The following is a 144,179-nucleotide window of genomic DNA, read 5'->3' on the forward strand; positions in this document are numbered from 1 at the left end:
GACAATGAACATTGAATTGGGATTCTTATAAATGAAAAATTCATGCAAGTTAAGATTATGGTTTCAATGCATGCTTTCCACTTGTCACTTAATCACTAAGTTAGGTGAGTTAAGTGATAGAGGGTCGCTATCTTTCAGGAATGCACCCTACATGCAAGCAAGGAAATGCATGTTTGTGTGAGATAGGAAGTGCACACCTGTTAGAGACAAGGACTGTGCAATTGCTAAGAGCAAGGAGTGCACTGTAGTATACCTAGGGGGGATAATATGGGGTACAGAGGGAGGTACCCAAGGGAATAATGTAATAATGGGATGGGCCATAGTAATAAATAAAGTGGTTAACCCGTATCATGTAAGGGACCACAAGTAGTTAGCAATAATGTAATAAGCCCATGGTATTAGATAGATGGTATTGATGGAACCATGGTAATGACCCATGGTATTGTATGTATGAGGCCTATATAGAGGCTAGAGACTCCCCATTGAGAGATGTCAAGGAATATTGTATGAACATGCATATGGCTTGTGGAGTGTTCTCCTTCCTTAAGGAGTGAATGTATGGTGTTGCCCTACCTTAAGGGTTTGATCAATAAAGAAGCATTTCTATCTATATTCAGATATTGTTATTTTTGATTATTTATCATATATTTTTGGATCAGATCTATAACTATAACATGCACACTCACTATGGGCAAGGAGTTCATGCTCACTGTGGACAAGGAGTGTGCTCAAATGTGAGGAATAAGTACGCTCTAGCTCAAGTGGCGCAATTTTATTTGACAGTGCATGTGTAGTCACTAAATTTGGAAAGTGCACTCTCACTAAGAAAGAAACATGCATTTTCCTACTTTTTTTGTGGTGTGCATGTTAAGTGATGAAATTTTGGCTAAGTCAAAGAAATCTAGTGTTTTTCCTATCTTTATAAGGTGACAAAACAACTTCCAAATATAAGAGAGCGACACTTAAGAAACTTTGACGTAGGAGGAAAAGTGACACTTAGAGATGTTGAAAGGTTAGTCGACACTTAGGAAAACATGAGCAAATGACAAGACGACCTAAGATAGCTTAGAGAGGCAAATTATGAACACATAGGTAGGCTCAAAAATTGGATAAGGAAAAAAAATTGGAGGGTCATTGTTGCAACAACAACAAAAAGGATATATTAGTAGTTGAGATGGATAGAGAAGATTTGAGGTTACATACTCAAAACTACAGCCATCTTAGCGAACAAGTGACCAACACTATAGATGCTTATCCCTGACTGCACAACAGTTTAGAGTCCCTGACATGAAACCATAGAGTACCTTCTGTCGAATCACTTGGATAAATAAGGAGTAAGGATGTCATCATGTAGGAGTTGAAAGAGTTCAATGAATAGATCAGGCAAGCAACAAATCAAGAAGGCTTAAGGGTGACCAAAAGTACCATTCTATAGTATGAAATTAGACAAAACAAATTTCATACGAAGTTATTAATGTTGTGGAGTAGTATACAATCAAACTCCAAATCCATACTGTGAGATGCATTGGAGGTAAAGATGTGGTACAATGCATATCTACCAAAAATAGTCAAAGTTATTGCAGCAGATTTAAAATCATGGCACTCTTACATTACTAATGAGCTCCACTCTCAAGATATTGATTTGGATTTTCCTCCTACATGAGAAATTTTGTCTTATTGTAATTTTGTCCTATATAGCCACAATTTTTAATGTAATTTATCTTTTATGAGAATAAGGAATTCAATGTAAAATAAGTCCAAGAGACACATATGGAGTATGAAGAGTTACATAAAAGGCCATAGGTTTTAGAAGTCAAAGAGTCATAAGGAAGCTCAAAGGTAATTTTCATTTGTTATAAATAAGGCCACGTAACTCAAGAAAAGGACTTGGAATTTTGGAGAATTGGCCTTGGCTTCTCTAGTTGTGCATAGGAGAGAAGACCATTATTTGGAGAAGCCAGTGGTAGCTTCATGTTCCACTAATTGGGGCTAGTGTTTCAGCAATGTAACAATGTACTTGGATCTTTCATTTAATTATTAGAAGCTCTTGGATCCAACACTCTTTCATGCATCTATCATGAATTTTGTGAGACTATTCTTTAAATGTATGCAGTATAAGTTTATGCTATCCATACTAAATAGAATGAACTATTTCGTTAAATTTAGATATGAATCTTGTTGAATGGGTGTTGTTATGTGTTTCACGATTGTTGTTATCTTGTGAATTATTTTGCAGGTTAATTGACGATTCTTCTATTGCTTGCACATGTCTCTATTAGGATAGTATTACTACTTTTCTATTAGAGGGCCATCTCTTATTTCCCTTTCGTGGAAGCTCGCTTTACACTTTACAATAAGTGTCTCACAAAGCTTACATACTTGCTACCCCTAATTTATGCATATGATCTTGTGTGTTTTGAATCCAAGGCATACATCAAAGATCTCTGCAATGGTATCTAAATGGGGCTCCTACTCCAAACGGTGTGACGTATAGTTGGGAAATCACATTGGGGAGACCCCTTGTATGTTAGCGGTATACAACACCATAAACATAACCCTATTCCAAAGTTACAAGAAAATATAGAACCTCAGAGCCAACAATAAATTGAAGAATATAGGGAAGAAGAACATAATATATAGGAAAAATAGAAATAACAAGAATCCTCACCTTCCCTAGAGGTTATTGACTCCTCCACTAGCAAGAAAATAAGAACTAGTTCTTAAAAAAGAGCAAACATCGTGTAATAAGATTACTGGAGGAATGACACAAATGTTGAAATAATCCTATGGAGAAAATTACAACGATATTGAACCACAAGAACTTCTCAAAATTCCTACGAATAAAGCCCAGATTTTTTATGAGGAGGCCCTAGAGGAAGTATGAGTTGAACAAACTCATGAACTTCAAAAGGAACAAGAGATGCATACTAGAGGAGATTATACTAAGGAAGTATACACAGAGAAGAGTCAATCACTCCAACAGGGACATGAGGAGCATGAACAACATTCACTAATGGAAATTCAAGAACAAAGAAGCCTTGAAGATTAGCAATTAAACATTTTGTTGGAGAAACTGTAAAGAAAAAAGAACAAGACAATTAAAAGGTTGAAACAGAGTTTACATGAAACATAGATAGCGAATCGGGTGGTAAAGTCATAAAATGAAAGTTTGAATAATAGATATTCTAAGAATAGAGAAAAACATAGGGTTATTAAAAGGAAATACATAGACATGTATTAGGAAAGTCTCAACAAAATTAAAATAAACAAAAAGTTTATGTTGAGGATCAAGGGTTTAAAAGAAAAATTAAGAGACGGGGATGACAGAGATGAGCCTTCAAACACTAGTCTAAATCTCCTTATTCAAGTAGATGGAATAGTACAAGACAAAAAACATGGAATTTTGACTAGGCAGACAATAAAGTGAAATTTGGATCAAATTTTAAGATACTGGAAATAATACCTTCATTTTTGTTTCATAAGGTTCATAAAAAAAGATAAGTTTAGGGGAAATGTTGGGCTTAAATTTTAGTGTGGCCACCTCAATTTTGACATCATAACCTTCATTTGAATCTTCACTCCATATATTTTTACCACTATTGTTGAAGAAATGTCATAAAAGCATAAAATTGAAGGTAAATTTTTTTATGAATTATCTTTTATTTTTAATTTATAAATACGGATAAAATGCATTTTTACTTTATTTACTAATGGTATAGATAGTTGTCCACATCAGCGAGGACATTCCTGGCACATGGAAGGTTATATATGTACTTTTTTGACTACTTCATCACTGTACAACCCAGACGATAAGTGGTGAGCCCCAGTATTGCAACAATAATGTTGCAACTCCTGGGACTCCCTTCTTTAATTTTATCAACCCGGTAGTTCGTAGCAAACTTGGAAGCGACGGTGCTGTATGCACAAGTACTAGCTCTTGCCGCAGCTGTCACTTGGTCAGCTAGCACAAGTCCGCTAGGAGCTTAAGCCAACTTCTATGAGCTCTGAGAAGAAGATTTTTAACTGATGGATGAAAGCTAACTCAAAGAAGGCTAATCTACTTACAGAAAGAAACTGGAAAGCTGAAGGGAAATGTAAACCTTAGCAAACCCTAATTTTACCAGCTAGCCCTACTGATGCAAGCTACTGAAAGAGATGCTGTTGACTTCTAGGAAGGTAAAGTGCATATGTCTAAGCTACTTATATAGTAAAATCTGAAAAAAAAAAAAAAAAAAAAAAAAAAAAAAAAACCATTTTTTTTGTATTTTTGAATAAGTTGTCAGAATTATCATGCATGCGATTTAACTGTTTTTGACTATGCAGAGGTGGATTGGTAAGAGGAAATGCTTGGAAGAGGTCAGGAAGGTTCAGAGAGGGCCTAAGGGGTCCCTAACACCCTTCCAAAGAGTTTCACAGAGTTTGGCTATCAAGAAACCTCATTCGTGAGCTTCTACAGGAAGTCTGCAGGGGTTCTACAGGATGTTCTGGAATTTCTACAGGATGTCTGTAGTTTTTCTACAGGATGTTCAGAAATGGGATTTTGGAGGATGGATGGAGGAATAAAGATGAAGGAGTGGGTATGGAGGTGAGATATGGGTGTGAGGATGTCCAGGACTTGGTGAATGAGGCTGAAGAGTGGCTAAGGCGATTGGGTTGGTTCAAAGGTAAGAGAAACAATGTTTTGTGAGAGTATAGGAACTAGGGTAGAGTGTGAAAACGTACCAAATGAGAGGTAGGAATCTAAGTTAGGGGATGGAGCAGATGGGATTGATGGAGTATGGGTGGATGGAGAGGTATTACAGGCGCTCTGCACGTTATCTTTCGAATTAGACAAATGAAGACTTGGAAAATCAAGAAGCTAATTACTTTGACCTAATCTGACCTAGATAACAGCAAAGGAAAGGAACAAAATTTTATTTGCAATGAAACCATGTATAATCACTATGCAACGAAGCAATGAAGAATCTAAACATGTAACCAACTTCTGCAAAAAAAAATCGAACACTAATGATTGCATGGTGAAGCAAAGACAGTGTTTTTGGGCAGCAAGGTCACCTTGATCCCAACTCTTGATCCCGCTGAGGGAGAGGTGAAATCAGAGGTGCTTGATGGCCTTTTATGAATATCTTCCCTGTTAATAACCTATCAACTCAATCTGAACATAAAAATCCTTTTTAATCATCAAAATCAATCTAAATAACAAAGCAATATTTAAATCTAAATATCAGATTTTATTCTAAGAATGCAACAAAAACACATAAAAGTAAACATAGGAGGTACTGGGCACTTGAGATGGGCCCAACCCCAAGAGCTACAGCCTCCTAAGAGAGATTTAGAGTTGGTGAAAAGCTGGATTCATATTTATTGATCAAAAGAATAGTTACATTCCAAAAACTGTCCACAAGAAAAACTTGAAAATGTGCTGAAATGCAAAGCTAACTTACTGCCTAAAAAATGACTAAAAGAATGACTAAAATCGAACTACAAACTAGCTAACTTCTGCCTACAAAGTGAATAACTGAAATGAGGCCCTAAGCCATCTTATTTATACAAATTGAGGACCCAAACATCCCTCCTAAACTTTAGGAACTTCGCTGCCAAAACTTGTAGTTAACAACACTTTTACTAGCACTTGCTCGGCTGCCCTTGTGATAATTGATTTGGTGGCCCTTGAACTCCGAGCTGATGGTGGAGAATTCGAGGTAAGGGCCCATAAATGAAGGGGACACCTTCCTACAAATTCTCTCCCTTGTTCTTCCACGAATTTGGCTGCCAAGTGCTCATTAAAACCTTTGATTTTGTCTCAAAATTGACTAAAAATCTGCACAAAGCATCCATTAGACTTGTTGGCATAATGACTAACCCAATTCACTCTACTAGCATAAATATAATAAAAAACATGCAATAAACTAATGGGAATGGTGGATTAAGTCGAATTAGGAGGTTGAATGAGCCCATATAATTAGCCATTTTTGGGGCTCATCAATAGGGAACAACAAAGCATATCAAGATCAACAATTCTTGCAGGACATTGTGGAAAACCACCTCAGTCTTCTCCAACTGCTTAAGATGAATCAACTACACCCTGGCTACAACATATGAATCAAGAAAACAAAGGATATTATGCATCTTTCTTATATATCACTTTATTTTTAGTATGGGATACTGGAATGACCCTTATTTTGGGAAACTCAATTAAACATGAGCTTTTTTGTATAAAAGTATATGTAAAGAGAATATATAGGTGAGAGAAAAAAGATACGAAGTAAGTTAGGAATTGTGCGTTACATATGCTCTTCCATGAAAAAATGATATTTATGTATTGAACTTCTTATACTTGTTAATCTAAGAAGCGTTTTTATGGCATGGTAAATGATTTTCTGTAGTTTCTGAGAATTTTTGGAAACATACATTAGGAGGCCCCCTTGGTATGTTTTGTGTATTAATTTTTGCTTATTTTATTTAAGTGTGATTTCCATGTGTGATTGTTGTCATATATTTGAAACTTGCATATACTCGATTTCATGTAATTATTAAAGATTATGTGTAATTGTTAAGAATTTCCTATAATCGTTGTCATACCTTCCTGTAGTGATCCTGTAATTACACAGGAACCCCTGTAATACTTACTTTACTTCCTGTAGTGGTATTGTTGTTGGCATTATGATACATATGTTGTACTTGATGGCAACCCACTCATCTCAGATAATAAATTATAGTGTAGAGAAAAGTTCATGCACTTATATGCAGAGAAAAGTTTATTTCATGTAGAGAAAAGTTCACGCACTTTCATGCAAGGAAAAGCGCGTATATGTTGGAGAACTTACCTTTGGTCCATGGTAGTTAGTCCTTGGTATTTGAACCTCTGAGGAAAAGCACATATATGTTGGAGAACTTACCTTTGGTCCATGGTAGTTAGTCCTTGGTATTTGAACCTATGAGGAAAAGCGCGTATATGTTGGAGAACTTACCTTTGGTCCATGGTAGTTAGTCCTTGGTATTTGAACCTATGGTTTTGGACCATGGTACTTCATCAAAAGTGTTGATATCACGTACTTTCATGGTTGGTTCATGGTATTAGTCCAACAGTTTTTTGATCCTATGGTTTTGGCCCGTGGTATTGTGAAAGGCCTAAGCCTATATAAAGCAAAGGAGATCACTTGGCTAATTCATTCTTGCAAGTCGAATATCTTAAGATCTGAAATATTGGGTTATTGTTTTAAAAGTTTGATCTATGAAAGGGAAGTTGAAAGCGAATCTGTGAAGGGTGATCTCTCGAGCGCTGCAGCTGCGGAAGTGCGGAGGCGCCACAGAAGGCGCAGTGCGGAGGCGCAGTACGGAGACGCCACAGAAGGCGCAGTGCGGAGACGCCACAGAGGCGCCACAGAAGGCGTAGTGCGGAGGCACCACAGAAGGCGCAGTACGGAGACGCCACAGAGGCGCCACAGAAGGCGCAGTGCGGAGACGCCACAGAAGGCGCAGTGCGGAGGTGCCACAGAAGGCGCAGTGCAGAGATGCCACAGAAGGCACAGTGCGGAGACGCCACAGAGGCGCAGTTTGGAGGCGCCACAGAGGCGTAGTGCGGAGACGCCACAGAGGTGCCACAGAAGGCGCAGTGCGGAGACGCCACAGAAGGCGTAGTGCGGAGGCGCCACAGAAGGCGCAGTGCGGAGACGCCACAGAGGCGCCACAGAAGGCGCAGTGCGGAGGCGCCACAGAAGGCGCAGTGTGGAGGTGCCACAGAAGGCGCAGTGCAGAGGCACAATAGAAGACGCAGTGCGGAGGCACCACAGAAGGCGCAGGTGCGGTGGTCGCGGCGCCACAGAAGGCACAGTTTGAAAATTTATGAAAAGTGGTCCTTGAAAGAAAAGAATTAGGGGGTTGTAGCTCCCTTCCAGAAGAGACTGGAAAACAAGAGAGAGTTGTAGCTCTCTGCAGGTTGTAGCCTATGTATTGGTAAAGGACTGCACCAGTACAAAACCATTGTAAAAGGAGTTTCTAATTTGAAAGAAGATAGAGACATATTGCAGCAGGTGGTTTTCACCCACATTGGGTTTCCACCTTACATCTTGTGTTCTTTGGTGTGACTATATGTTTTCTTTGTTCATGCTCATTATTTTATGGTACTGACATGAAAAAATAATTCAAAGAATAAATAAGGAAGATTTATTAAAAGAACTTGATAATACTGATTCACCCCCCCTCTTAGTATTATTTCCAACAATTGGTATCAGAGCAGGTCCTTCGGAGAAGCTTGATCGCTTGAAGGAAGATCATTCATCATGAGCAACTACGAGAGGGAAGCATCAATCAGGCCACCAATTTTTGATGGGACAAACTTCAATTATTGGAAGGTAAGAGTTACTGCCTATCTTCAATCTCTTGGTACAGAAGTTTGGGATATCATAGATACAGGCTACACTTTTCCTTCAGCTACTCCTACAGATGCTACCGAAAAGAAGAAATATGAAACAAATGCTAAAGCAGTCAATACTTTACTGGGATGCTTATCGCAAACAGAATTTGTAAAGGTTATGCAATATAAATCCACAAAAGAAATATGGGACAAGATTGTCTTGAGCTACGAAGGAGATGAACAGGTAAAACGTGCTAAACTTCAAACTCTCAGGATTTAGTATGAGAATCTCAGGATGTATAATGATGAAAGTGTGGCTAACTATTTTCTTCGGGTAGATGAGATTGTTAATTGCATGAAAAACTTGGGTGAAGAAATAAAAGAGGCTATTGTGGTTGAAAAAGTTCTAAGATCATTGTCCCCCAAATTTGAATCTAAAGTGTCTGCAATAGAAGAAAAGGAAAATCTACGAATTCTTACCATGTCTTAGCTACACGGAATTCTAACTGCTTATGAAATGAGAAAGGGAGGTCCATCAGACAGAAGAGAAGCTGCTTTCAAGGCTTCAGGCAAAGGAGATTATTATGAAAATGGTCACGTGCCAGAAGAAGAAGAAGAAGAATCAAATTTTGTCAGAAATCTTCAAAGGGGTTCTGGAAGGTTCAGAGGTAAGTTACCTTTTAAATGCTTTGCTTGTGGAAGAGTAGGTCATTATGCTGCAAAATGCCCTTATAAGGATAAACGAAAGGAACCTGCTAGATGGAACAAGAAACAAAGTGCAAATAAGAAAAGCTACTACACTCATGAAGACAGTGACGGTCTATCAAATAGTGATGAAGATGAACGAGGTAATGAATATAAACTGTTAATGGCATTTGAAGATGATGATTATATGGATGCTATAGATGTGGATAACCTTTATGAAGAAATTACTAAACTCAAGATATGTATAGAAGAAAAGAATATGATCATTGATACTCTACAATTTCAAATTGATGAAAAGGAAAAACGTCTTGAAAAATTAGAAGGTGAAATTGTTGGTCCTAGAAAAGAGATTGAGAAAACAAAAGATATTAATCTTAAGTTTGTCAAAGGATCTGAAACTTTGGATGAGATTATCAATGTACAGCGTTCTCCACTAAACAAGACAGGTCTGGGCTATAATGGAGAAACTTCTCAAGCATCCACCTCAAAAAGTTATCTTGATGCAGCAAGAAGGAATGAACAAAAGCACAATGGAGACCATCAGGTAAAGCAGGGACGAATTGCAAACAGAGACTATCAAGGGCAATCCGCCTTAAGGGTAAACAAAAGCTACAACCAGCCACAGGTAAAATCTTCTCAATTTGGTTCAAGAATGGATGACAATAGAAATTACAATCATTTGGCTGGTAGATTTGATAACCGCAGAAGTTACTTCAATGGACAATGTTTCTCTTGCCATAACTTTGGTCACAAAGCAGCTCAATGTGTTGCATATAGAACAATCATGACTAGAGAAGCTCAAAAACAAAGAAGTATCACCGGGATTACAAAAAGGACCTATAACAACTTTTCGGCTCTTGAAAATGAAGTTGAATGTTCTATTTGCAATAACTTTGGTCATAAAGATTCTGAATGCAGGAGCAGGTTTCAGCAGACAAAGGAACAAGCCTCAAGCACCAAAACATGGAGAATCAAGGAACCACAAACAGAAAGATGTGGGATAGCATTTTATGCAGAAGGACAAGAAAATCTATGGTACATTGACAGTGGATGTTCGAAGCATATGACAGGTGATAAAGACAAACTTGAGTCATATTCTGCTCTAGAAAAAGGAAAGAAAGTTTCTTTTGGAAATGATACTCCTGCAACTATAAAAGGGAAAGGCATTGCTCAGTTGAAAGAAAAGGTCAAGGCTGGAAATGTTTTGTATGTCGATGGATTGAAGCATAATCTTCTAAGTGTCAGCTAGATGTGTGATCAAAGAACCGAGGTGATATTCAGATCAAATGGATGTCTTGTTCGTGATCTTGATACAGGTAAAACAGTGATCAAAGGTAAAAGAACTCCAAATAATCTATACATATTTGAAGAAGGACAACAACAATGCTATCTGAGCAAGGATGATGAGCACTGGTTATGGCATCGGAGGTTGGGGCATCTAAGCTTTTCACAAATAAGGAAAGCATGCAAATATCAGGCAGCTCGCGATCTTCCAGATATCAAAATTCCAGACAATACCATATGCAAATCATGTCAGTTTGGAAAGCAAACCAGAACTAACTTTCCAGAGAAGGAAGGATCAACTAGCATGCCTCTTGAGCTAGTACATACAGATACATGTGGTCCATTCAGAAAAAGAACACCTCGAGGAGAAGAATACTTGATATTATTCATTGACGATTTCTCCAGGTTTGTTTGGTTAGGACTTATGAAGCACAAAGATGAAGCATTCAAAAAATTCAAATCCTTCAAAGCCTTGGTTGAAAATGAATCAGGACACAAAATTAAGTGCCTCAGATCCGACAGAGGTGGGGAGTTTACCTCAAATGAATTTTTCGATTTCTGTGAAGAACATGGGATAAGAAGAGAATTCTCTACAGCTAGAACTCCTCAGCAAAATGGAGTTGTGGAAAGAATGAACAGAATAGTCCAACAAATGGCTCGTGCTATGCTTGATGAGTCAGGAACTCCCGCTACCTTCTGGGGTGAAGCTGCACATGCTGTGGTTGTTATTCTCAACAAAACAAATGTCCGGGTGAACGGCACTCAAACCCCTCATGAGCTCTGGTGTGGTGAGACTCCTTCGGTAAAGCATTTCAAAATCTTTGGGAGCAAATGTTATATTAAGAATACTGATGAGCAACTTGGCAAACTTGAACCTAGAGCAGATGAAAGCATTCTTCTTGGTTATTCTCCACATAGCAAAGCATACAAGTGCTACAATAAAAGACTTGGCAGAATTGTTGACAGCATTGATGTAGTGGTCGATGAGAAGGGATACATTCCTAAGCAAGTACATCATGAAGACATCGAAGAAGATGAAGGCTACCCTCAAGGACAGAATGATGAAGAAGAAGAACCTCAAGAAGAACCAGAGGAGCAGATAAGGATAGAAGAGAAGACTCCATCCAGATATGTTCAGAAGAATCATCCAGAATCTCAGATTTTGGGACAGAAAGAAGCAGGTGTACAAACAAGAAGAACAATTGCAGAAGCTTCAAGCTATTTGGCATTACTCTCTTCCACTGAACCACAAAATGTGAAAGAGGCATGCAAAGATGAATGTTGGGTCAAAGCAATGGATGAAGAACTTGAGCAGATCGAAAAGAACAACACTTAGGAGCTGGTTCCTAGACCAAAGGATAAGAATGTTATAGGAACAAAATGGGTCTTCAAAAATAAATTGAATGAAAATGGAGAAGTAATTAGAAACAAGGCCAGACTTGTTTGTAAAGGGTATGCGCAGCAAGAAGGAATAGATTTTGAAGAAACTTTTGCTCCTGTTGCAAGACTTGAGGCCATCCGAATGTTCCTTGCTCTCTCAAGCTTTCAAAACTTCAAAGTATTTCAAATGGACGTGAAATCAGCCTTTCTGAATGGAGACTTGGAAGAAGAAGTATACATTGAGCAGCCAGATGGTTTCATTCTTGGAAATGATCCAAATCTTGTATGCAAATTGAAAAAGGCTCTCTATGGCCTCAAACAAGCTCCAAGGGCTTGGTACTATCGTTTGGACAAATATCTTCATCAACAAGGTTTTTCAAAAGGATCAGCAGACAACAATCTTTATATAAAAGTTGAAAATGACAAATTGCTGATACTTGTTGTGTATGTAGATGACATTATCTTTGGCAGCAATGAAGAAGCTATGAGTCAAAGCTTTGCCTTGGTGATGCAGAAAGAATTCGAAATGTCCTTGTTGGGAGAACTGACATATTTTCTTGGTTTGCAAATCCAACAAAATGAAGGAGGGATCTTCTTGTCTCAAACCAAGTATCTCAAGCAGATTTTGAAGAAATATGGTATGGAAGAAGCAAAACCAGTATGTACACCCATGGTCACAGGATGTAACCTCAGTGCAAATGATGAATCAGCAGCAGTGCATCAACCAACTTACAAATCTATGATTGGAAGTCTACTTTATTTGACAGGTACCCGACCATACATCATGCATGCAGTGGGAATAGTTGGAAGATTTCAGGCAAATCCAAAGGAAACTCATCTTCAGGCAGTAAAGAGAATCTTCAAATATCTTCAAGGGACTCAAAACTATGGCTTATGGTATCCTAGAGATACATATCTCACACTTCATGCTTATACAGATGCAGATTGGGCCGGAAGCATGGATGACAGGAAAAGCACAAGTGGTGGTGCATTCTTTATGGGTTCCAGATTAGTATCTTGGTTCAGCAAGAAACAGAGTTCGATTGCCTTGTCTACAGCTGAAGCAGAATATGTTGCTGCTGCATCTTGCTGCACTCAACTCCTTTGGATGATGCAGACCTTGCAGGATTTTCAAATCACTTGTACACCACCCATCTCCATCTTATGTGATAATACAAGTGCAATCAGCATTTCAAAGAACCCAGTCATGCATTCAAAAACCAAGCACATACCAATTAAGTATCACTTTCTCCGGGAACAAGTGCTTGAACAAAAGGTCAAGTTGGAGTATGTTCTTTCTAAGGAGCAGGTTGCCGATATACTCACCAAACCATTACCTAGGGAGACCTTTGAATACCTCAGGAAAAAGCTGGGGGTTGTTGATGCATCATCTTGTTATTGAATCTCTTCTGATTGTTGGTTGTATGCAAGGTTCATCTGAAGTATATGCGTACATGTGCTGGGTTGCGGATTGGTCAAAGATCGAATGGCACAGGTTCAGGGGGAGCATATCATGCATTGTTGGCATTATGGAGGAAGTACAAATGAGATCATGGATGCTGGTCTGAATATTGCTGCAATACGTCTCTATCTCTTTCATGGTCATGGATTATGGTTCTTCTTTGCAGATCTAGTTTATAGTCAGGGGGAGCATGTTCTTAGGGGGAGCATAACCCTTTGCCCTTGATGTCAAAGGGGGAGAGTGATTGGTTGTTGTTGCCATCAAGTCCAAAGGGGGAGATTGTTGGCATTATGATACATATGTTGTACTTGATGGCAACCCACTCATCTTAGATAATAAATTATAGTGTAGAGAAAAGTTCACGCACTTTCATGCAAGGAAAAGCGCGTATATGTTGGAGAACTTACCTTTGGTCCATGGTAGTTAGTCCTTGGTATTTGAACCTATGAGGAAAAGCACGTATATGTTGGAGAACTTACCTTTGGTCCATGGTAGTTAGTCCTTGGTATTTGAACCTATGAGGAAAAGCGCGTATATGTTGGAGAACTTACCTTTGGTCCATGGTAGTTAGTCCTTGGTATTTGAACCTATGGTTTTGGACCATGGTACTTCGTCAAAAGTGTTGATCTCACGTACTTTCATGGTTGGTTCATGGTATTAGTCCAACAGTTTTTTGATCCTATGGTTTTGGCCCGTGGTATTGTGAAAGGCCTAAGCCTATATAAAGCAAAGGAGATCACTTGGCTAATTCATTCTTGCAAATCGAATATCTTAAGATCTGAAATATTGGGTTATTGTTTTAAAAGTTTGATCTATGAAAGGGAAGTTGAAAGCGAATCTGTGAAGGGTGATCTCTCGAGCGCTGCAGCTGCGGAAGTGCGGAGGCGCCACAGAAGGCGCAGTGCGGAGGCGCAGTATGGAGACGCCACAGAGGCGCCACAGAAGGCGCAGTGCGGAGGCACCACAGAGGCGCCACAGAAGGCGCAGTGCGGAGGCACCACAGAAGGTGCATTACGGAGATGCCACAGAGGCGCCACAGAAGGCGCAGTGCGGAGACGCCACAGAAGGCGCAGTGCGGAGGCGCCACAAAAGGCGCAGTGCGGAGACGCCACAGAGGCGCCATAGAAGGCGCAGTGCGGAGACGCCACAGAGGCGCAATGCGGAGGTGCCACAGAAGGCGCAGTGCAGAGACGCCATAGAGGCACCGCAGAAGGCGCAGTGCGGAGACGCCACAGAAGGCGCAGTGCAGAGGTGCCACAGAAGGCGCAGTGCGGAGACGCCATAGAGGCGCCACAGAAGGCGCAGTGCGGAGACGCCACAGAGGCGCCACAGAAGGCGCAGTGCGGAGGCGCCACAGAAGGCGCAGTGCAGAGGCGCAACAGAAGACGCAGTGCGGAGGTGCCACAGAAGGCGCAGGTGCGGTGGTCGCGGCGCCACAGAAGGCGCAGTTTGAAAATTTATGAAAAGTGGTCCTTGAAAGAAAAGAAGTAGGGGGTTGTAGCTCCCTTCCAGAAGAGACTAGAAAACGAGAGAGAGTTGTAGCTCTCTGCAGGTTGCAGCCTGCGTACTGGTAAAGGACTGCACTAGTACAAAACCATTGTAAAAGGAGTTTCTAATTTGAAAGAAGATAGAGACATATTACAGCAGGTGTTTTTCACCCACATTGGGTTTCCACCTTACATCTTGTGTTCTTTGGTGTGACTATCTGTTTTCTTTGTTCATGCTCATTATTTTATGGTACTGACATGCAAAAATAATTCAAAGAATAAATAAGGAAGATTTATTAAAAGAACTTGATAATACTGATTCACCCCCCTCTCAGTATTATTTCCAACAATTGTAATTGCACAGGAATTTCTATAATTTTGATTGAATTTCCTGTACTAATCCTGTAATCACACAGAATTTTACAAAATTTCTCTAGAATCTCTTTTATTTTTCTATAGAAATCTAGTTAATGGATAAGGTTGAGTTAGATCAATTTACTCAGTTACATTCCTTGTTAAATTATTAGAATAATTAGACCTTTTGTTCCTAAAAACAACAATTGGGAAATTGGACTAGTTTTCATTTTTAGAGTAGAAGAATTATTATTGTATTTAATGAATTTGCTTATAAAACTCAGAACACTGATTTAATTTAGATTCTTTTTCATTACAATATTAAATCAATATTCACCAACAATTAATTCAGAAAAAGTCTCTGATGAGAGAGTGTGATACATCTTTCTGAGTTTGCAAATTTGTGTCAACAAGTTAGAATTGAACTTAATAGTCTGAAAATCAGTGTGAAGTCAACTCTAAGATCTACTTGTACTTGCTTTATGTTTGATTTTGCATAAGAAAGTAGTTAAAAAAAACCAGTTCACACATATTGTGTTTCACCTCGAAGTTTACCTATCTGGATTGACAAAAAAGGTGTTAATTCATTTATCCCACTTCATGACTTGACATTTTGGTGCTGTTGTCGAGGAGGTGTAACGAACTGACATTTAGGAGTTTAATTTTTTCTGTTAAAAAAGAGAAATACAAAAATGTTTATAAAATTATCTTTACTTAATCCTATAGTATGAAATGTTTTACTATGGTGGAGTGGGAATATAAGATGGGAGGTAAGAACTTGTGCCACTACCATAGTGTGTCCTACAAAGCCAAATGAGCTAAATATTGTATGTATATATTAAGAGATAGTAGAGGAATATTTTCTAGAGCACTTGGAATTGGTAGATATATAATTCCAAGCAAATTGGATACAATTCCCCAATATACTTATATGATTGCAGGAGAAGAAACATAATCTGACAGTTAAAGAGAAGCACAAAAAGGATCAAGTTCCACAAGTGATACATCAAGGATCGAGTTAGAAACACCTTTTGGTTCTCCTCCCACATATAGTTTATACTGTATTTTGGAATGAAGATATGGCAAAAGAGGAAAGATAATCTAATATAGGAGGTGAAGTCAATGGATGTAGAATTGGTGGAGGGGGACAAAGAGATGGTGGAGGTGGCCAAGGAGATGAAAATGGAAATGGAAATTGAGGAAGAAATGGACAACCACTAAAAGATAATGATGATAGGGAATCAACGTTTGGCTTCCCCATTGTGGAAATTCTAGGAGCTGAAATCCAAATGAAGAAAATTCCACCATCTTTCTTGCAAACATTTTATGGTAGGGTAACTGAGTACCCTAACTCCTTTCTACTTGAATTTGATATTTTAAGTAGTAGTAATGCTTACAATACTGATGTGCAGAAATTACGGTTATTTCCTACAACATTGAAAGGAGTTGCATTACGCTGGTTCATGGGTTTAGGTGAATGTACTATTACATATTGGAATGATATGAATAAAGTATTTCATAATAAATATCAACCCTATTTCAAACCAAGAGATTCTCAAGAGGATATTTCTAGAATGATGCAACAACAAGATGAAATCTTAGAATATTATTTAGAAATATTCTTATATAATTTGTAGAAATCAAAGCAACATGATTTGAGTCCTGACACAATTCATACAATATTCTTAAAAGGAATCCATGATGAATATATATATCTATCTATCTATATATATATATCTATATATATATATATATATATATATATATATATATATATATATATACACACACACAATTTAATGGGTGATGGTGCTATTTCTCATCTTTCATTTGACAAAATTAGTGATTTGTGCAGGAAATATTCAAGAGGGAAAGCTGAAACTGGAGCAAGCATAAAAATCCTCTATCTAAAGTTACTAAATTAGCTACTGAAGGTGTAAGTAGAGAAAAGTTAGGAAACTTGTTAGAGGGTTTTAAGACTTATCTTTTAAACACTCTTACTTAGACTAAGAGTCATTTTTATCTATTTTTTGCACTAAATGTTGAAAGAAACATCCAGTAAGAGAGTTCCCTTTGGATAATATTCAAGTTTGTTTGATTTATGCAGATCCATATAACACTGATGAATGTCCTACCTTATGAGCTAAAAGTGACTTACCAAAGAGACTTCGAAAATAATTAGTTGATTTACAATATTGCACCCCGGAAACCTTGGCAATCACACGGAACATGTATGTATCAAGATCCTAATCAACAAAATATTCCTTATTATAATGTTCCTCAAAATACATGGAATGCTCCAATTCCATGGCAGGTATGGCCTCCACAATAAGTCCAAAAGAATCCCTATCAACAAATTTGGAGAAGATTTGCTTATGGAAATGTACCTGCTCATCCTTATCCTCCACAATTTCAAGCCCCATGCCAACAACAACTGTACCAATAAACTTAACCTCCATATCAGCAAAACCCATATCATATATACCCAAAAATGCAACAACCATATCCACTCCTTCCACAACAACCACATTCTCCTCAACAACTACAACTAACTCAACCTCAACAATTACAACTTCCATCCAATAAAAAAACCACATGACTTACACAACTTCCTTCTCAACCAATTGAAAATACAAAAAAATAAAAGAGAAAAACTTTTTTATAATGTTGAATCTGAATCATTCCCTACATATATCATAGTTGTAGTAAAATTACAGAAATTTTTTGTACAATTACAGGAAAATTAAGTAAATTTATAGGAATTTTATGTAATAGTAACTAATAGTCTTGTATGGTTATAGGAGATTAATTTTCAATCTAGTAGAGTTGTGAACCGAAAAACTACAATGATAATTGAAGAAAAAACTGAAGAAATTGTAGATAGAATAGAGAAAAAAACCTTTATAGAGAAACTAAAAACAAAAATGAAATAAATTGTCCCTTTGCAAGAACAAGCTCAAACATATGGTACAGTTCCACTTCCCAAGGGAGTGGTTCCTAAAAAACAAGACATACCAAAAACCATACCTAAATTTGATATTATTGATGATTAATTGAAGAATATCACTATAAATATTCATTTACTTAGAGAAATAAAGGATATACCTATCTATAGCAAAATAATAAGAGAACTGTGTACTAAAAGAGCTATAAAAAAAACAAGATCCATCAACAATACAATTTATGGGTAGATTGGCCAGCCTAATGACTACTGAAATCATTGCTGAAAAAATTGTTGACCCATACATTCCTATTTTGACAATAGCACTCGACCACTTTTCTATTCCAAATACACTTATTGACCTAGGTTCCACCATAAATGTAATGACAAAAGAAACCACGGATATCCTAGAAATAGACAACATTAGACCAACTCCAACAATGTCAGCATTGGCTAATAGATAAAAAAAAAATAAAGCTAACGGAATTGTAGAAGAAATTATTGTTTCTATTGACTCTTGGGCATATCCAGTAGATTTTATGATCCTACAACCCAAATCCACATTAGGAGGACATCCTCTAATTTTGGGAAGACCACGATTGGCAACTGCTAACATGTATATTAGGTGTCATTTCGGAAATTTGACAATAACAAACGGTGATTAAATTAAAAACATTACTTTATACCCCCCTTCAAAAATAGAATGTCAATTAAAAAAAGTTTGTTCGATGAAAATGAAATAGATGATGAAATAGTTCAGCCTTTGTAAACCATTGAACAAGCATTTAATCTCAAGGAAAATACTGGTGAAAATAAAATTGATCTTTTTTTTCTCATCTTGATTTTCTTTAGTATTTTAGGAGGAAATCATTTGGAACATCGACTACAACAGAAGATTTTGAAAATCTGAAAATGATGAGAAATCTGAAAAATTCTACAATTTCTGTTATTTCTCAACAGACTGTCATTCTTGTAATATCTAAGCAATCTGCAATATTTGAACAGTCTGTCATTCCTACAATCTCTCAAAACTCTGAAACTTTGTACATTCTGAAATTCCTGTAAATTCTGAACCATCTTTGTTAAGTACCTAGAATTTTTCTTTGCATTCTCTTTTAAGAAATCATTTTCGAGAAACATGTATTGAGGATGGCTTAAAATCAACTTTTTTATCAGTCTTTTTTGTACCTTCAATATAAAATACCTGCATTGAACTTATTTAAATTTCTCCTAGAAAGACTTTAACTATCAATTATAAATTAGAAAATTTCTAGAGAGATCAATTAATTATATTATTGCAAAAATATTCCAAATATTTTTCTTGGGAATACATTGATATTCCAGGAATACATCTTGACATGTGCACATCATATCTACATTCAAGAAAATGTTAAACATATTAGACAACCACAAAGAAGAATGAAACTTGCATTGAAAAAAATTGTTAAAAAGGAACTCCAAAAATTATTAAATGTAGATTTTATCTACCCTATACCTGAAAACCAATGGGTTTGACCCTTGGTTATTGTTCTAAAAAAGAACAGTATTGGAGGGTATGCATAGACTAAGTGAACTTAATAAAGACACTCTAAAAGGCCATTTTCCCTTGCCTTTCATACATCTAGTCTTGGATAAATTGGCTGGAAAGAGATACTTTTCTTTCCTCGATGGTTTTAGTGGCTATAATCACATAAGAATAGCTCTGGAAGACCAAGAAAAAACAACCTTTACTTTCCCATGGGTAACGTATTCTTACAAAGTGTTACCTTTTTTACTTTGTAATGCGGCTGCCACATTTCAAAGGGAAGTCTTGGCTATTTTTTTCTGATTTGATTCTCGATTATGTGGAAGTATACATGGATGATTTCACTATTTACAATAACACCTTTGAGGAAGCCATTGATAACCTAGAAAAATTCTTAAAAAGAAGGCAAGATTCAAATATTTCTTTAAGCAATGAAAAATGTTTTTTAATGTTTAATGAAGGAATTGTCCTTGGACATCATGTCTCTTTCTTGGGTATCAAGATAGATCCACATAAGGTTGAAGTAATTGTTAACTTGCCAACTCCATCTTTTGAGAGAGATATAAGAAGTTTTTTAGGCCATGCGGGGTATTATAGGTTTTTTATTAAAAAAAAATTAAAAATTGGCTCAACATTGTATAAACTTATGGTGAAAGATATTAAGTTCTATTGAGACAATGACAACAAAATTGCTTTTGATGTGCTTAAAGAAAAACTTTTTACAAATCCTGTGTTAAGAGGACCTGATTGGACACTACCTTTCCACATATCTATAGATGCTTCTAATTCAGCCATAGAATCAGTTTTAGGGAAAAAAGAACAACAAAGAATGTATGACATTTACTATATCAGTAAAAACTTGACTTCAGCTGAAACTAATCACATTGTTACGGAAAAGGAATTTTTGGCAGTTGTTTATTTAGTTAACAAGTTTCATCATTGTGTTATGGATTATGAAGTCTTTGTGCATACTAGCCATTCTCCTATTCGATACCTAATGAACACACCAATAGCAAATGGTAGAATTACAAGATGGCTGCTATTATTATAGGAATTTAACATCATGGTGTTAGATAAGCCAGGAAGAGAAAATTAGGTAGCAGATTTCCTTTCTTGAATCAACGATTCTGGTGAGATCATTCCTGTAGTAGATAGTTTTCCTAATGAAGAATTTATTTGCAATTTCTGTTATAACACCTTGGTTCGCTGACATGGCCAATTATTTGTCTATAGGAAAATTTCCACCACACTTTTGATCAAAATAAAAGTAGAAAGTGATTAGAAAAAGTGCTAGATACTCATGGATTCAAGGAGATATTTTCTATATAGGAGTAGATAAGGTTATTCATAGATGTGTTAGAGAAAATGACATGATAGATATCTTAAAAGCATGTCACGATGAGCCATGTGGTGGAAAATTTTCAAATAAGGGGACAACCTATCAAATTCTCGAATTAGGATACTATTGGCCAAGCCTTTTTAAATAGGCTCTTCATCCACAAGTTCTTGTAGAACATTTCGAGAAATGGGCCTTATATTTTGTGAGACCCTTAATCCAGTATCAAGGAAGAATATGTAAATATTGGTTTGCATAGATTATGTAACAAAGTGGGCAGAGGCAAAAGCTTTTGTAAGAGCCAATGAGCAATCAATAGTGGATTTTCTTTTTGAAGATATTTTGTTCGTTTTGGGGTACCTAGAGAGATAGTTACTGATCAGGGGGCTCAACTTACATTAAATTTAGTTGATTCTATTATGAAGGAATATAAAATCAAACACCAAAAGTCAACTACTTATCATCCACATGGCATTGGCCAAGTGGAATCTACAAACAAAGTTTTAGAAGGCATATTGACAAACACTAATTGGATTCACCAAATAGATTGGGAAGAAAGGATTCTTGAGGCCTTATGGGCATATAGAACAACATGGAAGAGTACAACCGTCCATATCCCATATGAACTAGTTTATGGAAAACAAGTACTTTTTCCCATTGAATTTCAAGTCAAAACTTCAAAATTGCAACATAATTGGGATTAAACTTGTTTGAAGCTCAACAAAAAAGAGTTTTATAATTAAGTCAACTAGATGAGATGTTATTATATGCTCTACATAAAACCACTCTTATACATCATCAAAGAACTAAATGGCATGATAGATTTATAAATAAGAAAGAGTTCAAAGCTGGAGATTGGGCCCTATTGTTTGACTCAAGATTTAAGGACTCCAAGAGTAATTTTACTACTAATTGGTTAGGACCCTATGAAATTCACACTATGTTTTATAATGGTGTTTTAGAAGTAAAGACAATAGATGGATCAAACATTTCATTTATAGTCAATGGACATAGGTTGAAGTGGTATCATCAACCAGTTTATAGAGAAGAATTTATTTCGAATTTTCAGCATGCAAAGATGGACATTGTGGATAAAGGGGGTAATTCCCCTCATCTACTTTCATCCTGAATTTACACTTTTGAAAATAATGAGCTAAATTTATTCCTTATTATGCTCATTAAACTATGAGAAGGACAACTATACATTTAAAGTTTTCCCCTTTATCCGATATTGATTTATTAATAACAGAAAAGGAACCCCCTCAAGGTTTTCTTTATGTTTTTCAGATTCTCTAAAATTGAAAATATTGGTGAGAATTAACCATGTTGGGCTCGAGAAAAATCCACTGGATAGTAATTTAGTTTTATTTAAGTTTTTTAGACTCATTAAAATTGAAAATACCAACTAGCATTAAATGTAGTGGGCTAAAAAAAATCCACAGGGTAGTGTTATAGGGCGTCAATAATATGGCCTGATAATAAATAATAGAAGGAAGTGATCTTGTTTATTAGAGTCTCCTTTTATGTACAATAAAGTGTAGGAACCATTTCCTGTAATTTTAGTATTTGAAATAGATGTTTCTAAGAATTATTGTAATCAAACAAAGTTTTGAACATGAACAAGTTTAATTCCTATAATTTCAGAATATAGAACATAATTTCATATAAAACTCCTTCAATTATGGAAATTTCTGAACCTAAATATCTTAAATCATTGGATCAAGAAGAGTCATTTTTTGAACTCTTTTTAAGGTAACTACATCAAAGGAAGTTTGCATCAAAACCAACTACATAAATTTTAATTCTTATCAGCAAAGAAAACACTTTCCTTAAATTCTTGCAATTGAAGAATGATTCCTGTAAATAATTTTTAGATTCTTGCAACTTGAAAAACAATTTCCTATAATTCCATATTCAACAGAAAAGCTAGCTTCAACAAGATGTCCTATAATCCATTATTTCATCAAGAGTGAAGGTACCCAACAAATTCATATTCAGTTCTCTCGAGGAAAGGTAATAAAGAGGGATGATTTATTTATATTCTTATTAATTTGAAAAGGTTTCAATTGATTTTACGATAAATAATCCTATGTTATTTTCTCATCATTATCCTATGCGACATACTCAATCTATCATATCAACCATTCCTCTAAAAAAGCATTTCTCTGTGATAACCAAAATTGATGGATTAGGCATTGTGAGGTCAAGATTATAACCTATCCTTCGTTATGATAAAAAAATTCAGGGTTATAATGTGATCTTTGTACTTCACAGTTATAGATATCACTTTTACTTAGACCAAGTTATTTCGAACCATTTTGTTTTGTATTCGGCGATTGTAAAAAATTATGTAAAGTAAAGTCTATTATTCTATGTTATACCAGTGCCTACTAGAATATTACCTCAATCTTCCAGCAGACTCTTAATATCAAGCTAAACATGGATACCACAGGTGTAGTACGAACAAATCCATATGGGATAGCCATTCTAGAAAGATTTATGGCATGTAGAATTCAATTTCATAGAGAAATCCTACTTCCATTTTTTGAAAGATTTCAAGGACCCAAAGCATTAGTTACAGAGGCATTTGCTAGCACATTTAACAGAGAAATCACAAAGGTCAGTTATCTCACACTTATAATTTTAGAGGAAACCCTAGCTAGGGTTACAAGTCTAGATCCAAGTGGTGAAAAGTGGTTCAAAGGGAAGAGAATAAAGAACAAAGCATGGACTGGATTTTTAAGAGGATCAAACCAAAATGTCAATTAGATGAAGGGAGTGCCAAGGTGGTGGTTGAAGGACCCATGGACCATTGTGGTTTACTTCCTTCATAAATACATTACCTGCAAGGGAAGGTACATTATCATTTCCTTTACCATATCCACCTCCTTGAACATGTGAAAAGTCATACTAGGATGATTAATTTCCATTCTTCCTATGTAAGATTTTTGTTCAAAATGTCAACCATGGTTAAAAAATGTAGACAGAATAGAGGAAGACTCTTATATCATCATGGATTGATAAAATTATTGATTTTAGATGAGTTGAATAAATTAAATTATTGATTTTAGATGAGTTGAATAAATTAAACCAGATCTGGAACGACTTCTTGCAAATAAACCATTTCGAAGTTGAAGAGACAGGGCCTCCTCAAAACCCTAATGAAATAAAACTAAGCCATGATGAGGGTTAAACTAAAGAAAAAATCTAGAATAACTAGGGAACCCTATTCCATAGTTACATGAAAATCTAGGACCTTAGATCCAATACAAAATTGAAGAATATAGGGAAGAAGAACATAATAGACAGGAAAAACATAAAGAATGAGAATCCTCACCTTCACTAGAGGTTGTTGGCTCCTCCTACACTAGCAAGAATTTTTTCCATAGAGGCAGGTATTCAACTTTATTGTTGGTTTCATATCCCAACTATTAGTTTATTGTAGCATCAGACAAGTGTTCTAGTATCGAAAGATGCTAAGAAGCTAAGGAACACAGGATCTCCAAAACCTAGAAAAATGTTTCGCAAAATAAGCTTAGGAAACACCTTAATTAAATTGATTTTCCATAATTAAATATTTCCTAAGTCTAACTTAGGAAAAGTGGTAAATTAAAGTTAATTTATTAAGGATGTTCAAGATTAATCTAGAGATTTATATTGATGAAGTCTAATTGATCTTAGTTGTTGATGGAGATTTAATCATGGTCGTTGAATAGTCAATGAGAGATTATAAGAGAAACTCGAAGGAATGGAGAGAGATAGCATAAAGCATTAGAGATATCAATGTGATCAAGTTGTGAGAGGTAGATCGAGCTACCCAGTTCATAGCTTTCAATGAGGGCACATTTTGAGCTAGAAGGAGAGCAACAAATAATTTGGGAGCAAGAGTTCAGAGATGTTAAATTATGATATGTTCTATGCTTAGAGCACTTTACTTATCTTTCTTATTATTATTATCCACATATTAGCAATCGCATGTACATATGTAAAGTGCAGATAGAACATTAAACGATCAACAGAAAACAAGCCAAGACAAGAGACACAAGATGTGGCGGCTAGCCAGGGACAAACCCCAATATGGGGAAACCCTTTGATCAAATCTTCTTTTATCTTCAATAATTCAGCAGAGAGAAATAATACAAAAATCTGATTTATATCAACAGCAGCAAAACCTAGATTAGCAGCAACAACATTAGCTGCATCAACATCATCGGCATCAGTATCATTGGCATCAATGACATCAGTATCATTGGCATCAATGGCATCAGCATCATCGACATTAGCGGCATTAGTATCAGCGGCATCAGCCCTAAACTAGGTCAGTTAATATCTTCCAAACCGGAGGTTAGATCACCTTGATTCCTGTGCCAAAAATTGTGGATTTCCAAGGAGAGTCAGCTTCACCTACTACGTAGTCAAGAGAGAGAATGATGGTCAACACTGGTCAAAGTTCCAATATGCAGTTTGTAAACCCTTAGGAAACTGCGTCCTTCCTTCCCACGTGTGAGAGAGAGACCTATATGCACAGGAGAGAGAGAGAGACTCTTTTCTGCGCAGAAGAGAGAGAGAGATGGATGAGAAGTGTGTGTCCAAATGAGGAGGAGACATCCTGTATTTATATGCAAACGTTGATGATGAATAGATGTGTCTTTTGGGCTTCTGAGCCTACATAAGTTGTTGGTCGACTTTGACAATATGTCCATAATCAAAATAAATTCATATCTCCATAAATGCTTATCGGAATCGGATGATATTTAGATCAATCCTACACCTCTCGACGAGAGGAATCTAGATAAAATATTATTAGCCATGAGTAAGGTGATCCTTATGTAGTTTGGCCTTAGTTTCCAATTTTAACAAGAGAGTCTCCAAGTGGTTTTGTAGTGTCGGAGTGGTGGGAAAAGGGAGGTTGAAATTCATCTACAGGGATGTTGTACAAGCAATGTGAATAGCTAGAAACCATTGAGCGAGTTTTCGGAAGAGGGTTGATTTAGTTATCCGAGGTCAGATCAGCTTCAAGGAGGCAAAACTAGTCAATTCTAGAGGTAGAGGGAGGCAAGATGACTTACTTTGAGCCAGTTTCCAGGCAGTACAAGTTATCTAGAGCGAGCAATGTGAGTTCCAAGCTACAGTGCAAGTATTCGATATGGGGTTTGAGCAAGCTAGAGGAGGCCGAGTTGATTAGTAGAGGAGATCTTTGATCTCCAAATTATTTTCCCATCATATTTCTAGAGGATTGCAAGTTGGGCATCTAGATTGTAATTATTCTCAAATTGTTTCATAATAAATAAAACCTCATCTACTGCACTGATTTTCCCTACGGGGTTTTTTCGAAAAATTTTAGTCCAAAAATATTGGTCTCTAGTTTTATGTGTGTGCATCTATTTCTCAGTTCCTGATTTTATATCTTTTAGCATATTTTTATTGTGAAGAATGCATCAATTATTTATTTGTTATTTGTCGTAAACAAATAAACTGCTAACGATTAGAAGAATGAACTCTAGTTGATGCATTTAAGGAAATTTCACATGGTATCAAAGAAAAGAAGATTATATCAGAGTCTCAGAAGTGAAGGAAGCAATTTTATGAAGTTTCAGATGGAGATCTGAGGCACCAATTTCTAGATCTGTGCAGACCAAGCCAGAGGTGAATATCAAAGAGGAAAAAAAACATTTTCCAGTTCAGGTGAAGGAGAGGTTTATTTTGCCTCATATTTTTAGTAGCAAGTGTAGGAGTGTCAGAGAGAGGCTTCTAGTGAGCATATAAGATGATTTGCAGAGTATATATGGGCATAGAGATTTGTAGCAAGGGTTTGCAGTTGCAGATTTGCACAGGGAAAGGAGAGAAAAGAACACAGAGAGGAAATTTCCAGTTATTTCTTAGCGGATTTCTAATTTCCAATATTCAGGAGGAGATTTGTGATTTACAGTAGTAGAAATTCATAACAGACTTGCTAGTTCATCCAGTGCATACCTAAGGAGCAACAATACATGTCAGAATCCGGAGAAGGAATTCTAGAATATAGAGCGAGTTGCCCAGTGGAGGAGTAGCAGGTAGTGCGAGTGCCATAGAATGATTTCCAGAGGTACGTTAGACCATATCTATGCATTCCAAAGGGAGTGCGAGTTGCAAAAGGAAGGTTGAGAAGGAAGGAGAAAGATATTTCTAGCACTAGTCTCCAGTTTATTTGAGTTTTGTAAAGATGGCCACATCAACACTCAGATATCAAGACAGACTTGACAAAGCCTCTAATTTTAGCCTCTAGAAAGCCATAATGCAATTCCAAATTGAGCATGGATTGAGGGAGTTTGTGACAAATTTCATGGCAGGACCAAAAGACCCACAATAGCTGGAAACCATCAAAAAAGATATGGTCAAGACTAAGAGGATGGTCGTAGATAGGGTTCAGGATCACATTGTCCCGCATATTGTAGACAATAATATGACAAAGGATATACGAGATATTATTGTGAAGCTATAACGAGATCGGTATGAGAATTGTAAAATGATTCTCAAGGAGAAGTTGAGGACAATTAAGATGTAGAAGGGCGAGGATGTTACTTCCTATCTCACTTGGATTCAAAGAATCAAATATGAACTTGCAGTTGTAGGAGAGAAACCAACAGACAATGAGTTGGTGCCCACAACTCTTAATGGGTTCTCCAAAGAACAGTGTACGTTCATCTAGAAATGACTTCACTCAGGAGGAGGACTAACTCTTGACGAATGTACGCCAGTCGTGAAGTTCTAACTCTATTGGACTTTTGAGTTTTTATATTCTTGACTACTTATATCTTTTTTATTATTAAAAATATTTATATATATGTGTATTTAACCTAATAATTTAATAACATAATATTGTGAAATAAATAATATGTTTTTTTTGTTTAAATAAAATAGTGTAAGTATAGATTCAAACAAGTAAGGGATGAAAATTATTGAAAGGAAAATATTAATGAAAATTTTGTTAACAATAAAGGCTTTTTTTTTTTATATTTTTCCACTAATATGAAAAGAGTGCATTTAAGTTGGATTTCTCCCTCGTTTTTCCAGCCTTTTTTGTTAATCCATATAATTGATGGAGAAATTAATTAATGTATAATAGATGTAAAAGAACCAGAAAAGATATGAAAAGAGTGCATTTAAGTTGGATTTCTCCCTCGTTTTTCCAGCCTTTTTGTTAATCCATATAATTGATGGAGAAATTAATTAATGTATAATAGATGTAAAAGAACCAGAAAAGATTGGTTAATTATCCAAATTATTAATGAACTTAGATTGAAGTGGAAATAATATAAAATATCATTTAAAAAGATGATATAAAAATACAAAAACTTATATATATGCTCTTATTGTTATATATATATAACTATAAGTATAAATAATTAAGAAGATTAAGTCTTCTTGATCTAAATTATTATCATGCAATATAAAATTATTATCATGTATTTAGCTGCACACACCTTAACCATTCGGTCCAAGAGAAGGTTATCTCGAATGTTGCCATGACTAAGTAATCCCAAATTATTTATTTATGGTGGGGTGGGCTAGTCGTATGTGAGGTGGTCTAGTCGAACATTTATTCTAGATTTTGGGAGACCTCCGCTTCAAAATACCATCGCCTAAATTTTCATTAAAGGTTTCTTTATTTTCATAAGGTAATGGAATATAATTTTTTTTTTTTTATATATAGTAGTTATTTTAATGTTTCTAAAAATATAGAAATGGTTGGTTATTATAATATATAAAAGTGGTTAAGTTTAATTTATTTGATTATTTTTATTTTGAAATAAGGATGTAGGAATAATAAATGGTTTTATATTAATAAATATTACATATATTTTATTGATTAATAAAATGGTAGTAAAAATGTTGAATATAAAACTTAAATTTTAATTATTTTATCCGACATTATAAGTGGGTTAATTAAGTATACAATTGTTAGAGAGAATTTTGATAAGTTATTTTTGGAATATTTTATATACATTAATTATGGATAGTTGACAATTTAGATTTAGAATTGTGAATTTTATGAATTTTATGGTTGATTTATATTATGTTAACTTCAATCATTTTGATGATATTTTGAATATAGTTAGTAATAATATTTTGAATGTAAATTAGTTATTGATAAAATTTAATAAGGAAGTTTGAATACATACTAAGTATAAAAGAAGAGTAATTCATTTAACTTTATGGAAAAGTAAATTAGATAATTTATATAGAAACAAATTAAATTGTAAATAGTTTACAGTTGCAATTATTTTTAATAGTATTTTTGAAGCATTAGCAATGTATAACTTTCATGATTATTGATTTTTTTTGTAAGAAAATATATTTACATTATATTAACAAGCAGGAAGTTACAAAAATTTATAGCCAAGAGTGCATTCTCTACCTCTGAAGGAGGAAACCGGAGATGAAAAGCATAAGGGCTCTACCTAAGGATGGAGAAACCAGAACCCTGCGATTTTGTAGTTTGCATAGCCATATAACAATTAACCAAAATCATGCTTATGAGAATAAACAATACATAGTTGTTGTATGAAGAGCCAAAAATGGTGCAAATTGAGCCATAGGGCTTCAACACACTGAGATGTCAGCCTTCAAAAAGAGGAGCAATGAGGTGGCCTACAGAGAGGCCAAATTGAAGTGAAAAAACTGACATGAGAGTCGTCATGCTGCTGAGATGCTAAATCCTGCCACACTAAAATTGCATTGTGGTCACACTGGTACCACATTGCACCTAGGCACTACCTTGAGCCTGCATGCTATCAGAGTCCACTGGAATCTCCTCCAAAATGTAGCATCCATAAGACTGGGGTGAGGAGGAGACGAGGACGCATTAACTATCGAGGGGACAGGAACATGGGAAGGAGGGGAATGGGACACAGAGGCAGAGAAAAGGAGCCAACTGGTGGAGAATGGGAGGGGGCAGGAGCCAAGGAGGAGGAGGATGGGATGTTTTGTGGAAATTCCATGCAGACAACTCTGGCAAGTCGCCTGAGAAAAGAGATATAATGACTATGGCGAGCAGAGAGCTCAACAATCTAGCTGAAAACTCTCACTCTCTCTTGGGCTCGCTCCTTCAGCTAATGCGCGAGGAGGTTCCTGAGTGCCCAAAGCATCAGGCGACCCCTGCAAATTTTAACCTCTTTCATAGCTAAGTAATACCTACGAATGTACTTAGGAATGATATTTTCAAACATTGCAGTGGTGCTAGCGTCATCGAAGGTGGTGGGGTGGCGCTTCTGACCTCTTCCTTTGTCAGGGCGCCGGACCCTCCCTCTGTCGTGATTCATGGTTAGAAGAACACAAAGCAGAATTGCGAATACAAATCCAGGTAAAGTTTCAAGGAGAATGACAAAGGGAGAATGGAGCCTGGAGAAGGGAATGAGCATGGGGAATGAAATGTTTATTGCAAGGGTATGGGAGCAGAGGAGTCTCGTATGTAGACAACTGGGGCACAGGACGGGAGTGAATGTGAGGAGCGCCACTTGGTGAGGTATGTGAGCCATGTGGTGGTTGTTGTTCATGTGCCTTGGGATGAGTGTTTGATGTTGTTGGGTCACCTCAACCTAGGGAGAGGTGATCTCGTTTCACCAGTTGCAGACACTAAGGAAGCTAGTCCGTGATCATTGGGGAAGAAGGAGACCAATTTTTGTTGGGTCGGTGATCATCAATACCTTTATTGGAAATATGATCAACGAGAGAATTGGCCTTACACTTGACGTGAGAGAAAACAATTGCTTCTTTCTATGAGAGGATGTGAGCCAAGTATTGAACAAGATATTCCATGCATTAGGCTATGAATTGCTTAGTGGTTGGGGATCCATTGAGAATGAATTTGGAAATTTGGATGGTGATCTGAGAGTCCCCTTTGACCACTAGGGGGAAGAGGCGATTATTTTGAGCAATCTGAAGGCCTTCGATCATAGCTCTCGTTTTAGCTGCATTTTTCTCTCAAAACCGATGTAGCCCCTATATAGGCATATGATATGCCCTATGTGATTCCTAAAGACTCCACCAATACCTACTTCACCTGGATTTTCCTTTGAGGCTCTATCTAAATGGAGATTGAGGTGGTGGGGAGGAGGGGGACACCAAGAAGAGGAAGAAGAGGAAATTAGATGGGGAGATGAGGTAGGAGGGCCAAGATTGGGAAGCTTGATGTTCCACCAAGTAAGGATTTCCTTTTTCGATGATGGAGCTTGATGATCCTGAGACAACCAATCAATAAGGGCTATGGATTCCTCCAAATTCTTGTGAAAGATATGTCATATATCATTAGGGGATCTAGAGGAATGATTGAAGATTCCGTTATTACATTCATTCTAGACCTCACAGGCTAAGAAGAGAGGAGTAGTAAAATAGATGCAGTTGAGAATAACATTGCTGAAAGGTGGGACAAACCATTTCTTTAGGGTGTGGGGATGCAACCAGAATCTCTGTTGGATTTGAGAAAACCATGCTCCACCCTACTCCAAAGGCAGTCAATGTAGGGACAAGTATGTAAGAGATTATCCAGGGTCTCCAATTGTCTGAGGCAGAGAGGGAATCTGGAAGGCCCATGAAATCCTTTTTTGATTAGATTGTCCTAGTGCGGACTCAACGCTTGGTGAGAATCCATAGAAATTATTTGACTTTTGGCCATGTTATAAAGCTCCATAACCTATCCCACAAGGGGTCGGCTCAACAAGGATGGGAGAGGAGTGAAGATGGTAGGCTTCCTTGACTAAGAAATTGTCAGAGTTTGAGTAGCCCCATCTGAGAATGCCCTTTGCATCCCTTCTGTTAATTTTTCTTTTGAGGAGCTCCTATTGAAGGTGCAATCAATTGTGATCATTGTCCTCCTTTGGACCTAGAGTGTGTGTCACCCAGTTGCAATGGTCAAGTCATTCTGTATATGACCAGAATTGTTGAATTGAGATTCATCCTGTACTGAGAGCTTGTGCTTGGCTAAGACTCTTGTTAGGAGTCGTTCCAGAAATCAATAGTACATCCATCCTGAATCTCCTAGAAGCAATGGGAGTGGATCAGAGAGCGGTCTTGACTAGCTAAATTCCATATTAGCGACCCTGAGGAGATGTGGGATAATCGGACCAGGTCTTGCTGAGAAATGTTGTTAGCATATTTTTCCTACTAGAGTTTGGCCCATGGGTCTTGCTTGTGTTTAATCCATTTCCACTAGATTTTGGATTCCATGACTGTGCTTACCTTCAACGGGTCCTTGAGCCCTAGTCCACCATGTGTTTTTAGGAGGCAGAGGGTATCCCATTTAAATAAGGGCCATTTTTTCTTGAGGTCGTCTCCTCCTTAGAAGAAATTACGCTGGATGTTTTTGATACTTTTGAGGACCCATTTTGGAGTGGCTATAACTGAAAAAAGATAGAGGAGCATAGTTTGGAAGATAGACTTGAGGAGGGTGGGTCTACTAGAGATGTTGAGGTCTCGATGGGTCCAACAAATAAGCTTAGAGGAGATCTTGTCGATCAAATCATGCTAGGATGAGTTCTTGATTATGGAGTCAATGAGGGGGGCTCCCGAATATTTGGAGGGGAGAGTCATTGGGGAGAAGTCGAGTATGCATTGGATATTGCACTGAGTGATGGCCGAGGTATTGAAGAAGAATATTTTTTGTTCTTCCCTGTTTATGTCCAAACCAAAGGATATTGAAAGAGGTTGAGGATATATTTTACCTTTCTGGCCTTTTACTGAGGGATGATTCATGAGGAGAGTGTCATCAATGAATTGCTAGTGGAAGAGCATAGAATTACCATGGATGGATAGTCCTTTGAGAGAACCTTCGAACATAATGTATTTGATGGCACGACCAAGGCCCTCAGCCATGAGGATGAAGAGGAATGGGAAGAGTGGGTCACCTTGAGGAAGGTTTTATAGGGAGATCCATTGATCAAGATGGAGAAAAAAGGGGCGGAGATGAGAGACATGACCCATTAAATCCATGGAGCATCAAATCCAAAGGATTTTAGTGTGTTCTCAATATAATCCTAGTTTAGTTTTTCAAAGGCTTTGGACATGTCTAGTTTTAGCAACATACAAAGTTTTTTTAAGGATTTTTAGAGAATGGATGGTTTTGTGGGCTAGTATAATGCCATCAAGGATTTTTCTGCCTTCAACATAGCTTGATTTCTCCTAGGAGATGAGGAGGAGAAGGAGAGGCTTGAGTCTTTTGGCTATGAATTTGGAGATGATTTTATAAATGACATTGCATAGAACTATGGGTTTATATCTACCTAGTGAGGTTGCATTGTTTTCCTTTGGAATGAGAGCCAGAAATGTAGCATTGAAGGCCTACAGGATGGATCTAGAACTTCTAGACTCCTCCACTATCTCATGGATTTCCTTCCCTAGAAAGTACCAACATAGTTTGAGGAAAGAGACTGTGAAGCCATCTAGGCTAATGGCCTTGCTATCATCCATTTGAGAGAGGGCTCCCTAGATATCTGATTCTGAGACAGACCTCATGAGGGATTCATTGTGCTTGGTTGTGACTAGATGGAGGATGTTGTCTCAGATTTGATTGATTTGTCTCTGTGTTGAGTTGCTAGATCTTGGAGAATGTTGGAGAAGTGGTTGACCAATTCTTGTTCAATATGCTCTTGAGTTTCCAAAATTGTGCCTAATTTCATTCTAAGGAGGGATATTATATTGTTGACCCTATGTTGAATGGTGTATTTGTGGAATAAGGAGGTGTTGTTCTCTCCGTCTTTCAACCAGTGCACTCTAGACTTTTGCTTCTAGTATATTTCCTTTTATTTATAATGATCCTGCAGCAGTTTGAGAAGAGAATCCTCGTGAGATTAAGTTTCCTTGGAGGAGCCATTAAGGATAATTTCTTGTTGAAGAGAGTTCATTTCCTTTTCTACAGGCTCTTTTTCACAAAATATGTTTCCAAACTCTTCTTTGTTCCATTTTTTAATTACGAGTTTGACATGCTTGAGTTTCTGTTGAAAGATGTACATTTTGGACCCCTTACGAATATCCATTCATTTCCACCATCCCTCAATCTTAGAGATGATGTTAGGATCAGCGAACCATAATTGTTTGGATGTGAAGGGTTTCTTCAGGGGCTTGCCAAAGGTTTTCCATGTAAGGGTTATGGGCAAGTGGTCAGAGCCTACAAAGGGGAGTATGGTTGTCAATATTTCCTGACCATTAAGCAGGAAGTCCTCTTAGACAAGGAATCTATCCAAGAAAGAGGAAATTTTGGAAGAAACACTTCTCTTATTGTTCTAGGTATATATTCCATTGGTTGTTTTGATGTCAACAAGGCTAGATTACTCAATGAAGGAATTTAGAATTTTGGATTCATGGCCTAACTGGTGATGACCCCCTTTCTTTTCCTGGAGAGAGGTGATAATATTGAATTCACCGTCGATAATCCATTTGGAGGGGTCCAGATGGGGCCGGAGGGATGAAAGGTGCTCTAGCAGGGCTAACTTTTTGGGTGGGGTTTGGGACCATAGACACTCTAGATGGATCCATGAATGTTCGTTTCGAGCAGATGGAAGGAGGATGTAATAATAGTTGGCTTTAGGGAGAGGGATTCCATACCTATTTTTTTTTGGGGTGGGGGGGGGGGGGGTTCCAAGCTATGCCCAAGCCTCCCGAGGTTCCCTCTGCATCCATTATTATGCTTTTGGAACTTTCTAGATCTTGGAGATTATTGAAGTGAAGTCTTGACTAGAGCATTTAGTTTCTTGGATGAGAAATATTGTAGGTTGGTCCTGCTCGATCTTCCTATGAAGAATTATGTTCTTTGAGGGGTTTTTCATTCCCCTTATGTTCTAGGATATGATATTCATGGAGATAGGGTTGGTTGAGAGGAGTATATCTCCAAGATCTACTTGTATTGCCTTGATTCCACTAGCTTTGGACCTAGCATGTCTAGTCTTTGCAGGGTAGATTTTCTGCCTCATTTTTTGAATTACTTTCTACTTTTCTTTCCTTGCTTGTTTGTTATTGTCTGGAATCCTAACTCCGTTTTGGCTTTTGCTTTCTGGAGAGTTACGACAAGGAGATGGATCTACTTTTTGAGAATCACGTTGGTTGCATTCCTGCGACAAGCATCTTTCATGGCTACGACATTCAATCCTCTGAGGTCTGCGAAATCTTCTTCTTTGGCCATAAGAGTGTCTTCTTCCTGGGTTGTACATTCCTGTTTCATTAGGGTTTTCATGGATTCCAAGATTTTTCCTTTGTCTGTAGCCATGTCCAGATCTTGGGTTGTGCTTGGTTCAACATCAAAAGGCCCTTCGGGGATGTCTGTGGTGTCCTCAGGAAAATCTTCCAAAACATCAAAGTTGTTGCTTGAATTCGGGTGCTTGTTCTGCAAGGGTTGTCCCTTCTTCTTCATGTGCCTCCATTTGGGGGGGATCTTGGTGAATTCATCCTCATATCATTGGCTAGGGTTGGGGGTAGATGGTTTAGGGTCGTTGAGTAGGCAGTCCCTGAACAAGTGGCCATGTTGATGGCATTTCCTGCATATGAAGGGCACATGCTTATAGTCTAGCATTTGTAACCAGTCTTTGTCTTCAGATTCGAGGGCTATGACTTCTAGAAGAGAGCCAAAAATTTCCATGAAGACACACATCCTTGCATAGGTTGCATAGAAGCCTTGGCGGGCTTTCTCAAAGAGATAGATAAATTTTCCCAAACTATTACCAATGTCTCTGATGGTGTCATGGTACAAGTATTCAAAGGGAAGGGAGTAGAGGCACACCTAGATCAATGCTCAGGAGAAGTCTTCCTTTTCTACGATGAAGCACGGCGTCTATTGTCTCATGTAGATATATAATGAGTTCAGAAAGTAGGGTCCTCTTTCTAGGACAACTTTGAGATCGCCTTGATGAGTAAATACCACCATGAAGAAGCCATGGGATCCCAACTTGATGTTATAGTGTGCTTTGGACTTCCATCTCTAGGTTATCCAATGCATCAGCATATTTTCTGTAGGCCAAACTCCAATGAACTTGCAGATCAGGGCATGATCTTGCATAAACTAGATGTTGTTATTTAACCATGTTGGAGGAATGTGCTGGAGGAATATGTAGGCAAGGTATCTTCTCCAATTTTTCCTTGTAGGTGCTAGTGCTCCTTTTTTCTGGCTCTAGGTGCTCTTAGGTGTCCCACATGATAGAGTCGTTCTTTTTGTCATTTTGTGAGGCAATTTTAACTTTTAGTGCAACAGGGTCAGGGATGTTCAAGATAGGGTACATAGTCTCCGACGCATGGCCATGGGGAATAGAGAAGCCCAAGGCTCTTCCCCTAATGGGCTCCATTCTTACAATAACTAGTAGAAAACATGAGATGGGATGCAGCACAAATTAGTGGAGGAAGAGGAATGGCTTGCAAAGACTAGAAGGGAGACGCACATCACAGAGAAACAAGTATCATTATTGATTTCTTACTTAATATATATTTTTCTGTTAATTTAGGATGTTAATTTTATTTATCGTTGGGTGTCTTTTGATATAGCTAGTAATTTTGTTGATACTAATATATTAAAACATTTGACCTATGGAGAATTATTTGGACCTTGTTGGCATTAGTTTTAGAATAAATGATAATATGGTTTCCCTTATTAAATTATGTGAGTTTTGATGTTGTGTCAATTATGACTTGATATCGTCAATTGATTATAGATGTACCAAGTTTGCTCATGGTGTTCATTGATCAGGTGCTCAAAATTAGGCTCAAAAATTGAAGTGTCAGAATGTTGATAAACTTAGCTTCAGATCGAAGAGCTCATCATTCTGATTCCAACGGTGCGAACAACACTCAAATCCGAGCTCATATGCAGAAGTTTGAGAAAGTCAAAGTTCAGGTTTGATTTGGACACACGGTAGGATTGGATGATGTGGCAAGGCCCTTTAGCGAATGAGGAGGCACCAAGTGGCAAGCTGCCATTGGCCCCCATATGTCGCAAATTGCAATCATAGCTGGGTCGGTGTTAAAAATCGGCCCCAGAACAACCAAGGTGCAATGCGATAAGGCAGTCAGGAAGGTTGTCAAGAATCAACTGGAGGCACGATGTGATGGATCATAATCTCACATCGATGAAGGGAGGTGTTACAGAATCAGCCCTCGACAGGTACCGGGTTGTGATGTGATCTCACATCTCGCATGACACTACGATATCAGCCCCGACAGGCTTAGGTTGCGATGCGATATCGCAATCGAAAATCGCAACATAGTGCAAAGTCCCGCATATACAGGACCTCGGTACTCCGTCGATTGCGAAAGAATCCCGAACGCAATACAATTATAAAATCCAGTTAATAATTCTATCGGTTATTCTGAATCACAATTGCATATCACCCTCGTAGTTCACATTCCATAAGATCACAGGACTCTGCTGATTGCTATTTGTGATGGGCAGTCGGTATCGACAGATTATGGCCCACCGCGTGGAAAAATTCTCGCTTGGTTAGCGAATTTTTGGAGCAAAATTGTGGGATCATGTCGAATGTGGAGCAATTTGTGGAATGAATAGTGGGAAAACAAGGGAAAGTCATAACTTCTTCATTTTTCCACCAAATTTGATGAAAAAAGAGGCTAGATAGCCATTTTTGAGTATTTTGAACTGATTGGAGTAGGTTTCAAAATAATTTGAGCATTGTAAACATAAATTTTTACAATTTTGATCATAATAGAGAGTCTCAAGCCATTGGAAGCTAGACCAAGGAGACGTAGCCCAGGAGGGGTGAACTCCTTTATCATGTGCTTGTTGTAATGTGTTTTTGATGATGTTTTGTATATGTTTATGATGTTGTTCAGTTTATGATTTATGTTAAATTTCTCATAAAATTAACATAAAAACTCTTCATTTCACTTGTAAAAACTCATGAATACTTAAGCACAATGAAAGAATTTTGTTAATAATCTAAGGAAGATATTAGCACTGCAAACTAATATTCTAAATCAGATCAAATTTGGTATCAGAGCAATAGGTTTTATTTTGTGAAAGAAGGATTTAATTGTTTGCAAGTTTATGTCATGCTTACAAGGTTAAAACTCAAAAGAGGTGAAGAAAAACTAGTTAGAAGCCCTGAAGTTAGGTCAAGGGGAAGAAGAGCAAGGTTTACACAATCTCCAAAACCAGTGCAGTCTCAAGTTGCAGTTGGGACTCCAGAGATCATGCCTCATGAAGGAGAACCTACAAACATGACAGAATATGATAATATTTTCATAAAGACTTTCTTTGATATGACAGAGATGGTGAAGGTCCTCTATGAAGATAGGAATAGCAGGTTGCAAGGAGAAAGTTCCAAACCTCACAGAGGAGAAGGCTCTTCAGGAGGAGATAATGGAAAAGGAGGTAATGGAAATGGAGAAAAAACTCCACCCTCTCCACCATCTTCTTCATCTTCTTCTTCAAAAGCATATTCACCATCTTCCACTAACACTACCCTTACTCATACTCATCATCATTCTTCAAAAGGAACTGGTAAATCACCTTTTTTAAAACTTGATGTTAAATTTGAGTTTCCCATGTATAATGGTGAAGTGAATGCAGAGAATATTGATAGTTGGAGGTATATTGTAGGATTAAAAACCTTCAAGAGGATGACATAAAGATTCAGTTAGCTTCCTTGAGAATGGAGAGTGCAACACTAGTATGGTTGGAATCAAAGACCCAAGAGGAGATTAAAAAACACGGTAAGATCTCAATTTATTGGAATGATTTCACTGTTGTGATCAAAAGACAATTCTACCCTCTAGCTTATATGAAGAAAGCCATCAGGGATTGGAAAAAATTTAGACAACTTAAAGGTCAAAATGTGCAAGTTTACACCAAGAATTCAGAAAAAGGTCTTTGATGTTAGGTGTAGATTTGCAATCACAGGACACATTGTTGAAGTACATAGGGGGTTTACACAGTTACCTTAGGCATACTATCTTAATGTTTAATCCTAATAATCTAGATGATGTGTTTGTGCAAGCCACTCACCTTGAGGCAAGAGGGAAGAACACCCCAGAAGAAGGTAGTAAAAAACCGTTTATGGGTAAAGAGAAAGAAAAGGGTTTCAAGGGAAAGAAAAATTCATCCATTAAAAAGGAAGGAGAGAAAACAATTTGTAAACATTGTTCCAGAGAGGGTCACAATGAAGCTCACTGTTGGAAGCTTCATCCTGAAACAAAACCAAAGAAATTCAACAACAAAGGAAAAGAAAAGAGAGCTTCAATCACTCAAGAAGAGGATTTGGGATCCCAAACGAGCGATGAAATGAAAATCACAGCCATGGGGTTTCAAGGAAAGGAATCCATTGCTAGCACTAGTTCTTTAGGCTCGAAAAATGAAACTCTAAATGAAAAGAGGAGAATAGAACTGTTTCACATAAGGGTGATATAGAAACATAACAATATTGATACACTGTTTGATAGTGGTTCTCACGCTAATCTTATCTCAGAAAAAATTGTCAAGAGTTTATATCTGGAAACTATTCCACATCATAAAATGTATTCGCTTGGATGGGTGTGTGATAATGCACAATTGTAGGTTACGAGAGAGTGTAAGCTGAGAGGTGCCATCACTGCAAAATTCATAGATGAAGTGGAGCTTAACGTTGTGTCGTTAGATATCTGTGGCATCATTTTGGGTAGCCCATACCTTTATGAAAGAAAAGCTATCTTCCATCGACATGAAAACAAATATCACATATTCAAAAATGGAGTAGAATATATTGTGAGAGCTCACAGCAAGAAAACAAATATTTCGATTGTTAATGTAGGGCAGATGAAAATACTGGTGAAATCGAGCAAGAATCTTGTGCTTCTCATGATCAAACCTGAAAATGATATTGATTATGAAGTGTTTGATGGTTGTAATTCAAATTTGAAAACTGATTTGGTTGAAACTGTTAACCAATCTGATGAAATGTTTTAGGAATCAAAGGGATTAGTTCCCAAGAGGGGAATCCAACCTGAGTTACAGTTGCAACAAAAGTGTCTTCTTCCTAACATTGGCATGTAAAAGATGTCAATGATGGAAAATGCAGAAATTAAGACGCAAATCTAGGGATTGTTGAATAAAAGGATCATTCAGCCTACTCCTTTACTATGTGGTGCACCTCTTGTTTTGGCGCCCGAGAATGGGAAGCATTTCCTTGAATGGGATTCAAGAAGTGGTTTTCATCAAAGTAGAGTTGTTGAAGGAGATATAGGGAAGATGATATTCAAAATCAGGCAAGGTTTGTTTGAATGGCTTGTTATGATTTTCGATCTTTACCATGCTCATGCTACTTTTGTGCATATGAAGAAAGATGTGTTGAAGCCATTTCTAGACATGATAGTCTATTTGGATGACATTTTAATTTTTAGAAAATTTCATTATGAACATGTCATGTGTGAGAAAAAAATACTTAATGTCGTATGTCAAGAATATTTGTTTTTGAAGATGTCAAAGTATATGTTGGATAAAACTTCTTTGATCTACTTGAGCCGTGAAATTGGTTCTTCCAAGCATGTTCAGGTTCCCAAAGGCTTTTTGGCAGTTTGTGTGGGACGTGGAGAAGGTGAGCTAAAATTAGACCTCTCCAAGATTGATTTCATAACATTTTGTGGTGGTATTGCCTCCATTCATGCAGACACGGGTGAAAGAATCATACATCCCCGTGAAGCCACATATGCCTTTGCTCTCCTCATAATTTATGCAGGCAAGCTCAAGATAGTGATTTGGATAAGAGGGTTTTTGGGAGCAGCCCAATGTTGGAGGAGAATTTTGTTAATTTTTCTTCTATTGTAGTTCATTTGCATTCATTGACAGTTTTGGAAAAGGTCTTCCAGTGGGCAGAAAGAAAACAAGAGGCATTTGATGTTTTAAAACAAAATATCAGTACAGCTCCAATACTTGCTTTTCTAGACTTGAGACAATTTTTAAGTTTCTGGTTGTTGTATGTGACTATGCCATGGTCGTAGTATTTTTGCAAAGTGGTAAGCCCATTTATTTTCATTCAGAAATTTTCAATGATAAAGTGTTTAAGTTGCATCGACAAAGGCACTTCCATTGGATGGGTTTTCTACTATTCCACTTGGTCAAAAGGTATAATAAAGGTATAAGAAACAAGTTTGTTGATGTACTATTCCTCAAGCATCATTTTGTTTTACATGAAAGTTATGTTCAGAAAAATGCATACTTTCAAGATGTACATTCAAGCTTGATTCAAAGGAATCAAGTGGAGGAATTTGTTTACCATTTGCATCATAATGTATTGTATCATCTTGGTAAGAAGGATGTTGCTACTGACAGTAACATGGAAAAAGCCAAAGAGTTTATTGAACGACTCCAAATGGTACATCAAAAAGTTCAAGAACAACTTGAAAAGGGAAAAGGCAAGTACACAGCAAGGCACGAAACTGTACCCTCATCTGCTGTCCAATTGAAAGTGATCATTTGGGGTCAAAAAGACTTCCAGTGGGGAGGAGTGATCAGGTGCTCAAAATTAGGCTAAAAATTCAAAGTGTCATAATCTTGATAAACTTAGCTTTAGATCAAAGATCTCGTCATTCTGATTCGAATGATGTGAACGACACTCAAATCCGAGCTCATATGCAGAAGTTTGAGCAAGTCAAAGTTCAGGCTTGACTTGGACACATGGAAGTATTGGATGATGTGGCAAGGTCCTTCAATGAATGAGGAGGCGCCAAGTGGAAATCTGCCATTGGCCCTCGTTTGTTGCAAATCGCAATCACAGGTAGTTCAGCGTTAAAAATCGGCCCCATAACAACTAAGGTGTGATGTGATAAGGCAAGCGAGAAGGCTTTCAAGAATCTGTCGGAGGCGCGATGTGATGGATGGAAATCGCACATCGCCGAAGGAGGTGTTACAGAATCTGCCCCTGACAGGTATCAGGTTGCGATGCAATCATACATCTCACACGACACTACAAAATCAGCCTCGATGGGTTTGGGTTGTTATGTGATATCGCAATCACAAATCACAACACGTGCAGAGTCCTGCAAATACAGAAACCCAGTTGATCCAGGTGGATATTGGTGGCCACCCACCTATTCTACTTGGACCCCCACCATTGTTTCTTTTAGTTTTTCAGTTTCCTTATTTGTAGCACAATTTACTATTTTTGGCAATTTTTTAGGTCCTAAACTTCCAGATCCATTTTGAGGCCCTAAACGATGTTTTTTTGGGAAAATTGGGGTCAACATAGTTTATTGACTAATGTTGGTCATTTAAAACCTGTATTCCTCGGATAGATATTTCTAACGAGGTATTGTGCACATCAAACGAAGATCATATGCCAAAGTTACAACCCCGGGAAGTTGATGTACCAATTTACCCAAACAGGGCCCATAGTTTGGTGCTTCATCTCCTAGGGTTAGGTTTTTGGATGTTTTAGGGTTTTCCATTGTTTCTCAATAATAAATATGCCTTTGAACCTCATTGTAACATAAATTTCAGAGGCATGTAGCCACCACATCTCTTCTAAGAGATAAGCTACCATCGCCCGAGTTGGTCTCATTTCCATCCTTTTTGTAAGCATACTTCAATGTTTTTCTATTAATGAAAGGGAATTTTATTTCTGCTGCATCTCTGTATTTATGGTTATATCTTTAATTTGTTGCGTTCCTGTTTAAATCTGGATCACCGGTACTCCGTCGATTGCGAAAGGATCCTGGAAGCGATACAATTGTAAGCTCCAATTAAGAATTTTGTCGGGTCTGCTGAATCACAATTGCATATCGCTCGCCTGGTTCATAGTCCATAAGATCGCAAGACTCCACCAATTGCGATTTGCGATGGGCAGTCAATGCCGATGGATTATGGCCCGCCGTGCGGAAAAATTCTCACTCGGTTAGCGGATTTTTGGAGCGAAATTGTGGGATCATGTCGAATGTGGAGAAATTTGTTGAATGAATAGTGGGAAAACAAGGGAAAGTCATAAATTCTTTAGTTTTCCACCAAATTGGATGAAAAAAAATGCTAGATAGCCATTTTTGAGTATTATGAACTGATTGGAGTAGGTTTTAGAAGCATTTGAGCATTGTAAACACAACTTTTTTCACTTTTGAACATAATAGAGTGGCCAAAGCCATTGGAAGTTGGACCAAGGAGACGTAGCCCAGGAGGGGTGAACTCCTTTATCATGTGCTTGTTGTAATGTGTTTTTGATGATGTTTTGTATATGTTTATGTTTTTGTTCAATTTCTGATTTATGTCAAATTTATCATAAAATTAACATAAAAACTCTTCATTTCACTTGCAAAAATTCATGAATCCTTAAGCATAATGAAAGCATTTTGTTAATAATCTGAGGAAGATCTTAGAACTACAAAATAATATTCTAAATCAGATCATTCATCCACAATAAGTCATTTGAAATATAGTTTGTTGACTATTTCAACAATTCTCATTATATTTATTTATGGGTTGGTAGTAATAATGTGCTCATGTGTCTATGTTGTGTCCTAGTTGCTAGCATTTTATGGAATTGATGTAAGAGTTTGACCTCGCAAGCGTGTACATTGTGTGATTTTGGGTTGCCATGTATGGTTTAGTGTATAATTTATATACTGATATAGACACAATTTGTATCGTTGAAAATATATATGATTGAACTCTCATAGTCATTAGGGAATATCAAAAGTTTAATTGGTCAACATTGCTCCAAGGATGTCACCCCTTGAAATTTAGCAATGTTATTTATACCCCTAGGTAAATAGTCAACTTTTTAGTTAAAATAACAGGGAATGATTATTGGAAATTAATTGGTATCTTGATGAAAACATATCACTATGGTATTGATGAGATAGCCTAGATCCTAGAGTGATGTTGAATAATCTTGTTCATAGTTGGTATTCATCGGTTATTTAGGCAATGCAATTTATTTTTGCTGATGAATCATCATAAGAATGCTATAGCGCATTATTTCTCTATATTGGATATGTATGATTCTCATATTTGTGATGCTATGATATGCAGTTATGTGGTGGCATGATATATCCTCGATATAGATAAGTTGATGTTGTAACTTATTTGAGGATGTGAAGCATGTAGTTATTGCATGCATATTTTATGACATGCATGAGCATGTAGTTTTTACTACTTAGAATGTTGTATGTTCTCATGATGGCATGCAAGAGTTGGCAAGCCAATTGTTTTATTATGATATTATAACTAATGCATTGGTTGCATGTTTAGATGTGGTCATTGACAGGAAATTCACAAATGAGCTGAGAGGGCCGATATTTTTGATGATCTCGTGGGAGCCCATACCTATGAGGGAGAATATGTAGCACCATTTGGGTTGGGGACAGAATCAATCAACACTACATATGTCAGTGGTTATTTTGTGTTGTATATCTCTAGGTGGATAGCTCTTGAGGGGCTATGGAACCATCTTGATGAGGTTGAGTGCTTGATATTTGATTGGGATGTCAAAGTCCAAAGGGGGCGTGCGCACTTTGATACCTGGGGTTGTGCACCTTAGTGAGTGTGGAGGGAGTTGGCCCAAACTTGCAATATGCCAAGAGTCATTGAGTATTGGGATTGGATCCCTGCCTTGGGACAGATGAGGTCTAATCCTTGCGGCAAGCCTCAGAGTTATGGTATAGACCAATGAGGCTTTATGCCTAGTTCCAAAAGTTGGGAAAAGGGACTTGATATTCCTTGGGATTTCCCTGGTGTTGTGTAACTTTTGATGCTTGCTGGTATACTAGTTCAATAGAGGATGTAGGTCAAACGTGAAGAAATAAATAACTAAATAAAATAAAATAAAAACTTAAATGATTAAACTTAACTTTGGGATGAAGTTCCTTAAAGAGGGAGAGTATGTAATGCCCCAAAAGAATAATAATATAATGAAATAATATTAGTATATAAATAAATAAAACAATTAATAATAAAGAAAATATAATAATAACAAACAAATAATAAATAAAGAATACATGATAATAATAGTAAATAATAACAATAATACATAATAATAAACTGGAGTGTATATATATATATATATATATATATATATATATATATATATATATATAACTATAAAAAATAGCAAGAATAAGTAAAGTTAACAAAAGTAAAAGGAACAAAATAATGAAAAGTTAAATTAAGAAAAAAAGGTTGAATTAAGTAAACATAAACAAAGAAATAAAAGTTAGAATGTCGACACATGGATTGTGTGCATGCATAAATCCATTTCCAGCCCCTTTCCATTTTTGGAATTGTTTGTTCTATTTAATGGATGAAAAGGGAGATAAGAAGCATTGATTCTTTCCTTTGGAAGGAGAGTGATGTGAGAAAAAGGATTCCCTGGAAGTAGTATTTGATTGAGGGCTCAAGGGTGGCAATCTATAGAAAGATTATGTGCAGTTGAGCCTACAGTTGAGTGGAGAGTCGTCCCCAGAACTTTGTTTCAGTCAGTAGGATCTAAGTAGTGTTACAACTCTGAAATCACAATTAATGTATATCGTTGCTACGATTAAATCTTCATTGCTTGTCGTTTTCAAAAAATCTATGTTGATTAGTTGAAGAATTTGTGTGTTGATAATTAATCGCATAAATTGATATAATTAGTTATATATTTAAATTTTGGGTTGTTACAAAAGGAAGAGGAGAACATAACTCTTATAGGTACAGGGAGGTGAAGAAGAATCCCAGTTAGGGATAGAACTCAAAAGGAGGAGAGAAAAAGAAGAAGAACCTATCGACGGTCAAATGCTTCTGAATTTGGTCAATATGTCACCCAGTGTCCTAAGAGAAGAAGTACAAGAAGGAGCAACAACATACATCAACTTCGGCAAAGATTGACAAATTTACCTCTATATTAGAGGAATTTGCATTGATAGTAGTGATACCTCCAAATGGACGAGGAGCGTGATCATCTGTATGGGGCAAGGTATATAGATGAGAAATAGGAAGTCTATATCAGAACTAGTAGTTGTTCACATGGATCAGTAACTTTTCTCTAGGAACCCACAATCATAGTAGCAAGAGATCAATGTCGTAGGTGTAGTCGATTATGTGAGAGATAGTGTAGATCTAGTTGTAGTCAGATAATCGAGAGACAATGTAGAGCTAGTTGGGCATAGTCAGATGCTCAGTAGACAGTGCAAAGCTAGTTGTAGTCGTAACTCATAAGACAGTTGCAGAGGCACAGTAGATCCACAAAGATCGAGTTTCCAATTGCAGTTGCAGGAAATTTGTGTGATTGGAGGAGGAAGTGTAAATTTTCCATTTTTAGGGTGCAAGTACAGTTCCATGTAGAGTGAGACTCTATGTAGGAGTTTCCATCCAAGAGATATTTCCCAGTTCTATTCCAGGGAGAGATCAAATGATGTCAAACCCACTATTGTAATAGTTGCAACAGTAGTGTAGAGATAGCAGTTGAGTTGTATAAGAAGCAGTATGAGGTGGATTAGAGTATGCGCAGTGGTTGATGGATAGTGTTACAAGATTATCTTCCTCACAGTGATTTCCAGTGACAAGGAGTCGTATCATTGTGAGATGTGAAGAAACGAGGCATGAAAAATATCAGAAATTAGCAGTGTGGTATATCTAGCTACATGATGTAGAGGAGTAATATGGAGAGAACACCTTCCTCGTTAAGAGGGAGTGTTAGTTTATGGTAGCATCAGACAAGTGTTCTAGTCTTAGAAGATGCTAAGAGGCTAAGGAACACAAGATCTCCAAAACCCAGAAAATGTTTTGTGAGATAAGGTTAAATTATTTTTCCATAATTAAACATTTCCTAAGTCTAACTTAGGAAAAGTGGAAAATCAAATTTAATTAATTAAGGATATTTGAGATTTCTCTAGAGACTTCTATTGATGAAGTATAATTGATCATATCCATTGATGGAGATTTAATCATGATTGTTGAAGACTCAACGAGAAATCATAAGAGCAGCTTGAAGGGATGGAGAGAGATAGAATCAAGCATTAGAGAGATCATTGTGATCGAGTTGTGAGAGGCAAATTGAGCTACCCAATTCACAATTTTTAGTGAGGGCGTAGTTCGAGCCAAAGGGAGAACATCGAAGAGAGGAAGCAACAAATAATTTGGGAGAAAGAGTCCAGACAGTTTCTCAGTGGTTTTCCAGTGCTAGAGTGGTAGGAAAAGGGAGGTTGAAATTCATCTATAAGGAGGTCGTACAAGTAGTGAGAATAGCGAGAAACCCTTGAGAGAGTTTCCAGAAGAGGGTTGATTCAGTTTCCAGTGTTGGGACGAGAAAAATGTATGTTTTCTCCTCATAAATAGCCTAATTTAGCATTTGTCTTCATATGATTATCTTTGTTTTATGGATCAAAATAGAGAAAACAATAGCTAAAGTTGGGTAAAAGCGATTAGTAATACATTAGATAAATCTGGGCATGGAAAACTGAATTGTACTATCTTTATGTGCAGAGACGCGGACAACGGAAGACCGAGCATACCAAAGCTATTTTATGATGGAATTAGATCGAGTATTGCGAAATCCTCAGGATCCCCTGATCCTGAGGATTCCCTTTTATCTATTTACTTTTTTAAATGTTATATAAGGCCAAAAGGCAAACTGAACAGCTAGTCTAGAAATTCACAGATTGTAACTATTCTTTTGGATGTATAATACTTTCATCTTGTTGATGTTGTAACTCTGTTACTTATATTAATGAAAAGATTGTGTTTAATTCATAATCGTATTATGAGTATCTAATAGCGGGAACTTCTGGAGACTTTGGGCCCAGTCAAGAGAAGATCTACTGTTTCACCTATGTTATAATCATTTCTATTATATTCTTTACTATTTTTTATTGTCAATTTAATATCATTCTGATTATCATGAGGATTGATGATTCTGATTTACATTTGTTGTTTATTCAAGATTCAAGATTCAACTGTGTGATACATATATGTGATGCTCTTTATTGAATTGGTTATGTTAACTCCAACATTAGATTGTTGTTCATTCTAAGTAACGTTATCATAGATTTCAAAGCTAGAATTGATTTCTTTTCGTGAGATGCTTATATGGTCATTTGCTGTTCAATTATCATTTGTTGTTCAATCACCATTTGCTGCTCAATTATCATATCTCCATTTCATGTTAAATAAGTTAGTTTCAATTCCAATTAAGACTGCCAAGTGTGATTCTTTCTATTTGTATTTAGATTCATTTTCTTACAAAATAGGTTAAGTAGAATCGCAAAGTGTGTTATGAATTCCTTTCAAAAGTGTTTGGGTTGAATTTAGATAAATAGAAATTAGAAATTGCAACAATTCCAGCATAGATTGACCTCTGAATTCATTGCATATATAGTGCTGACACTCTTGAAATAAAAAGACTTTCCCTGGGTTGATAATGAATGTAGGTATTGAGATAGTTTGTAATAGGACATCTTAGTGCACCAACATTTTGGTGCCGTTGCCGAGGAGAGTGTTTCAAAGTCATTTCATTTTATCTTGATATAAGAGAATTGGGTTTTAAAAATGAGAGGCAAGAACCTGTGTGACTAGCAAGTAAAGTGCTTTCTCATCAGCCAACTTTTTAGCAAAAGCATAGAGGTTAAATAGAAATAGTATTTTTAGGAATGACTAGGAATAGAAAGATAGAAAAAGATCAGACCCCCCCGCCTAAATCCACAAAACCCAAGGGATCGGTGAGACTTGGAAGAACAACTTTTATAGACGAAATCATAAGAAAAGCAAACTCTCAGGCATCAGTAGGATTCTAGACTGTCACTGGAAAAATCCATACTGTAATCCCTCAGGCAGCAGGCTCACCATCTGCAGCCTACGCTAATATTCAAAGCTAAATTGGAGGATCTAAATAAAGTCTTTAGGTTACAACAAATTTACATTTTGATCCTCTACAAGAGGGAAAATCATGTGACTTAAGAGAAGGAGAGGGAGAAACTAGTGGAACTGCTAAGGCAGGACCTTAACTATCTAAACAAGGATCTCCTGTGATCCCAGATCTAGGTATTGCTGCAAAACCAACTCGGATTGCTAATCCTCCGCTTACTCAAATAACACCCCCTAAAATTCCTGAAGGATATTGGCACATTTTTGACCAAATGGAAAATTAGCCACCTCAAGGTCAAACCTCGACATTGGAATACCCCATAGTCAACCAAGTGGTTAATGCCCCTATGAAAGTTATTCCTTTGCAGAGCATCCCAACTTTTCATGGGATGATCACGGAGGATCCCGATGCCTTCCTATTCGAGTTTGATGTCCTCTACAGAGGATATGACTATACCACCGACCCTCAAAAACTAAAACTGTTCCCTTCTACTTTGAAAGGAGCAACCTTGAGATGGTTCATGGGTCTGGGTGGACGTACTATTAACTCTTGGGATGACATGAAAACTTCCTTCCTCACAAGATACCAAGACTTTTGCAAGACTAGGGAATTAAAAGATGAAATCTTTAAGATGGCTGCAAAGGATAATGAAACTCTAGAAGAATATGTCGAACGGTTTCACTATAATTTGCAGAGATATCCTCACACCACCTTACCAAAAGAAGTCCTAAGAGCTATCTTAATTAAGGGAATGAAAGAAGAATGGATATAAACTCTAAATTTAATGGGGAAAGGAGATATTTCTCAAGAATATTATGATGAAATTGTTCATTTGTGTATCAGGTGTTCATGAGGAAGCACACGCATAGGAGCAGGAAGCTCAAATCCTATGACCAGAGGAAGAAAACCACACAGTGGAGGCATAACACGAATGGAAATTTGTAACCTCCTGGAAGATTTCAAGATGGACATCTTAGGAACCCTCACAACGCAGTTGGACATCCTATAGGCTAAAGAGAAACAAGCCTTAGTAGAATAGAACTTGGTCGTTTTCTACCCATGCTGCCAGAAGAAGCACAACCAACGGGAGTGTCCATCAGACATGGTTCAGACATGTGCTATCTTCACCAAGGACCACACCACTAAACAATGTCCATCACTTCTAGGGCTGAAAGCAATTTTCAAGGAAGCAGAAGAAAAGACAAAGCCAGTATATTTAATGAACCAACGTTGTCTGTGGCATGCCAAACCTACAGGTATGTCACAAAACACATCCCAATTCTTTCCTTCTTCACCATTTAATCAACAACAGAACCATGGGGAAGCATGGAAAGGTCAATCACCTTACTCGAATTGGAAATCCCAACCATTCCCTATGACACCCTGGCCAACTCAGTCCTTTTTGAGTAATGGTTGGCCGAATTCTCCTTTTTCTCCTATTTAGTAAGGTAATCCATATCCATCCTAGTGGTCTGCCTCTACTTATCAAAACCAAAACTGGTCTCTGAATTGGCAGCGATCTTTGGGGTTATCCAATACACCTATAGGAACAGGTCCTCAACCTCAACCTACATTATCAGCCCCATATCCATTACAACAAAATCCTCAGCCTCTTCTGCATCCTCAATTTCCAGCTCAACTAAATCTGAATCCCAATAACAGTCTATTTCAGCTTGTGCAAATTATCGAAAGTGCAAACTATGATATTGAACAAAAAGAATGTAATTAACTTAGATTGAGGTCAAGATGTATCATCAACCCTGAGAAAAACAGGAACCAACCATCAATTGAGTTGGAAACCCCACCTGTACATATGCCATCAACTGTAATTAACACTGAAATAAAACAAGGAGAAGATACATATCAGCATAAAGATCCTAAGAATCTCATAGTCACTTCTCCCCTGTTCCCCAAAAGGCTAAAAATACCCAAGCCAATTGTTTATCCAGATTTTGATCTTGTAGGGGAACTAAAAAATCTTTGTATTAAAATTCCTCTCCTCCAGGCCATCCAAGATATTCCTATTTATGCTAAAATGATTAAAGAGTTATGTGTAAAGAAGCCTGTGAGGAAAGCAAAAACTTCACCCACCATTCATGTTGTAGGGACCTTATCTGATTTACTCTTGGGAGGGGAAACTCTAGTAAAATATGAAGATCCTGGGAATCCCATTGTTACAGTTCAAATATATGGCCGCTCCTTTCCAAACACACTAGTTGATATGGGTGCATCGATTAACATATTAACAGTAGAAACCTGTCAGACACTCGGTATTACAGCGCTGGAACTAATCACCACCCTTCTAGAACTTGTTGATCTTTTGATGGTGAGGCCATAGGGAACTTTACAAGATATTACGGTTTCTATTGATTCATGGGAGTATCAGGTATATTTTCTTGTTATAAACCCAAAGAGTTGATTGGATGGGCACCCTCTAATTTTGGGTCGACCTTGGCTGGCAACAGCCAATGCTTGCACAGGCTGCTAAGAGGGCCACATGACTATTGCTAAAGGGGATGCTATAAAAAATCTCGTTTTATATCCTCCTGCCAAACCAAGTCTGCCCATTGTAAAAATATGTAAACCACCACCCACATACCTGGAAGAAATCATTCGTTCACCACTCATTGTAGTAGAGGCACTTGAATTCAAGGATTAGACTGAAGATGATGTTATCAATAAATTTATCAATCAGCCAGCTAATGTGAACGATGTGAAATGTCAAATGTTAAAAGAAATTCTTGATAATGAAGACTGGGAAGACCCTTTGAAAGATACTGGTGATCAACATATCAAGAAAACTGTTGTTCATAACAACAAGCTAGTTGAAATTGAACCAGGAAAAGTTTTAAACATTAATGATAATCTGGATAATGATCAACAACAAAAGCTCATGCAGGTCCCGCAAAAATATAAAGGGGCTTTTTCCTGGGATTATCCTGACATGAAGGGTATAGACCCACAGTTTTCTACGCATCATATCTACATCGAAAAGGATGCTCATCCTATCCGGTAGTCTCAACGAAGATTGAATCTGCACCTTAAGGACATTGTAAAAGAAGAGTTACAGAAGTTATTGGACATGAATTTCATTTATCCCATTTTGGATAGAAAATGGGTCTCTCCATTGGTAGTTGTCCCCAAGAAAAACGGGAAGTGGCGTATCTGTGTGGATTATCGGGAATTGAATAAGGAAACACAGAAATATCACTTCCCTATTCCATTCATTGATCAAGTCCTTGATACTTTGGTAGGGAAGTAGTTCTTTTTCTTTCTAGACAGCTTCAGTGGCTACAATCAGATTCAAATCTCTCCTGAAGACCAAGAAAAAACAACCTTCACCTGTACCTAGGGAACATTCATTTATAGAGTGTTACCATTTGGCTTATGAAATGCCCTAGCTACATTTCAAAGAGCTATACACAGCATTGTTACCGATCTGATAAATGAAGGACTTGAAGATTACATGGATGACTTTACCTCGTATGGGGATGACTTTGATCAAGCGCTATAAACATTAGAAAAAGTTATCGAACGATGCATTACTACCAGGTTGTGTCTAAGCAATGTCAAGTGTCACATGATGATGATTGAAGGTGTAATCTTGGGACATTATATTTCTGTAGCAAGGATACAGGTAGATCCAACAAAAATACAGGTAATTCTTTTAATTCCTACACCCTATACTCAGACAGAGGTACGTAGCTTCTTGGGATATGTAAGCTATTATCACAAGTTTATCAAAAAAATTTCACAAATTGTTGCGCCTTTATATGATTTAACTGGAAATTTTGATTTTAAATGGTCTGACAATTGTGACACAACTTTTATAGATTTAAAGAAACTAGTATCGATGACACTAGTATTACGTGGACCAAACTGGGAGCTGCCTTTTCACATATCCACAGACGCATCAGATGCAAAAATAGGGGCTATCATCGGCTAGGAGGAGGATAGAAAACCTTATGCTATATATTATATCAGTAAAAATATTACTCATGCTGAACTTAATTATATAGTAACAAAAAAAGAATTCTTAGTTGTCATTTATGCCATAAAAAAATTTAGACATTATATAACTGGCTATCAAATTTTTTTGTATATTGATCACTCTGCCATTAGGTATTTAGCTAACAAACCTATTACAAATGGTCGAGTGACTCATTGGCTATTTCTTTTGCAGGAGTTTGATATCACCATCAAAGATCGTCTTGGGAAGGAAAACCCAGTTGTTGATTTTCTGTCTCGAGTTCCAAAGATAAATGATCCATTGGCAGTGGACGACCAATTTACAGATGAACATTTGTTTGTCGTAGCAATCAAAACGCCATGGTATGCAGATGTAGCAAACTATCTAGCAGTGGGGAAGCTGCCCAGGCATTTGACAGCAAGGGAAAGAAAATAGATTGTCCAGTGCAGCGCCCAATTTTCTTGGATTGGTGGATACCTTTTTCACACAGGGTCTAATATGTGTATACGCAGATGCATTCATGAGGATGACATTTACGACATCCTGAAGGCTTGCCATGATGAGCCTTGTGGAGGACAGGGCATAAGGTACTACATATGGGCTATTATTGGCCCACTATTTTTAAAGATGCTAAGAAATATGCCTAGGCTTGTGATAGCTACCAAAGAATGGGTCGACCTGGTCAATCTGATGAAATGCCACTGCAACCCCAATTGGTGATAGAACCCTTTGAACGATGGGCACTGGATTTTGTTGGCCCATTTCATCCACCATCAAACCAAAAGGCCTACATACTAGTTGCCGCAGATTATGTGACGAATTGGGTAGAAACAATAAATTTTCCAAGAGCTACAGAAGATTCTGTAATTAATTTCCTTTTTGGGCTATTATTGGGGTATGGTTAACCTCGAGAAGTGATAAGAGATGGGGGAGGGAAATTTGTAAGACACAAGATTACAACCACTCTCAGAAACCACCACATCACACATAGAATCACTTCCCCATATCACAAGTAATTTTAATCTGTTTGTTTCTAAGATAGCTACCCTTCTTAGTGGGACTAGCAGCTCTGAATTCAAAAACCTCAGCAGTATTGACTAATCCGTTTCCAAACCCAGGAACCAATCTAGTTGCTAGTGACAATGCTTCCCCATCCAGAGTCCTTATGTTGTCCATTTCAAAACAACAAAATGATGCTTTGATATCGACAAGGAATGAAGATTACGGGAATCCATAGCTGTCGAACAACAAGGCTACTGATCAACCTAGTAGTTTGACAACAACTTCGACTGAAGTTGTGCCACCCATCATTCCTGAGCTAACGATAAAGCTGCCAAAGGGAGTTGTACACAAATCGACATTTAATCCTTGTGCCAGAGCAGCACCGAATTATAATATAGTAGAGGACCTGGCCCAATCGTCGTCCGCTATGTCGACACTTCAGGTACTGCAAAATTGCCCCTCACAAAAGAAAGCTTTATTATCAGCAATAGGTGGGATTGACCCAATGAATTCCAATCTTGTGGCCTTTAATCATAAAGGATATGAGCTGCAGTTACCAGCTCAGCTCGCTTTCCTCATTCAAGTGAAAGCCGTCAACAAAATTGTTCATCGAACAATTATTAATGAGGGGGCTTCTACATGTATTATGTCAATGAGTTGCTGGAAAACTTTACGCTCACCACCCTTGTCGCGATTGTCGATGACATTAAAAGCATTTGATGGATGAACATACACTCCATACAGGATTGTAAGTAACTTGCAAGTCGAACTGGGGGGCAAAACAATAGAAATCAATGTGGAAGTTATCGATGGAAACCTTGATTACAACATCCTACTGGGAAGGCCCTGGATTTATGCTATGGTTTTCGTTGTGTCGATATACTTAAGGAAGATTGCATTTCCCTTCCAAAGGGAATTACAATCGTCGACCAACAGACATTCCTCCCCAACAGTTTGCAAGTTACGGGAAGCATCTCGATGATCCACGGAAGCTCTCAGTCACTTCAAAATATCGGAGTAGGCCTACTAAAAGACCCTACATTGATGGGTACTTTCTCCCTACTGCCTCCAAACAACTTGGCGGAAGTTGCAATGGTGGGAACTTGCAATATGGTATCTTCCATTCAGAAGATGTCCGAAAACGATATTAGCATGGATTGTCACCAGGTGTTGCCTCTAAGCCTAATAGAAATATTGTAGCAATCAATGTTCTCGGCATGGGAGGCAAACCCCAATGAATGCTCATCAAGCGTTTGGGTAGATAGGTCTAAGGAGTATGGTACCTCTTCAGATCCTTCGTCACATGTACATTCTACAGACAAAGGAATTTTTTAGTCAATGAACATACAGGGGGCACCATGGGAAGATTACCACCATCGTTCCCATCTTCCGGATTGCAACGAAGATTACTCCGGCGACCTTAATCATCAATCAATTTTTTATTTTCTATCAAATATTGTAAACACAGTGGATTCCGAGTGAAATCTGTCCAATATTGAAGAAACTATCACCATAAATATCTCGACTAAACGGATGTTGTAGAAAATATTCATGTTCGAAAATCTTGTTCTTCTTTAGAACTTGAAATATATTACGCTCTCTTTCACGAGTTCAAAGATGTCTTTGCATGGTCATATGAAGAAATTCCAGGCATCGACTCGAGCATAGTTGAACATGAAATTAAGATGTATCCAGATGTCAAACCAATAAGACAACGGCTTCGGCAGGTGCACCCAAAGAAAGCCGCTGCCATCAAGGCAGAAGTTGAAAAACTTCTTCATGCTAGTTTCATTTACCCAGTTCCTCTAACCGATTGGGTATCAAACATTGTTCATGTGATGCAAAAGAAAGGAACAATTAGAGTGTGCGTCGATTACAGGGATGTAAACTAGGCTTGTCTAAAGGACAACTACCCTACACCCTTCATTGACTAGATAATTGATGAATGCACCGGATGCGAAATCTTTTCATTTATGGATGGATTTTCCGGGTACAATCAAATAAATATCCGCCCACAGGACCAGTCAAAGACTTCATTTATATGTCCGTGGGGCACATTCACGTACCATAAGCTACCTTTTTGTTTAAAGAACGCAGGGGTAACTTTTCAGAGGGCAATGAATTACGCCTTCCATGACATCAAGAACATCGTTCAACCATACCTCGATGATCTTCCAGCTCACTCGCGAAAGCGGACCGATCATTTGTAGCATTTGAGAGCAATATTTCTATGTTGTCGACACTACAAAATAAGACTCAATCCACACAAGTGTGTGTTTTGCGTTGGTTCAGGTGATTTACTTGGCTTTGTAGTTTCTAAAGACGGAATTCGTCTCGACCCATGTAAGGTTCAGACAATCATCGATTTGCCTCCACCTTCAAATTTGCTTTAGATTCAGAAACTCCAAGGGAAAGAAACCTTTCTGAGGAGGTTCATTCCAAATTATACTGAACTTGCTAAAGGTTATACACATCTTTTGAAAAAAGAAGTAGCCTTCAACTGGGATCCGGTCGCGCAAGCTTCCTTTGATGCTCTAAAGGAATCCCTAATAAAAGCATCATTAATGTATGCTCCTGATTATCAAAGAAACTTTAACCTGTATCTGGCTGCAGCAAATACGACCATCGCAATGGTTTTAGTTCAAGAAGACAATGGAATCAAACATCCTGTTTATTGTTTAAGTCAAAACTTAAATGATACAGAAAGCAAGTACTTATATGTTGAAAAACTAGCTCTCACTTCCGTTCAAGCAATACAAAGATTTCGACATTATGTTCTCTTTCGAAAAACTACCGTTTTGTCAGATTACAACCCAATAACTTATATCTTGTTGCGACAGTTGCTTGGGGGAAAATATTCAAAATGGATAGCAATTTTGCAAGAGTTTGATCTGGAATTCGTAAAATCCAAATCAAAGAAAGCTCTAGTTTTCGCAGAGTTACTATGCGATTTCCCATCGTCGTCCAACAATTCAACATCCAAAACAACAATCATGGATGAATCTTCGTTTCTGATATTGTCAAGCGATCCATGGTACAGAGATATAATCATTTATCTCCAGGACCAAACATATAGGTCTAATACCTCTCGCTCAGAACAACGACCTACTCGATACCAAGCAAAAGACTACATGATTGTCGATACACTTTACAATCGTGGTGTCAATACTGTTCTGTGGAGGTGCCTCACCCATGAAGAGGCCGAAAAAGTCTTGAATGATTGTCATTCAAGCGCATCTGGGGGGCACCAATCTGGTTATCCTATGGCACAAAAGATTTTGAGAGCAGGATACTTCTGGCCAACAATGTTCAAAGATTGCATAACCGTAGTCAAAAGTTGCCATGCTTGTCAAATCTTCGATTGCAAAACCAGAAGACACCCGCACCTCTGAAGCCAGTAGTTGCTGTTGGGCCATTCACCAAATGGGGCATAGATTTCATGCAATGTAACCACACCTCGGCCAGGGGGCATGGGCATATCATAGTCGCAGTTGACTATTTTACGAAATGGGCCGAAGCGCTGCCTACATTAAAAACAGCGGCGAAACGACCGCTCTTTTCTTTTTCAATGATGTAGTCGCCAGGTTCGGCGTTCCGCAAGCTATAGTCATAGATCATGGATCACATTTCCGCAATCATATGATGGTTGAATTGGCCGCCAAGTTAGGACTGTCCCACGACAGTTCTACTCGGTATTATCCATAAGCGAATGGGCAAGTTGAAGTGATCAACAAAGTCCTGAAATGCATGCTGCAAAGGATGATTGGAGTCCATAAACGGAGTTGGCACCTAATCCTGTACTCAGCCTTATGGCCATATCGGACATCGGTAAGAAATGTGACCGGGTTTACACCCTTTCAACTGGTGTATGGCTTGGAAGATATCTTACCAGTTCAGTGTGAGATTTCGTCTCTCAAGCTAGCAGTTTACCTCCTCCCTAGAACTTCAGAGGAAGAAGCTCGTTTCTCATAATTAATCCAACTCGATGAAACTCGTCATGACACCACCTTGGCTAACGAAGCGCTTAAGAAACGAGTCAAAGCACAATTTGACAAGAATGTGAAACCTCGTGTTTTCTCAGAAGGCGACCTGGTCTTGCTCTATGATCAGGAATCCGATAAATTGGGAGCAGGTAAGTTCCAGTATTTATGGATGGGTCCCTATATTGTTATGCGTGTATTAGCAAAAGGAGCCTACAAGCCAGTATATTATGACGGAATTCCACTGTCGCAACCCCGAAACGATTTGTACCTTAAGCGTTACTATGCTTGACTCGGCATGGTAACCTCTTCATATGCTTTTGTTACATTTTTTGTTTTCATTAAGAGTGATCGTTTTGGTTAGGTAATCCACTTTTCAATTTTGTTGCAGATGTTGAACCCATTGGAATCATTTGTTGGATATGCTGATGGGGCGAGTCATAGTATGCGGAACATATCTTCTCTAGCTTGGGCCATCTTTGATCCAAGCGGCGAGTTAGTGAGTTTCAGAGGGGTGTGTATTGGTCAATCAACGAACAACATCGCTGAATATAGTGCATTGATAGAACTCCTCTCTGATGCCATCGCGCATGGCATACGCCGACTTGTCGTCAGGCTAGACTCACAGCTTGTCATTCTACAGCTTAAAGGCATCTATTTCGTTCGGAATCCAGCTATCTATCGTATGTTCCTAAGGGTCAAGATTTTGGAAAGGCAGTTTGATTCTATTCAATATCAACATATTTCCAAAAACTTAAACACATTAATTGATTCATTAGCAAAATTATGTGTTAGATAGACATTTGCAACATTTGTAAAAGAAAAGCATTTTATCAATAAACTGCATCAAGATAATATAACTTAACCAAAATAAAGCTCCGAAAATCAAAAATATATATATAACTGTTTATAGTTTGTACATAATGTTCTGTGTCCAGGAAAAAATCAGTCATATGACCCAAAAACTCAAAATTCAAGGGGGCACCCTAATCTAATGGTGCTCACGATAACTAGTCACCGCATGTGCAATAATGCGTAAGAGCCTAGTCCATCGGTTTGGCATGCCAGTGGTATGGCGCTGTAATCTCAGAGGAAGCTCATCGGTCCTCACATTCGGAATACCAAGGGTGAGACCCTCGATCTGATCCTGCAACACTGCAAGGGTCTCAGATACATCCAGGTCGTGAAGAATGGCCCTCCCTACAACTTCTCTTGCTGGAACGGCAACTGCTCCTCTCAGACGTGCTGTTGGTCGCACTGGCCCAATATCTGCATAATCACATGAGTTTTGATTAGTCTTGATAAACATTTAAAAAACAAAAGAACATTATGAAAACAATAAACAGAGATGTGGTCAGAGATTTTTACCTATGACACCCCACTGCTCGCCAGCCGGCAGCACCAAACCCGGGTCATCCTGGAAATCCATCCCAGCATATGGATACTCAGCATAAACCATCTGCTGACGGTTGAACCACTAAAAGAAGGCATTAGAGAATGAAACCTATGGTTGACCAGCATGTCTGGCCATAACGTCGACCCATCTCTGCATCCGTGGCTCAAGCGGTGGTGGTAGGCCAAGTGAAATGTACTGTGGCTGCATCAGTAGGATCTTCTCCAAGGCGAAAGTAGTCAGAATAGAACCATAGCCAAAGTTCTTGGATCTTCCGATTTTCACCTTGGTGAGCTGTTCTTTGATAACTGGAAGTATTGCATTACACCAGTTGAATACCTTGGGTTCAAGACATTACAAGGCATATTGCATATAGGACACGTTGGCCAAGTGAAGGGCTGCGCTACCAGCCAATCTAGCGAAGGTGAATAAAATAGTCCTCAAAGGCCGGTTGGTGACATCTCAGATACTGATCTTACTGTTCCTGCTTGGCTGAGATCCTTCCCTACAGTATCGACAAATATAATCCCTCACGGATTCACCCACACGGGCAGAACCTGAAAGTGAGAGAGGGGCACCACGCCTCGATAAACTGGTCAGAAAGTAGATGTCCTCAACAGTCATGGGGATGGATTTGCCTCTTATCTGGAACACTTGGTTGGTAGGATCCCATGCATCGAGGAAATATTGCAACAAGTTGATTTGTTGCCTCATGCTAGAAATGCGGAAGAACTTGAGCAAGCCATAGTTCCGTAATGCAGTTACCGTACCCAGATCATGTAGGGCAACCATGTCCTCTTATTCATGCTCGCGTTCACGCCATGTAATGACCATTTTTCTCTGATGAATCTCTGAAAAACAAACAAGAGAAGAATCAGGGTCCTAATTTGGAAAAAAGCATGCAAAATTTCCATGAAAAATTAGTGCAAAAATTTTTCTCCTTGCGCCCATCGCACCCTAGCTGTGTAATAAGTGCGATGCATACATTCTAGCCAATGGCTAGCTTAAGATGCATCACACCTTTCGATAAACACTAATTGCAATGGGGGCAGAACGAAATGTTCAAACCCCAGGGGCCAGAAAAGCAGGAAAACATGCTCAGAATTCAAAAAGGAAAGAATGCAATTGAAGAGCTCAGGTTTAGCTCCTACCTGGTCCAGACGGTGCTGAAAATCGTCCACAGAATCTCCCAGAATCAGCTGGTGAAAATCAAAGGGGAAAACACCTCCAGAGCTCCAACAGTCACAACTCCAAATGAAATGGTAAAATGAGGGGTAAAAAACTATTTTTAAGTTACCTTTCATGTAATTTAAGTAGGGAATTGGTTTTTTAACTCATTTTTCAAGCGTATGTCCTCATTTCTAATCAGTTTGATGGAGCAATTGAATAGGTAGTACGACCATCAAAAGAACCTAGTGTCAACGGTGAATCAAATATCAATGACCATTATCACGAGCAGTTTTACGCGAAGTTCAAGCTCATTAAAAATTAAACTTAGCAATGAGCATATGTTCCACCAGAGTTTAAGCTCATTAAAAAATGAACCCACCTCTGGTAAATAACCATTGTGGATGCATTATCATCAGCTTTTGAGCCTTGGTCGTGTTCTTACCATCACCTCCACTCTGTTGTTGCTGATCATTCTCCTGCATTTGATTGTTTACCCCTTTTGAGGAACAGCTATGACGAGTGATCCTATTAGCCATCTTTTTACACTGCTGTGATTGGAAAGTTCCAAACCTTACCTGGAACTACTCTGCTATCTGGAAACATCACTCGTTCCTCAAAAAACGAGTCTCCTTTAAGCTCTTTTCATCTGACTCATAAAATATGAAAAGATTGCTGAGAAATTAGCCTCTCCAACTCATTAAAGTGATTGGAAGTGCTATCCCTCCTCTAGATTTTAATCTTTTTGGACCTGAGGGATTATTACACAAAAATATCGAGCGTTTGTCTTGTTCGGCTCGTTAAAACTATCGAAAAGTTATCCCTTTCGCATTGTTTTATACTTTTTCGGACTTAAGGGATTATATTACGAAAAAGGAATATTGGATTTTTCTTTCTGTCTCTTTTCAGTCTCTATAAAATTGAAAAGGACCGAGTTATCCTTGTCATTAAACTCGTTAAAACAATAGCGACAAACTTTTCCATTCAGACAAGAGCGAGTTTCACTATTTCTAGGCTCATTAAAACATAGCAACAGGTTTGCCCAAAGGGAAAATTATAGAACAAGCATATGTTATCCTCCTCAAGCTTGACAAAAATAAAGAGGCACTGGTCAGAAATGACTAGGGAAAATTGGGAAGAAAACTTGAAGAAACTTTATTGGTAGCAGGTCGCTCTTGAACATGACACTTTCACTCCATCACCATGATTGAGTCGGGTTGGGTTATTCCGTTCACCGGTCATATAACCATTGGTCCACCATACCATCCACTTTTGGGGTTAACGCTACCAATCCATTTCAGTGTCGCCAATATGTTCAAGAGAATTCGCTCAGAGAATTCACCTACCCATCTTGTGTCTCATCCGCTACAATACCTTCAAGCTTCATTCTTTCATGACCACCAACCTGAACCTTGTATCATCAGATCGTTTTCACCTCTACAAAATCATTTGCTCCGTTCTGTGTCGTAGAAGTGGGATCCATTAATGCCCTCCTATGACGGGTCACTTCTTGTCAACATCAGCTCATTATCCAAGAAGCTGACCTAGGCATAACCCTTTTAGTACTTTGAAGCTTGCATGCCTCAATGAAAAGTTTCTCACTTCCGGCGAAAGGTTTACATTAATGGCCTTCTACTGAAAGACTTTGCGTAGTGTTCGACATCAACTCATATATTCGCACCACATGAATTGTACTGCAGTACCTTGAGGGTCATAATCATTATCGGTGATTCCTCTCGCGCTTGTTAACAGCTCGCATTATTGGCTGGTAATCAGGTGATGTCCTTCCATGTTCGACATCAGAACATCTTTTCACATGGATCGACTTGTACTTTCGGGCGAAGATTGGACGAGTTTTGAAGACCCCAGATCTAGTTTCATCCATCCGGGCTGCAATATATTTAGGAAAATAAAAACATCAAATGTACATCATTGCTACATAGATAATCATCCAAACTAAGGGATGATGGCTCTACTAGAATCATCAATCTGCACACAGACGATTGTCTGTCCTATGTACATGAAAATGAATTTATCAAAGCTGAGCATGGGAATGCCCGCCTCAGCTAGATCATGGAAATATTATGAAGATAATGTATTGTATTGTATCTTATTACAGGTCACCTTCTAGTGCGAATAACCTCGGATCCTAATTGTAAAGCATTTCACCCGACATCAAAAGATTTACGACCTCATGCTTTAGGGGGCAATTGTTATAGACATATTTGGGCACTGCATCCCCAATCACATATGTCCATAAACCAAGGGTTTCTAAGTCCCTAAAAGTGTTGTTTCATACCCTAAAGGAGCAAGGTCAGCTGATTACATCATCTCCCAGAAGTTCTCCATGAGAAACTACTTAGAACTGGTCAAAGCAGGACAAACATACTACCTAGTGCTAAAGGTGCGATGCATCTCACCTGCCACATGCAAAAAGTGTGATGCATACTTGAAATCCCTTCTATAGGGTGCGATGAATGAGAGCAGACAAATGGCACAAGTAGTTTGCTAAGTGGAAACCCAGAGAATCTTCTAGAAACTGCTCATTTGACACTTGCCTCTCTGAGTTCGCCCAGGGATGAGTAAGAGATCTAAAATCTCCATGTGGAACCAGGAAATATCAGAGAGATGACACTAATAAAAATCCTAGAAGCTGACTCACCCCCCTGCAAATATCTATAAATGGATCCCTCATCCCAGAGATCCAGAGGTTGGAATTTGGTAATTTGCAATGAGGTGCTATTGGTTTCTCTTTTAAGACATTGTTGGGTGATCTTGCTTTGTGTGAGGTGAAGAGGGCTTTCAAGCTAGGAGGATGGCACTGGGTCAGACCAAGTGGTTGTAATCCTCTCTTCTACTACTTTTACTAATAAAGCTATTTGAGTTTTCCTCCATATTCTTGTGTATCTCTGAATATTGTGTTGGTATATGCATTTGTATGGTCAATATATATTTGATCCTATATTGTTTACAGTGAAAGATCTCTATGCTTTGATGGTATTATGCTACTGTGAATCTACAGGTACTCTTTGAAGCGGGACAAGTAAGGTAGCAGTGTTGAGATCCTATCAAAGGGGAAAGGAAACAAGCAAGGAGCCAAGCGGAAGACTGAGGTTGGTACTCTAAGCTTCTTTCCCATCTCTCTCTCGTAAAGGAAAAACAAGTAACTTTAATCTGTTTGTTTCTAAGATAGCTACCCGTCTTAGTGGGAATAACAGCTCTGAATAGACACTAGATTTCCCGATAACAAAATGGAGACTCCACTGGGGAGGATGGCATTGGGTTAGACCAAGTGGTTGTAATCCTCTCTTCTACTACTTTCACTAATAAGGCTATTTGAGTTTTCCTCCATATTCTTGTGTATATCTAAATATTGTGTTGGTATATGTATTTGTATGGTCAATATATATCTGTTCCTATATTGTTTACAGTGAAAGACCTCTATGCTTTGATTGTATTATGCTACTGTGAATCTACAGGTGCTTTTTGAAGCGGGACAAGTAAGGAAGCAGTGGCGAGATCCTGTCAAAGGGGAAAGGAAACAAGCAAGGAGCCAAGCGGAAGACTGAGGTTGGTACTCTCTCCTTCTTTCCCATCTCTCTCTCATAAAGGAAAAACAAGTAACTTTAATCTGTTTGTTTCTAAGATAGCTACCCGTCTTAGTGGGACTAGCAGCGCTGAATTCAAAAACCTCATTAGTATTGATTGTTCCGTTTCCAAACCCAGGAACCAATCTGGTTACTAGTGACAATGCTTCCCCATCCCAAGACCTTATGTTGTCCATTTCAAAACAGCAAAATGATGCTTTGATATCGACAAGGAATAAAGATTACGAGAATCCATAGCTGTCGAACAACAAGGCTACTGATCAACCTAGTAGTTCGACAACAACTTCGACCGAAGTTGTGCCACCCATCATTCCTGAGCTAACAATAAAGCCGCCAAAGGGATTTGTACACAAGTCGACATTTAATACTCGTACCAGAGTGGGACAGAATTATAATATAGTAGAGGACCTGGCCCAATCACTGTCCGCTATTTCGACACTTGAGGTTATGCAAAATTGCCCCTCACAAAAGCAAGCTTTATTATCAGTAATAGGTGGGATTGACTTAGCAGATTCCAATCTTGTGGCCTTTAATCATAAAGGATATGACCTGCAGTTACCAGCTCAGCTCGCTTTCCTCATTCAAGTGAATGCCCTCAACAAAACTGTTCATCGAACAATTATTGATGAGGGGGCATCTACATGTATTATGTCAATGAGTTGCTGGAAAAATTTAGGCTCACCACCCTTGTCGCGATCATTGATGACGTTAAAAGCATTTGATGGATGAACATACACTCCATACGGGATTGTAAGTAACTTGCAAGTCGAACTGGGGGGAAAAACAATAGAAATCGATGTGGAAGTTATTGATGGAAACCTCAATTACAACATCCTACTGGGAAGACCTTGGATTTATGCTATGGCTACCGTTGTGTCGACATACTTCAGGAAGATTGCATTTCCCTTCCAAGGGGGAATTACGATCATCGACCAACAGACATTCCTCCCCAATAGTTCGCAAGTTACGGGAAGCATCTTGATGATCCACGGAAGCACTCAGTCACTTCAAAATATCGGAGTAGGCCTACTAAAATACCCTATATTGATGGGTACTTTTTCCCTACTCCCTCCAAATGACTTGGCGGAAGTTGCAACAGTGGGAACCTACAATATGGTATCTTCCATTCAGAAGATGTCTGAAAACGATATTAGCATGGATCGTCACCAGGTGTTGCCTCTAAGCCCAATAGAAATATTGTAGCAATCAATGTTCTCGGCATGGGAGGCAAACCCCAATGAACGCTCATCAAGCGTTTGGGTAGATAGGTCTAAGGAGTATGGTACCTCTTCAGATCCTTCGTCGCATGTACATTCTACAGACAAAGGAATTGTTCAGTCAATGAACATACAGCGGGCACCATGGGAAGATTACCACCATTATTCCCATCTTTCGGATTACAACGAAGATTACTCCGGCGTCCTTAATCATCAATCAGTTTTTTATTTTCTATCAAATATTGTAAACACGGTCGATTCCGAGCGAAATCTGTCCAATATTGAAGAAACTATCGCCATAAATATCTCGACTAAACCAGATGTTGTAGAAAATATTCATGTTGGAAAATATTGTTCTTCTTTAGAACTTGAAATATATTACGCTCTCTTTCGCGAGTTCAGAGATGTCTTTGCATGGTCATATGAAGAAATGCCAGACATCGACTCGAGCATAGTGGAACACGAAATTAAGATGTATCTAGATGTTAAACCAGTAAGACAATGGCATCAGTAGGTGCACCCAAAGAAAGCCGTTGCCATCAAGGCAAAGTTGAAAAACTTCTTCATGTTGGTTTCATTTACCCAGTTCCTCTAACCGATTGGGTATCGAACATTGTTCCTGTGATGAAAAAGAAAGGAAAAATTAGAGTGTGCGTCGATTACGGGGATGTAAACCAGGCTTGTCCAAAGGACAACTACCCTACACTCTTCATCGACCAGAAAATTGATGAATGCGCCAGATGCGAAATATTTTCGTTTATGGATGGATTTTCCGGGTATAATCAAATAAATATCCACCCACAGGACCAGTCAAAGACTACAATTTATATGTCTGTGGGGCACATTCGCGTACCGTAAGCTACCTTTTGGTTTAAAGAACGCAGGGGCAAATTTTCAGAGGGCAATGAATTACGCCTTCCATGACATCAAGAACATCGTTCAACCATACCTCGACGATCTTCCAGCTCACTTGCGAAAGTGGACTAATCGTCTACAGCATTTGAGAGCAATATTTCTACATTGCCGACACTACAAAATAAGACTCAATTCGCACAAGTGTGTATTTTGCGTCGGTTCTGGTCATTTACTTGGCTTTGTAGTTTCTAAAGACAGAATTCGGCTCGACCCATGTAAGGTTCAGACAATCATCAATTTTCCTCCACCTTCAAATTTGCTTCAGATTCAGAAACTCCAAGGGAAAGCAAACTTTCTGAGGAGGTTCATTCCAAATTATGCCGAACTTGCTAAAGTTTATACGCATCTTTTGAAAATAGAAGTACCCTTCAACTAGGATTAGGTCGCGCAAGCTTCCTTTGATGCTCTAAAGGAATCCCTAATAAAAGCATCATTAATGTACGCTCATGATTATCAAAGAGACTTTAACCTGTATCTGGCTGCAGCAGATACGACCATCGCAATGGTTTTAGTTCAAGAAGACAATGGAATCAAAAATCCTTTTTATTATTTAAGTCTAAACTTAAATGATATAGAAAGCAAGTACTCATATGTTTAAAAACTAGCTCTCGCTGCCGTTCAAGCAATACAGAGATTACGACACTATTCTCTTTTGAATAACTGCCGTTTTGTCAGATTGCAACCCCATGACTTATATCTTGTTGCGACAGTTGCTTGGGGGAAATATTCAAAATGGATAGCAATTTTGCAAGAGTTTGATCTGGAATTCGTAAAATCCAAATCAAAGAAAGCTCTAGTTTTCGCAGAGTTACTATGCGATTTCCCATCATCATCCAACTATTCAACATCCAAAACAACAATCGTCGATGAATCTTTGTTTCTGATATCGTCAAGTGATCCATGCCAGGGAGATATAATCATTTATCTCCAGACCCAAACATATAGGTCTAATACCTCTTACTTAGAACAACGACGTACTCGATGCCAAGCAAAAGACTACATGATCGTCGGTGATACACTTTACCGTCGTGGTGTCGATATTGTTCTGCAGAGGTGCCTCACCCATGAGGAGGCTGAAAAAGTCCTGAATGATTGTCATTCAGGTGCATGTGGGGGGCACCAATCTAGTTATGCTATGGCACAAAATATTTTGAGAGCAAGATACTTTTGGCCAACAATGTTCAAAGATTGCATAACCGCAGTCAGAAGTTGCCATGCTTGTCAAATCTTCGACTGCAAAACCAGAATACCACCCGCGCCTCTGAAGCCAGTAGTTGTTGTTGGGCCATTCGCCAAATGGGGCATAGATTTCATGCAATGTAACCCCACCTCGGCCGAGGGGCATGGGTATATCATAGTCGCAGTTGACTATTTTACGAAATGGGCCGAAGCGTTTCCTACATTAAACAACAGCGGCGAAACGGTCGCTCTTTTCTTTTTCAATGATGTAGTCGCCAAGTTCGGCGTTCCGCAAGCTATAGTCATAGATCATGGATCACATTTCCGTAATCACATGATGGTTGAATTGGCCGCCAAATTAGGACTGTCCCACTACAGCTCTACTCCGTATTATCTGCAAGTGAACGGGTAAGTTAAATCGATCAACAAAGTCCTGAAGCGCATGCTGCAAAGGATCATTGGAGTCCATAAACGGAGTTGGCACCTAATCCTGTACTCAGCCTTGTGGACATACCAGACATCGGTGAGAAATGCGACCACGTTTACACCCTTTCAACTGGTTTATGGCTTGGAAGCTATCTTACCAGTTCAGTGTGAGATTTCGTCTCTCAAGCTAGCAGTTGACCTCCTCCCCGGAACTTCAGAGGAAGAAGCTCATTTCTTAGAATTAATCCAACTGGATGAAACTCGTTGTGATGCCGCCTTGGCTAACGAAGTGCATAAGAAACGAGTCAAAGCGCAATTTGACAAGAATGTCAAACCCCGCGTTTTCTCAGAAGGTGACCTGGTCTTGCTCTATGATCAGGAATCCGATAAATTGGGAGCAGGTAAGTTCTAGTCTTTATGGATGGGTCCCTATATTGTTAAGTGTGTATTAGCAAAAGGAGCCTATGAGCTAGTAGATTATGACAGAATTCCACTGTCGCAACCCCGAAATGGGTTGTACCTTAAGTGTTACTATGCTTGACTCGGCATGGTATCCTCTTCATATGCTTTTGTTACATTTTTTGTTTTCGTTAAGAGTGATCATTTTGGTTAGGTAATCCACTTTTCCATTTTGTTGCAGATGTCGAACCCATTAGAATCGTTTGTTGGATATGCCGTCGGGGCGAGTCGTAGTACGTGGAACCTATCTTCTGCAGGTTGGGCCATCTTTGATCCAAGTGGTGAGTTAGTGAGTTTTAGAGGGGTGTGTATTGGTCAATAAATGAACAACATCGCTGAATATAGAGAATTGATAGAACTCCTCTCTGATGCCATCATGCATGGCATACGCCGACTTGTCGTCAGGCTAGACTCATAGCTCATCATTCTACTGCTTACAGGCATCTATTTTGTTTGGAATCCAGCAATCTATCGTATGTTCCTAAGGGTAAAGATTTTTGAAATGCAGTTCGATTCTAATATCAACATATTTCCAAAAACTTAAACACATTAACCGATTCATTAGAAAATTATGTGTTAGATAGACATTTGCAAAATTTGTAAAAGAAAATCATTTTATCAATAAACTGCATCAAGATAATATAACTTAACCAAAACAAAGCTCCGAAAATTAAAAATATATATATATAACTTTTTATAGTTTGTACATAATGTTCTGTGTCCAGGACAAAATCGGTCATATGACCCAAAAACTCAAAATGCAAGGGGCACCCTAATCTAATGGTGCTCGTGATAACTAGTCACCGCCTGTGCAATCATGCGTAAGAGCCTGGTTCATCGGCTCGGCATGCCAGTGGTATACCGTTGTAATCTCAGAGGAAGCTCATCGGTCCTCACATCTGGAATACCAAGGGTGAGACCCTCAACCTGATCCTGCAACACTGTAAGGGTCTTGGATACATCCAGGTCATGAAGAATGGCCCTCCCTACAGCCTCTCTTGTTGGAACGGTAGCTGCTCCTCTCAAACGTGCTGCTAGTCGCACTGGCCCAATATCTCCATAATCACATGAGTTTTGATTAGTCTTGATAAACATTTAAAAAACACAAGAACATTATGAAAACAATAAACAGAGATGTGGTCAGAGATTTTTACCCATGACACCTCACTGCTCGCCAGCTGGCAGCACCAAACCCGGGTCATCCCGGAAATCCATCCCAGCATATGGATACTCAACATAAACCATCTGCTGACGGTTGAATCACTCAAAGAAGGCATCAGAGAATGAAACCTGTGGTTGACCAACATGTCTGGCCATAAGGTCAACCCATCTCTGCATCCGCGGCTCAGTCGGTGGTGGTAGGCCAAGTGAAATGTATTGTGGCTGCATTAATGGGATCTTCTCCAAGGCAAATGCAGTCAGATAGAACCATAGCCAAAGTTCTTGGATCTTCTGTTTTGCACCTTGGTGAGTTGTTCTTTGATAACTTGAAGTACTGCATCACACCAGCTGAATACCTAGGGTTCAAGACATTCTAAGGCACATTGCATATAGGACCTGTTGGCCAAGTGAAGGGCCGCGCTACCAGCTAATCTAGTGAAGGTGAATAAAATAGTCCTCAAAGGCTGGTCAGTGACATTTCAGATACTGACCTTACCGTCCCTGCTCGGCTGAGATCCTTCCCTACAGTATCGGTGAATATAATCCCTCATGGATTCACCCACACGGGCAGAACTTGAAAGTGAGAGAGGGGCACCACGCCTCGATAAATCGATCAAAAAGTAGATGTCCTCAACAGTCATGGGGTTGGATTTTCCTCTTATCTAGAACACTTGGTTGGTAGGCTCCCATGCATCGAGGAAATACTGCAAAAAATTGATTTGTTGCCTCATGCTAGAAACGCGGAAGAACTTCATCAAGCCACAGTTCCACAATGCAGTTACTGTACCCACCTCCATAGTTTAAGCTCATTAAAAAATGAACCCACCTCCGGTAAATAACCATTGTGAATGCATTATCATCAGGCTTTGAGCCTTGGTCGTGTTCTTACCATCACCTCCACTCTGTTGTTGCCGATCATTCACCTCCATTTGATTGTTTACCCCTTTTGATGAACAGCTGCGATGAGTGATCCTATTAGCCACCTTTTTACACTGCTGTGATTGGAAAGTTCCAAACCTTACCTGGAACCAGTTGCTATCTGAAAACATCACTCGTTCCTCAAAAAACGAGTCTCCTTTAAGCTCTTTTCATCTGACTCGTAAAATATTAAAAGATTGCTGAGCAATTAGCCTCTCCAGCTCATTAAAGTGACTGGAAGTGTTATCCCTCCTCTAGATTTTAATCTTTTTGGACCTGAGAGATTATTACACAAAAATATCGAGCGTTTGTCTTGTTCAGCTCGTTTAAACTATCGAAAAGTTATCCCTTTCACATTGTTTTATACTTTTTCGGACTTAAGGGATTATATTACGAAAAAGGAATATTGGAGTTTTCTTTCTGTCTCTTTTCAGACTCTCTAAAATTGAAAAGGACCGAGTTATCCTTGTCGTTAAACTCGTTAAAACAATAGCGACAAACTTTTCCATTCAGACAAGAGCGAGTTTCACTATTGCTAGGCTCGTTAAAACATAGCAACAGGTTTGCTCGAAGGGAAAATTATAGAACAAGCATATGTTATCCTCCTCAAGCTTGACAAAAATAAAGAGGTATTGGTCAGAAATGACTAGGGAAAATTGGGAAGAAAACTTGAAGAAAATTTATTGGTAGCAGGTCGCTCTTGAACATGACACTTTCACTCCATTACCATGATTGAGTTGGGTTGGGTTATTCTGTTCACCGGTCATATCACCATTGGTCCACTGTACCATCCACTTTTGAGGTTAACACTACCAATCCATTTCAGTGTTGCCGATATGTTCAAGAGAATTTGCTCAGAGAATTCAACTACCCAGCTTGTGTCTCATCTGCTACAATACCTTCACGCTTCATTCTTTCTTGACCGCCACGCTAAACCTTGCATTATTAGATCATTTTCACCTCTACAAAATCATTTTCTCCGTTCTGTGTCGTAGAAGTGGGATCCATTAATGCCGTCCTATGATGGGTCACTTCTTGTCAACATCAGCTCATTATCCAAGAAGCCAACCTAGGCACAACCCTTTCAGTACTTTGAAGCTTGTATGCCTCAATGAAAAGTTTCTCACTTCTGGTGACAGGTTTACATTAATGGACTTCGACCAAAAGACTTTGTGTGGTGTTCGACATCAACTCATATATTCGCGCCACGTGATTTGTATTGCAGTACCTTGAGGGTCATAATCATTATCAGTGATTCCTCTCGCGCCTGTTAACAGGTCGCATCATTGGCTGGTAATCAGGCGATGTCCTTCCATGTTCGACATCAGAACATCTTTTCACATGGATTGACTTGTACTTTTGGGCGAAGATTGGACGAATTTTGAAGACCCCGGATCTAGTTTCATCCATTCGGGCTGCGATATATTTAGGAAAATAAAAACATCAAATGTACATCATTGCTACATAGATAATCATCCAAACTAAGGGATGATGGGTTTACTAGAATCATCAATCTGCACACAGACGATTGTCTGTCCTATGTACATGAAAATGAATTTATCAAAGCTCAGCATGGGAATGCCCACCTCAGCTAGATCATGAAAATATTATGAAGATAATGTATTGTATTGTATCTTATTATAGGTCACCTTCTAGTTCGAAAAACCTCTGATCCTCATTATAAATCATTTCACCCGACATCAAAAGATTTACGACCTCATGCTTTAGGGGGCAATTGTTATAGAAATATTTGGGCACTGCAACCCCAATCACATATGTCCATAAACCAAGGGTTTCTAAGTCCCTAAAAGTGTTGTTCATACCCTAAAGGAGCAAGGTCAGCTGATTACATCATCTCCCAGAAGTTCTCCATGAGAAACTACTCAGAACTGGTCAAAGCAGGACCATACAAACTGCCCAGTGCTAAAGGTGCGATGCGTCTCACCTGCCACATGCAAAAAGTGTGATTCATACTTGAAAGCCCTTCTATAGGGTGCAATGAACGAGAGTAGACAAATGGCACAAGCAGTTTGCTAAGTGGAAACCCAGAGAATCTTCTAGAAACTGCTTATTTGACACTTGCCTCTCTGAGTTCACCCAGGGATGAGTAAAAGATCTAAAATCTCCATGTGGAACCAGGAACTATCAAAGAGATGACACTAATCAAAATCTTGGAAGCTGACTCACCCCCCTGCAAATATCTATAAATGGATCCCTCATCCCAGAGATCTAGAGGTTGGAATTTGGTAATTTGCAATGAGGTGCTGTTGGTTTCTCTTTGAAGACATTGTTGGGTGATCTTGCTTTGTGTGAGGTGAAGAGGGCTTTCAAGCTGGGAGGATGGAATTGGGTTAGACCAAGTGGTTGTAATCCTCTCTTCTACTACTTTTACTAATAAATCTATTTGAGTTTTCCTCCATATTCTTGTGTATCTCTAAATATTGTGTTGGTATATGCATTTGTATGGTCAATATATATCTGATCCTATATTGTTTACAGTGAAAGATATCTATGATTTGATCGTATTATGCTACTGTGAATCTACAGGTACTCTTTGAAGCGGGACAAGTAAGGGAGCAGTGGTGAGATCCTGTCAAAGGGGAAAGGAAACAAGCAGGGATCCAAGTGGAAGACTGAGGTTGGTACTCTATGCTTCTTTCCCATCTCTCTCTCATAAAGGAAAAACAAGTAACTTTAATCTGTTTGTTTCTAAGATAGCTACCCATCTTAGTGGGACTAGCAGCTCTGAATAGACACTAGATTTCCCGATAACAAAATGGAGACTCCACCGAGGAGGATGGCACTGGGTCAAACCAAGTGGTTGTAATCCTCTCTTCTACTACTTTTACTAATAAAGCTATTTGAGTTTTCCTCCATATTCTTGTGTATCTCTGAATATTGTGTTGGTATATGCATTTGTATGGTTAGTATATATCTGATCCTATATTGTTTACAGTGAAAGATCTCTATGCTTTGATGGTATTATGCTGCTGTGAATTTACATGTGCTTTTTGAAGCGGGACAAGTAAGGAAGCAGTGGCGAGATCCTGTCAAAGGGGAAAGGAAACAAGCAAGGAGCCAAGCGGAAGACTGAGGTTGGTACTCTCTGCTTCTTTCCCATCTCTCTCTCATAAAGGAAAAACAAGTAACTTTAATCTATTTGTTTCTAAGATAGCTACCCATCTTAGTGGGACTAGCAGCTCTGAATTCAAAAACCTCAGCAGTATTGACTGATCCGTTTCCAAACCCAGGAACTAATCTGGTTGCTAGTGACAATGCTTCCCTATCCCAAGTCCTTATGTTGTCCATTTCAAAACAGAAAAATGATGCTTTGATATCGACAAGGAATAAATATTACGGGAATCCACAGCTGTTGAACAATAAGGCTACTGATCAACCTAGTAGTTCGACAACAACTTCGACCGAAGTTGTGCCAGCCATCATTCTTGAGCTAACGATAAAGCCGCCAAAGGGAGTTGTACACAAGTCAACATTTAATCCTCGTGCCAGAGCGACACAAAATTATAATATAGTAGAGGACCTGGCCCAATCGCCGTCCGCTATGTCGACACTTGAGGTACTGCAAAATTACCCCTCACAAAAGCAAGATTTATTATCAGCAATAGGTGGGATTGACCTCAGTGGATTCCAATCTTGTGGCCTTTAATCATAAAGGATATGACCTGCAGTTACTTTCTCATCTCGCTTTCCTCATTCAAGTGAAACCCTCAACAAAACTGTTCATCGAACAATTATTGATGAGGGGGCATCTACATGTATTATGTCAATGAGTTGCTGGAAAAATTTAGGCTCACCACCCTTGTCATGATCGTCGACGACGTTAAAAGCATTTGATGGTTGAACATACACTCCATACAGGATTGTAAGTAACTTGCAAGTCGAACTGGGGGGTAAAACAGTAGAAATCGATGTGGAAGTTATCGATGGAAACCTCGATTACAACATCCTACTGGGAAGGCCCTGGATTTATGCTATGGCTGCCGTTGTGTCGACATACTTCAGGAAGATTGCATTTCCCTTCCAAGGGGGAATTACGATCATTGACCAACAGACATTCCTCCCCAACAGTTCGCAAGTTACAGGAAGCATCTCGATGATCCACGGAAGCTCTCAGTCACTTCAAAATATCGGAGTAGGCCTACTAAAAGACCCTACATTGATGGGTACTTTTGCCCTACTGCCTCCAAATGACTTGGCGGAGGTTGCAACGATGGGAACCTGCAATATGGTATCTTCCATTCAGAAGATGTCTGAAAACAATATTAGCATGGATCGTCACCAAGTGTTGCCTCTAAGCATAATAGAAATATTGTAGCAATCAATGTTCTCGGCATGGGAGGCAAACCCCATTGAACGCTCATCAAGCGTTTGGGTAGATAGGTCTAAGGAGTATGGTACCTCTTCAGATCCTTCGTCACATGTACATTCTACAGACAAAGGAATTGTTCAGTCAATGAACATATAGGGGGCACCATGGGAAGATTACCACCATCGTTCCCATCTTCCGGATTACAACAAATATTACTCCGGCGACCTTAATCATTAATCAGTTTTTTATTTTCTATCAAATACTGTAAACACAGTGGATTCTGACCGAAATCTATCCAATATTGAAGAAACTATCGCCATAAATATCTCAACTAAATCGGATGTTGTAGAAAATATTCATGTTGGCAAATCTTGTTCTTCTTAGAACTTGAAATATATTATGCTCTCTTTCGCGAGTTCAGAGATGTCTTTGCATGTCATATGAAGAAATGCCAGACATCGACTCGAGCATAGTGGAACACGAAATTAAGACGTATCTAGATGTCAAACCAGTAAGACAATGGCTTCAGCAAGTGCACCCAAAGAAAGCCGCTGCCATCAAGGGAGAAGTTGAAAAACTTCTTCATGCTGGTTTCATTTACCCAGTTCCTCTAACCGATTGGATATCGAACATTGTTCCTGTGATGAAAAAGAAAGGAACAATTAGAGTGTGCGTCGATTACAGGGATGTAAACAAGGCTTGTCCAAAGGACAACTACGCTACACCTTTCATCGACAAGATAATTGATGAATGCGCTGGATGCGAAATATTTTCGTTTATGGATGGATTTTCCGGGTATAATCAAATAAATATCTACCCACAGGACCAGTCAAAGACTACATTTATATGTCTGTGGGGCACATTCGTGTACCGTAAGCTATCTTTTGGTTTAAAGAACGTAGGGGAAACTTTTTAGAGGGCAATGAATTACGCCTTCCACGACATCAAGAACATCGTTCAACCATACCTCAACGATCTTCCAGCTCACTCGCGAAAGCGGACCGATCATCTGCAACATTTGAGAGCAATATTTCTACGTTGCCAACACTATAAAATAACACTCAATCTGCACAAGTGTGTGTTTTGCGTCGGTTCTGGTCATTTACTTGGCTTTGTAGTTTCTAAAGACGGAATTCAATTCGACCCATGTAAGGTTCAGACAATCGTCGATTTTCCTCCACCTTAAAATTTGCTTAAGATTTAGAAACTCTAAGGGAAAGCAAACTTTCGAAGGAGGTTCATTCCAAATTATGCCGAACTTGCTAAAGGTTATACGCGTCTTTTGAAAAAAGAAGTACCCTTCAACTTGGATTAGGTTGCGCAAGCTTCCTTTTGATGCTCTAAAGGAATCCCTAATAAAAGCATCATTAATGTTCGCTCTTGATTATCAAAGACACTTTAACCTGTATCTGGTTGCAGCAGATACGACCATCGCAATGGTTTTAGTTCAAGAAGACAATGGAATCGAAAATCCTATTTATTATTTAAGTCTAAACTTAAATGATACAAAAAGCAGGTACTCATATGTTGAAAAACTAGCTCTCGCTGTCGTTCAAGCAATACAGAGATTTCGACACTATGTTCTCTTTTGAAAAACTACCGTTTTGTCAGATTGCAACCCCGTGACTTATATCTTGTCGCAACAGTTGCTTGGGGGGGAATATTCAAAATGGATAGCAATTTTGCAAGAGTTTGATCTGGAATTCGTAAAATCCAAATCAAAGAAAGCTCTAGTTTTTGCAGAGTTACTATGCGATTTCCCATCGTCGTCCAATTATTCAACATCCAAAACAACAATCGTGGATGAATCTTTGTTTCTGATATCGTCAAGGGATCCGTGGTACGGAGATATAATCATTTATCTCGAGACCCAAACATATAGGTCTAATACCTCTTGCTTAAAACAACGACGTACTCGATACCAAGCAAAAGACTACATGATCGTCGTTGATACACTTTACCATCGTGGTGTCGATACTGTTCTGCAGAGGGGCCTCACCCATGAGGAGGCCGAAAAAGTCCTGAATGATTGTCATTCAGGCGCATGTGGGGGGCACCAATCTGGTTATGCTATGGCACAAAATATTTTGAGAGCAAGATACTTCTGGCCAACAATGTTCAAAGATTGCATAACCATAGTCAAAAGTTGCCATGCTTGTCAAATCTTTGACCGCAAAACTAGAATAAAACCCGTGCCTCTGAAGCCACTAGTTGTTGTTGGGCCATTGGCCAAATGGGGCATAGATTTCATGCAATGTGACCCCACCTCAGTCGAGGGGCATGGGTATATCATTGTCGTAGTTGACTATTTTACGAAATGGGCCGAAGCGCTGCCTACATTAAACAACAGCAGCGAAACGGCCGCTCTTCTTTTTCAACAATGTAGTCGACAGGTTCGGCGTTCTGCAAGCTATAGTCATAGATCATGGATCGCATTTCCGCAATCACATGATGGTTTAATTGGCCGCCAAATTAGGACTGTCCCACAACAACTCTACTCCGTATTATCTGCAAGTGAACAGGCAAGTTGAAGCGATCAACAAAGTCCTGAAACGCATGCTCAAAGGATCATTGGAGTCCATAAACGGAGTTGGAACCTAATCCTGTACTCAGCCTTGTGGGCATACCAGACATCGGTAAGAAATGCAACTGGGTTTACAACCTTTCAACTGGTGTATGGCTTGGAAGCTATCTTACCAGTTCAGTGTGAGATTTTGTCTCTCAAGCTAGCAGTTGACCTCCTCCTCGGAACTTCAGAGGAAGAAGCTCGTTTCTTAGAATTAATCCAACTTGATGAAACTCGTTGTGACGCTGCCTTGGCTAACGAAGCGCATAAGAAATGAGTCAAAGCGCAATTTGACAAGAATGTCAAACCCCACGTTTTCTCAGAAGGTGACCTGGTCTTGCTCTATGATCAGGAATTCGATAAATTGGGAGCAGGTAAGTTCTAGTCTTTATGGATGGGCCCCTATATTGTTAAGCGTGTATTAGCAAAAGGAGCCTACGAGCTAGTAGATTATGACGGAATTCCATTGTTGCAACCCCGAAATGGGTTGTACCTTAAGCGTTACTATGCTTGACTCGGCATGGTATCCTCTTCATATGCTTTTGTTACATTTTTTGTTTTCGTTAAGAGTGATCATTTTGGTTAGGTAATACACTTTTGCATTTTTTTACAGATGTCGAACCCATTGGAATCATTTGTTGGATATGCCAACGGGGCGAGTCGTAGTATGCGGAACCTATCTTCTGCAGCTTGGGCCATCTTTGATCCAAGCGATGAGTTAGTGAGTTTTAGAGGGCTATGTATTGGTCAATAAATGAACAACATCACTGAATATAGCGCATTGATAGAACTCCTCTCTGATGCCATCATGCATGGCATACGCCGACTTGTTGTCAGGCTAGACTCACAGCTCGTCATTCTACTGCTTACAGGCATCTATTTTGTTCGGAATCCAGCTATCTATCGTATGTTCCTAAGGGTCAAGATTTTGGAAATGCGGTTCGATTCTATTCAATATCAACATATTTCCAAAAACTTAAATACATTAACCGATTCATTAGAAAATTATGTGTTAGATAGACATTTGCAACATTTGTAAAAGAAAAGCATTTTATCAATAAACTGCATCAAGATAGTATAACTTAACCAAAATAAAGCTCCGAAAAAAATATATATATATATATATATATATATATATATATATATATATATATATATATATATATATATATATATATATATATATATATATATATATATATATATATATATAACTGTTTATAGTTTGTACATAATGTTCTGTGTCTAGGACAAAATCCGTCATATGACCCAAAAACTCAAAATGCAAGGGGGCACCCTAATCTAATGGTGCTCGTGATAACTAGTCACCGCCTATGCAATCATGCGTAAGAGCTTGGTCCATCGACTCGGCATGCCAGTGGTATGACGTTGTAATCTCAGAGGAATCTCATCGGTCCTCACATCTGGAATACCAAGGGTGAGACCCTCGATCTGATCCTGCAACACTGCAAGGGTCTTGGATACATCTAGGTCATGAAGAATGGCCCTCCCTACAGTCTCTCTTGTTGGAATGGTAGCTGCTCCTCTCAAACGTGGCGCTGGTCGCACTGGCCCAATATCTGCATAATCACATGAGTTTTGATTATTCTTGATAAACATTTAAAAAACACAAGAACATTATGAAAACAATAAACAGAGATGTAGTCAGAGATTTTTACCCATGACACCTCACTGCTCGCCAGCTGGCAGCACCAAACCCAGGTCATCCCGAAAATCCATCCCAGCATATGGATACTTGGCATAAACCATCTGCTGACGGTTGAACCACTCAAAGAAGGAATCAGAGAATGAAACCTGCAGTTGACCAGCATGTTTGGCCATAAGGTCGACCCATCTCTACATCTGTGGCTCAAGCGGTGGTGGTAGGCCAAGTGAAATGTACTGTGGCTGCATCAGTGGGATCTTCTCCAAGGCGAAAGCAGTCAGAATAGAACCATAGCCAAAGTTATTGGACCTTCCGTTTTTCACCTTGGTGAGCTGTTCTTTGATAACTGGAAGTACTACATCACACCAATTGAATACCTTGGGTTCAAGACATTCCAAGGCATACTACATATAGGACCTGTTGGCCAAGTGAAGGGCCGTGCTACCAACTAAACTAGTGAAGGTGAATAAAATAGTCCTCAAAGGCCGGTCGGTGACATCTTGGATACTGATCTGACCGTCCCTTCTTGGCTGAGATCCTTCCCTACAGTATCGGCGAATATAATCCCTCATGGATTCACCCACACGGGCAGAACCTGAAGAAAAAAAAGGCAAATTTTCCATGAAAAATCAGTGCAAAAGCATTTCTCCTTGCGCCCATCGCACCCTAGCTGTGTAATAAGTATGATGGATACATTATGGCCAGTGGCTAGCTTAAGATGCATTGCACCTTTCGATATACACTAAGTGCGATGGGGGCAGAACGAAATGTTCAAACCAGAGGGGCCCAGAAAAGTAGGAAAACATGCTCAGAATTCAAAAAGGAAAGAATGAAATTGAAGAGCTCAGGTTTAGCTCCTACCTGGTCCAGACGGCGCCGAAAATCGTTCACAGAATCTCCCGGAATCAGCTGGTGAAAATCAAAGGGGAAAACACCTCCAGAGCTCCAACAGTCACAACTCCAAATGAAATGGTAAAATGAGGGGTAAAAAACTATTTTTAAGTTACCTTTCACATAATTTAAGTAGGGAATTTGTTTTTTAACTCATTTTTCAAGCGTATGTCCTCATTTCTAATCAGTTTGATGGAGAAATTGAACAGGTAGTATGACCATCAAAAGAACCTAGTGTCAACGGTGAATCAAATATCAATGACCATTATCACGAGTAGTTTTACGCAAAGTTCAAGCTCGTTAAAAATTAAACTTAGCAATGAGCATATGTTCCACCATAGTTTAAGCTCATTAAAAAATGAACCCACCTCCGGTAAATAACCATTGTGAATGCATTATCATCAGCTTTTGAGCCTTGGTCGTGTTCTTACCATCACCTCCACTCTGTTGTTGCCGATCATTCACCTCCATTTGATTGTTTACCCCTTTTGAGGAACAGCTGCGACGAGTGATCCTATTAGCCACCTTTTTACACTGTCGTGATTGGAAAGTTCCAAACCTTACTGGAACTAGCTACTATCTGAAAACATCACTCGTTCCTCAAAAGACAAGTCTCCTTTAAGCACTTTTCATACGACTTGTAAAATATGAAAAGATTGTCGAGCAATTGGCCTCTCTAGCTCGTTAAAGTGATTTGAAGTGTTATCCCTCCTCTAGATTTTAATCTTTTTGGACCTAAGGGATTATTACACAAAAATATCGAGCGTTTGTCTTGTTCGGCTCGTTAAAACTATCGAAAAGTTATCCCTTTCGCATTGTTTTATACTTTTTCGGACTTAAGGGATTATATTACGAAAAAGGAATATTGGATTTTTCTTTCTGTCTCTTTTCAGAATCTCTAAAATTGAAAAGGACCGAGTTATCCTTGTCGTTAAACTCATTAAAACAATAGCGACAAACTTGTCCATTCAGACAAGAGCGAGTTTCACTGTTTCTAGGCTTGTTAAAACATAGCAACAGGTTTGCCCAAAGGGCAAATTATAGAACAAGCATATGTTATCCTCCTCAAGCTTGACAAAAATAAAGAGGTATTGGTCAGAAATGACTAGGGAAAATTGGGAAGAAAACTTGAAGAAACTTTATTGGTAGTAGGTCACTCTTGAACATGACACTGTCACTCCATCACCATGATTGAGTCGGGTTGGGTTATTCCGTTCACCGGTCATATCACCATTGGTCCACCGTACCATCCACTTTTGGGGTTAACGCTACCAATCCATTTCAGTGTCATCGATATGTTCAAGAGAAGTCACTCAGAGAATTCACCTACCCAGCTTGTGTATCATCCGCTACAATACCTTCACGCTTCATTCTTTCATGACCGCCACCCTGAACCTTGTATCATCAGATCGTTTTCACCTCTACAAAATCATTTGCTCTGTTTCGTGTCGTAGAAGTGGGATCCATTAATGCCCTCCTATGATGGGTCACTTCTTGTCAACATCAACTCATTATCCAAGAAGCCAACCTAGGCACAACCCTTTCAGTACTTTGAAGCATGCATGCCTCAATGAAAAGTTTCTCACTTCCGGCGACAGGTTTACATTAATGGACTTCGACCGAAAGACTTTGCGTGGTGTTCGAAATCAATATATTCACACCACGTGAATTGTACTGCAGTACCTTGAGGGTCATCATCATTATTGGTGATTCCTCTCGCGCCTATTAACAGCTCGCATCATTGGCTGGTAATCAGGCGATGTCCTACCATGTTCAACATTAGAACATCTTTTCACATGGATCGACTTGTACTTTCGGGCGAATATTGGACGAGTTTTGAAGACCCTGGATCTAGTTTCATCCATTCGGGTTGTGATATATTTAGGAAAATAAAAACATCAAATGTACATCATTGCTACATAGATAATCATCCAAACTAAGGGATGATGGCTCTACTAGAATCATCAGTCTGCACACAGACGATTGTCTATCCTATGTACATGAAAATGAATTTATCAAAGCTGAGCATGGGAATGCCCGCCTCGGCTAGATCATGAAAATATTATGAAGATAATGTATTGTATTGTATCTTATTACAGGTCACCTTCAAGTGCGAAAAACCTCAGATCCTCATTATAAAGCATTTCACCCGACAGCAAAAGATTTACGACGTCATGCTTTAGGGGGCAACTGTTATAGACATATTTGGGCACTGCAACCCCAATCACATATGTCTATAAACCAAGGGATTCTAAGTCCCTAAAAGTGTTGTTTCATACCCTAAAGGAGCAAGGTTAGCTAATTACATCATCTCCCAGGAGTTCTCCATGAGAAAGTACTCAGAACTTGTCAAAGCAGGACCATACAGACTGCTCAGTGCTAAAGGTGTGATGCATCTCACCTGCCACATGCAAAAAGTGTGATGCATACTGGAAAGCCCTTATATAGGGTGTGATGAACGAGAATGAACAAATGGCACAAGCAGTTTGCTAAGTGGAAACCCAGAGAATCTTCTAGAAACTGCTCATTTGACACTTGCCTCTCTAAGTTCGCCCAGGGATGAGTAAGAGATCTAAAATCTCCATGTGGAACTAGGAACTATCAGAGAGATGACACTAATCAAAATCCCAGAAGCTGACTCACCCCCCTAAAAATATCTATAAATGGATCCCTCATCCCAGAGATCCAGAGGTTGGAATTTGGTAATTTGCAAAGAGGTGCTGCTGGTTTCTCTTTGAAGACATTGTTGGGTGATGTTGCTTTGTGTGAGGTGAAGAGGGCTTTCAAGCTGGGAGGATGGCGTTGGGTCAGACCAAGTGGTTATAATCCTCTCTTCTACTACTTTTACTAATAAAGTTATTTGAGTTTTCCTCCATATTCTTGTGTATCTCTGAATATTGTGTTGGTATATGCATTTGTATGGTCAATATATATCTAATCCTATATTGTTTACAGTGAAAGATATCTATGATTTGATGGTATTATGCTGTCGTGAATCTACAGGTACTCTTTGAAGTGGGACAAGTAAGGAAGCAGTGGCGAGATCCTGTCAAAGGGGAAAGGAAACAAGCAAGGAGCCAAGCGGAAGACTGAGGTTGGTACTCTCTGCTTCTTTCCCATCTCTCTCTCGTAAAGGAGAAACAAGTAACTTTAATCTGTTTGTTTCTAAGATAGCTACCCGTCTTAGTGGGAGTAGCAGCTCTGAATAGACACTAGGTTTTTGGATAACACTACCATTGATGGGTCTGGCCATTCTTTCAAGGTGAATGGGCATCGGGTGCGCCTTTATCACAAACCACTCACCAAGGAGTCTTTCTGCCAACAGGTACGTGAGGACCCCACCATGCAAATTTTAGCTGCAGGGAGTGATGACCTAGCAGCTTTGCTCTCGTGAAATTGTATTTTTCTTTAAGTTGTAGATAATGTATATATTCCTTTATGGTTGATTGCAATCTAGTTAGGCATCACCATGTAAATATGAGGATTTTTCTTGCCTTTGGATGTGTTTTGTAGGTGTTGTTCAATCAATTGAACATCACTTATTTTCATATGTGTGTTGTTGTTCAATTGATTGTGTAGGTTTTAACCCCGTACATAAATTACCTGCATACAAATTCTAAAACATAGAAAATAAACAATGCGAGAGCATAACACATAAAACACATATACACAGATATTTTCCCCCCGATCCCAAAACCTGGACTACTCGCTTGACTTTTCATTATGTTCCTTTCAATTTTACAATATATATTTATACATGCCGAAGCATCCAATACCATGGAACAAAAACCATCGCGTCCAAAACCATGGAACGAAAACCATCGCATCCAAAAACATGTGCGAAAATCATGCACAAAACCATAGGTGGGTCCCCCAACCTAACATAGGGTCCAAAACCAAAATTTTCCGGGGCGCTACCTTGGAAGGCGGGGGGGCTCCGCCCCCCCCTCTAACCTCCTGGTTAACTACGTGAGCTAGTCGTGGAAAGAATATAACACAACTCAACATTCTCCCACTTGTTGTTTTCTTTCCATATGGAGCCACAAGAGAGCTTAGTCATTTATCCAACCCTGCAATGCCCATTGTTTCTCTACACCAAGAGAACTTCTCAGAGCTCACGGATTTTTTCAATGCATCTGCAGTATTCTTCAAAGTGTCCACCTTTATTAGTAACACCTTTTTGTCTTCTATCATATCCTTCACAAAGTGATACTGAACATCAATGTGCTTTGTCTTTGAATGATGTGCAGGATTCTTTGCCAAGAAAATTGCACTTTGGCTATCACAATCTATCCTTATAGCTACCTGTACTAACCCCATACTTGAAAACAATCTCTGCGACCAAACTGCTTCCTTGCTTGCATGAGTGGCTGCCATATATTCTGCCTCTGTAGTTGATAGTGCCACTACAGATTGTTTCTTACTCATCCAACTGACTATACCTCCAAATAGGTTAAACACATACCCACTTGTAGATCTTCTCTGATTCAGATCCCCAGCCCAATCTGCATCAACAAAGCCAGGAATATCCAAAACTTTTTCCAATCCTGGTCTTCCTTGGTAGCACAAACCATAATCACTAGTGCCACACAAATACCTGGAAACCTGCTTCACTGTTGTCCAATACTCCTTCCTTGGTTTTGAAATAAACCTGCTCAATACTCCCATTGCATGTGCAATGTTTGGTCTAGTACAAACCATCGCATACATCACGCTACCGACTGCACTTGCATATGGAACATGGGACATATACTCTTCCTCTTCTTGGGTCTTGGGACACTGTTCAACATATAGCTTTACACCTACAAGAATAGGAACCTTCACCGGTTTACTATCCTGCATATTAAATCTCTGCAATATTGGCTCGACATACTTCCTCTGGTTTAACCAAAGTTTCCTCTTTGCCCGATCTCTTTTAATTTCCATGCCCAAAATATATTTTGCTGCACCAAGATCTTTCATGTCGAATTTGGAGGACAATTAGGTCTTCAAATCCTGAATAATTTCTTTGTCATTTCCAACCATCAACATATTATCCACATACAAGACCAAATAAATAACACGGTCACCAATTAATTTAAAATACACACAGTTATCTGCTTTGCTTATGGTGAAGCCAAGTCCTCGTATAAATGTATCAAATTTCTAATACCACATCCTTGGTGACTGTTTTGACCCATACAGAGACTTATTTAACTTGCATATCATTTCTTTCTTACCCTTGACCGCAAAGCCTTCAGGTTGCTTCATGTAGATTTCCTCTTCCAAATCCCCATGAAGAAATGTTGTCTTCACATCCATCTGTTCTACCTCAAAATCAAAAGCAACAGCAATAGATAAAAGTAATATAATAGAAGTTACCTTAGCAACAGGAGAAAAAATATCACCAAAATCAATTCCTGGCACCTGGGAATAACCTTTTGCTACCAACCGAGCTTTGTATTTCTCCACCTTTCCTTCTACATTTGTCTTCTTCTTGAACACCCATTTGTTGCCAATGGGTTTCCTTCCAACCGGCAACTCCACCAGATCCCAAGCCTCATTTTTGTGCAAATATGCCATTTTATCAACCATGACCTCTTTCCAGAGTTTTCCATCCTCTGAATCTACTGCTTTCTTCACAGTTCTGGGCTCATCATCAGTAATAGATAAAGCAAAATTTGAACAGAAAGTAGATGGACTATACCTTTCTGGCTGCCTTCTTTCTTGAACTGATCTTCTCACACCCGGAGTTTGTGGCTCTTCATCTTCTGATTCCTCCTCTGCTGTAGAGTTTGATTCTTCCTCCTTTAGCTCAAACTCTATATTCTCAGGTTCCTTTGGTTGGACTTCATGTTTAATAACATCTTTCACCTCTCTGAACACCATCTCAGCTGTACACAACCTTCCTTGTTACTGGGTTCCAAAGCTTATGGCCCTTTAAACCATCCTTATACCCAATAAAGATGCACTTTTTAGATTTACTATACAACTTGGTTCGTTTCTCCTTTGGAACATGTACATATGCATCACATCCAAATACCCTCAAATGTGAAAGAGAGGGTTTCTTACCAGTCCATACCTCTTGAGGAGTTTTATCCTCCAATGCTGATGAAGGTGATCTATTGACCAGGTAAAATGTTGTCTCCATTACCTCTGCCTATAATTCCTGTCCTAACCCAGCACCATTGAGCAAGTTTCTTGCCCTTTCTATCAATGTTTGTTCATTTTTTCTGCAACTCCATTTTGCTGAGGTGTATATGGAGTAGTCTTCTGCTGTACTATACCACACTTCTTACAGAATTCTTCAAATTCCTTACTACAAAACTCTCCACCGTTATCTGTCCTCAGCACCTTTATCTTCTTCTCTGTCTAGTTTTCCACCAGAGCCTTGAATTCTTTAAACTTGTCAAAGACTTCATATTTCTTCTTAAGGAAATATATCCATGTATTCCTTGAGAAGTCATCTATAAATGGTACATAGTACACAAACTTACCCAGTGATGGAACCTTCATAGGTCCAAACACATCACTATGCACAAGCTTTAATATATGTTTTTCCCTCTCACCACCAGAGGGGAAACTCACCTGATTCTGCTTCCCATATACACAATTTTCACAGAAATCAAAATCCAGAGAGCTATTACTCATACCTTATACCATACCTTTACCATGAAGTATTCGAAGGCCCTTCTCTCCAATATGTCCAAGCCTTTGATGCCATAGCATGGTCTTCTCTCCAGAGACCACTACATTTTCTGCTTCGTTTTCAGGAACCACAGAACTGTTGCACCCACCAACAACCGTGCTACCTTGCAGCTTGTACAGAGTTCCAATCCGAACTCCCCACATCAATACCAGTGCTCCCCGAACCATCTTGCAGTCTTGAACATTATTTTTACACCTACATCATTCAACTTGCTTACAGAAATCAGATTTCTGGCTGATGCAGGAATATGTAGAACACTCGGAAGTGTTCTAATCCTTCCACCTTGGAACTTCAACTTTAATTTTCTGTGACCAATGATTCTAGCCTTCCTATCATCCCCTAAGGAGACATCACCACCATCGTATTTATTATACTCGTAGAACCACTCTCTATGGAGATTGAAGTGAAAGGATGCACCTGAGTCAATCAACCATGCCTCATGATCTACATGTGTACTTGAAGAAGCCAAGTACACATCCCCACCTTCATCTGTGGTGGTCTTCACCTCTGTAGAAGAAACATCATCAGATCCCTTTCCTTTGTCAAGAGCTTTAGATTTACAGTCCCTTTTTTAGTGCCCTTCATTTCCGCATTTCCAACACACCACCTTTAGAGGTTTTCCTGGAGATTTAGATCTCCATCTAGATTGAATCTCCCACTCGATGACTTATTTTGTTTCTATTCTGGGACCGTCCTCATATTGACAAGGCATCACCATTCTGGCTCTCCATATTTTTCTGTCTCATCTCCTCCGTTAGCAAGGATGAGACTATTTCATCAAACTACAAGGCAGTTGCATTGCTACCTATTGCAATAACTAGACTATCCCACGAATGTGATAGAGAACACAACAAACTGATGCACTTATCTTCATCTGAAATTTTAATATCAACAGATGATAATTGACTTACCATAGTATTAAACACATTCAGATGCTCTGTCACCGAGTCTCCATCTTTCATCCTTAGGTTATACAGCTTTTTTCGTAGGAATAGTTTATTCACAAGAAACTTAGATTGGTACAAAGTCCCTAACTTGTCCCACAAATCCTTCGTCGTAGCTTCCCCTGATACATTCAACAATACTGAATCTGAGACACACAATCATATTGTGCTCTTTGCCTTCTAATCCAACTTCTTCCATTCTTCATCGGACACTCCTGTTGGTTTAGTACCTAGATCTACTACGATCCACTGATCTTTATCCACCAACAGATCCTCCATCTTGAGTTTCCACAACTCAAAACTCTAACCATTAAATTTATCTATCTCTATCTTTCCACTACTCGCCATCTTCTTTCACCACCAGAATCGATCCCGCAGATCTCCCACTGAATAGGTTCTACCACAAGCCTGAGCGAAACCCCTTAGCAACAAAGGCGTTCCCTTAAAGCCAAAACAACTCTGATACAAAATGTAGGTTTTAACCCCGTATAGAAATTACTTGCATACAAATTCTAAAACATAGAAAATAAACAATGTGAGAGCATAACACATAAAACACATATACACAGAGATTTTCCCCTAGATCCCAAAACCAGGACTACCAACTTGATTTTTCATTATGTTCCTTTCAATGTTACAATAGATATTTATACATGTCGAAGCTTCCAATACCATGGACTGAAAACCATCGTGTCCAAAACCATGGACCGAAAACCATCGCGTCCAAAAACATGTGCGAAAATCATGCACAAAACCATAGGTGGGTCCGCCCAACCTAACATAGGGTCCAAAACCAAAAATTTTACCTACACCCCTCAAAACCCTTGTGACGCCCCCCCCCCCCTCCCCTCGCTACGCAATCAGCGCAACAAAGGGGGGGGCTCCGCCCCCCCTCTAACCCCACAGTTAACTATGTGGGCTAGTCGTGGAAAGAATATAACACAACCCAACAGATTGAACAATTGTTGTTCAATCAATTGAACAGCACTTATTTTCATATGTGTGTTTTTGTTCAATCTTTTGAACGATTGTTGTTCAATCAATTGAACAACACTTATTTTTGTGTTTTTGTTGTTCAATCAATTGAACAACACTTATTTTTGTGTTTTTGTTGTTCAATCAATTGAACAGTGATTTCTGGCAAGTTTGTTGTTGAATTGATTGAGCGATTGTTGTTCAATCAATTGAACAACACCTTTTGTGTGTTTGTTATTCAATTGATTGAAAAATTGTTGTTTAATCAATTAAACAACACTTTTTGCGTGTTTGTTGTTCAATCGATTAAATGATTGTTGTTCAATCAATTGAACATCACTTTTTGCGTGTTTTCTGTTCAATCAATTGAACGATTTCTATTCCATCAACTGAATAACACATTTTTGCGTGTTTGTTGTTCAATCTATTAAACGATTACTGCTCAATCAATTGAACACCACTTTTTGAGTTTTTACAATTTCATTGTTCAATCTATTGAATGATTGTTGTTCAATCAATTGAACATCACTTTTTGAGTTCTTACAATTTTGCTATTCAATCAATTGAATGATTGTTGTTCAATCAATTGAACAACCCCGATTTTTCTTTTTGTATGTTTATTGTTTAAATCAGTAGAATGAATAATTGTGATTTCTCTTTGCTATTTCATCGTCGGTCATTCTTTTTGCCATTTTTCTTTCTCTTTTATGTTTTGAATAAAAATCATCTGGTTGGATTTGTGCCTAAGATAAAGAAAAACAATAATGTTAATACCATTATGACCTATGAAACCTTTTGATGACTTTTTTTATTCAAAAGCTGACATGGTGCATATTTATAATGACTCGCTGAATATCTTTCCTTTGGACACATCATAAAATGATTTATTATTTTAATACCATGTTGGTTTATCTTTCACACTTTCAAATGGGTAAATCCCTTTGATATGATGATATGAGGGTAAAAGTATAGCTTTCGTTGGCATTTTTTTTAATTCTTACGCCATGCCTAACTCTTAAGGAGTAAATGAGCCTCCCTCTTTTTATAATAAAAGCATCAAGATATGAAAATATGAAAATATAGAAATATGAAAATGAAACAAACATTTTCTTAAAGAGGATAAGGGGTCTCAATATGAGCCAACCTACCATGATCATAAGGATGCAATGGGTGAAATTCCATTTTGGCCACCAAACCAAGGTAATAACCTTCTTGATAATTAAAACGGCCTGAAGGATAGGGGGTCTCATCATGAGCCAGCCTAATCACTTTGTTATATCCTGGTGAATGTCACTATGATTATCTAGTTACCATGCCAGCATAGTGGTCTCTTTATAGCAAGAAAAGAGAGAATCATCTAAAAATCAAAAGGAGGACTCTGGCTCATTTGAAGGGTTAAAAAGAAACCCTGTCAAGGCTATGGATGCCTGCTAGCAGCAGTGGCTCTGCTTGTGGTATTGAAGTACTATGTGACACTGCCAAATTCTTTCTATCCTATTACCACCCATGGATTCATTTCTAAAGGAAAATTTCCCATTTGAACAACATTCCTAAAAAGCCAACATGCATGGTAACTTATATCTTATATTCATTATATCATATTTGTCCAATCACTTTAATGACAGTCATTAATACTTACCGCCAATCATGCATTTGATACTTTTCCACTTAAGGTAAAAATATTTTGACATAATGGTTTAAATCTCTGTTTTAATTTATGGGCATTGCAAATTTGTTGACGTGCACTGGTTTGATTGCCGTTGTTGTATATTGCACTGCTTTTATTGATTGGTTGACTTCATTTATGATGTACCGATGCTTTCTCTTGTTTTTCCCTTGCTTGTTGGACGTGGACGCCCTTTTATCATTGGAAGGGGGATGGTCTGCGTATGAACAACATCTGTGACAGTTTATGGATAGTTGTGTGATAATTATTAAACTGATTTCCGGTTAAAGGACCGCATGATGATTGTGTATGTGTAATAATTATCAAACAATTTCTAATTGGAGGAAGGACAACAACCATTATGGAAAGCATGCGGATTGATTATGATCCTGCGTCAAATATTGCTGACGAGACAAATTACTTGACTGTATGTGATATTAATTCTCTAAACAACGCCATTTCCCTGTCAATAGCTCTAACGTTCTCTACTGCTATTCTAAACTTTGAAAGTGTGAGAGAAGTACATGCAAGTGAACCAGTCACAGGAAAACAATAGCCATGGGAAGTAGAGCCATCTGAAATGAACCCACAATGTTCATGGTATCAGACCAGGCTCGTGCAATTCTTGAGCGCGTCGTTTGGATGCAATATTTGAATAAATTATAGGGATTTCGCGAAGAGCTGACACTTCAATTTCTGCAGAATTTGCAGAATGGCAGCACCACAGTAAGAGGCAGGAACATAATAGTCTTCGAAGTAGTCATAGCTGAAGTCGTTGGACTTCCAGCAGAAGGAACAAAGTGGACGGACAAACATGTTCTTCTGCACAATACGGTCATAGTTTTTCAGGACCCAAATGAGCAATTGGTGCGAACAGGAAAATTAGTTCACCCTACAGCTCTGAGATAGCCATGGCAGGATTTGATAGCCATTATGCAGAGGTACATCACATGTGATGGATGACAGGACGTGGTAAAGCCCCGCCAACTTAAACGGTTAGCTATTTTAAAACATAAATTAACAGTTAACTTGTTTTTATTGAAATTCCCTATTGCATGATGTTGCTCGTCGAGTTAGAAAATAAAAGGACCCACATACAGTCATTAGTCATCATGGGTTGATCAAATTGATCATCATTCATGGACTGGCGCAACAACAGCTAACTTGGGATAATATTGTAAATCCTACTTTGGCCCCACCTATAGAAAACCCAGCAACTGAATAGAAAGGGCCAAGAGCCACAGGTCCAAAAAGGACACAAAAAAGGAAGAATTCCTTTGTGGCTTTAGGCCGAGCAAAACAAAAACTCTATGTGTGGGTGAAGTCATAGTGACATACCCCAATTCAAATAAATGAGGTCAGGCCATCTCACACATCCCCTCCAAGTCCACAGGATGATTCCTTGTAAGACTATGAGGAAGAGGTGGCCAGAGTACTAGAAAACATGGGGATATTTTGTGAAGGAAGGGAGCAATCCGAGAATAATGAAGGGCGAAATTGTTCCCCCAACCAGTCTGCACCTGCTGGAAGTTCTGGTCATGATCAAACCCTATCGTTTACTGATAATTTGGAAGAACAGAGGGAACCAGTCCCTTCTATGGAGAAACCCCTTGAAGTAGAAGTGCATGTAGAAGAAACCATTAGAGAAGGAAATCAAACAGTAGTTACTAGTCCACTAGACCCCCTAGCTAAAGAAAACCCTACAGATGAAACCTTGGGAGGTGAAAATCAACTAGGAAATACTAGTTTTATGAAGTCCCCTGAGGACGAGGCCCACCTAGAAGAAAGCCCTGAAAACGATAATTGCTCAGGAGACACCATTCCATTGGGGTCTCCTGAGAGAGAAATTCATGATGAAAGAGACCTGGAAGGTGAATATCCATCGGGAGATACAGTTCCAATAGAACCCCACCCTGATGTCGACACAATTCCACCTGAACAGGGACCTGAAGTAAATACAGCTGTGCCACCGCTGGTCAGAAGCCTCACAACAAAGCAAACATACAAGGATAGACTTAGGAAAATGCTCAAGAAATATAGGAGGAAAAATAAAATAATTAAGCAGCTAAGATAGTGGTTGAAGGAGGCAGTCAGGGTTAAGAAAGTGAAAGCAGAATTGGAGACCACAGGGACCCAAACTGAATATTGCCCTGGGGAAAATGTTGAAACCCAGACTAAAACCTTGTTGGTTTATTCAAAAGAAACCCAAACAGAGCCATGTCTTTTAGAAGACAGTGAAATGCAGATAGAGGATCCTTGTGTTTGCCCACAGGAAACTCAAACAGACTTCCCTACTGTTGATGTTGCCATTCAAACTGATACTGAAGAAAACACCCAAGCTGATTGTTGCATGATTCGAGAAGCGGCCGAGGCTGTTGTTCAGACTGACCCAATGGAAACATAGGATGATGAGGTCTAGACAGATGAGACACCTGCCTACATTCCCTTGGTAAGGGAAGCGGTCATTAGGAAATTGCAGAATGAGCTAGTCAAGACTCAGGAGGAATTGACTCGGCATAAAGAGGAAGTAGTGCCCCTGCGAGTACACCAAGAATTACGAAAGAAATTTGAGGCACTCACGGTCACAAAGGATGAAACTTTTTCAAATTATAAGGATGAACAAAAGAAAGTCAAAAAAGCACAGGTCAAGTTGCAGAAGGCTAAAGAGCAATTGGAGACTGTTTGCTCTATTTATTTAGATGCCCTGTCATGTCGAGCTCCTGCTACCAACTACACATTGTTCTTACTAGAGAGATATCTCCTATTGAAGGTCAAAGCTGTTAAAGCTGGCAAGTCAGTAGAAATTAAGACCACCCCAGATTTTGTTAAGTGTTTCAAGGAGCAGAACAAATAGGTACAACGCCTCCTGTGTGAATTGTACATGCATAATTTATTTTTAGAAGATGACAGAGACAAAAATCTTGGCCCCTTCATAGGGGATATCCAATTCCAGGCCTTTATTTCCTTTGCTACTAACCAGATCAAATGGGCCAAGGCCCATAATACTTTTAGAAAACGAGAATATGGCATAGACCTGTGGGTTAGGGGAGAGCCTACAAAACCCCTGCACCTCTCTGTCCAACACAAACAATTTATGAAACGAACAGGTGTTGTGGGCCAATTAGGACCACTGCAAACAGACATTATACAATCCGGGAAGGAGTACTTCCAAGAAATCAAAAAAGAAGCCTTATCTGCAGCCAGGCAGAGATGGGAAGCCTCCAGCAATACTATCATAAACAGAGAGCCAATTTGGATTCAGGAATTTCAAATCTCCTCCACTCGCTTACATAAGTACAACAACATGGTATTTAGCATGGGCCCTGAGTGGATAGGGTGCCGATATAGAAGCCCAATTATCTGGTATCCCCTAGATAGGTACCGCAATGATTATAACTTGACAGCTCAAGAAGTGAACCAAGCTTTCGATGTGCTTAAAAAGAAAAATGGTTTCAAGCTGTACAAGGAGGAAGTATACCCAACCTATTCCTTAACTCAATTACACCTTAACCATCTGATTGCATGAGGACATGCAATAAGGTAAGCTGGGGAGTATGTTGGGATGAGAAAAAGGTATGTTTTCTCCTCGTAAATAGCCTAATTTAGCATTTGTCTTCATATGTTTATCTTCGTTTTATGGATCAAAATAGAGAAAAAAATAGCTAAAGTTGGGTAAAAGCGATTAGTAACACATTAGATAAATCTAGGCACGAAAAACTGACTTTTACTATCTTTATGTGCAGAGACGCGGATTGGACGATGGTTGTTCAATCGACATTTCAACAACAGCCATTAAAGGAAAAATACATCGTCTAGGGTAAGCAGGACAACGAAAGACTGGGCAGGCCAAAGCTATTTTATGATGGAATCAGATCGCATATTGCGAAATCCTCAAGATCCCTTGATCCCAAGGATTCACTTTTATCTATTTACTTTTTTAAATGTTATATAAGGCCGAAAGGCACACTGAACAGCTAGTCTAGAAATTCACAGATTGTAACTATTCTTTTGGACATATAATACTTTCATCTTGGTGATGTTGTAACTCTGTTACTTATTTTAATGAAGAAGACTACATTTAATTCTTAATCGTATTATGAATATCTAATAGCGGGGACTTCTGCAGACTTTGGGCCCGATGAAGAGAAGATATATTGCTTCACCTATGTTATAATCATTTATGTTTATTCTTTATTGTTTGTTATTGTCAAGTTAATATCATTCTAATTACTATGAGGATTGATGATTCTGATTTACATTTGTTGTTTATTCAAGATTCAAGATTTAGTTGTGTGATACATATGTGTGATGCTCTTTATTGAATTGATTATGTTAATTCTAGCATTAGATTGTTGTTCATTCTAAGTAACGTTATCATAGATTTCAAAGCTAGAATTGATTGTTTTCCATGAGATGCTTATATGGTCATTTTCTGTTCAATTATCATTTGTTGTTCAATCATCATTTGTTGCTCAATTATCATAGCTCCTTTTCATGTTAAATAAGTTAGTTTCAATTCCAGTTAAGATTGCCAAGTGTGATTCTTTCTATTTTTATTCAGATTCATTTGCTTTCAGAATAGGTTAAGTAGAATTGCAAAGTGTGTTATGAATTCCTTTCAGAAGTGTTTGGATTGAATTTAGATAAATAGGCATTAACAATTGCAACTATTCCAGCATAGATTGACCTCTAAATTCACTGCATATATAGTGCTGACACTCTTGAAATAAAAAGACCTGCCCTGGTGTTGAAGCCCCGAAAATCAGGTCTACAACAAGGGGGATACCCACCCGATCCGGACCTTGGTTAGCAGCTCCTTTTCTGTTTGGTATAGTGGGTCCAACTAGGGATATGGGACCAGTTTCCCAATTCATGTGTGTGTGTGTTGAGAATTGATATTTCCTTCCTAATAATTTCTAAGTAAAATGCTTTTATTCTAATTATAATTTAACAACATGCAATTGTATTCAAATGAACAGAAATATCTAATTCTAAAACTAACCCGGGATTTAATCTTTCAATTATGCGATCTAAAATATTTTCTACAGCAATTGGTAATAAAGATCATTCAATTTCTATAAGAAAAGAATTCAATAAATATTAACTGTTTCGTATAAAAATTTAGCCGAACAGTTATGAAAAACATATCGCATAATAAGTCACTCATATATTAAGCATAAATAAATTTCTATCACCGTACAGAAGTGCCAAATGATAACTCAAGCATTCAAGCATTCATACATAAATAACTAAACATGAATATTGTTGGAAATAATACTGAGAGGGGGGGGGGGGGGGGTGAATCAGTATTATCAAATCAATATAACTTTTTCATCTCCATATTAAGATTCATATACGCTACTTCAGTTAATGCAAACCATGTGTATACGCAACTATGTGTAATGCAACAAGTATATATCCAGTAAACTTATGATTCAGTTAGTTGATCCTTAATGAGTGCATCAGAACATTATGAATAGTAAACAGGAGCAGTAAAACAGAACAAATCATCACACATAAGCAACACACATGAACACCATGATATAAGGTGGAAACCCAATGTGGGTGAAAACCACTTGCTGCAATTCGTCTCTATCTTCTTTAATAAGAAACTTCTTTTTACAATGGTTCTGTATTGGTGTAGTCTTATACCAGTACGCAGGTTGCTACCTGCAAAAGGCTACAACCTTCTCTCATTCTCCAGCTTCTCCTGGAAGGGAGCTACAACCCCCTTAGCTCTTGTACTAGCTAAGATACTAGTACATAGGTGCTGACCTACAGAAGGCTACAACCTTCTCTTTTCTTCCAGGGACCACGTTTCATAAATTTTCATACTGGATCCATAAATACAAAACAATCACCACTGCAATACAATCATCAACTTATACCTGCATCATCAATCTCTGAATCACCCAATACTGAATCACTGAAACCCTGTCATCAAAATACAGTTACCTGAACACAGACCAGAGCCCAAAACTCTGCAACAACCACTAGAACCAACAACAACCTGAAACATCAAATCTCATAATGTATACGCTACTTGACTGTGTCAAAACCGCGTGTACACGCGCTTTCACCAGAGAGAACCCGCGTACAGATCTAAAGATAATTACTTATACCTTCGCTGCCATTTCCAACTTGATTCAGATCGAGCCAAGCATCACAAACCCATAACCAGCATACTAGATCTTCACACTTCATCAGACATTCATTACTTCCACTTCCACCCCTTGGCCTAATGATCTTCTCCTTATATAGGTTTAGGCCTCTTTCAATACCATGGTCCAAAACCACTTAGAACCAATACCTTGGACCCAATACTTGGGGTCAACACTTCGGACCAAATACCATGAACCAAAACTTAGTTTTCCGACATGTACGCGCCTTTTCTTCTGTGAACCTGCATGTGTGTTATAGACATTTTTGGGCACTACAACCCCAATCATACATGTCCATAAACCAAGGGATCCTAAGTCACTAAAAGTGTTGCTTCACACCCTAAAGGAACAAGGTCAACTGATTATATCATCTCCCAGAAGTTCTCCACAGAAAACTGCTCAGAACTGGTCAAAGCTGGACCATACAGATTGCCCAGTGTAGAGGGTGCGATGCAGCTCACCTGCTCAGTGAAAAAGGATGTGATGCATACTGGAAAGCCCTTCTATAGGGTGCGATGGGCGATAGTAGACAAATGGCAAAGACAATTTGCAAGGTGGATCGTCATGGAATCTTCTAGAAACTTCTCCTGTGACACTTGCCTCTCTAAATTTGCCCAGGGATGAGTAAGAAATCATCAATATCCAAGTGGAATTAGGAACTATCAGAGAGAGGACACTAATCAAAATCCCAGAAGCTGACTCACCCCTCTGCAATCATCTATATATGGATCCCTCATCCTAGAGATCCAGAGGCTGGAATTTTGTATCTTGTAAGGAAGTGTTGTTGGTTTCTTGGTGGAATATCATAGTGTCGGGTGATCTAAGCTTTTCATGAGGTGAAGAAGGGCTTCATGCTGAGAGGATGATGCCGGGTCAGAACAATTGGTTGTAATCCTCTTTGCTTGATATTAATAAAGCTATTCAAGTTTTCCTCCACATTCTTGTATGTTTGATGATATATGCATTTGTGTGGTCAATATATATCTGGTCCTATATTGTTTATGATTGTAGATCTCTGTTCTTCGATAGTATTATGCTACTTTGATTCCACAGGTGCTCTTTCAAGCTAGGTAGACAAAGGAAAAGCGGAAAGGATCTGTTAGAAGGGAAAGGAACCAAGCAAGGAACTAAGCACAAGACTGAGGTTGGTGTCCTTTGTTCCCCTCTTATCTACTTCTCATAAAGGAAAGTGAAATTAGTTTTAGTTTGTTTGTTTCTAAGATAGCTACCAGTCTTAGTGGGACTAGCAGCTCCGAGTGAACACTAGATTTCCCAATAACAAAATGGCGACTCCATTGGGGAGCGAATAGATTGTTTGCTTGTCTATATTTGTTTGTTTTATAAAATTACAGACGGAGCCTAAAGTCAAGCCAGCTAGCCTTCGAACTGCATTTTCTATGCAAGTGCAAACTAGATCAATGTTGCTTCAGTCTATCTCCGGGTTTTGTTTATAAACTGAACAATCAATTGCAAACCTTCTAATTTCCCTAGTAGTGGCTCTAGTAACCTCATTAGATCAGCCCCTGTGATTTCTATTTACTAACTATCATTAGCTTGGCCTAAATCCCTTAAATAAGCTGCAAACTGTGACCCAGAACCAAGTTGAAGTCTCGTCCCTGGACCATCGCACTTTCTCCTCTTGGGAATCTGGATGCATCACACCTCCCGTGTGCAGTAGGTGCGCTGCATCACACTTTCCCTGTGTTGCAGGTGCACTGATCAAACAAGACCTCTTCTGCTCTCAGATTTTGGTTTTTGTGTTCACTCTCTTCAACTTTATTCAGGAGTTTTGTTGTTTGTGATCAGTATATCACTTTGGAAGCTCCCTTCCTTTACATGATTCCACCTCCATAGTACAAAGAATTGTGAATGTTTTTATGTATTGTGCGCCATTTACAGTTCTCTTTTACAAAAAAGTAGCATAATCAAACTGTCGTCTTTTGATTTGAAAGTGTTGCAAGTGTCGTTTTCAGTCAAAGAAAAGAATTCTATTGTTCTTGATGGTCGATTATACAGTTACTCTTGTATTTGATTTGAATTAGTAGTTTTTCAAGTGTCGAAATCAGTTTTCAATTCAAAATCGCAAAGTGTCGTCATTATCTTCCTTTCGTTTTTGAAGAGAAATTTGTTAGTATTGTCGCTTTGAAAAGATAAATCAGATTTGTACTTAGCATTCTTCTTGTCATTCACACATTAAGAAAGCTGAAAACAAATACGTGCATGTGCATTTGCATTTAGACTGCTTGTTGGTTTGATTTAGGAAAGTGCATCTAGTGTGTGCTCTCTGCTCTATGTTGAAAGAATATCATCTCTCTTTCTTTAGTAGCTAGGATTTTCATTGCAAAAAGAAGATTAAATGATTTTTTATCATCTTAGATTTCATTTTAGGAATTGTATATCTACATCACGCGGTGAACTTGAAAGGCAAATTTCTTAAGAAATATCAACTGTAAAATAAATTCAATGAACATAAAAACACTTTGGAACCTAACGCACAACATCTACAAGTCTAGGCTAGAGACGTATTCCGGCGTCGTAAAGCCTGGTAACTATCACTTTCATTGTTGGTTGGGTGATTCCTCCTCTTTGAGACGACAAGGGCCAGTGCAGACTTGTGCTCCCACGTACTGTCGAGTACTTATTGGGAGACAAAAATAGGCTATATCCTTTATCCACATGAAGCCGTGTCTGCCGCCCTATCGGTCGTAATGCACTGAACACAACATTCGAGAAGATTGACTGCCATACCGTAAAAAGTATTCTGCAGTTTTTCGATTGGTTTGGTAATCCCTCTGTCTAGATTTCTAGAGTAGTCTCTTTCGTTCCTTTTCAGACTCCTTAAAGGAAAAGGTCCATCTGAGCACTTGTCACTTCAGGCTCATTAAAAATTGAAGGTGACTAGAGTCATCTTTTGTTTTTTCTCGACTCTTAAAAATTGAAAAAACAAGTTGTGTCAAAGAGTCTAAAATTTATTTTAATCGGAATAATATCACCATTCCCGCGTTGGTCTTAGGTTGAGAAAAATGGAGTCCACCAACCAAGGATTTCCCCTTGGAGGAAATCCTAGTCCTTTCTCCTCTTGGGGAGATGTTGGTGCACCTCATATGGCCACATTGTCACTTCCAGGATTGACGATTGGCTTTCCAATATGGCTCTTCTCGACCTCCGTCATTCAGAACACCGTGATTCCTAAATAATCAAGGTAGCAACTAGATGATACTAAAGTTACCCCCCAACCTTCTACTTCGTCCGATTCTCCCTCTCCTCCTTCCTCTTCGCTTGATGAAGTTGGTAAAGCCAAAAATCAAGTAACTAAGAAGGAGAAGAAGGGGAAGGAGAAGAAAGAGAAGAAGAAGAAGGAGCCAAAGGTGAAAAGGGGTAACCGGGCATCATCTAGTGAAAATCAGCACACTGCACCGTCCAAACCTTAATCTCCATGTGTCACTTGCAAAGGAGACCACTATCATCGAGATTGCCCTTGCATCCATCGAATCTTAAGGGACTGGTCTCCTCGTTTGCACAATCCGGTGGCATCAACCTCTGAAGATCATGTTGAAAGTACACCATCAACTAGTGAAAGCGAAGCATTTGGACAGAAAAGGAAATGTAAATTTCCTTATAAACTGTGTGAAGGTGATCACGTCATCCACTGTTGTCCCTTCCTAGACGAAGCTAAAAGAGTCTTGGATAACCGTCTTGCTTCACCACTACCGCTTCCTCTTGGATACAAGAAACTCTTGCCGAGTCCATCGCTAGTTGAAAATCCGACCGACATGCCATTATGGTCGATCGAAGCACCTGTCATTGAAGATAAACCCACTGAATCCACACCAGACGAAAGTCAAAAGGTTGAGGCGGCAGTCGACCCGGTCTTGTCTTCGGAAGGTCCATCTTCAGATGATACAACCACCGAAGAGAATAAGAACAACACCGTTCAAATTCTTTTCGTAAACACAGACTCTGATGAATATGGGGGCAATCTACCCGTTCCTTTACCGCAGGAAGGAAGTTCGTCAGAGTCATATCCGGCCGTCTATTCGGTCCCACCTCCAAGCAACCTAGTCATTTCCTTCGATTGGAATCTACTAGGCAAACCCCGTTTACCGGCTAATGTACCATTCCAAATCATTGTACAAGCTTACAAAATGATCATGGTCGGTACCATCATAGATGAAGGGGCTTCTGTGAGTATCCTTTCCTCAAATTCTTGGGAAGCACTTGGTTCGCCATCGCTTCTGCCTGAGATGAGAAATCTGACAGGCTTCGACAAAGGAACTAGTCGACCGTTAGGGATCCTTCCCAATGTGCCCATAACGTTGAGAAGGAAAACCGTTTATATTAACGTAATGGTAGTCCAAGGACCTCTTGATTATAATCTACTCCTTGGGCACGACTATATTTATAGCATGGGAGCCATTGTCTCCTCACTCTTTAGAGTAATGTGTTTTCCACATGAAGGCCGAGTGGTCCAGCTCGTAGACCAGCTTTCGTTCCCCGGCTCACACATAGCTAATAGTCAAATGCCATCCCTAAATGGTCTTTTCACGCAAGGAATGTCTCATAAATATCTAGTCTGTCCACCTGAAGAGCGCGAGTGATTCGGGAGGACATGACTGAAACCTGGGGGCATGCACCCTGGTTTGTTTCGACAGGAAAACCTTGGGTATAGGGTAGGTTTCCACTGAGGATATATGACTAGTCTGACACACCCGTGTGTTTAAGAAAATGGGATTAGACTGGAATAAGGTTCCCTCGTCAAAGTTATGTGAGTGGAGGCGACCATGCCACTCACATTTGTCTATTTCAGTAGACATCACCAAGGAAGTGTTATGTCTACAACACGGACGGAGCAATCTTGCAAATGTGAGAGCTTTCATATGGTAACCTGGAAACTCTACTTCGCTATGCCTGGGGGCATGCAAACCTTTTTGCCTGAAAGTAAAGAGCGACCATTTATTTTCTTAGTTTGTAGTCTCTCAACCCTTTAAACTCGTAGGATTGGTCATTCCTAACTTGCATAATGAAAGGATCCAGAGCAAAGTTTCAAATGGTGTAAGCTCCCTAAAAATTGAACCTATCGATGAGACATCCTTATTATACGACTAGCACGAGCAGTTTTTATGCGAAGTTCAAGCTCGTTAAAAATTAAACCTTAGCAATGAGCAAACGTTCCCCCAGAGTTTAAGCTCATTAAAAAATGAACCAATCCCAGGTAAATAACCATTGTGAATGCATTGTCATCAGCTTTTGAGCACTGGTCGTGTTCTTACCATCACCTCCACTCTATTTTAGCCGATCATTCACCTCCATTTGATTGTTTACCCCTTTTTTAGGAACAGTTGCGAAGAGTGATCCTGTTAGCCATCCTTGTGACTCTGCCGTGATTGGAAAATTCCAAACCTTACCTTGAATCAGCTGCTACCTGAAATTATCACTCGTTCCTCAAAAAACGAGTCTCCTTTAAGCTATTTTCATTTGACTCGTAAAATATGAAGAGATTTCTGAGCAATTGGCCTCTCCAACTCGTTAAAGCTACCGGGAGTGCTATCCCTCCTCTAGATTTTAATCTTTTCAGACCTGAGGGATTATTACACAAAAAGATCGAGCGCTTGTTTTGTTCGGCTCGTTAAAATTACCGCAAATTCATCCCTTTCGTATTATTTTATACTTTTTCAGACTTAAGGGATTATATGAAGAAAAAGGATTATTGGAGTTTCCTTTACATCCCTTTCAGACTCTCTAAAATTGAAAAGGACCGAGTTATCTTTGTCGTTAAACTCGTTAAAACCAAATAGCGAAAAACTTGTCCATCTAGACAAGAACGAGTTTCACTGTCGCTAGGCTCGTTAAAACATAGTGACGGGTTTGCCCGAAGGGCAAATTACAGAACAAGCATCTGTTATCCTCCTCAAGCTTGACAAAAATAAAGAGGTACTGGTCAGCAATGACTGGGGAAAAATTGGGAAGAAAACTTGAAGAAACTTTATTGGTAGCAAGTCGCTCTTGAATATGACACTTTCACTCCACATCTGAGTCGGGTTGGGTTATTCCGTTCACCGGTCATATCACCATTGGTCCATCGCACCATCCATATTTGGGGTTAACACTACCAATCCATGTCAGTGTCGCCGGTATGTTCAAGAGAAGTCGCTCAGAGAATTCACCTATGTCTCATCTGCTGCAATACATTCACGCTCCATTCTTTCATGACCGCCACCGTGAACCCTGTTTCATCAGATGGTTTTCATCTTCGAAATAATTTACTCCGTTCCATGTCGTAGATGTGGGATTCATTAAGGCCCTCCTACGACATGTCACTTCTTGTTGACATCAGCTCATTATCCAAGAAGTCGAGTTAAGAACAAACCTTTCAGTACTTTGAAGCTTGCATGCCTCAATGGCAAGTTTCTCACTTCTGGCGACAAGTTTACATCAATGGACTTCGACCGAAAGATTTTGCGTGGTGTTCAACGACAAATCCCTTTTCACACCACGCGAATTGTACTGTAGTACCTTGAGGGTCATCATCATTATCGGTGATTCCTCTCGCGCTTGTTAACAGCTTACATCATTGGCTGGTAATCAGGCGATGTCTTTCCATGTTCGACTCCAGAACATCTTTCACATGGATCAACTTGTACTCCGAGTGAAGATTGGACGAGTTTGAAGACCCCGGATCTAGTTTCATCCATCCGGGCTGCGATATATTCAGGAAAATAAAGACATCAAATGTACATCATTGCTGCACAGATGATCATCCAAATCAAAGGATGATGACTCTATCAGAATCATCAGTCTACCACATAGACGGTTATCTGTCTTATGTACATGAAGATGAATTTATAAAGCTGAGCATGGGAATGCCCGCCTCAGCTAGATCATGAAAAATATTATGAAGGTAATGTATTGTATTGTATCTTATTACAGGTCGCCTTCCAGCTCGAAAAAACTTCGGATCCTCATGATAAAGCATTTCACCCGACATCAAAAGATTAACGACCTCATGCTTTGGGGGGCAGTTGTTATAAACATTTTTGGGCACTGCAACCCAGATCATACATGTCCATAAACCAAGGGCTCCTAAGTCCCTAAAAGTTTTGCTTCACACCCTGAAGGAACAAGGTCAACTAATTATATCATCTCCCAGAAGTTCTCCATAGAAAACTGCTCAGAACTGGTCAAAGCTGGACCATACAGACTGCCTAGTGCAGAGGGTGCGATGCATCTCACCTGCTCAGAGAAAAAGGGTGTGATGCATACTGGAAAGCCCTTCTGTAGGGTGCGATGGGCGAGAGTAGATAAATGGCAGAGACAGTTTGCAAGGTGGATCGTCATGGAATCTTCCAGAAACTTCTCCTGTGACACTTGCCTCTCTGAATTCACCCAGGGATGAGTAAGAGATCATCAATCTCCAAGTGGAATCAAGAACTATCAGAGAGAGGAGGACACTAATCAAAATCCCAGAAGCTGACTCACCCCCTTACAATCATCTATATATGGATCCCTCATCCCAGAGATCTAGAGGCTGGAATTTTGTATCATGTAAGGAAGTGCTATTGGTTTCTTGGTGGAATATCATAGCGTTGGGTGATCTAAGCTTTTCATGAGGTGAAGAAGGGCTTTCATGCTGAGAGGATGACGCTGGGTCAGAACAATTGGTTGTAATCCTCTTTGCTATTCTTGATATTAATAAAGCTATTCAAGTTTTCCTCCACATTCTTGTATGTTTGATGATATATGCATTTGTGTGGTCAATATATATCTGGTCCTATATTGTTTATGATTGTATATCTCTGTTCTTCGATAGTATTATGCTGCTTTGATTCCACAAGTGCTCTTTGAAGTTGGGTAGACGAAGGCAAAGCGACAAGGATCTGTCAGAAGGGAGAGGAACCAATCAAGGAACTAAGTGCAAGACTGAGGTTGGTGTCCTTCGTTCCCCTCTTATCTACTTCTCATAAAGGAAAGCGAAAGTAGTTTTAGTTTGTTTGTTTCTAAGATTCCAGCTCCGAGTGGACACTAGATTTCCCAATAACAATGTGTACGTATATGTGCCTTTTTTTCTTCTCACCCGCATGTATATGCATTTTCATCAAGGTTAACCTGTGTATATCTCTCTCTTGACCTGCTGTACTAAGATTTGTCCTCTGATTGAGTTGCCACCAATTACAACACCTGTATCATACCTCTGAGCGAGTTGCCATCAAGGACAACACCTACCAACAATCTCCCCCTTTGGACTTGATGGCAACCACCACACCAAGTCACTCTCCCCCTTTGACATCAAGGGCAAAGGGAAGACCAAGAAGTTCTCTCCCTCTGCTGTCCATACTCCCCCTGAGTACCTACTAAAATCTCTGATTGAGCTCCCCCTTTGTATATGCCAAGATGTACCAATCCGTTCATGCTCCCCCTGAGCACATGCATGGTCTGCAAAAGCATAACATGACTCTATACATCAATCTCCCAACCAAGTGGGAATACACCATTTTTAGACTCATCCACCCAACCAAGTGGGGATATAGCAAATGTTTATACATGACTCAACAACAAGAACCATTACATCATCCATCCCATGCATAGTGGGGTAACAAAATACATCATATGAACTCACAAGGACTAAGGACCTAAACATGACCATGATAGTTATCAGCAACTATCATACACCATATGATCTACACCATAAGCATCATAACTTGCAATCCATTCTCCTGGTCAATCAACAATCAGTAGCAAGATGTGTCGATAAGAATCATCACCAAGGACTTCTAACCATAATGCCAACAATGCATTATTCAAAGCATATGCTCCCCCTGAGCCTGTGCCGGCCATCATATACTACGACCAAATCATTTCTTGAGTCTGTTCTGTTGCTTTTCTTCAGAGCTCCATATACGCGACTATGCAGCCTATGATTCGCATATATACACGACTTACATTTATTATATCAGCGTATGCAAGATGGAATACTGAAGGTCTACACTTTCAGTTTCCCTTGTGTCAGTTATGTCAGCTAACTGAGTTGTATCACACCTTTCTGTCTCTAATTCTATCTTCTTCAATACCTGGAATTGTGATGATGTATAATCCTCTTGCTTTGGAGTTTGAATTTTGCTCCTGCATTCCCTTAATTTATGTCCAAACTTGTTACATGCATAACATCTTACATGTTTCATGCTCCTTCTATTGCAATCAATTGCTTTGTGGCCAAACATATTGCAAGAAAAACAATATCCTTTGAAGTACCTGGAATGTGATGATCTTGTGTGACGGTCTTGAACCATTCTACTTCTGCATCTGGCTACAACATGTCCAAGATTATGACATACATAACATTCAACATTATTCAATGGATGAAATAATCATCTATCACTTCCATAGTTAGGAGTAAAGGATTTTCTTTGAGGAATTTCTTTCCTTGGATGTTGATGAGGTTGTCCTCTCATCTCCTTGTTGAGCATTTCAGAATTCTCATTAGAGTTCCTTACCTCACCTTGTGAGCTAAATTCACCTTCAATAGATTCATAAAAGCCAAGACCAGTTTTGATAGTAAGGGATCTTTGACTACCAAGAATGTCATCCAAAATCTTAGTACTATCTTGAAATCGTAACAGTTTATCCTTTTCTTCTAATTTTCTTTTTAAGATATTTACCTCAACCTGATGTTGTTCTTCCTTTTCCAGATACTGCTTCCTTATGTTTTCTTCAGCTTTTCTTCCTTCTTCCACTTGTTGCCTTAATTCAATTACTTCATGTTCTTTTTCTTCAAGAGCTTCTTCATTCTATTTCTTTGATTCTTTAAGATCTTCTTTTAGAGAGAGGATCTTCGATTCAAGTCTTTGAATTGTTATGCTTTGATCTTTTACTATATCCTGCAATTGCTCCCTTACTCTGGTTACTGACTCCAATTGTTCTTTTAATCTGGTAACTTCTTCTAGTTCTGCATCCTTATTTTCATATGCCATGAGAAGTCTAATGTCTTCATCACTATTGGATGAGTCATTACTTTTATCATGGGTATAATAACTTCTATTACCTTCTTCAGACATCTTTCCTTTGTTATGAGGGCATCTAGCAGCGTAGTGACCAACTCTACCACATGAAAAGCATTTGAAAGGTAGCTTACCTTCGAACCTTCCAGATCCCCTTTCAAGATTCTTGACAAAATTTACCTCATCTTCTCCTTCTGAAATGTATCCTGATTCATTTGCTGACACTCCGAAAGCGGCTTCTCTCATATCTGATGGTCCTCCTTTTCTCATCTCAAAAGCAGTTAAGATTCCGTGAAGCTGCATCATAGTGATTTTCTGTAGATCCTCCTTTTCTTCTATGGCAGAAACTTTGGAATCAAATTTAGCAGACAGGGATCTTAAAACCTTTTCAACTAAGACAACTTCCTTAAATTCTTCACCCAGATTCCTCATACAATTGACAATCTCATATATACGCAGGAAGTAATTTGTTGTGCTTTCATTACTATGCATCTTAAGATTTTCATACCGTATTTTGAGAGTTTGAAGCTTTTCTCGTTTTACCTGTTCATCTCCTTCATAGCTTAGAATGATTTTGTCCCATATTTCTTTGGCTGATTTGAACTACATGACCTTGACAAATTCTGATTGTGACAAACTTCCCAATAAGACAGTAATCGTTTTGGCATTGAGTTCATATTGCTTTCTCTCTGCTGTATCTGTAGGAATTGTTGATGGATATGTGTATCCTCCTTCCACGATTCCCCAAACATCCATTCCAAGCGACTGTATATATGCTATGGTTCTTATCTTCCAATAGACAAAGTTGCTCCCATCAAAGATTGGTGGCCTGATGGATGCTTCTCTTTCTTGATTACCCATTCTGATGGATCTTTCCTTCAAGCAATCAAGCTTCTTCCAAAGGACCTGCTCTGATACCAATTGTTGGAAATAATACTGGGGGGGAGTGAATCAGTATTATCAAATCAATATAACTTTTTCATTTCCATATTAAGATTCATATACGCTACTTCAATTAAGGAAAACTGTGTGTATACACAACTATGTGTAATGCAACAAGCGTATATCCAGTAAACTTATGATTCAGATAGTTGATCCTTAATGAGTGCATCAAAACATTATGAACAATAAATAGGAGCAGTAAAACAGAACAAATCATCACACATAAGCAACACACATGAACACCATGATATAAGGTGGAAGCCCAATGTGGGTGAAAACCACCTGCTGCAATTAGTCTCTATCTTCTTTAATAAGAAACTTCTTTTTACAATGGTTCTGTACTGGTGCAGTCTTATACCAGTACGTAGGTTGCTACCTGCAGAAGGCTACAACCTTCTCTCGTTCTCGAGCTTCTCCTGGAAGGGAGCTACAACCCCCTTAGCTCTTGTACTAGCTGAGATACTAGTATGTAGGTGTTGACCTACAGAAGGCTACAACCTTCTCTTTTCTTCTAGGGACCACGTTTCATAAATTTTCATACTGGTTCCATAAATACAAAACAATCACCACTACAATACAATCATCAACTTATACCTGCATCATCAATCTCTGAATCACCCAATATTGAATCACTGAAACCCTGTCATCAAAATACAGTTACCTGAAAACAGACCAGAGCCCAAAACTCTGCAACAACCACTAGAACCAACAGCAACCTGAAACATCAAATATCATAATGTATACGCTACTTGACTGTGTCAAAACCACGTGTACACGCGCTTTCACCAGAGAGAACCCACGTACAGATCTAAAGATAATTACTTATACCTTCGCTGCCATTTCCAACTTGATTGAGATCGAGCCAAGCATCACAAACCCATAACCAGCATACTAGATCTTCACACTTCATCATACATTTATTACTTCCACTTCCACCCCTTGGCTTAATGATCTTCTCCTTATATAGGTTTAGGCCTCTTTCAATACCATGGTCCAAAACCACTTAGAACCAATACCTTGGACCCAATACTTGGAGTCAACACTTTGGACCAAATACCATGAACCAAAACTTAGTTTTCCGACACGTACGTGCCTTTCCTTCTGTGAACCTGCGTGTGTACGTATACGCACCTTTTGTTCTTCTCACCCGTGTGTATATGCATTTTCATCAAGGTTAACCTGCATATATCTCTCTCTTGACCTGCTATACTAAGATCTGTCCTCTGATTGAGTTGCCACCAAGGACAACACCTGTATCATACCTCTGAGCGAGTTGCCATCAAGGACAACACCTGCCAACAATCACCTTAACACATAAGAAGAAATTGTTAAGAGATAAAAGTACCATTTATAACGAGTTCTACTCATGAGCTCAAGCAATAATGATTTATCTCTTCTTAATTCAACATCTACTAAGAGTACAAAAGTGCAATTTCAGTAGCAGATATTAAACACAAATGTCAATAAATCTTGTTCCATTCATTCATCAAAACCTCCTCGGAGGGTGCATAAGTGCATGTTCTGAGGACAAGTTTTTGATAAATTTCAGGACCCTTCCCTAAATGCATGAGAAGGGTTTAAATACTACTAGCTAAATCTAAAAATAGTTTATTACAAAAATATAGGAGGCGGTTTAAATTACCGTCCTCTTTTTAGGAAAAAATAAAGCAAAACTAAATCTAAAAGTAAAACTGGAAATTAACTATCTATGTATCTGTTCCTTGTAGTCGCAAGCATCCAGCATCGGCTTGAGGAGAGTTGGCTGGCCGACCTCCAACTTTAGTTGTCCTACAAAAACGGAATCGACAAGTGCTGGTGCCATCTTCTCGGCAGAGTTAGTGAGACATTTGAGAGTCATGCATTGACTATGTGGTTTAACCAAGTACTGCCAGTAAGCATCCCAGTTTAACTTGGTTAACTTTTTGATGGACTCTGCTCTTTCTTGGGCCTTTCTCCAGCTTGTTTGTAGATGCTGCACATTTGGTAGAAATTTACATACCACTTGAAGATATCCCTGATAAATACCACTGGTTTTTAGAGCTCGGGTTTTGCCTTTCGCCTTTAGCACTTTTTCCTACAATTTTCTAGGCTTACAGGTGACTGAATGATTAGAGGTTTTCCTTTTCAAGAGGTTTTTCCCGACGATGCGCTCAGTTTCTTGATCCGGGTTTCCCTGGTGCTATTTTTCGCCTCTTGCGCATTTTTTTGTTAGAGGATGTAAACCTTAAATTTTGTGGAAAGAATGACTCCATGAGTTCTCAGCTTTGAGTCTTAAACTATCGATCTGTTATTTCAACACTATCCAGTACCCATTTGACCATGTCTATGTATGGAAGAATCTTGGGCCTCGCCGCTATCCGGTGCAAGAACGAGCATGCTAGTTCTGTAATTGATGCCTCAGATAACCCACGTGAGTCTGCAGTAGCTATAACTTTCATTATTCTGGGATTTTCTTCCTCAAGTAAACTTTGCACGCCTTCCCACGTAGTAATGTCAGCATCTCTGTTACAGGTGGTGTCCGTGTATAAGGGCGTCATTTCTTTGTCTTCAGAACTCGGAGCCTTTCCTTTCTTTCCCATAATATTTTGAACACTGCTATGTATACCTCTCTGCTTTTCGCTCCTGCAATTTGCAAATGAGGAAAGAGTAATGATAAGAAAAAGGTGACAATAAAGCTTTAAATGCCGAAATCATATAAAATATATCACCTTACGTGAAATGGCTCTTTGATCAGATCAAAACCATATTTCATTAATGATTGCCAACTAACTCATTAAATTAACATTAACGCGCATAACTGGACATTGGTTTATGGAAAAGCTTTTTCGAACGACGAGCCCTTCAAATCTGCGATAAGGCGATTTTGCGATTTGCTTCACAATATCGCAGATCATAATATCGTTGATCCGTTACATGTGGAAATCATCCATTACCATATATTTTCTGCGAAATGCGATTTGCGAGACACGCCATCGTATATTGGCGGTTTGATATATTTCACTTTAAGTGATACTTGAAGAACATGAAAATTGTGATGCGATGAATTTCTTCAATATGTGATCTCGCATCGTGATTTTGCAATCTTAGGATTTTGTTTGTAGGAAAGCATCTATTACCTTTTTGCGATGCGACGCTTTTTATTGAGAAAACGGTTTTGTTCGAACTTATCATAAAACTTAAGTCTTTTTAGATTTTTGAGTATTCTCCTAAGTTTATGATAGTAAGATTTATTCAAAAAGGGAATACATGTCCTAATTTATTTTTTAAAATTTTTATGGATAAGGGTCCCCACTTATTTAGTATTAGTGAGAAAACTAAATAAGAAGGGGGGTTGTTGTTGGCCACAACAATTGACGATTCACTTGGAAGAACCAGTTATCTCTGCTTTTCTTTAGAATTTTCTAAACTTCCAAAATAGAAGATTTTTAGAGAGTCAAACTTTATTATAGAAAGATAAAGTACATCATGCTTTCAGCTGTTGAGGATAGTTTGTTTCTTCTATGTTAACTTTGGTTATTTACTTCCTAGAGCTAGTCATTGTATTTACATCAGTCACTACTTGGTTTATAAAGATAAAAACAAAGTCTTCTCTGTAAATCAGTTTTAAATATGGTCATTTATCGTAGGTAGAGCCTCTGCTGCCAGCAGGCGTTTATAGCCTTGACAGGGTTACCTGTTACCCAGCAATGATCTTGTATCCTACTTGGGGAAATATACAATTTTCAAAGGGAAATCCATATCCACACTTATTGCTTTTATTTTTTTTTAATCATTAAAGAACAGTGCCTTGGTTTGGTAGCCAAATTATGACAATGCCACTCACTTGATTTATAACTTTGTTGAACAAGCTGGCTCATGATGAGACCCCTTGTCTTTTGATTGCAATAATCTTGAGTCATTGCCCTGTTGTGATATGTAGTTTTGGCAAAGTCAACAAGCTATAATATCTATAATCATGATAAGTCGGCTCGTGATGAGACCTCTTATTCTTTAAGTTAAAGTGTATCGTTGGATTATTCCTTGAAGCTCGTAATTCCCTAGGTGGGGAGGAAGTCATTGTTTCCTTAAGTATAGCTCTGGATGACAATGGTAGAGTGTTTTGGAAATAGCTTTTCTACAAATAATCTTCGTTTTGTTATTGATACTTTTCATTTGACTGATATAAAACAAATTCCCACTAAAGGTCGTTTTTTATCAAAATTTACAAATTTGAAACTAGTATCATTTTCAAGCTTATAGCCTTTGACTGTATCTTTCAATAATAATGTTCAATTTTCTAAATCAGTCCTATTTATACAAGCGAAAAAACAAAATTTAAAAGAAATTCTAGTCTTTTTCGTGAATTCCAAATGTAACCATTTACAACTAGTTTTATTATTAAAATAAAGGAAAAGCTAATTTACAAAAATAGAAGAATGATCTCCTATGGAAAATATTTTTTGAGGATATGACCATTAACAAGTAAAGATTCTCTTTTTCCTATTAAATCCTGTAACATAAAGGTAGATGGACCTATGATTTCTGCTATTTGGAAAGGGCCAAGCCACATTTGTTGAAATTTCGTATGTTTGCCCTTTTCCTCGTGAGCCTTATCCCATTTTAAAACTAGATCTCCAATCTGAAAGTCCTTTCTGGATATCATGTTTGAATCAAAAGAAGCTTTTGCTAATGCTTGGTGATGCACATGAGTTATTTTAGCTTGTTCTCGTTGGTCTTGTAGCTTAAGGATTTGCAATTGCCTTAGTTGCAAGGAAGAAGTTGGTGTTTTGTCAATAAATTGAACTAAGGCCAACGAAAGAATCACTAGATGATTTGGAAGGACCACTTCTTTCCCATAAACCAAATTAAAGGGAGAAGTGCCAATGGAGGCTTTCTGCGTTATTCGGTTGTCTATAGAGCATCTTTTAAGGATTTGTGCCAATTCTTATGAGTTTGATCAATGGTTCGCTTAATGATTCTGATTAAGTTTTTATTTGTTGATTCAGCTAACCCGTTCCCCTGTGGGTAATAATTGGCAGAGTATTTAAGCTTAAAACCTCTTTTGAGCGCAAATTCAGTCATAGCATTGCCATAAAAATACGATTATCAAACATTAAAGTGGAGGGTAAACCAAACCTGGTGATTATGAACTGATATATGAAATCAATGATGTGTTTGGCATTAGCTGTCTTGAGAGGAACTGCTTCTACCCATTTAGTAAAATAATACGTAGCTGTAAGGATATACCTATGTTGTTTAGAAGAATGAGGAACGATCTCACCTATTATATCCAATCCCCATTGATCAAAAGGTTGATCAATATTGACTGGTTGCAAAGGTAATGATGGTTTCTTTTGTATCCTAGCAGCAGTTTGACAAACTTGACATTTCCTTACGTAGCTATGCACATATTTGAATAGTGTAGGCCACCCTGCACGCAAAATTTTATGTGCTGTAGTATCTCCAGCATAATGTCCACCTACTGGTCCATCATGGACTTCCTACAACACCTTTTCAGCTTCATATTTCTCAAGACATCAAACAAGAACAGAATCATAATTCATCCGAAAAAGTACATCGTTTACGAGTTGTTATTGCTTAGCCTTCAACCTAAGGGCTCTTTTCTTTGTACAATCTAGGTTTGAAGGAGCATATATGTTCTTTAGATAAAATGTGATATCAACGTATAATGATTCAATATCGTTTAGGCTTACCTCATACATTTGTACTTCTGAAGACAGTATTTTGGAAATAAGCGATGCTCCAGCCATAATTTTACAAAAGCCTTGACCTTTTACAATATTTGCTGGCTTAATTTCAGCGTCGTATTCTTGTAAGGTTGTAACCCAATTTGCTCTCTTTTCACCCACATATTTCTGTACTAAGAGATTTCTTACCACTGGAAATGACACTATGACTTTTGTATGTGTTTTAAGTAGGAAGGGTCTGAAATGTTTGATCGCTTTGAAAATAGCATAAGCTTGCTTCTTGACGTTAGAATAATTTAATTCGGCCCCTTGTAGATTTGAACTGAAAAAGGAAATTGGGGCTTCTACCTTATCTTGATTTGCTTGAGTGAGTATCACAGCATATGATCTATCAGAGGCAAATGTATACAAAATGAAAGGATCAGAGAAATTTGGAGTGGCTAAAGATGGGGCGTTTACAATCGCTTGTTTAATCAGATTGAATGCTTCATATTCTTCTTGGCCCCATTTAAAGATTGAATTCTTTTTAATCATTGCTTGTAAGGGAGATACGATCCTTGAAAATTCTGGAAGAAATCTCTTTACAAAATTAATTTGGCCAAGGAAGGATTGCATAGCTTTCTTTTTGTGAGGCAAGGGTAGTCGGAAATCTCCTTGATTCTGTCAGGATCAATATGGATTCCAGAATATGACACTATAAATCCAAGAAGTTTTCCTTCACTTAATGCAAAAAAGGACTTTTTTGGATTAAGTGAAATTCCATACCTTTGGCAACGTTGGAAGATCTGTTTCAAATATCTGAGATGATTACCTCATTTCTTGGAATATACAGTTATATCATCCAAGTAGATTACTACTGATTTTTTTACTAATCCCTTAAATGCGATGTCCATAGCCCTTTGAAATGTGGCGCCAGCGTTGATCAAACCAAAAGGCATCTTTTGACATGCATAAGTACCCCATTTGGTTCTTAACATGGTCTTTAATTGATCATCAGGGTGGACCAAAACTTGGTTGTAGCCGGAGAAACCATCCAAAAAGGACAATAATTCTGATCCTACAACTGCTTGTAATATTTGCTTCATGGGAGGCAAAGGAAAATTATCCTTTTGGAAGGCTTTGTTAAGATTTCGAAAGTCAATGCAAATTCTAATGTCTTCGTTTTTCTTTCTAATGGGAACCATATTGGAAACCCATTTAGAATGTCGAACGGGAAAAATGATGTTGGCTTTCAATAACTTATTGAGTTCAGACTTAATCTGATTTTCCAAATTAGGGTGGATTTTTCTCAGCTTTTGTTGGACAGGTTTTTCATCATTTATCATTGGGATAGTATGCTGAATGATAGAAGTGTCGTAAGTCTTAAGTTCATCATAGTTCCAGGCAAAGACACTTTTGTATTGTTTCAGGAGACGAACGTACGCTAATTTTTCTTCAGGGGCTAGGCTAAGACCTAGATTGACATTTTGCGGCTTGGTATCAATTCCTAGATTTATTGATTCATAGTTCAGAGTTGAACTTTGAAGTTTTGAATTGATAGATATTTTGAATCGGTCTTTCAAATCATATAGGTCTTCCAATTTGACTACTGATTTTGGCATAGCATTATTAGTGCTATCTTGTTGCAACTGTTTGTCATGTTGGTCTTCATCTATAATCTAATTATTGTAAGATCCCTCTGATGTGAGGAAGCTTACAATATCAGGATCATCGTTGAAAATTGTCCAATTGGTAATGTTATCAGGAATCGAGGGTCTAAAGATCAATTCAATTGAGAATCTATCTAGGCTATAGTCTTTTGAGGGAATGAGTTTGGAAGCTACATTTTCCAAGAGGTCAGCACTAGCATTTTGGAGTCTGGGAATTGATGAAATATTGAATGCTATAAAATGTTTAGTCATATCTTCTACTAAAGATTGATAATGCTTTAAATGACCTGATAGACAATGTATAGTACTTCGTACCTGTCTAATTACAATTTCAAAATCTCCAAAACCTTGTAGACACTTGATATCTAGTCCGATTGCTTTGTATAATCCTTGGATTAAAGCCTCGTATTATGTAGTATTATTAGTGCAATCAAACTCAAGTCTAAAAGTTAGCATAGTTTTGTTTCCTTCTGGGTTAACTAATACGCATCCTGCTCCTGCTCCATCGTTAGACTTAGAACCGTCAAAAAATAACTTCCAAAATAAAGATTTATTTACAGGACTATCTATGAAATTAACACATTTAGAACTATCTGTTTGAGAAAAGTTTTCTACTTGAGATAAAACAGAATGTTCTAAGTAAGGCGAAGTATGAGCATTGAAATTTCCTAAGAAAGAGTCAACAGAATAGTTGCCAATTATATTGTTGTTGTATGCTACAGGTTCATTTTCTCCTTCCAATTCTATTACTATGTATTTTTGATGCCTTTCTCGCTCAACCTTTATTTGATTTGGTTTACCATTGTAAGGGAGCCACATATGTGACCATTCGGTTGCAAAATATCCATGAAGATTTTCAGACCAATCCCTGCTAAGAATTAAGCCATAAAATTCTAGAATGTCTGCAACTAAAATATCAATAACTTGACATACCTTTGGATTAGATGATAGCCTTATGGTAACCTGATTCAGTTCACCGATCACTTCAACCTGCAATTGGTCCAGCTGAACTATGCATACTGCAGATTTTTGAGGTTGAACGTTCAGCTTTGCACATATTTATTTAGGTAAGATATTAGATGAATCTCCTGAATCAACTAAACAATTATGCAAATTTTTGTTGAAAACTTCATAAGAAGAAATGGAGGAGTATGATATCTTGACCTTCCTCCAATTAGAGCGATATCGTTTGGATCAACTTTACTAGTCACATTAGTTGGAGGTCTTCCCATCTCGTGAGAAGCTTGCGAGATTACAGCAGCAGGCAGAGGTGCAACTGGTATTGCATGTAACTCTTTCAAAAGTAGCTTTTATTGATGTTTTAACTTTCTCAATTCATAAAAAGTAATGTTAACCCTAGTCTTCTTCATGTCTTCTACGATATTATACTCCATCTCATCAGAAACAATCAATGTTTTAGATGGAATTGGTGAATCTGTTTGGACTGGCTTGCTTGAGTTGCTTTGGGTGACGTTTTCTTTCCTGTGACTTTATCCTTAGACATTGAGCTTGTGCTCTTTGGCTTAGGAGTAGGTTGAGGAGGATCGAGTTGATTTCTACTTCCTACCACTGACTGGTGATGCCTCTTGATCCTCTTCATCTAGGAGGATGAAATCCCACATTCCTTGTACTTCTACAACTTCTTCTTCATCAGTGGGCTCCTCGTTGGAAATTTCCTCTTCTTTTCTTCTGATTCAGCATTTGTGATAGCATTGGGAGGTTTTGAATCAGTTGAAGGATTTCTTCTGTAATGCTTGTAAGGATTTTTAGAAGAGGTCTCTGCCACTTGTTTCTTAATGTCAACCATTTCGTTAGACATGGTTTTCAAAACTTTCTACAATCCTTCTAAATCAAATGGGTCTTTGGACTGTTTTTTCTTTGGATCTTCTTTAAAAGTAACCTTCTTAAATTTTCGTTCGTCAACAACGGTTTTATTTTCTAAGGCTATGATACGTTTCTCTACCACTATTGCTTCCTTCATATTTTCAGCTAAAGTTGTTTTGTTAGCTCTATCAATGAAGATTTCTATGTTTCATGGTAGAGCAGATATGTACCATTCACTTCGAACTTCTTCACTAGGCTTGAAGGCGGTAGGAATTTTGTTCAAAAGTTTATTGAAACATGAGTTAAAATCTTTGACAAGTTCCCTTGATTTAGCCCTAAGGTTAGATAGGTCATTGATCAGTGTCGCAGTAGACCTGTCATCACTGAATTTAGTCAAGAATTGTTCTTGGAAAATATCCCAACTAGTGATAGACCCAGATGGTAATACCATGATTCGGTTGCTCCTTGAAAAGTGTAAGGAAAGAGCCGGAAAACAGCGTCTTCATTAGTAACCCCATTGAGATTTATAGATAACATAAAGTTGTTTATGTGTTCTTCTGCTAGCATGCCTGCTTCAGGATTAAACTTAGGCAGCCATTTTTCGGGATGGGCCGGTAATTGACTCAAGGGCGCAGGCATTAAGACTGCCCCTGGGTTATTCCATGGAGTTTGGGCCATCGTTGAACTACTAACAGAGGAAAGCACAGAAGATGATCCTTGCAGTTGGGAAGATGAGGATATTATAGTTCCAGATGATTGAGAAGGAGATGTTGAAGTTCCAGTGGTCTGGTGGACAATAATTTGAAGTGGAGGAGTGGATGGTTGACTTCGCGGTGGAGAGGTTGAGATGGATGATGATGACGAAAGAGTCTCGCTATCAGACCCTTTAGGTGATTTCCTTGCTCTTTTCCTTGTAGGTAGAGGTAATTCAGTTGGTTCGATACCAAACTTTTCACTCTGCAATCTGGTAAGGGGATGAGAAGGGTTATATTGCGAAGTCACACTACCTTGAGATTTTTCAGATTTTTGGGGTGATATAGAAAATCGCTGAAGTTTATGGATCAAAGATTCAACTTCAGGAGGTTCAATAGTAGATTTCTCTGAAATATTCGGGTTTGTGGCAGTGGTTGTTGTTTTATCAACTTCTCACTCAAGATTTAAAGATTCTAAATGTGATGGAGAAGTTGGGGGAGATGGTGAGGGCGATTTACTCTCAGAATGGTATTTAGATTTAGATTTACTTGCCATTCACAGTTTGGGGCCCTCCTTCTAGCACCAAATATGTTGAAGCCTCGAAAATCGGGTCTACAACAAGGGGGATACCCACCTGGTCCGGACCTTGGTTAGCAGCTCCTTTTCCGTTCGGTATAGTGGGTCTGACTGGAGATATGGGATCAGTTTCCCAATTCATGTGTGTGTGTGTTGAGAATTGATATTTCCTTCCTAATAATTTCTAAGTAAAATGCTTTTATTCTAAGTCTAATTTAACAACATGCAATTGTATTCTAATGAACAGAAATATCTAATTCTAAAACTAACCCGAGATTTAATCTTTCAATTATGCAATCTAAAATAGTTTCTATAGCAATTGGTAATAAAGATCATTCAATTGCTATAAGAAAAGAATTCAATAAAGATGAACTGTTTCGTATAAAAAGTTAGCCGAACAGTTATGAAAAACATATCGCATAATAAGTCACTCATATATTAAGCATAAACAAATTGCTATCACCGTACAGAAGTGCCAAATGATAACTCAAGCATTCAAGCATTCATACATAAATAACTAAACATGAATATCACCTTAACACATAAGCACAAATTGTTAAGAGATAAAATTACCATTTATAACGCGTTCTACTCATGAGCTCCAACAATAATGATTTATCTCTTCTTAATTCAACATCTACTAAGAGTACATAAGTGCAATTCCAGTAGCAGATATTAAACACAGATGTCAATAAATCTTGTTCCATTCATTCATCAAAACCTCCTTGGAGGGTGCAGAAGTGCATGTTCTGAGGACAAGTTTTTGATCAATTTCAGGACCTTTCTCTAAATGCATGAGAAGGGTTTAAATACTACTAGCTAAATCTAAAAATAGTTTATTACAAAAATATAGGAGGCGGTTTAAATTACCGTCCTCATTTCAAGCAAAAATAAAGAAAAACTAAAACTAAAACTGAATCTAAAAGTAAAACTGGTAATTAACTATCTATGTATCTATTCCTTGTAGTCGCAAGCATCCAGCATCGACTTGAGGAGAGTTGGCTGGCCGACCTCCAACTTTAGTTGTCTTGCGAAAAAGAAATCGACAAGTGCTTGGCGCCATCTTCTCGACAGAGTTAGTGAGACATTTGAGAGTCATGCACTGATTGTGTGGTTTAACCAAGTACTGCCAGTAAGCATCCCAGTTTAACTTGGTTAACCTTTTGATGGACTCTGCTCTTTCTTGAGCCTTTTGTCTCCAGCTTGTTTGTAGATGCTGCACATTTGGTAGAAATTTACATACCACTTGAAGATATCCCTGATAAATACCACTAGCTTTTAGAGCTCGGGTTTTGCCTTTTTCCTTTAGCACTTTTTCCTACAATTTTCTGGGCTTACAGGTGACTGAATGATTAGAGGTTTTCCTTTTCAAGAGGTTTTTCCTAGGCGCTAATCGCACATCGGAAACTGCCTCCGTTTCTTGATCTGGGCTTCCTTGGTGCTATTTTTCGCCTCTTGCGCATTTTTTTGTTAGAGGATGTAAACCTTAAATTTTGTGGAAAGAATGACTCCATGAGTTCTCAGCATTGAGTCTTAAACTATCGATCTGTTATTTCAACACTATCCAGTACCCATTTGACCATGTCTACGTAAGGAAGAATCTTGGGCCTCGCCGCTATCCGGTGCAAGAACGAGCATGCTAGTTCTATAATTGACACCTCAGATAACCCGCGTGAGTCTGCAGTAGCTGTAACCTTCATTATTCTGGGATTTTCTTCCTTGAGTAAACTGTGCATGCCTTCCCACGTAGTAACGCTGGCATCTCTATTACAGGTGGTGTCCGTGTATAAGGGCGTCATTTCTTTGTCTTCAGAACTCAGAGCCTTTCCTTTCTTTCCCATAATATTCTGAACACTGCTATGTATACCTCTCTGCTTTTCGCTCCTACAATTTGAAAATGAGGAAAGAGTAATGATAAGAAAAAGGTGACAGGAAAGCTTTAAATGCCAAAATCATATAAAATATATCACCTTACGTGAAATGGCTCTTCGATCAGATCAAAACCATATTTCATTAATGATTGCCAACTAACTCATTAAATTAACATTAACGCGCATAACTGGGCATCGGTTTATGAAAAAGCTTTTTCGAACGATGAGCCCTTCATATTTGCGATAAGGCGATTTTGCGATTTGCTTCGCAATATCACAGACCATAATATCGTTGATCCGTTACGTGTGGCAATCATCCATTACCATATATTTTCTGCGAAATTCGATTTGCGGGACGTGCCATCGCATATCGGCGGTTTGAGATATTTCACTTTAAGTGATACTTGAAGCACATGAAAATTGCGATGCGATGAATTTCTTCAATATGTGATCTTGCATCGTGATTTCGCAATCTTAGGATTCTGTTTGTAGGAAAGCATCTATTACCTTTTTGCAATGCGACACTTTTTATTGAGAGAACGGTTTTGTTCGAACTTATCATAAAACTTAAGTCTTTTTAGATTTCCAGGTATTCTCCTAAGTTTATGATAGTAATATTTATTCAAAAAGGGAATACAAGTCCTAATTTATTTTTTAAAATTTTTAGGGATAAGGGTCCCCACTTATTTAGTATTCGTGAGAAAACTAAATAAGGAGGGGGGTTGTTGCTGGCCACAACACCTGGTTTGATAATGAATGTGGGTATTGAGATTGTTTGTAATAGGACATCTTAATGCACCAATAGCCAGAGGCTAGATCAACTTCCAAGAGGCATAGCTAGTCACTTCCAGAGGCAGAGGGAGGCAAGACAACTCATTTTGAACCACCAAGCAATGCGAGTTATCCAAAGCCAACAATATGAGTTCTAGGTTGCAGTGCAAGTAGCCAGTGTGAAGTTCAAGAAAGCTAGAGGAGGACGAGTTGATTAGGAGAGGAGATATTTGATCTCCAGATTATTTGGCCAATGTATTTTTGTGGGATTGCCAGTTGGGCATCTAGATTGTAATTATTCTCAAATTGTTACATAATAAAATAAACCCTCATCTGTTGCACCGATTTTCCCTTTGGGGTTTTTCCGAGGATCTTTAGTCTACCCCTCCAACACCTACCACCCCTTAATATTTCATATTTTATTTATGTATATTTTTTCTCAAAAAAATTAAATTATTATTTTTTGAAAATTACATTTTCCATATGTTTTTCCAAATATTTTTGGTTAATTTCTCTTATTTGAAATATTTTAAAGCTTGTTAAAAAAAGTTCATATATGAAATTGCTCTTTCTTAATTTCATCAAATCTAGTATATCAAAGACAAAAAATTCACTTATCCACTTAGAGGATGCAAACCTTTCACTTATTGGAGATGTGACTTAACTTTTTAGAAATAGAATAAATTAAATGATTAGAATTGCTAAAGAGTAAGCTTTGATCATAGATAAGATAAGAAAGATCTCAAATAGGAGCATCTCTCTCTCCTACCATTAATTCATGAAAAAGGATGGAAATAATAATATGAAATGACCCTATTCTTATTTTGTGTTTCATGTAGGTATCACGCTACATAAAAATTCCAACTTTGGATAAATCATTACCTTCATATTTCTCACCCCATACATATGTTGAAGAGAAAGATGATTGAAAAACACTCTCAAACCTTTGACTTCTTCAACACCAAATTTTGAAACACGTTGTGACATCTTTGTTTATGTCAGGCCAGGGTAACTCCAGACTTGGCAGAAAAAACTGATTGATTTATTTCATTAGGTAACTATTGTTTATATACAGGAATGTGACTGATCAGTTCATCTACTTGATGACTATTCACATTCCGGGTACACCCAACCGCTGAGGATTAGGTGTCAACAATTCCCCCCCTTAATCTGAAGGGATGTTGGTGAGTCCAAGCATCGTTCTGAATCTTTCAAGCTTTTCTCTTCCAAGCGCTTTGGTGAAGATGTCTGCAATTTGCTCATTTGTGGAACAATGACGGAGATGGATTGTTTTGGCCTCAACATGATGTCGGATCAGATGATATTTAGTATTGATGTGCTTAGTACGATCATGGAACTTTGGGTTCTTGGCCAACTTTATTGCAGAGGTGTTGTCAATCATGAGTGGAGTTGATTGTACTTGTTTTACCTGCAAATCTTCAAGAATTTTCCTGAGCCACACAATTTCTTTCGTTGCTTCAGCTGCTGCCACGTATTCTTCTTCTGTTGTGGAATCTGCTGGAACTGATTGTTTGCGTGATCTTCAAGAGACAGCTCCTGATCCAAGACTCATAGCATATCCTGAAGTAGATACTCCAGTTTCTTTGTCTCCATCGAAGTCTGAATCAGAGTATCCAATCAAGCTGAAGTCGTCCACCTATGTATACTTGATTCCAAGGTCTTGAGTTCCCTTCAAGTACCTTAGAACTCTTTTTGCAGCAGACCAATGTCCCTCACAAGGCTTTTGCATAAACCTGGAGAGGATTCCAATAGCAAATGAAATGTCTGGTCTGGTAGTAGTGAGGTAGATGAGACTTCCTATAAGCTGTCTATACTTTGTTGCATCCTCAAATTCCTTTCCTTCAATAGATGTGAGCTTTAAGTTTTGTTCCATTGGAGTAGAAAGAGGATTGCACTCTGTCATGCCAAATCTGTTTAACAAATCTCCAATGTATTTCTTTTGAGAAAGAAATATGGATTTTGGATGTTGGGTTACTTCAATGCCAAGATAATAATGAACATAGCCCAAATCAGTCATTTCAAAACTTTTTCCTAATTCTTTCTTTATGGATGCAATATAGCTTTCATTGTTCCCTGTCATTAAAAGATCATCTACATATACCACAAGATATACAACTGTTTTGCCAACTTTCTTGACAAATAAAGTTGCATCATCAAGATCAAAATGATTGAAGTTGAGTTTCAGAAGATGCTCTGTTAGTTTTTCATACCCGGCTCGTGGTGCTTGTTTGAGGCCATACAAGGACTTCACAAGTTTGCATACTTTATGTTCATGCCCTTTCACAGCAAATCCTTCAGGCTGGGACATAAAAACATTCTCTTTTAGATCTCCATTCAAGAATGCAGTTTTTACATCCATTTGATGGACTTTCCAACCGTTCTGAGCAGCTAGTGCAAAGAGTGTCCGGATGGTGGCCCATTTTGCTGTGGGGGCAAAAGTTTCCTCATAATCGACCCCTTCCTTCTGTGCAAAACCTTTTGCCACAAGCCTAGCTTTGTGCTTGTCAAGTGAGCCATCAGCTTTGTATTTGTTCTTGTAGACCCACTTGCAGCCAATTGGTTTGGTTCCAAATGGAGGATCAACCAGCTTCCAAGTGCCATTCTTTATGAGGGCATCATACTCCTTTTGCATCACTTCTTTCCATTCATCATGAGAAGCAGCTTCTTTAAGGAAGTTGGTTCAAAATCTGTAGACAAGTTCAATTCACAATCATAAGTAACATCCATATCAACAGGTGAATTAGAGTCATCTACATCACCTCCATTTTGTCGGTTTGAGTTTCTGGTTCCTGTTTTTCCAATTTCATCAGGATGAACACTTTCAAGTGTCTTTGTCAGCCACTTTGGGGGACCTTTCTGAGATGGTCCAGGCTGCTCTGTTGATTGAGTTGGGACTGAATCAAGATTGAGTCTCCCAATTCTATCAATTACATCACTTAAAGCATCATCCGTTGTTGGAGTTTCATGCAGGGGAGATTGTTCTTCAGAAGAAGATTCCACATGTTGTTCTAGTATAGGAATCCCCCCTTCAAGATGTGGAATCTGATTATCAAATTCTTGAAATGATTTTGTTTTTTCGAATCTATCCAAGCGATCAAGTTGCCGCTCAACAACATTGTCAGATTTGGATGATTCAAGAAAAATGACATCTCTAGATACAACAAACTTTTTATTTACTTCATCATAGAGGCGGTATGCTTTAGATGTGCTTGAATACCCCAGGAAGATACACTTACGACTTCTAGCACCAAGTTTGTTTCTATGTACCTTTGGTATTAAATCATAACAGGTGGAACCAAAGATCCTGAGATGTTTTACCGAAGGAACATGTCCATACCACAATTCATAAGGAGTCTTGTTTCTTATAGCACTAGATGGACATCTATTCTTTATATATGCAGCACATAGAACAGCATCAGCCCAAAACATTATCTTTACATTTTTGAAGAAAAGCATGGATCGTACCATATTCAAGATTGTTCTATTCATTCTTTATGCTACACCATTCTGTTGGGGATTATAAGGTACAGTTGTTTGATGTTTGATTCCATGTTGGCGAAGATAGTTGTCAAATTCATTTGATGTATATTCTTTTCCATTATCAGTGCGAATAGACCCAATATGAGATTGTGCATCATTTTCAATCCATTTATGAAAATTCTTGAATGTTTGAAAAGCATCAGATTTGTTCTTCAATAAATAAACCCAACACATTCTGGTGTAATCATCAATAAATGTCATGATATATTTATTTCCATTTGCAGAAGGAACATGCATTGGACCACATAAATCTGAATGAATGAGTTCAAGCTTCCTATGTGCTCTTAAATGTGAATCATGAAAAGACTGTTTGCTATGCTTTCCTAGAATGCAAGCATCACATTGCTTATGTTTTCTAGGAATTGTAGGCAAACCAGCAACACCATTTTTCTTCAATAAGCGGAGACTGTCATAGTTTAAATGTCCAAATCTAGCATGCCATAATAAACTTGATGGAAGTGTACCTTCTTCATGATGAGAAATATATGAGAAATGTTGTGCATGAGCAGAGGTTCCTTGCAGTTTGAGAAGTCTTTCTTCTTCTATTCCCCTCATGACAAGTGAGTGGTCAGATGCTTTTCTTACCTCAAGCTTGCCATCAAACACATGAATGGAGTGACCTTGCTGACGGATGTGGACCAAGGACAACAAGTTTCTCTTGAGCTGTGGGAGATATAGAACATGATCCAGAAGAAAGTCTGGAAGACCAGGCAGTTTAAGCCTGATTGAGCCAAGCCCTGATGGCTTGATTTTTGACTGATCTGCAAAGTATACTGCTCCATCAACATTGTCAGTGAAATCTTCAAAAAAATCTTTCCTATGAGTCATATGACAGGTTGCTCCTGAATCAAGCAACCAATCATTTTTTCGAAGAAGCAAGTGAAGCATTAAACAAATCTTCATTTACTCCAATGTTGCATTGTGCCTCAATATAGTGAGCGGATTCAGGTGCTTTACCTTTGTCTGTATCATCAGTTTTACCTTTCTGCTGGTTTCTTTTCTGCTCAATTTTGTCCCATGGTAGCTTGCATGTAGAAGCATCATGTGATCCATTTCGTTTGCAGCGAATGCAATGCAGATCTGCCTTTTCTCCTTGAGAATGTCTGCCCCCCCTGCCTCTGAAATATCTTCCTCTTCCTCTTCGTCCACCTCTTCCTCTTGTAGAATCTTGAGCAGGATGCTTTTCTTTATGAGCAAGGCAAACAGTCTCTTTAGAAGATTCAGGGACTGTCTTCTTTCCAAAGGCTTTCTCTCTTTCAGCAAACTTTTTCACAAGAGAATCAAAGGTTATATCTTTAAGATTTCCATTTGCTTGTAAAGACTCAAGATAATTGGAGTAAGTAGGATAGAGTGCCTTGAGAAAAGCAATAAGAGGGATATCCAGCTCAACCTTAATGGATTTGATATCATGCATTATGGATTTTACTTCAGATGCAAGAGCAAGAGGATCATTATTTTTCAGTTCAAGAGTGAAGAGTTTAATCATGAGCTGAACAACTTCAAGTGCAGAATGTGAGTCATAAAGTTCTTTTAGCTTTTGTAAAGCTTCAAAGGCAGTTGAATATGATGAAATATGGCGACTTACTTCTTCATTTACAGATGCTGCGATTAATGCATAAGCTTTGATGTTCTTGTTTTCCCAAATGACGAGCTCTTTGTCTGATGTAGGCTGCACTGGGTCATTTTCTCCTTCTCCGACACACACTCCTTTCCACAACTCATTGAAGATGAGAGTGTGTTTTATCATCCTGGACCATTCAGGATAGTTCTCCTTGCCAGTGAGAACTATCCCTACCATAGAGATGATTGAATGCATTCTGTAAAAAATATTTCTGCTGATAAAAAAAAAAACTTCCTCACTTCAATATCACTTTAATGCTTTAACTTTTCAAAGCAGCATTATCATTCAAATGATAAAAAAAAACTGTACAATATTACAACTTCTTTGAATGAACAAAACTGTGCAATATCATAGGCATTCAAATCAAAGGCTGATGATTTTAAATCCTTTCATCAGCATCTCCAAGTCTTAAAAACTATAATCCTCTGAAACAAATGATGTGTAGACAAGCCAGACAAGTCCCTTCTTCTCAAATTCCTTAAAAAAAAAACTAACAAATTAGTAGGAATTTGACTATCCTGAAGAGTGTGTAGCAATACACATTGATTTCAAAATCCACACATAATGCTGGTCCTAAAGGAGTCCATGTAAACAATCCAAATGTATGCACTTCCCTCAGAAACTTGTGCAGACTCAACCAGAATGAGAACTAACATTCGATGGCCAAAAAAACAGGCCCATAATCATAAATCCATGGCGGAAGAGATCCTGGGACCTGTGGCAAATCACACAGTTAATTCACTCCGGGATCAATGCTTCTTCTTGCGTTCGGCAGCCGGCATTCTCTTGTGAAAATGCACACAGGTTAAACAGTCACGCCATACGCCTTCAGCGTACAGCAACTCGGACATGTGAAGATAGCAGATATGCCTAAAGAGATGTGAGTAGTCCCTACATATCCAGTAGGTACATCGAATTTCGGCACAACTCCCAGACAAGGATGGAGTCACGCACGACACAACCGCGTTGTACAGCGCTTGAAAGAGATCGGTATCGCATGCACTGCGGTAGACGTGAAGAAGATGAAAGGTTCAACCTGGTGGTTGTTCCGACAAGTTCAGATCGGAGGTTCAATCCGGCTTACTTGCCCTCTACCTGAGATAAATTTTCATGAAGACGGAGCCATTCTCCACTCTTTATTCGTACAGGGTGAAGAATAGGTGCTCGTCAACAGGATTGCCAACTTAGATCCAATTGGTGAACAGAACTTTGGACTAATGTTGCAGAATCCCGCTCCCGGGATTCAGCTTTGTAGTTTCCGTGCTCTTTTATAAGAGGATGAATCATAATGGCTCTCGGGCTCAGAAGATGAGTAATGGCTCTCGGGCTAGGGCGCGAATGACATTTCCAGCTCCGGACGGTGATGTTCCCGGAATGTGAACAGTCATCAAGTAGATGAACTGATCAGTCACATTCCTATATATAAACAATAGTTACCTAATGAAATAAATCAATCAGTTTTTTCTGCCAAGTCTGGAGTTACCCTGGCCTGACAGTTTATGTTTTATTTGCATAATTAATTAACCTCTCCCCTAATATTGCCTTAATAGAATGATTATTTACAAAAAAAAATAGAATCCTTCCCCCTCCACATACAATAGCATCCCCTTGTGACACCCCATTAAAAAAAACCAAGGAAAGCTCTTATCAATTTATTCTATAACCACTACCCTTACGAATTTTTTTCTTTATTATGTGGGAAATGACTTAATATTGTTGGTATTCAGAGTCTATACAATCATTCAAGACAAATAAATAATGACAAATAAATAATTAGAGAAGATTTTACATGGTAAAACCTTAACAATTTGTTAAGGAAACATCCATGGGCAAGGCATGGATTTTATTAGGAGAAAATTTACAATCAGGCTTATAACATATTCAATCTATAAGCATTGTTACATTGGTTATAATAACTATCATTTGGTTTTGTAAACTAATATTGTTAGAGAACCATAACAAAAATTTACTCAAGTAAGTTTAGTTTTTACATTTTCTTTTTATACTTGTCATATTTTAATAATCTTCAATCTATAAGCATTGTTACATTGGTTATAATAACTATCATTTGGTTTTGTAAACTAATATTGTTAGAGAACCATAACAAAAATTTACTCAAGTAAGTTTAGTTTTTACATTTTCTTTTTATACTTGTCATATTTTAATAATCTCCACCTTGACAACAAGTTTCCTGATACCTTTCCAAATTCCTTTCATCACCCTTTCTGTGAGGTAAGAGAAGCCAAACTCCAGTGTAGCTTCTTTAATAACATTGGCTTCATAAGCATGTCTCCATAGTTTTTTTGAGTGTATACCTTTTTAAGATCTACTCCACCTCCATAAATGACCTTTCTTACAAAATGGTACTTTATATCAATATGCTTAGTCTTATTATGATAAGTTCGCCAAATTAATAGCACTTTAACTATTGTAGAACACAATTATGATGTTTTTCATTCTTCTAATTTCACCTAGAAGGCCATTCAACCAAATTACCTATTTGCAAGCATGTGAGACAACAATGTACTCTGCCTCTGTGGTGGATAAAGCAATTGTTTCCTAAGGCTTTAACCACCAACTAATAGATCCCCCTACAAGAGTAAATACAACCTAAACTAGACCTCCTCTTGCCAAATCACTTGCAAGATCTGAATCAACATAGCCGCAAAAATAATCATTGCAACCATTAAAGGTAATGCAATAATCACTTGTGCCTCTCAAATACCAAAGTACCCATTTCATTGCATTCCAAAGTTCTCTTCCTGGATTTTCCGTGTACCTGCTGACAATGTCCACTGCATGTAAAATTGCTAGTCTATACATACCATTGTATATGTAAGACTTCCTACTACATTAGCATACGATACACTAGACATATAATCATTTTCTTCCTTACTACTAGGACATAAACCTGAAGAAAACTTAAAATGGGAAGCCAAAAGGGTATTTACATGTTTCACATTATTCATCCCAAATTTTACAAGTATTTTTTCAACATGCTTCCTTGTGAAAAACCTGAGCTTATCATTTTTATGTCTTTGTGTATTTCAATGCTGAAGATTTGTTTTGTTGCTCCTATCTCCTTCATATCAAAAATCCTAGCCATCTAAGTCTTCAACATGTTGATCTAGTCCATGCTTTTGCTTGCAACAAGAGTATAATTAACATATAAGACTAAGATAATGAATTTACCATTCAAACTTTTGAAATACAAGCAATGATCATACTCACTTATACTCACTTCTAGTATAGTTTTGTCTCGTGAAGGAATCAAACTTATTGTACCGTTGCTTGAGTGAGTACTTCGGGCCATACAATAATTTCTTGAGCATTTCTTGAGCTTGCAAACTAATCTTAATTTTTGATGTTGCATAAAATCCTCTGGTTTTTCCATGTATATCTCCTCGTCCAAATCTCCATATAGGAAAGTTGTTTTATCATATAATTTTTCCAACTCAAATCAAGAAAAGAAACCAATGTCAACACACTACAAATAGATACAAGCTTAACAATTCATGAAAATATTTCATTGAAATATATACCTTCCATTTAAGAGTAACCTTTTGCTACTTCAATTTGTAGACCTATTTACATCCAACAACCTTTCTATCTTTAGGAAATTCTACCAAGTCCAATGTTTTATTTTTCTCTAAGGAATACATTTCCACCTTTCATATGGCACTATTGATATCAACTATTGTTTCCTAATAACAAGAAAGTTCCCCATCATCAGTAACCAAAGCAACATATGAAGTAAAATCAATATACTTTTTTGGAGGATTTTTCTTCTCAATTGTGGTTGTGAATGATCTGAATGGAAATTGGCATCCGCCCATGGTATTCATCGACCTATGGTATTTATCCACTCATGGAATATACCCATGGTATTGTAAGTGGCATCCACCCATGGTTTTCATCCACCCAAGGTATTTATCCACCCATGAAATTTACCCATGGTATTGTAAGTGGCATCCACCTATGGTATTCATTCACCCATAGTATTTATGCATGGTATTGTAAGTGAGATCTACCCAGGTATTTAATCACCCATGGTATTGTAAGTGAGGTCCACCCATGGTATTTAATCACCCATTGTATCTACCCACCCATGAAATTTACCTGTGGTAACTTATGGTATTTTTTAGTTATATTACCACAGGTAAATCGTGGGTGGGTAGATACCATGGGTGAAATATTATGGGTGAATGAATACCATAGGTGGATGTCACTTACAATACCATGGGTAAATTTCATGGTGGATAAATACCTTGGTTGGATGAATACCATGGGTGGATGTCACTTACAATACCATGGGTATATTCCATGAGTGGATAAATACCATAGGTTGATGAATACCATGGTGGATGCCAATTTCCATTCAAATAAGTGAAGTTTCCACATTTTCCTGAATGTATTCAACATCTTTGAATTGTTTGTTGCCATAAGCTTCTTCTTGCTTCCTTGTGTCTATAGATGGTTGGGTTTCCAACTAAATTTGTTGATTTAACGATTAGTGTTCATGTTTCAAAACATATTCTATGTTGTCTAATTTAATGGGAGGAGATTCATCAAATATCACGTCTCTATTGATAATGATTTTGTGGGCAGTAGGATCCCACAATCTATATTCCTTAGCTACATGCTATAACTAGAAAATATACATTTCTTCGATCTAGGGTCTAACTTAGAACAATGATTCTTAGGAGTAAGTGCATAAGCTTCACAACCAAATTTTTTTTAATTTGAATAATCGCAGGGATGACCTATCCAAACCTCTTTAGGCATTTTGTAATCTATTGCCATTGATGGCAATTGATTTACAAAATAAAAAGCAATAGTGATTGTTTCTACCCATAAATCTTGTTGCAAAATGGCATTGCTAAGCACACTTCTTTCTCTTTCTAGAAGCCATGTTCAAGCATTTTGCTACGCCATTTTGCTGGGGAGAATATACAATGGTTCTATCTTACGATCTCAACTTCTTTGCAATACCTTTCGAATTCTAAAAAGGTGAACTCACCTGTATTATCCGTCCTTAAACATTTGATTGTTTTTCCAAGTTTCTTTTCTATCATTACTCTATATTGTTTAGAAGTATTAAACACATCATCTTTCCTTTTTAATACATAGACCCACACTTTTGTAGAAAAATCATCTATAAATGTTACAAAATATGACGATCCTCCAAAAGAAGCAGTAGGCATTGGCCCCCAAATATTAAAATCGATATAATCAAAAATTCCTTTTGCTAACATGACTGCATATTTAAATTTTTGTTTACACTATTTTCCAAATATACAATGTTTGAAGAAATTCAAATTCAAGGATTTCAAATTGGAAGTTATTTGCAATTCATTAGTACTTGTAGTCCTCTTTCACTCACATGACCCAGTGTTTGATGCCATAAACAAGTGAATTCGATTGCTTCCTCCAATGCCACCATTGCTTCATTGATTTGAGTACTTCCATCTAACTTGTAAAGGTTTCCTATCTTAGTAGCCTTCATGACCACTAAAGTGCCCTTGGACACCTTCAATCTTCCACCTTGACCTGTAAACTTATGACCGCCAGAATCCAAAGCTCCCAAAGAAATTAAATTCTTCTTTAGTTCAGGCACATGTCTAACATCTGTTAATGTTCTTATAATACCATCAAACATTTTAATTTTGACACTTCCCACCCCAATAGTTTTATAAAAAATGTTTTTCTAAGAACAATTTCACTATCAACTTTGTCATATGAAGACAAATTTGTGTGTGGACATATGTGATGAGAAGTTTCATAATCTAACAACCAATATTTATAGTATTAAAGAAGATTACTAATAGACAAAACTCTGTCACTCATACATGATCTTGTTTCAACTGGATTTGCCTCTTTTTTGGAGTCATCCTTGAATACTTGTCTCTTTTAGAAGTCCTTCTTAAGAGGTCCATTCTTGTTACAGTAACATCTAACTTTTCTCTTCTTGCCTTTGAATTTTTATTTGTATATACCTCTTGATTTTGTCCTTTTTCCTTGGACCAAATTCTAGCTACCATTGCTTCTAGTGTGGAGGTTTCAACACTTGATTTCCTCATGACCTCCTCAAATAACAATGCTCCAACAACATAATCATATTCAAGAGTCTCAGTTGTACTAAAACTAATGGAAGTTACTAAATGATCCCACGATTCAAGCAATGAACACAACAATGTAATTTCCTTATCCTCCCAATCAAGTTTAACTTCCATAATATTCAACTAGAAAATAAGAGTATTAAACACATTCAAGTGATCTGCAATTTCAATACCTTCTTTCATTTTCAATTTGCATAGCTAGCTTTCAAGTAGATTCAATTCATCAAGAACTTCACCATATAAAGGCTTTCTAACTTTGTCCACAAGCCTACTGCAAATCACTTGTCCAATATAAACAAGACATCATCAACAAGACATAATCGAATTGCATTGATGACTCTAGCATCCAAGTCAACCCACTTTTCATCGATCATCATTGCAGGTATGTTTCTCTAGCTTCCTAATGCCTTATGTATACTAGTAAATCCTATTTTTTAAGTTTCCACAATTCAAATTTGTTTTTTCCATTGAAATTTTCAACTTCGAATTTAGTATTCATCACCTTCACCGTTACCTCCACACCCAGACTGTCCTCCCCAATAAAAAATTATATATATATATATATATATATATATATATATAGAGAGAGAGAGAGAGAGAGAGAGAGAGAGAGAGAGAGAGTTAGTTTTCAATTGGGGTTATCTCAGGTGCTTGAGAAAAATGGTTTTCATCTTCCCCACCCAAGTTCAAATCCCCGCTAGTGACATGAGTTATAATGCCTTAATGAATATTGTTGTAACTCTTAATTGAGTATACTTGTGGGATGGCTTGGTACAAACAATCTCACTCTTGCCCTCAAACTTAGAGGGAAGTGGATTTCGTTCCTCAAATATATATATATATATATATATATATATATATATATAGAGAGAGAGAGAGAGAGAGAGAGAGAGAGAGAGAGAGAGAGAGATTTTTGTTAAATCGAAATACTTCATCACCAACTCCTTCGATCTCCTCGACTCGATTTACCATGAAATTTGAGTGGCCCAACTAAGTTACTCCACCTCCATGAATTTCTTTACGGTGGGTAGGGTTTATTGGATTGATTGTACTATATTATGCAGCTTCCTATGGGTCAGCTCATTATTTTCCCATAATCAACTAGAAATTTGGTTGCTTGATGGCCCTTCAAAAAAAGGGCCTTGCAAATCCTCATGGACAAGCGACAATTCTTCTTTAATGGCAGCTATGACTCAACCTCTGTAGCTACGGCTTCAGTGCTCCGCTGACTTAGTTGCTTCTGGATGCTTAGGCTACACCCTTTGCATGCACAAATCTCTAGTGGTTATCTTCTGCTTCTTTCACCAATTGAACATAGTCTCAATGCACCTCCTCTTGTTCTGTGTATGCCTCTCTCTCTCTTTATGGCATGGATTCATTGCACAACTCGTTCAACCTTTCTATGTAGGTATTCCATCAATATTGCTCTATCCCAACTAGCAGTTAGATACTTTTTAAGTAAGTTCTAGTACTAGTTTTGGTATTCAAAGTCTATACAAGCATTCAAGACAGAGAAATAATGACAGAAATAAATAATACACACAATATTTTAAGTGGTAAAACCTTGACTGTTTATCAAGGAAACCTCCATGGGCAAGGCAAGAATTTTATTATTAGGGAAAATTTTACAATTAGACATACAATGTCTTCAATCTCCCAGGATTCATAAATGAAGCCGACATTGTTATATGGTTATAATAACTATCATTTTGTTTCATAAACCAACATCGTTAGAGTAATTGTAACGAAAAATTGCTTAGGTAAATTTGGTTTTTACATTTTCTTTTAGTTGTTGTCATACTCTAACAAATATGTTGAACCCATCGGCTGCACACTTTATTGGAGGAATGTATATTTCTTCAAAAATTGAAAAGTTCCTAGCCAACCATATCCCCCAAGCTACTACTAAAGGAAGAGCCTTAAAATCCTTTGTTTGTGGATTCCCTACCCAATTCCTCAAACCTACTTCAAAACAATCCCCTAACCATACATTTTTCAATCTTTATGTGTACTTCCACTTCATGCCATGTTGGAATTTGACAACTAATTGTGTAAATATGTGTAAAAATTATATTCACTGCCAAGTTGGTTTTATACCGAAACAACAATTATGTAACAGAGGAGTCTCTTATAAAATGATGAATTCCCGAACTATTGTAATCAAGGAGAATAATTATTGATTTAATAGAAAATCCAATCCCTTGCCCCGTGGATGTTTCCTTGACACCCTGTCAAGGTTTTACCACGTAAACATTGTGTATTACTTGTGTAATTTATTTTTGGTTTCCATTCAGTTTTTCATTTCTTTCTTTCTTTATCAACTGCTCCAACCAATGGTTGGTATCAGAGCCATCATATTACCATGTCCGCAGTAGTGAAGGGGAAAAGGAGACACCAGTTCAAGTTAAGGAAGCAGCAGAAGGTTACGGGAGGAAATGCAGCAGAACCATCATTTTATGACTGCTAGAGGTGAGTTGAAAGGCTGCCACTTCATTTTTCTGACTGCTGGAGGTGAAAGGCTTCCGCTTCATTTTCTGACTGTTGGAGGTGAACGCTGCCACTTCATTTTCTGATTGCTGGAGGTGAGTTGAAAGGCTGCTGCTTTAAGTGAAAAATTGAGAAAAGAGAAGCTTTGTTTGAAGTTTGTAATGGAGGAAAATTTCCATTGTGAACCGCTTGGCCAAGAGAGAAAGCAGAGTAAGCGTCGCTGTTGGAGGAAGAGAAACCCGCAGCCAAAGAGAACTCTGACGTTGTTGTTAGAGGAAGGGAACCCATTGCATTTAATGAAGGCAGAAAGAGTCATTGTTTCATAAAGATGCCTTTGATCAACAGAAAAATCCAGTTAATTTTTTTTTACACGAGAAATATGATTTCTGTTGAGCGTTGTTGAGCGTTGGTGAATTTGAGAGAAAAAAAGAAATAGGGTTTAAAGTTTTTAGGGCAATTTCAAGAAATTTTTTAAAGAATATGTGCAGGAAGCTTGAAAAGAAATTCTGGAAATGGGGTTTAAAGTTTCTGGAAAAATTTTCCTTTGTTTTTTGGGGCAATTTCAAGAAATTTTTAAAAGAATCTATGGAGGATGTTTGAAAATAAATTCTGGAAATTAATTAAGAGAATTTTGGAAATTTCTTAAGAGTTAAAAAAAAAAGGGGCAACAAAATTAGATTTTGTGTAGAAAATAAAATCAGAAAGAAATTTTGATTTGTGTAGAAAATCAAAATCAGAAAGAAATTTTGAAAACCCTAGCTGGAAGAAGGAAAATCAGAATATTTTAGTTGAAAGACTGAAACCCTAGGAGGAAAGAAATGGCCAAGATGACGAATGCAAAGTTCGAGGTGGAGAAATTCACCGGCAAGAACAACTTTGCTCTATGGAAACTGAAAGTTAGGGATTTGCTGGTGCAACAAGGGTTGCACAAAGCATTAGACAGGGCAAATAAGAAACCTGCTAGCATGACAGATTCAGACTGGGAGGACTTGGATGCCCAAGCTCTCAGTACCATTAGGTTATGCCTGGTGGATGAAGTTCTCTTCAACATTGTTGAAGAGAGTACAACGGCAGGTTTATGGGAAAAACTGGAAAAATTATATATGAAAAAATCGTTAACCAATAGAATTTATTTGAAAAGACAATTGTACAGTCTATGGATGAAGGAGGGTACAAAAGTTGCAGAACATTTAAATATTTTTAATACACTTATATGCCAATTATCAGATATGGAAGTTAAAATTCATGAAGAAGACAAAGCTATAACCTTATTTTGTTCTCTTCCTGAGTCGTGGGACCACTTAGTAACTTCAATCAGCTTGAGCACTGTTGATTCTTTGAAATTTGAATCAATTGTGAGAGCTCTCTTGTCTGAAGAAGTACAAAGGAAATCCAGTACTTAAACCACTGCACCAGAAGCCATGATAGCCAGAGTACGGTCAAAGGAAAGAGGAGAAAAAACAAGGGGATCTTCCAAATCAAAATCAAAGGGAAAGAAGTGTAAGGCAAAATGTTGGCACTGCAATAAAATTGGACACCCTAAGACTGTTGGAAACGAAAAGAGTCTGATGCCCTGAAGAAGTACAAGGGAAATCCAGTACTGAAACAGCTGCACCAAAAGCCATGATAGCCAGAGGACGTCAAAGGAAAGAGGAGAAAAAACAAGGGGATCTTCTAGATCAAAATCAAAGGGAAAGAAGTGTAAGGTAAAATGTTGGCACTGCAATAAAATTGGACACCTTAAGAAAGATTGTTGGAAATGAAAAGAGTCTGATAACCTGAAGAAGGAAGCAAATAAGGTTGATTCAGGTATGATAGATGAAGTTTTATCTATTGAAGAATTATGTATGATAGATGAAACTTTACCTGTATGTAATGTCTCTCAGGATTTTGAAAGTTGGTTGTTAGACTCTGGTGCTTCTCATCACATGTGTCCACACAAAAATTGGTTTACCTCATATGAAGATGTAAATGGTAGTTTTGTGTTTATGGGTAATAATGTATCATGTTAGACAGATGGGATGGGAAATATCATGATTAAATGTATGATAACACAGAACATTAACTAGTGTTAGACATGTACCTGAATTGAAGAAAAAATTGATTTCTTTGGGAGTGTTGGATTTGGATGGTTATAATTTTACAGGTAAGAATGGAGTGTTGAAAGTCTCTAAAGGTGCCCTAGTTGTTATGAAAGCAGAAAAGGTCGGAAATCTTTACAGACTTAAAGGAAGTACTCAAGTCAGCGAAGCAGTGATTGTGTCACAGAAAGAAGAAGAAGGTACTCGCCTATAGCATCAGCGATTGGGTCACATAAGCAAGGAAGGTCTTCAGGCACTGATGAACCGTAAATTACTTCCAGATTTGAAATCCTTAAAGTTGGATTTCTGTAAACATTGTGTATGGAAAACTGAGGTTTAAAACTGGAAGTCATAATAGTAAAGAAATTTTGGACTATATTCATTCTGATCTGTGGGGACCATCTCCTGTTGTATCGTATGGAGGTGCTTTATATTTTTTAACATTTATTGATGATTTCTCCTGTAAAGTTTGGGTCTTTATGTTGAGAAAGAAAACTGATGTATTCAATGTCTTTAAACATTTTAAGGCAATGGTAGAAAAAGAATAGGCAAATCAATTAAATGTTTAAGAACTGACAATGGTGGTGAATTTACTTCTCTAGAATTTGAACAGTGCTGTAAGGATGAAGGAATTGTTAGACACAAAACTATTGTGTATACTCCTAAGCAAAATGGTGTTGCTGAACGTATGAATCAGACTCTTATGGAAAGAGCCAGAAGCATGATCAACAATGCTAACCTGCAAAAGGAGTTGTGGGCAGAAGTAGTATCCACTGCTTGTTATTTAGTTAACAGATCACCTTCAGTAGCAATTAATTGTAAAATTCCTGAAGAAGTTTGGTCAGGTCAGTCTTGTGATTATTCACATTTAAGGATATTTGGTTGTGATGCCTATGCTCTTATTCCTAAAAATCAACATTCAAAATTAGATCCAAAATCGAAATGGTATGTCTTTGCTGGGTATCACTATGCGGTGAAAGGATATAGGTTGTGGGATCCTAATTCGCGGAAGATAGTCATTAGTAGAGATGTAACATTTGATGAATCTTCTCTTTTAAAATCAAATGTTGAAAGAATTGAATAAGAACAGGTATCACCAAATCAGAAAATTCAGTTGGAGGCTAGACCTTTTCTTGAAAGTCAAAAGGAAGGAGAGACTTCTAGAGGAAAAGGTGTTGAAGATAAAAAGGAATTTGTTGATGTTTCTGAACCAGTTTAGCAACCAGTCACTCCAAGAAGGTCTACAAGGGAAAGAAAAACTCCCAAAAGGTATAAAGATTATGCTTCATCTTTGGCTTTGATTACTGAAGATGGGGAACCTTCTTGTTATCAGGAAGCAGTGGATGATACAAATAGCGAAAACTGGAAAACGACTATGGAAGAAGAAATGGATTCCTTAGCCAAGAACAATACTTGGGATCTTGTAGAACTTCCTGAATGGAGAAGTGTTGTTGGATGCAAATGGGTCTTCAAATTGAAACGGAAAATCGATGAAAGTATCGAAAGGTATAAGGCGAGACTGGTAACAAAAGGGTATTCTTAGGTTGAAGGTATTGACTTTCATGAGATTTTTTCACCAGTTGTAAAACTTGTTTCTATTCGTACTGTGTTGGCTCTAACTGCATTACTTAACCTTGAGTTAGAACAGTTAGATGTTAAAACAACTTTTCTACATGGTAATTTGGATGAAGAGATATATGTGGAACAACCAGAAGGTTTTGTACAAGGTCGCAGCAGAAGATTAGTTTGCAAGCTCGGGAAATCATTGTATGGCCTGAGGCAGTCTCCCGAGCAATGGTACAAGAAGTTTGACTCCTTCATGGTGAGCCAAAACTTTATTAGAAGTGAGTATGATCATTCCACGTTTAATGAAGGCAGAAAGAGTCGTTGTTTCATAAAGAGGCCTTCAATCAATAGAAAAATCTAGGTAATTTTTTTTTTTACACCAGAAATATGATTTCTGTTGAGCGTTGTTGAGTGCTGGTGAATTTGAGAGAAAAAAAGAAATAGGGTTTAAAGTTTTTGGGGAAATTTCAAGAAATTTTTCAAGCTTCCTCCACAAATTCTTTCAAAAATTTCTTGAAATTGCCCCAAAAACTTTAAACCATATTTCTTTTTTCTCTCAAATTCACCAGCACTCAACAACGCTCAACAAAAATCATATTTCTGGTGTAAAAAAAAATTACCTGGATTTTTTTGTTGATCGAAGGCCTCTTTATGAAACAACGACTCTTTCTGCCTTCATTAAACACAGCGGGTTCCCTTCCTCTAACATCAGCGTCATACTTCTCTTTGGCTGCGGGTTTCTCTTCCTCTAGCAGCGGCGCTTACTCTGCTTTCTCTCTTGGCCAAGCGGTTCACAACGGAAATTGTCCTCCATTACAAACTTCAAATAGAGCTTCACTTTTCTCTATTCTTCACTTAAAGCGGCAACCTTTCAACTCACCTCTAGCAATTAGAAAATGAAGCGGCAGCCTTAACCTCCAGCAGTCAGAAAATGAAGCGACAGCCTTTCACCTCCAGCAATCAGAAAAATGAAGTGGCAGCCTTTCAACTCACCTCCAGCAGTCAGAAAATGACAGTTCTGCTGCATTTCCTCCCTCCTTAGCCAAGAACAATACCTAGGATCTTGTAGAACTTCCTAAAGGGAGAAGTGTTATTGGATGCAAATGGGTCTTCAAATTGAAACAGAAAATTGATGGAAGTATCGAAAGGTATAAGGCGAGACTGGTAGAAAAAGGGTATTCTCAGGTTGAAGGTATTGACTTTCATGAGATTTTTTCACCAGTTGTAAAACTTGTTTCTATTCATACTATGTTGGCACTAACTACATTACTTAACCTTGAGTTAGAACAGTTAGATGTTAAAACAACTTTTCTACATGGTGATTTGGATGAAGAGATATATATGGAACAACCAGAAGGTTTTGTACAAGGTCACAGCAGAAGATTAGTTTGCAAGCTCAGGAAATCATTGTATGGCCTGAGGCAGTCTCCCAAACAATGGTACAATAAGTTTGACTCCTTCATGGTGAGCCAGAACTTTATTAGAAGTGAGTATGATCATTGTGTATACTTCAAGAGTTTCAGTGACATATTCATTATCTTAGTTTTGTATGTTGACGATATGCTTATTGCAAGCAAAAACATGGAAGAGATCAACAGGTTAAAGGCTCAACTCTCTAGGACGTTTGATATGAAGGATCTTGGAGCAACAAAACATATCTTGGGCATGGAGATACACAGAGACAGGAAAAATGGTAAGCTTTGGTTATCACAGCAGAAGTATGGAAAGAGTACTTGAAAAGTTCGGTGTGAACAGTTTGAAACCTGTTAATGTTCCATTAGCTTCCCATTTTACGCTTTCTTCAGTTTTGAGTACTAGAACTGACGAAGAAAAGCAATATATGTCTCATGTACCATATGTGAATTTTGTAGGCAACTTAATTTATGCGATGTTATCTACAAGACCTGACATTTCACATGCAGTTAGAGTTGTCAGCAGGTTCATGGCAAATCTAGGTGAAGAACATTGGCGAGCAGTGAAATGGGTGCTTCGATATTTAAGAGGCACAAGTGATTATTGCATCATCTTTAATGGTAGTGAAGGATCAGTTTGTGGATATGTGGATGCTAATTATGCAGGTGATTTGGACAAAAGGAGATGTACTACAAGTTATGTCTTTACTCTGGCAGGTGGAGCAATTAGTTGAATGTCAAAGCTTCAAGAAACAGTTGCATTGTCCACTCCCGAAGCAGAATATATAGCTGATTTAGATGCCAGTAAAGAAGCAATCTGGTTAAAGGGTCTACTTGATGAGATTGGAAGGACGCAAGAGAAAGTGAATGTACTCTGTGACAGTCAGAGTGCTATTCACTTGGCTACAAATCTAGCTTATCACAGCAAGACCAATCACATTGATGTAAGGTATCATTTTTTGAGACATGTGATCGATGGCGGAAAAGTAGCTCTCAAGAAGGTCCATACATGGGAGAATTGTGCAAACATATTCATGAAGCCAGTTATGGTAGAGAAGCTGTGACGGTGTTTAGCTTCTCTTGGCTTGCAGAAGAGATGATGAATGGACATGGACAAGGGATTAGGGAAATTGTTGTCAAGGTGGAGTTTGTTGGAATTTGACAACTAATTGTGTAAATATGTGTAAAAATTGTATTTACTGCCAAGTTGGTTTTATACCGAAACAATAGTTGTGTAACGAAGGAGTCTCTTATAAAATGATGAATGTCGGAACTATTTTTTTTTTGTAAGCTAGGGAGAGACCTTTTTCTATTAATTCAAATTGAAACCACTACATAATCGTGGTGACCTCAACCCGCCCCGAGGGGAAACCGGGTTTATTGGCCACCTTAAGTTTTTAATGGCCATCCAAAAATAAAAAGTCCTGATTCTCTCTGTCCATGCTTTATAAACTAAACACTCATAGAGATTATCATAGTTTCTTGTCTGCATTCTGTATTACAAAAAGAAGCTACAGTTAACTAACTATAATTCAAAAAGATTTTTAAAAACCTCTAATTAACATGTCTTCATCTGCTGGTCCGTTGTGCCTGCCTGCTGCTCCATCTCTTTCTTGATACCGGGACTGTTGGTTTTTAACTGCTGCTGTATTTCTTCCATCTTCTTATCCTGCATTAACAAGGTGTTTTGAATGTTCCGTAACTCCTCCTTCAGATTTGGAATTCCCTGAGATAATTCAGCCATTTCCATGGCTACTTGTTCCATTGCCTTAGCTAGCAGTCTCTTCATTATCCAGTAGACATGAAGGGTCTGCTTATATAATGTCATGCATCCTCGCGTGTTGCCTGGATCCGGGAGGAGATATTCCCAGTCTTCCAATTCTGAGTCTGATTGACCCTGAATTGCCTCCTCTTCTAGCTGCTGAATAATCTTTCTGATATTTTGGTTAGTGTTTTCACAGTAGGCCCGTTCGGCGAACTGGACTTTCTTCCCTATGGATTTCCTTGTTTTCCTAACTGATCCTGTTGCGCGTTCTTCCCTGTTTCCAGCCCCTCCTTTTCCCCCTCTTCTGCATTGCCCGCGTCTCCCTCCTGCGCCTCCCCTTCTCCTATAACTTCCTCTGCCTCTCCTTCTTTTCTCTCCTGATGGGCTTCCGAATACCCCTTCTCCTTCTTGTTCCTGGTTACCCCGGGCAGCTTCTTCCCTGCTACCCTGGACATTAAACCTCCCTGCCTCTGCCGACCGGCTTGTCCATACGCGCCTTGGTTCTCCTTCCTCTCCGTCCGAGTCAAACATTTCAACATCCTCCTCTGAGTCGTCTTGAACCGTGAGGATTTCCTTAGCTGTGGCTTCTTCCATTATTCCTTTCCCTTTTTTTCTTTGTCTCCTCGACCTCGGTTTCCTCCTTCTTCATCACTCCTCATCCATCTCCTCGTAGCCATTCTTTTCTCCTCTGCCGTGTTGGCTCTTCATTTTTTCAACCTCCTTTGCATTGCTGTTCTCCCTTCCAGGTCCCTGGCCTCCTTGTTTCTTCGCTCTGTCTTCGACACTTCAATATGAATTTGCCTCAACCGGCTGCATGAACCTTTCTTATGCCGCCGTCTCCTCCACCTACTTTCTATTTTATTTACCTTCTTCTTTTGCCGCTTATTGTCTACCACCCTACTTGCCTCTCTTCGCCTTCTCTCCGTATTGTCATACTCTTGTCCAATCTCTGACATCCTGACAGTTCCATCCTCCTCCGTCGTAATTCTATCATCCGCTTGCCTTGAGATGATATCCCTTGCGGTGATCCACTTGTCCTTGATCATTATTACCTGAAACTCTCTTGCTCTGTCGTGCTCCCTTACCTGCTCTACATTTATTATTCCATACGCCGCCATTAACATTCCGATCGGGAGTATGAATGCCGGAACTATTGTAATCAAGGAGAATCATTATTGATTTAATAGAAAATCCAATCTCTTGCCCCGTGGATGTTTCCTTGACACCCTGTCAAGGTTTTACCACGTAAACATTGTCTATTACTTGTGTAATTTTTTTTTGGTTTCCATTCAGTTTTTCATTTCTTTCTTGCTTTATCAACTGCTCCAACCAACATGCCACACCTATTTTGAGTAGTCAAAATCCATGATCAAATGACCATTTATCCCCTAACTAAGTTTGTAAAGAGCACATCTACCAAGCCCCTCCTGATTCTTCTTCTATAATTTGTCCCATGTTAATAATTTGTTCATCAATAAACACCACATAAATAGTTTTCATTTAGAAGAACATTTCAACTTCCAAAGATAGTGTTACCACTATTGAGGTTCTCTTCTTTCTTTCTCTATACTTAAAAAATATATATCCAAGCCTCCTATGTGAGTAAACCCTAGGAGGAGAAAAAGGCCAAGCTAGCTTAGCCTAACATCCCTGGATTTGAACATGACTCCTTTCTAACATGATTAAAAAACCATTCCATAAATCCACTTCATTACCTATGAAGCCCAACCTATCTGTCGTAAGCCATCCCAACCTCTATATCAAAGTTGTAAATGGATCTATAATGTGGGAAAAAATACAAAAACCTCTATCTCTTAGTGACTGAATAATTTGTGGTGGCAATAGGTAGTCTCTTCCACTCCCAACTCATGCACCCATCCTAATTCGAACCAAGGTCCCTTCACCCACCTTCTAAGCTAGGGCCTTCCAAATCAAAGGAAAGGCTTTCACAATTTCCTTCTACATCCTTGAAATATTATTCTTAAATTTGTCAACCCCCGTTATCCTAATCTTCAACTAAGCTCAAATAAATATATTTCTGAGACATCACTTTACACCAAAACCCTCCACTTAGAATAACCCTCCAAACACTATTGGTTGCTAAATCTTGTGAGAAAAGGAAAATGTTCTTAAGGCCCCATCCTCTCAATAACTTTGGTATAGCCAGTTTCTCCCATTTACCCATGGAATCACCTTTTTTCCAATTGATCTTCCCCACAAAACCTTGAAACTTATCCTTCTAATATTTTCAAGAATCCTTTATGGGATCATCACATAGACATCCAATAGAGAGGGATTACCTCAAAAATGGCTTTAAGTAGAACAAGTCTTCTTCCCTACAACAACCACTTGTAACTCTAACATGTTAGCGGTTTTTCCAATTTAGCTATAAGCCCATTCAAGTCTTGTTTCAAATAATTATTTGGTTTTATATAGAACCCCAAATATTTCAGCCCATCTTCCAAATCCACCCTTAAATAAGAGAAACGACACATACATATGTGATTTAAAAAATAGAGCATCATTAACATTTATTACTTATTACACTTGTATCGTTAAAAAATGGACAATCATCGATGAAACCAAATAATCTTTAATAACCAAAAAAGCATTATTATAACTATATAATTAATTATATGTAGTTTCTATACAGAAAATTTAACATACAAAATATAATAATAAAGCATCCTACAAAATACAATAATAAAGCATCTTTCCTGTTATTTCATTCTTTCATAAAGAAATGTACGATTATTTTCATAATGATATAAACATTGCTTCAAGGTAATTTAAATTTGTGCACATTCCACCCTATAACTTAGTCCACCCTGAAGTTATCCTTTAATTTGCAGTCTAAGAACCCATCAACCATCCAAGGTTTTTCATCCTAAGAACCTATCAGTTCTCCAAGGTTTTGCATCCCTAGCCAACTTCCCCTCAACATGTTTCCCGTGAAATGTAAGAAAGCAATGAACCACTATAACTCAACAGAATTCCTATACGTAAGAAGAAAACACAACTTTCTACCAGACAGCAAATGAAGAAGCCACAACTTTGTAGCAGACAAGGAACCGAATGAAAGGGAAAACCCTACACATGCAAAACTCCTCTGGTAAAGGCAAGAGGAGCAGGGGAGATGGAAGAGATTTAGCTCTCTTAGCAGCATGAAACTGAGGATGAAATATAACATCCGAAGGTTCACGAGATGTTGAAAACATAGGTCAATTTGTTATTCAAACACTACTGTTGTCATGTTGCCACCACAATCTATATGCCAGCCGTCGTGACTTTTGACGATACTTTTAACCATTGTCCATCCGTCCTCTCTGCATCTTGATGTATCGTCAATATGGCCTTGTCCCACCAGCTCACCCACTGATCCTCATGACAACCCCTTGGAAGTATGTCCTTAAAGGTCTGTTTTGCATTGCAGAATGCTGCAACTCCTTTCTAATGGTCCTTGGTCTCACATGATGAAGAAGAAGCACTCTTGTCATGCTATCAATAAGCACTTGGCTACAAGGCATTTAATACTCTGTATATTGGGTTTTACCTTGTTGGATCTAAATGCTCTGTATGTTGGCTTTTACATCATCATGCCTGTATATTGGGTTTTACATGGTTGGATCTAAATGATCTGTATGTTGGCTTTTAAATCATGATATCTAAATAATTTTAGA

This window comes from Pinus tabuliformis, chromosome 7, assembly GCF_031772625.1.
Source record: "Pinus tabuliformis cultivar Carrire ecotype Pingquan chromosome 7, CPIR1, whole genome shotgun sequence".
NCBI lineage: Eukaryota > Viridiplantae > Streptophyta > Pinopsida > Pinales > Pinaceae > Pinus > Pinus tabuliformis.